Raw genomic sequence first — 124667 nt, 5'->3', positions numbered from 1 at the left:
TTTTGTTTAGCTGTGTCCGAATGGAAGAGGTAGTTGATTTTACGAGTAATGATACATGTATGAGGCAGATTTATTGGAATGGGGTTGAGTGAAATAACAGCTATTCCCACTCTACTTACTCTCCCCCCCCCCCCCAAATCGACCCACATTACCCACCCCCCACCCCCCAGCTCTATGTACCACAAAATCGGATCAAAACAAGCTCAACCGCATCTCCATGAATCGCTCTGTGCAACCCTCACACTCTTATAATAGCAAAATACCGGGTGAACACGGTAGTGGGATTTGGCGAAAGTGAAATGCTTGTTTATTTCAAACGCCAAGTGCTGACTACATTCGCGTTCCAAGATCGTGTAGAGAAAGCATGGGCGGGGCGCTTGGACTTCAGGGATATGGGGAAAGTATTGGGTCTAGAAGTGTTATACGCGATATAAGCCGTGATAGAGTTTTGAGGTTGCGTTGGATATGTGTGGTGTTTAGAGGGACTGTGTAGTGTGCTTGGAGATTTTCTGAGGGTGTAGGGGAGCTTTGATGAGTCGAGTCGAGTCGTTCCTTAGGTTATGTGGCCTGTGAATAACAAGCTGTAGAAGAATGGTCAAGTTCATGGAACAACGGTGATAAAATGTCCGTTGAGCTCGAACAGAGCTCCAATGTAGCTTTTATCTACTACTCGTTCGGAAATACTATACACGGAATATTCTGTTGGGCGAAGCTTCAATTTTAAGGCTTTGACAGTTCAGGCTTGGTCTTCCGTCAAGCTCCGTAGCCGTTATCATCCGGCTTGGGCCGATCGATCTTCAGATCGGGTAGTACTTGGCCGTGACACTATTCGTAAAGAGCTTGGTATCTTAGGCAGTGATTATGATTCTGAACGGTGCAATCATCATCTCAACTGCTAACGGTCGTTTGGCTCCACACTCAGCTGGTTATGGGCTCTACACTTGAGACTAAAAGTTCTTAATAACGCGATGTCTAAAGTTGATCTTCAAAGTTCGCGTTGATGTTTTAGCACGAAGTGATTCTTATAAACGCTTTGTTACCTAGTTGGACGTTTCTTCACTCGTGTTGAACAAGTAGCTCTACTCTTGCCCATTAAAAAATGTCGTAGAAGTCCCACTAAGATAGAACCTAAGTGATACAGTTGCCTAACAACTGAACTATTGGCTTGGAGAATGGCTTAGAAAATTCCCAAGTAGTGTGAAAGATATGCCCCCTCCGGATGCGGATAGGCTACAGGATGGTAGGGCCGTTCGGATAGCGTACGGAGTATTTCTTGCGCAATCAATAGCAAGTCTACTCACTAAAGCAATTCACTGGGCTATATAAACCAAGTCTTCAACGATAACAAAATACTAATATACCTTTCAGTTCATCATGCCAACCGTATAACACACTAAGAACATTCCCTCTCGGTCCGTCAACCCTGATGGAACCCCACAAAAAAACCACGCACAATCTACTTCGGGCCCCGAGCCACCGCGGACTAAATTACACACATCCCGGAAATCAAGTAATATGTACGGCTCTAACTAAATAGCGATCTACTTCCCTAGTCTAGCAAAGGGCCGACCCATATAAACTCGGAACTACTATCGCCAGTTGTAAGGGAAATCGCAACATCGACCAATCCTACCTGCGTATGCGCTGACAATCTTCACATGTCATGAGTTTACTGTATACTTACAAAGACACAAGCGCAGAACCCCGAGCAACAGTGATAACACACAAAAACTAGTAGTATGCCAAGAGTTGGATGAACCCCAGTGATGCCGTCTATAGGTCAAATGACTGTAACTGAGACGGTTTCGCTTATTTTGGTTCATGAGCGTATAGGCGTATATGCTACATGGCAATGACGTGACTGAGAAAGTTCTTATTTTGGGTAATAAGCAACTATGCTTATAGGCTTGATTACTATTATATCTCCAAGTGCAATGTGGCGAACCACGCACGATCAAACGCACGTCGCAATTGGCAAAGCCTTTTTTTCTTACCATCCATGATCTAGCGCATCGGAAGTTTTTTTCCCTTCTGCAGATCATGACATCTAATTGCTAGTTGTGCGAAAAGAGAAAGTCGAGCCTGGTAATATATTATTAGCTCCGTGTGCTTGGACTTGTACTGAAGCCAAGCGTACGAAGTTGAAACGGACCAAATGCGATAGTCTTGGCAATGTTTGATCGGAGATATTATAAATCTTTATATGATAACTAGCAGAGTATTCGTAGCTGGGGTATCCTAACCACCGCATTGTGTCAGGTTTTGGCAAGACAAGGCATTGTTGCGGGTTGCGTTGTCCGGCAAAAGTCACCTAGTGTTTCTAGCTGTTTCAAACACTTCCAAAGATGTTCAAAGGAAAAAAGCCTTGAATTATTGAGGTCGATGCGCGAGGTTTTGCTACATTTCCTGCGGTTTCGTTTTCCACCAGTAATTTTAGTATTCATTTATTCTAGAAAGTCTTACCATAGAACTTCCGACTTTATGTAGTACTACGCGTTCCTAGTACCTGCAAATGAGCTGCTTGCGTCACTGACTCGATGCCCGAACAACATACATGGGAGGCCCTTCAGAGTCTCATGAGCCACAGTTCTTGGCGGTGCTTTCCCATCCGGCTTTCCTGCATGCAGATGCAAAATGTAATAGACCGTTCTTTAGATGGTCAGAGCGTTTGTAATCTTGGGCTCCGGCGTTATTCATCTATCACTCACTACGCTTGGGAGATAGCTAAGCTTGCAACGACAAGATCTTGAATGTATATATAAAGATCCGTCCATGTTGCAGTTGAACCAGTGTCCATCAGAGTGTGTTGTCCAGCTCTCACTGTCGATCGCTACTTCCTTTGACTACTCCGACACAAATGGCGGCGCTAAACTTCAGAACGCTGTATGCGTTCTTTGTCTCGGTTTCACTTCTTAGTGTGTTGGCGTCCGCAGATCCTCTCCATGCGTTAATGGCCCGTGGCCGACCGGCCATGAACGCTGCGATTAGGAATTCCACAACATGTACCAAGGACAAGTTGCGCATCCGTCGAGAATGGTACGTCGTCTACTTCGCAGTTCTCCCTCTTTCGCAATACTGACTCGATAACAAGGGGTGACTTGTCCGTTGGAGCTAAACTCCGCTACATTTCTGCTGTGAAATGCCTCATGAAGAAGCCATCCAAGTTGGATCCTGTCGATTACCCTGGCGCTAAATCCCGCTATGACGACTTCATCGTTGTCCACATGAAGCAGACGCCATACATCCACGGCACTGGAAACTTCCTCACCTGGCACCGCTACTATATGGCTACATTTGAAGAAACGCTGAGAAACGAGTGCCACTACAATGGCACACAGCCATACTGGAACTGGCCGAAATGGTCCCAAAGCCTGGAGACAAGCCCACTTTTTGATGGTAGCCCGACAAGTCTTGGTGGCCAGGGATACAAGACGAAAGTAAATGGCACGGCTCAGAGACCTGCTGGTGAAGGCGGTGGTTGTATCGCTAGTGGACCGTTCAAGGGCTTGCAAATGAACCTTGGGTAAGTTGCTACACTTCTTGCCATTTCTAAATACACTCCTCAATATAGTAAATCCAACTCACACATCTTGCCCAGACCTCGCGGGCTCGCAACGAACCTGCCTGACCGACCGAACCCTCGTGCGGATGGCTTCGGATATAACCCTCGCTGCGTCAGACGTGATATTTCCAGCTATCTTACACGACGCGATGGCACAATGGAAAAAGTCGTTGGTCTCATCTTGAACAACACGGACATTGGATCCTTCCAGACACATATGCAGGGAAACCCAAGTGTCCACAGTATGGGCCATTACAGCGTCGGTGTAGATCCGGGAAGTGATATTTACGCTTCACCTGGTGGTACGTTCAGTCCTTTTTCCCACTGCCGCTCGATCGTTTACTAACAAACCGTGTGTTGTAGATGTTTATTTCTGGTTCCATCATGGCATGATTGATCTGGTATATGCGGTCTGGCAAGCGCTTGACTTTCCGAATAGGCAGCAGGTTATTTCGGGTGGTACGCTATTTTGGAACGGAACAGACAGCAGACGGGCGACTTTAAATGACACCATCGATATGGACATACTCAGGACCGACAAGCCATTGCAGATCAAGGACCTAGTCAGTACAGTCAACGGGCCGTTTTGCTACCTGTACGAGTAAAGTAGGCGTGTATATATATATATATATATATATAGTTATATATCAATTTCTAGACTTTTCATGCATTAAAGAAGATGTTTTGTGAAGCCTGGTGATCAATCACGTCAGCCCAACATGGTAAAGACTCGAAGAAAATATATGCCATATATTTTGGTCCTCAGATTAGCTCTCCTGCTGTCCTCAGAAGGAACCTCAGCTGTCCCCCATTTTTCAGTCTCTCGACCTCTTAACAGGCAACAAACGGGCTCCTCAACTCGACTTTGGCTTTGATGCCCCACAGGGACATCATCACTGGACCCTTTTTCGTCCGTCTGCACAACGGGCACTTGGCAAGAAGAAAGAACAACCCACCTACAGGAGCACCGCCGCGCAAACCAGCGAGCCCCAACGACAAAGACCACGCTTCCCCACCTATGCGATGCCTCGACGGCAAAGGCGCTCGGATTGAAAACTACAATTAAATTGTCACAAGCGAACAACGTCCTCCAAGCTTGAGGCAAGGCAGCACGGCGCTTCAACTCTTTTACTTTGTCCTCAGTGCGCGGTGGGAAAGGCTGAGGCTGCGGCTTGTCGTGAAGGTGAACCCAATAGCTTTGCGAAACCACCTGTGGCCCATCGCTGTGCAATGATGTGGCCGGTGGTATGGCTTCATCTAGTATGATGGCGCACCCCCTCCGCTTTCCGTTCTTGTCTGTCATGCAGTGAGACGCCAGGGGGGATTAGTCCCCAGCATCGCCTTGTGAGGAAGGTTTGTCGTTCACTGGGGTCTAACTTGAGTTAGCCAGAGCGTAATCTTGCTTCTTCCTTTGACACTTTTTCGATAGCACCAAAAAAACAAGCAAGACGGGAAGGAAAACTGATGTGGTATCACTTACTCGCAGCTCGGGTTGTGGGTGGTGAGAGAAGCCGACTATGGAACGCGCCAAAAGTTGAGCAGGCGCGTAATCACGGGACCGCGCTAATAGGACGCTAGTGACGTAAGCTGCATGTCAATAAGCCTGTTATCAACATCAGATCTAAACCTACCCAAATGGGAAGCCATAGCTTGGCGAAGAGTGGCCCCATAAAAGCAGTATTGCCGACCTCTCTAGACGAATACCTTCCCCTCCAAACCGTGGGCTTCTTTCTCTTCTTGCCATCCGTCGCAAGGACCTTATTTTCAGATTCCGCCAACCAGTGCTGAAGCTTGCACTAGGTATCGTACATCAAGCACATATGATCAGACTGAGAAGATCGAATGAACCTCGATGCCACTTATTCAGAACTCGTGCATCCAACATCATGGCCGCTTCCTATTCTCCATGTCGCCAGGCCACCTAAAATGGATGCCAGAACAATCCTCAACCCACTCCACTTGCTTTCATCGACAGCTCCTGCGTGCTCCAGTGCAGAGATCTGTTATTATGAGCGGAGACAATATATTTACTTTGAATGAATTTTGTATGTGCGATTGTGACTCGGTATAGACCAAATGTAGAGCAATACGGAAATATGCTAGGGAACTGCAAACAAGGTTCACGGCCTTTTCCAGGCCGTTTTCATACCACCAACTCCATTATCTAACACTGTACAATGCTGTCCAATCGTACTTATCCCCAATCTCGACGCACCCATCGATCTGTAATCTCCGACGTTTCCAGATGCTTCGCCCTTTCTGTCCACTGAATTTCAGATATGAATTCTTCCCCTAGAATCGGTCTCTTTGCCTGGCCCTGTAGACGGTGAAACCGACGTATGCACCAGTCAGTGCCATACCAAACAGCACGAATTTTACAAAAGTCCATGTCCAGCTTCCCTCGCTGGGTCTTTCGCGGGTCATGGATGAAGCGGTCTTGCCACCAGTGCCTCCTGTCGATGGCATTGCACCAGGGCTCTTCTTGTAGAGGTTTGTTGACCTGACCCAAGCAATGTCGTGGTTGTCGGAGAGCTCACCAGTCTCGGCAGAGAAGCCCAGGTATGCAACAGGCGGGACCTTGAAGTTGGGGATTTCAAAGCACATGGTCCATTCGTCTTCAGCCTTGTATTGGATCTCGAGGCGGAGGAACTGCTCTTGAAAGTACGTGAGGCGGGCTTTGGTTGTGACTTGCGCGTTGCGAATGCCGCGGGCCTGATTCACTTGTTAGACTGCATATATTCCAAACTTTAGGGCGTTCGCACCGAGCATCCAGCAAGCTCGTTAGCCTTGCCGTCGTTGTCCTTGTCATACGCCGTGTTTCCATCGCCGTTCATAGCCATGATGTATGGGAATACGGTGCCTGGGCGGTTATTCTTGTAGGTATCGAAGAAAACGCCGAGGCCTTCGAACTTGTCGGTATGGCCAAAGACATTTCCTGGTTGTGCGCGTTGCTTGGTGAGCCACATGGCAAAGCCGTCGCCATAAAGGTTTCCTTGTCCGTGAATCTTGAACTCAAACATGACCTGCTCGTGTGAGTGTCTGGTTTAGTAGTGCCGTAGTTTTGGAACGAACCTCCCAATTTGTAGCCGTAAGAGGGACTCTCGAGAAGATCCAGCCATCGCGCGAGGGCTTGTCGGAAGCAAGTCGAATGTACTTATCCGTCCGAATAATGGTGTCTCCGCCAAAGTCCCACCAACGGCTTTGCATGTCCGAGTCGAGGTATGGCTATAGCAAGTGTCAGAGCAAATCCCAGTCTTCTGCCTCCAGCAGTAAATACGGTGCGAAAAGGCGACTTACAGGCTCGAGGGTGTGTGTCCGCAACTATGTTCCGATTAGCGACAACGGCCCCTCAACTCATTGTGTAGCAACAACGCACCGAGATGGCCTTGATATCAGGATCTTCGGTCAATCCTCCAGACCGCGCCCATGCGCCCGTCAAGCTCCCCGCCATCAAACACAAGCTTGCCCATGGTTTTGCAAGCAACATGGTTGCACAACGTTCTCTCTTACTGCCTGAGACGGGCGATCCCCAAGGTACCAAGCGACAAATTGGCGCGCAGAAAGAATGGAAGGAGACTTCTGTCTTGGAATTGAAAAGGAACAAAGCCTCGAGAGATTGAAGCTGCGAAAAAAAGATGGCAGCACGGGTTGGCGACTCGGACGTGCTGGAGTTCTCAAAGCTGAGACTTGGGGTTTGGAAAGGCCACTCTATCACTCCCGCGTGCAATGCAGGGGTCTTGGGTTGCGGAACCACGCTAGCGAGCAGCGCCGCTCTTGACGTCGACAACTTTTCCACGCGGGAGCCACTGCCCAACGACTCACAAACCTTACTTGCAATCCTTAATTTTTTGATACCCCCAATTCCACCAAAAAAACACACAACATTCACAATGAGTTCATTAGGCCCCAGCGACCCAAAGACGGCCGTCATGCGCCAGGTGCAGCAAGAGGCCGCTATGCAGAATGCACGCATGCTTGTCGAGGTACGCCTATACATTTTGCGTTTGTTTTGAAATTCCCTATACTAATGAATTCACAGAAACTCAACGAGCACTGCTTTGAACGCTGCGTCCCCAAGCCCGGCACATCCCTCTCCAAAGGCGAAGAAAACTGCTTCACTGCATGCATGGAAAAGTACATGAGCGCATGGAACACTGTCAGCAAGCAATACGTCGGGAGGATACAGCGTGAAAGCGCCCAGGGCGGCGCGGTGCAGAACTTTTAAATTCTGCAGGTAGGATACAAGGAAAAAGCTTGTGAGAGGAACGATGCCATGGCAAAATATACAGAATAGACGAGACTGACGGTCTCGCTTTTCCGGGCGCATGGGTAACATGAGAAATGCCATCTGTACGAGTAGGGTGACGTATCGATATGAAAATGTACTATACAATGTACGACTAGCAACACGAGCTGTGTATGAAGATAAGACATGTGGTTGAATACCAAACTCTAACTTTCAGTTATTGCTTGTCGACTGACTTCTGTCTCTGTGCATATTGCTTAACAATGAGACCACAGTTGACTTCTTGGCACAGCTTCTTCCGCCTGTCGGGGCTCAGCTTTGTTGCAAACTCCAAGCCACTTGCCCTCTCCACCGCCTCAATGGGCACTTCAAAGTCCGACAAGGGCTTGCTGTTGGAGATGACTGCGTTGGGCAGCACAAACGCTCCCAGTGCGACCTTGCCGCCTAGCTTGCCGTCTTCGGCAAAAATGACTTTGTAGAAATGCGTGGGGACGGCAACGTTGGGCGGCGAGCCGATGACTTCGTATGAGACACGCCATTTGCCGTCCTCGTCGCGCTTGGGGAGATACAAGGGGCCGGTTACAATGCGCACAGAAGGATAGTTCTGCGTGAGTCTACGGCAGAAGTCTTCGAAGTGGGCCCAGTAATCGCGGTTGAAGCCATTGCCTACCTGCGGGCACATGTTGCTCAACGCAAAGGTGTCGTCCATGGCTTCTTGGCTCCATTTTGCGTCTGCTGCGGGGACTTGGTGGCCTCGGTCATAGCCGCTGCGGAGGTAGTCCTTGAGCTTTGCGCGGAACATCTCAGGGATTGAGACATCCTCGACGAAGACACTGTGCTTTCGATCCGCGTTGTTGTTTGCTAGCGACTCTGGGGTTATGTGCTCCGCTACCCAGGCTGGGTTTCGCGTCCGTCGGTCGTACGACGATGTGAGAGAGGCAGCAGGGCGGAGGTCATTGACCGGGCCAGGAAAGCCATATTGGAAGAGACCATTGGGGTCTACAACCGCTCTGCGAGCAGCGGCAGCAACTGCAGGCGCGTGAACTGCGAGGCCCGTTGGGGCTGAGGGAATTGGGGCTACTCGTGTGGATCCAGTCACGGTTGTCGTGGTGGTTGTCGTGACAGCTGGCGTGTGCGGGAAGTTGTCTCTTCTGGTCGAGTACAGCGCTGCTGTTACTGCGGCTCCAGCAGCAGCACCGCCTGCGCCGATCAAGGCGAATGTCAGTTTCGACATGGTTGCAGTTTAGTCCTCGGAGATGGAGGGCCGCAAGGGGTAGAAGTGGACGTGGAGGCCTCTTGTAGGCGACAAGGCACCCGCACAGTCCAGCGTCCTGTCTGGCGCGCGAGGAGGGTCTCAACGCGTATATTTGTCCCCGTATGGTTCGCTGCTCGCTGCTTTTTGCATGCTGGTGGTCATCTGCGTTTTCTCAAAGCAGGCTTCGGCGCTTACCGCATCCGCACTAGCGTCAACAACTGGGAGCCTGCCAGCACTCTCAATATGACTAAAAATCATCACAGCCATTCTCAGTTCGCAGAATTCTCAATCCTTTTTCTTTTTCATTGATTGCTTTCTTCCTGTATGGTCATAGCATTATAGACTGAGTGCACGTTCTCACGCTGTGCGACTCAACCCCACCAGGATGCCTTCGTGGATATCGCGGGCCTCCGAGTCCCACCATGCACAGCTCGTGGCAACCGCTGCCGTCTCAGGCCTTGTAGTTGGAAGTGCTATTCTTGGTTATCAAAAGGCCCGACGCATGACGAGAGTAGCAGACTTGAAAGCGTCTATTCCAGATCTTAGTGAAGACCACCGTCCGTCAAGAGCAAGTACAATAATTGCGCCGGCTGACTTTTGCCATAACGGCCTCGTTCTTGGAAATCCACAATTTTTCTGACGCTTTACAGCTGACTGAATATGGTGCGGCTTCACATGTGTTTGCTCCAAGTAAAGAAGATGAGCGCAGCATGGCACTCGCCGCGCGAGCGAGAAAAGGCGATTATGACGACGGTAAGACGTCACTGTCTTTGGAAAAACAACTACATTGAGTTCTCACGAGATCATTAGATCTTATCCTCGAGCAATTGGCGAGAAATCGGGTCTTTCTTACAGATGAAGGACTTGCGAAGCTACGGGGCGCTTTCGTAGTCGTAGTCGGCTGTGGTGGAGTTGGATCGCATGCAACAGCAGCTCTTGCAAGATCAGGATGCGCCAAGCTCCGTCTCATAGATTTTGACCAAGTTACTTTGTCTTCGCTCAACCGACATGCAGTAGCAACTCTGGCAGACGTCGGAACACCCAAAGTGCACTGTCTCCGCAAGCGGCTCGAACAAATCACACCATGGACCCACTTCGAATGCCGAAACGAGCTGTTCAGTGAGCAGACTGCAGCTGCTCAATTGGCGCCTCTAAATGGCCAGCAACCAGATTTTGTAATAGACGCCATTGATAACATAGACAGCAAAGTTGCTCTCCTGGCCTACTGCTACATGAACAACATCAAGGTCATCTCCTCTATGGGTGCAGGTTGCAAGTCCGATCCTACCAGAATCTTCATTGGCGACATTTCAGCAAGCACAGACGACCCTCTTTCAAAGTCCACTAGACGAAAGCTGCGGTTGAAAGGCGTAAAAGATGGGATACCTGTCGTTTACTCGACCGAGAGGCCAGGCCCTGGAAAGGCTGAACTTCAACCGCTTTCAGAAGAAGAATTCGCAAAAGGCAACGTTGGAGAACTGGGAGTTCTCGCAGATTTTCGGGTACGGATTTTGCCAGTTTTAGGCACCATGCCAGCAATCTTTGGCCTGGCCGTTGCCAACCATGTCATCCTCTCCATTTCGGGTTACCCACATGAATATCTTCCATCGAAATCTCGAGACAAGATGTACGATGGTATTCTAGGCGCTCTCCAAGGCGCTGAAGAACGCTTGGCTCGCGCACTGTTCAGCGAAGATCCTCTCGGTCTCAAGATTCCCATCACACAAGACGATGTTGGTTATTTGGTAGAAGAAGTGTACAATGGAAAAAGCATAATCAGCGGCCTATCGACACGCTTAATATTGTCAAGATGGAGGAAGCCAACGGAAAGCTTTGTTGACCAAAGTACTCCAGGACAGAAGAACAGCCATCTCAAGATGAGAGATCTGGTTCTCATGACTAAGGAAGAGGCAGGCAAGCACGAGAAGGAGATATTGAAGGGAGAAAAAAGCCCTGAAGATTTATACAGCGCTGAAACAATTGAGCGTGTGAATAAGAGGTTGGCTGAGGAAGAGCGATTCGAGCGCTTCCGGTAAATTTAGAGCCACTATTACGAGAAACTCTCTACTACACATGTATGTACAGTATCTTGACGAACAAAATATCAACTCAACATTCTATTCTTATCCCAACAAAAATATCAATGCGAGACAGGTATGCTTATATGTCGGACCACTACCGGGAGTTTGCGGACGCGGGGCATAACTCCGTGCGCTTCAATCTACACTGTTCAGCACAAGATACTTAACGGCTTTCTCTATCGCCTTCCTGTAACTCCAGTATTACTTGAACAAAGCTTCAAACCAGCTGTCTACATCAATCGGTCTTCTCGATGGATCCGGCCTTGGGCCGATGTATGTCAGTCTGTTAGCGCGAAGCACACATCCAATGAGAACAAAGTGCAATTCTGCTCCGCGTGCTAGTGGCATAGCGGGTAACGACTTTTCTTCATGACGTGCAGCTCGGTGGCTACCACTGTAATAGTAAGGTAGCCGCCGTTGACTAGCAGAGTAGGAGGCCGCTTGACGTCGAGTCGATGACGGTCCCCCTGCTACCTCGACTGATCAAACGGCCCGACAAGCTCCAAGAGACAGGTAAATTTGCGGGCCACCTCCGGAGTCAATGGGTTAACTCCGCTTGGAGGCTGCTCCAGACGGACAAAAATCTATGGACACGTCATAGTGGGCCGTCGGCAGAGATCATGACCAGGGCTTTACATATGTACAGATATATGTGAGGGATTTCCCGCCCTTCTAGCCACACTCGTTTTTCAAGCCTACAACGATACATAAACATACACTAAACATTACATTTGCATCAAAGACACAATGACTACAGACACCAAATTCGAGGGATGGCTTGGCAAGGACAAGGAGAGTGTCAAGGGAAAGATGGAATGGGGCCAGTTTGAGCCCAAGAAGTGGACTGAGGATGATGTTGACATTGAAGTCTCCCACTGCGGTATCTGCGGTTCAGACCTGCACATGCTAAGCTCTGGCTGGGCACCTACCCCATACCGTACGTATATCCAATTGCTATCGATTATCCGGCATGCTAACATACCGCAGCTTGCGTTGTCGGTCACGAGATCATTGGCAAAGCCGTCAAGGTTGGCAAGAATGTCAAGCACATCAAGGAGGGTGACCGCGTGGGTGTTGGAGCACAAGCACGCTCTTGCTTGCAGCCAGATTGCCCTGAATGCTCAAATGGCATTGAAAACCACTGCAAGCGCGGTAGCGTCAGTACCTACGGTTCAATTTACCCCGGTGACGAGGGCAAGTCTTACGGAGGATACGCAAAGCACAACCGGACCAATGGACACTTTGTGCTCAAAATTCCCGAAGGTTTGGAAAGTGCTGATGCTGCACCCATGCTGTGTGGAGGAATCGTAAGTTGTAGCTTCGATTCACTATGGAAATGAAGCACCTGCTAAATATTCCACAAACAGACCGTCTACTCCCCACTGAGAAGATTTGGCTGCGGCCCCGGCAAAACCGTAGGAATCGTCGGAGTCGGAGGTCTCGGTCACTTCGGCGTTCTTTTCGCAAAAGCCCTGGGTGCCGACAAAGTCGTAGGAATCAGCCGCAAAGCTGAGAAGCGCGACGACGTGCTCAAGCTGGGTGCCGACAAGTACATCGCAACTGATGAAGACGAAGACTGGGCCAAGCACAATGCCGGCACATTGGACCTCATCATTTCCACCGTCTCGAGTGCAAAGATGCCGCTAGATGGATACCTCGGACTGCTCAAGACCCACGGAACCCTCGTTCAAGTCGGTGCCCCGGATAAGGGCGAGCTACCTCCTATCAACGCTTTCACGCTTCTCGGGAGGGGAATTGGCGTCGCCGGTAGTGGTATCGGTGCGCCGTGGGAGATCAAGGAGATGTTGGAGTTGGCGGCTGAGAAGAAGATTAAGCCGTGGGTGCAGAAGAGGCCTATGAGCGATGCTAATAATGCGGTTGTGGATATGCAGGCTGGAAAGGCGAGGTACAGGTATGTTCTTGAGAATTAGAGGGCTGATTAGATGGCGTCTCGGGGTTTCTCATGGACTTGAAATCCGATCTAGAACCAATGATTAGGCAAGAGTAATGAATATCCATGAAATAGAACATGTATCCTGCGTCGCATTTTAACTCACTCAACGTCAATCAACATAACTTGCAAGTAAATTCAGTTTAGAGATGTCATGGAATTTATCGCTTCTAGTGTCGCACCATAGTACAGGAGTAACTGTGCTCATGTTATGAGCATCTCATCCACCGCAAATAAGAGAGACCGCAGATACTATAGCAGTAATCCTAGGTTCGCTGAAGCGGAAGCTGAGAATTCCAGGACTGTCAGCATAATGTATTTGGAAAACGAACAAAACCAAAGCAACACAGATGAATATACGTAACATTCGATTGTATAAGGCTACGCAATGATTACACTACATACACGTGCTTAGGCCAAGACCCTGCAACCTTAATTGTCTACTATTTGGGCCTTATCGCCACCAATTCCTCAGCTATCGAATAGTTCCCAATGAAATTTGCCTTCCCATTCTTAAAATGCCATTGCATTTTTCACGCTAACACGCACAGAGGATTGGTCTTTCGTCAATCTGTGCTCCGAGTTCGATTACGGGACGATCTTTCTAGTAATTATTACGTGTATAGGGGATTACTGCATGAGTATCATAGCCAGTTAATGTCATCAATATATGATACTGACTGCCAATCGATAGTTGTAGTTTTGAGGTCGTCTTCTTTGAAACCCTTATGTTAGTTCCTAGTGGCTTCGTGTACTGTTTTTTTTTCTTGGATAAATTGGCCTACTTACGAGACACCTTGGTTAAGAGTTGGGTTTTTCTTTCTTTGAAATGCGTTCAAGTGCTGCGGATAGAGCTAGATAGGATTTGCTGAACTCGTCTGGGCGCAGTGATGCTTTTATCGTTAGCATTTATAGCAAAGAGCCTTCACGGATGATTTCAGTGAATGTAAAGCTTACAATCATCGAGGATCAGAACTGTTTCTAGAACTCCATCGATTTCCAGGGTTTTCGATGCGTAGAGGATTAAGGCTTGTATGGAAAGAGCGAAGTCTGTCTAGTTGTAGCTGACAGAGGGTGTGAGGTGGTCTTTGGGTTTTCCAGAAACATTCTATTCAGTCGATCGACAGCGAGTATCAAGTGTTTAGATTGAGATGTAGATAGCTGCTACGCCTCTATTTATGTATGTTCATGTATCAATCGACCGCCACGTTGAGAGATCTGGATTATAATTCTGTTGACTACAAGAACTAGGCAATGCATTGAGTAATCTTGCCTTCGAAGTATGATCTACTATTCTTCATTGAAGACACTTGAGAACGGTATAATGAAACTTTGGAACAAACCATATCACAAGGGTCCGTCTCAACTGTCTAAAACTCATCACACAATGACTTTGTCGGTTGTATGAGAGGGCGGGCAACACCTGCTGACAGCTCTTGCTCCCAAGAGATACAATGTATCACAATTACAGCCTGTAAAATTCAATGAACATGGATGCAGCTTGGGCTGAAATTGCTCGTCTCTGTTGCTACAAGAATTGCTACTAACACTAGAAGATCGCGCCTGATACGGCTTGATGGTGATTTTTTTACACCGCATCAGTCCTATCATTTTACTGGTTCCATTCTAAAAAGTGAGCTTCCCGAAAAAGAAGAAGCAGCTTTTCGCTGATCATAACGAAATTTATGAGTACTTAGAAGAGAGAATCATGTCTCCTCTGTATGTATTTCGTGTCAAATACATGACCCAAAGATCAAGTCTTGGTTATTCTTTGAACCTGTTGAGTTGACTTTAGCGATATCGATCCCACTATTGGAGTTGAGTGTCTCAATACTGTAAATTGCATAGCTACGGCTTCGACTTTTGGCCCTACCTACCGATGACTAGCTCTTAACAACACTGCCAATGCTATACATGTAGCCACAAAGCGTAAATCTAGCCACGAATGCTCTAATTAATTAGTAGATACGTGGTTAGACATGTGAACCACAAATGGAATATCCATCACCGGCGTGCTATACTTGCAGCTCTTTAGATGCTTAAAAAAATCATATACTCTAAGCATACACTTGATACCCGATTTGCCCCTGTTCTACTGAATCACTAATGATCTTTGACCCAATAATCTCGAGGGAGATATAAATATCCTACCGAATACTCATATTTCCGGGGAAGCCTGCCTTTTATTCTCTAACTAAGACTTGAGCCCCTTCATTAGAGATGCGTTAACAGTAGCACAAGCCCTAGTACCGGAGAATGCCAGATAAAAGTACAGTGTAAGGTTAGCTCCCTATATCCAAATCTAGAAATATCTTTCTGCTGATGCTTCTATTTTATCCCACGTAGTAAACTATCACGTCGCATGTGCCGACCCCTCATCCATCAATCTAAAGCCCAAACAAGTCGCGCACGGTCCACACAGCATCAAGCCATATAGTAAGTAATCCTCATTTCGCCGGCTTGGTAGCTATGCAATACAGTTAGAAAAAAAGTTTTGAGATTAAACCCTTGACAAAATGAACCATCAGAACGCCCGAAACCACCCGGCGAAGCTTCATCTCAGCATCCTGAAACGCGTGCCGCATTTTTAAACTTTGGACAGTAGGGGTCAGCCCGTGATTTCAACCATCTTACCCTGCTAACCAAGACTTACAGAAGAAGCCCTTCTAGACCATATCAAAAAAAGCCCCGCAACCCAAATAATTCAGTCAGCAGAACCTAGGCATTTATAGCTGTCGTAATGTCAAAGCACAGCCCCTCCACCCAGAAAACAGTATCACATGAGGCCCCCCAAAACATGACATACGTAACCGAGTAACCATTCCAGTATCAACTGACTCTTTTTAAACACCAAGCCCCACCACCCCTCCTCAGCGCCCACTCTCAAAAACTCTCTCTCTTTCTATCACTCTCAATCAAACAAAACAATGTCAACAACCACGCAAACAATCACCGTCGCCCACCTGGGCGGCATAACCGCCTCGTACCGCCTCTCCCCCTCCTTCACCGCCAGCAAACCCACTCTCGTCCTCGTAAACTCCTTCCTCACCTCCGCCGCCCTCTTCGACTCCTTCTTCGCCAACGATGCGCTTACCAGCCGGATGAACCTGCTGGCAATTGAGCTGCTGGGACACGGGCAGACGAGGGCGCATGAGGCGGAGCACTGGACGTATTGGGATACTGCCGTGATGAATTTGCAGGTTATGGAGGCGTTGGGGGTGCAGAGGGCGTTTGTCATGGGGACGAGTCAGGGGGGTTGGGTTACGGTTCGAATGGCGCTTTTGGGGGGGAAGAAGGTATGTTTTCTCTCTCTTTTTTTTTTCCATGTACGGATCTTTCAACACTCTCTTGAGATGTTCTTTTGAGGGAGTGGGGAAGATATGGGGGAGGGGATGGAAGAAGAGAAAAATGTGATGTTGAGGAGAAATAAAAAAAAATAGTTGTATACGAGAAGAGAGAAAGTTTAGCTGACCGCCTGGTGTCAACTTTTTTTTGCTGCACCTACAGATTCAAGGTATAATTCCTCTTGGAACATCACTCGACTACGAATCCGAACGTAGTCGCCAACTTGGTTGCTGGCAGGCCTTGGATGCCCTCGCAAACCTCATCACGGGCGACTTCGGCGCAAAGAATAACCAGCCCACTCCCGATTTTGTGCCTACTAAGGAATTCGCCGAGTTCCTTATTAGCCAAGGGTTTGGTCAGGATTGCTCCGCGGAGGTCAAACAATTCTGGACGGAGCAGCTTCAGAAGAATTATACGGGTGATGAGGGGAGGAAGAGGATGAGGATGGCGGCGATTAATCTGAGAGATAGAGATGGATTGCACTTGAGAGCTGAGGATGTCGTTTGTCCAGTTTTATGGTTGCATGTGAGTTTTCTTATGGTGTTTCTTTGGTTCCGTCTTTTACAAGTCGTTGAATATATGAGAATTCTCTCTCTAAGTGTCAAGCTGGCAACTTCCCAAGTATGATATGTTTGCTGACATTACACAACTCCTAGGGAACAAAAGACGTGGTATACACCGTTGCGAACGCCCAAGAGGAAATCAAGCTTTTCAAAAACTCGCCCGATGCACGGCTCGAACTAATCGAAGGCGGCGAGCACTTTCTGAATTCCTCGAATCCAAATGAGGTCATGGAGCATACCATTGCTTTTGTTGAAAAGTATGCCAAGTAGTGCATCTCGCTTGACCCTTTTTGTTTGTTACAAAAAAAACAGACCTAGAATACGTAAACTTCAGTTCGTGTGCCATGATACACTAGAATTCCCTATTTTCTTTTCCTTTTCTTTTTAAGAAAAAAGAAAGAAAGAGAGCATTCCACGTCAGGCCATATAGTGAACATACCCCACCCACTCTCCCACATGCACACATACGCATACGCAACTCCATCACGACAACTACATACGTCTTCGGATACGTCACGATAATCAGCCACTCAACGCCAACGCCCTTCCCGTGGCAAAAACAAAAAAAAGAGCTCGCATCTTCCCCCGGTCACCAGCACAGCCCCAGCTGCCGGACCCTTTCCCCCTCCCCCCCCCCCCCTCCCCCCAAATCTCCACCGACAACCACACCACCCCTTCAAATGTGGAGCTTAGCCAAAACCTTCAATTCTCTTGGGTGTGCGGGGAAAATCATACGAGCCAAGATCCACACTGGGACAATACGCCGTTGTCCTTCCGCTCTGCTTCACCATCCCGGGCCACACCCACCTCCAAGCCCCCCCCCCCCCCCCCACTCCCCAAGCCCTACTAAACAAGGGAAGCCTTTCGATAAGGCCGGGGGAAGTCGCAGATCAAACCTGCTCGGGGAGCGCGGCAGGTGTGAAAAATAAAAAGCAGAGCATAATGGCAAAAGTGGAAAAAAAAGCAAGGATGAGGTTTGTTGTTGAGTAGTAGTAGAGTACTTTACAAAGCAAAGTGGCTGTGAAGGGGGGGGGACGCTTGGATACGGATAGTCTACTTGTGTGGGGTTTTAGCGGCCCGCCATGGCGGACGGGAAGCAGTCGTGGACCAATGCAAATGTTACTCCGCGCTCGTACGAAGGTTTTGAAGTTTTTCCTTGGGGGGGGGGGGGGGGGGGGGGGGGTTGGATTACGTCTGTCTTGTTAGAAAAAACCAAAATAAAGAAGGGCCGAGGTAGGAAAAGAAAATAGGTAGAGCACCAAAATTAGTTAGGATGGTATTATTAATACATTTGGGCGATTTTTTCTTGCCCGTTTTCAATTGTACGTGCAGGAAGACTTTTGGGGAACAACTTTTGTGGCTTTTCAGGTGCACTTGTAAAACGCCATTGCGTTGCTTTTGCAGCATGTACTTCTGTTCTGGGGTGTTCATTGTGCTTTCTTTTGCTTGCGTGACTTGTCGGTGAGGCCGTGGATACCGGGTATTGGGTATCGTTCATCGTTTCCTAATTCATGTTCAACAAAGAAAAAAAAAGCGATAGCGATGCATATATATTGACATCAAACATGCTATTAGATGTGTCCCGGGGACCGGGGTTTAAAACTGACCAGACAATAGCATGATGGTTACCTTATGAGTTTGTCTATACACCTACTTAATCATTACCCCTCCTCACATTCCGACTCGCAGACTAAAGGGAAAAAAATCAAGGTAATAATCCAATAATCGCTTCGTCCATGCGTAAATGCATGCGAACCCCTGGCCCCTGTGGAGGGCACTTAACGTGCATATGTTTGCCTTTTCTCAAGCAAAAGCAGGGCGATTGGATGACAGAGCTTGCAGGAACGTATGGATCTAGCTTTTTGGCGCACCTGATTGCTGCACAGTCGGGATAGAACTTGTTTCGCGGCTAGCGTGTAGGACTATCTCGATCGGAAGCAACGATGCGGTCAACGAACCCTACGGTAGGCGCCGTAGGCGAGGAAAGAGGAAGAGAACGCAAATAATATACCGGAATGAGAATAGCAACTGACGATGATGATTAGTATTGCGAAGCACTCAAGACGCAAATAGGAAATAAAAGGAAATAACGTAACCACCACATCTCCACAACAATGCATCCCGATATGTGTCGTGTTCATCGCGGAAAGAGAAGAATAATGATGATGCACAAAGCTGTTGTTGCATTTTGACACCATAGCACACCACCTTTGTGCCCTGCATCATCGGAACCTGCAGCGGACAGCGGGCAATTGTCGAGACAATGTTTTCTGGGCTCGCCTAAGTGCATATTGTAATGACCATTCTGTGACGACAAAGGCGAGGGATAGTCGGCTAGTATAACTACACCGGAATAGGCGTTTGGAAAGACCGTTTGTTATCGTGCACATGCTCATAAACCCCCCACCCCTGTCGAAACTTGGCCGTGGTTGAAGATCATAGCCGAAATCCCGTCCGCCTCGTCTCGGAATGGAAGGGAGACGCCATGCCCAGGGTCTCAATGCACGTGCACTTGTCGATACCGAAGGGCTTGTTTGCAGAAGGTCTGCACAAACGAAAAGATGCTAGCAAGAGCAAGGGGGAGAAAGATTAGCGAGACTATAGGAATCAAGAGCGGAAGACAATTGACGACGATCAAACGTGTAATGGAGAAGCTAAGTTGGAAAGTGTTTGACGTTTTGATCTGGAAGGTCTTTCGTATATACATGAGGGTTGATTGGCTGATCTGGCCAATATGTGTGAGCCGTTCATTTGGTGCCAATTTACTTTTTTTGGTGCATCTGGATTTTTCAGCATGTGCCGCGAGAATCTGATTTGCATTACCACCCTAAAGGGCGGGACAAATAGCTTGAAAAAAAGGAAGCAGGGATGCAGAAGTCGGGCCTCCTCTTGAAGCGCATCTGCGTCTTCTTCTGTAACGGGTTGGAGAGAATTGGCCCGGGATATGGCCGCTCCCTAGATAAGTACATACATCCCCGCTCCCGGACAATGGTGATGTCTTTGACTGCTATTTGTGGCGACGTCTTTCCGTAATTGCAGAAAAGATGGTGTATAGAGGTTTCGCATGGGTAGTACAGTATGTAAGACTTGGAGTATTGGGTTTGGAGAATTAGATTTGGTCAGCCAACGCGGTACCGTTGTCGCGGGTCACGGGTGACTTGAGTGGGCTGAGGAACTCGCTTGTGTGGAGTTCAACGGGGCGAGGGGGGGGGCTTGTCAAAAGGCCGGGATGAAACAGTTTCACAGCCTGGCATTCTTCTTGTCTTGACGGCTTTGATGTTCCCTCGGACAAGCTGCATGCGCCGCGTGGGCAGCCAGGATGGAGCCAGTAAAGTGAGAGGAAGGAAAGTGGGACAAGCACCCACATGAGTGAGTGGGCTTGCTGGAGTGGATATTGGCAAACGAGGTCAGTGTATTTGACGTCAGTGGTCACAATGGCCGTGCAAACGGGCTTACAACGGCCAGCCGCGATGTGGGAAGCCAGTAAGTAGATGCCAGGCACAGCCCGTGCAGCCGGAACTTGGGCTGAATACCATGTCTCAGGAACGGATTTGTGAGCGTAACACAGGTATTATGAGTCAGATATTCGATGTGGACTCGCTGCGTTTGCTGTGTGCTCTGGCCGCACGACCCGTCCAACAACAGACGAGATGGGACTAATCCCGAAAACGGCAGGTCTTGATCTATTGCCATTACTTGTCATGTCCTATCGCGCACCTCCTGTCTGCAGACCCTAAGTGGGCGTCCACTTTGGCTTGGTTATTGCTGATCTGAATATATGCTATGCACAAAGGCCCCGCTCTCCATGGAATTCCGGCGTAAGCAATGGTGGCTGAGAGGGATGGACAAGACCAAGATCAACAAATAAACAAACCAATGCTTTTTGGTTGCCTGCATAGAGCCGCGTGCATAAAGTCTAATGGTAGAGTTGTGTAGTGTAAGATCGCCCGTCAGCGGGGAGGAGGGACACGGTACGGGCTGGTGTGGACACGGTACGGATGCGAAGCCTATATCCGAATGAAGTTATAGGGTGGTGTAAGTATAATGGGGCCGACATAATGGTGAGGGGTAAAAGCCGCCGAGTGCGCCGAACAGGTCAATTTTACCGGAATTTGGTGCGTGCCAGCTTGCCTGACAGCGGAAGTCACCGTGGATGGAGAGAGCAGGTCTGCGCGTGTTGACTAATAAGAGCAGGTGCTTCTGTCGCCGTATGGCGCCTTCCCAAGAGGTCGCCGCTTCCAAGATCTAGATTCGCGGCGAATGCTACCTATGCATTTAGCATGTACGCATACTGCCGCCAAACATTTCATCGTGGCGGCACATGCCGCCCAGACATTGCGTTTAATTGAAGGTGAAAAGGTGAAATGTGCGATTCGTTCTATACAATCAGGAGTGTGTGATATTCGTGTGCATCTAGATAGTGGTGTGTGTGTGTGTGTGTGTGTGTGTGTGTGTGTTTGTGTTTAGCCAATCAATCGCTAAGCACAGGTGGTATCCTCTAAAACATAATGTGTTGATGGTGACGCCCAAGTCCTACTTTTTGTCAAGCCCAGCAAACCCGCGCAATACAAGGAGATCCAGACCGTGTTGGTATCATGAAGCCGAAAAGGTATGCAAACGAAACAAAAGCCTCCCAAAAGGTAGCGCCAGAAGTCAGCTTAGATGCTACAATGGCCAACAAAAGAAAATAGTGTGGCCATGAAGAGTAGACAAGGAAAAGTAAAATAAACCAAACGTCAATAACAGAGCGAAAAGGACAGCGAATGGTACAGGGTATATGCAGGCAAATACATAGTGCTCCATAAGAGAGGACTGCGCACATGATTAGTTCTCCTCCATCAATGCTTCTTGGTCTCCGGTTTCGCGCCAGTCGCGCGAGAGCTCGGACAGACGCTTGATGCCAGCAATGCGCTCTGCCCAGAGAGACTCGGCTGGAGACCTGAATGTATAGGCTCGTTGTGATGAAATGACGCCGATGGCCTGAAGTACCGCCTTGCGCGAATCCCGCCCAAACACAGCAGGGTGATTGATCCACTCAAGGCTGGATTCGAGTTCTGCGTCAAGGGCATGCATGGTTCGTACATCAATTCCGGCGGCGGGCGTAAAGGGACTGTCGGCATGCGGTGAGGGTGTTCGTGCTCGAGGGTCTCCACTGGCGCTGTGTGTCGTGGGCGATGCTGATTCTGTACTGCCGTTTGCACTGGATGGGTCGTTGCGCCTATGGCCAGGGGGTGGAAGTGGGGGCAGACCACCCTTGCCCAGTCCTTTGAGGATACTGCGTGTCTCCGTGAGCAAGTGATGAGCTCGTTCATGCTGGCCTCGTGAGACAAGCGTCAATGCGCGTGTCAACATGTCTGACGTGAGCAACTCCATACGTCTCTGCACAACATGTGGGTGAGGCGGAATCGGGGGTGTCGGGGGAACCGTGGTAGAGTTCTTCCTTGTGCTGGAAGGTAGTAAAGTAATGGCTAGTAGTGATGGCCGCGGCAGGTGCGCAAGGGAGCCTTCTCGAAGAATGTCACCATATGTGAGATCAGCCTGGATCAATGGTACTTCTTCAACACTGAGTGTGCGTGAGTCGTCCTGGTCAAGTGGACCTCCAAGGGCTTCAAGGCCGGATACAATTGTTTCCCAAGGATCCTGGGGAACCTGCTCGGGGGAACCTGTGTCTGGCGCAATGGCCAGTTGCACCAAAATGTCCCTCTTGTCGCCGAAGCGCAAGTCGCCCAACGAAGCTTCGGCGTCTCGTCCGGTGGCTCGTTTAGTAATGTGCAGCGCGCCGCTGATCTTGACAAACTTGGCAGGAGAACCTTCTGGTAGTCGTAGTTTCAGCTTCACGTTTTGATGCGAAGTCGTCTGGAGAGAGCCCAAGCACCCGGCTGCGCACTCGCGAAGCATCATCCAGTCCTTGACGTAGGTGTAAGATGCCTTGGTCCGTGTCGAAAGTTCAATCATTGTGTCAGGCTTGTGCGTTAGTCCTAGGCCAAAAGAGTGAATAGAGACCCTGGGGAAAGCACGTCAGTACTGCAAGGTTGTATTTAGTGTGGTATGATGGGGAGGGGGGGACTTACTTAGCAGCCTCGGCGCGGGACACAACAAAGTCGACGCTTTCGGTATCCGAGACGGACGAGTCACTGATGAGGAGGATAGACGAAAGAGGGTTGCTCGACTTGCGTTGCATGAGCAAGTCCATGGCCACGTTAGCTCCATCCACCACATCTGCACGCAGGCTCTTTTGTCCGACCGGGCGTATGGAGTCAAGCACCTTTGACCAGTCTCTCCACACTTTGCTGGTCATGCCGACAATGGGGACGCCGCCGCCGCTTGAACCAAATGTGACTAGACCCATGCGATCACGCTCGCCGAGGTTGTTTACCAAGAAGCGCAAGGTGTCACGCAACAAGTTGATTTTCAATCCTTGCATGGATGAAGACACAGGGATGACGACAACAATGTCGACAGGGACATGTACCGAGGTACCGAGACGGGGTTCCGGCATGCCCGCGCGCGAAGTGCTATACTCTGTAGGCGCCGTCATGGTCGACCTGGCTGCGCCGTAAGAGGAATTGATGGAAGAAACTCGCTTTGGCCGGCGGTATTCGTCCTCTTCTGTTCCCGAGTTGTCCTGATCGTACTCGGGCATGCGGGTGGCGACGGGAAAGTCGAGACGAATGTCCATGAGGGCGCGACGCCACAGCTCTAATTGGCTGGGGTCTCGGAACTGCAGATGAAAGGCCGGGAGCTCTGCGACGGAGAGGCTGAGGGTGAGAATCAAGTTGTCGGGCGAGTGTTCGACCTGGTTGAGGTGCTTCTTGATCAGGATGGAGCCTTTGAGGGTGCATTTTGTCTTTTTTGTGGGCGATGCACCATCCCACTGGGGCTGGGTAACCTTCTTCTCCTTGACGCAGATGAGCATCTCGGAGAAGAGATAGCATTCGAGTTCCTGCCATGACTGACGGTCCTTGCCTACGCGGATGTGGCCGTGGAGTCGCAACTTGCCGAAGCGCGAAAAGTCCAAGCCGTGCCAGTTGTCAACACGGGCATGGAGGTCCTCTGTAATCTCGTCCAGGACCTCTGCCGGTTCGTATTGGGGCTCGGATGGTCTGTTGTTTACAGGCGACTTGCTGCGGGTGTAACTGCTCTCCGCAACGCTGGCGACGGAAGGAAGGGCTGGAGCACTGCGCATGTCATCCGGATCCGGACGCCATTTTCCCTCGACGACTTCGACTGTGACGAGGCAAGTGAGGCTCTGCTGTTGTCGTGATCTACTCAGTGTAGGGAATTCGCTGCGCACAGTAACTGTTGGGGCGGGTATTGGGCTCTTGAGCATGGCGCGCGGGCTGCTGAGGCTGGTTTCCATGGACTGCACATCGTAGTCATGCCGCCGGCCCTCGTGTGTGGGGGCATAGTCATTGGATGAGGCAAGGCCCGTGGCGCCAGAGTCGCTGCGGCCATGGGCACGGGAGATGGAGCCGGCTCGATCTGAGCCACGGTCGCGGCTATGACTGCTATCGCGCTGGTGGTTGTGGTGGTGGAGAGAGGAATACGAGGCCGAGGCATTGCTGCCATTACGGGGACGGCCATGGGACGCGTCGTCATGCCGCCTGTCGGAGGAGACGGTCTGGCTGTCCCACGGGGTGGGCGTGTTTGAAGCGCTCCGGTGGCCGTCAGAGTGCTGGGATGGGGCCGGGTCGCTCTGGACGGAACGCACAATGGTTGAGAGTTTCTCTGTCCCCACATCAGCATGGCTGCTCGGCACAGCTTCTGGCGACGGCCTACCCAGATCTAGCACGTTTCCACCTCTGCTAGTGTCGAGCGCGAGGGCGGCGTCGCATGTCGGGCAATGCTGCGACTCGAACTCGCGAATGTACTCGTAGAAGCATGCTTCGTGCGCCACATGGCCACAGGACAGCTGCAGGATGCGCTCGCCGCGCAGCGTGTACTCGAGGTTCTCCTCGCAGACGCAGCATTCGCTGCCAATGAAGGTCCTCTCGCGGCGCGTCCGACTCTTTTCAATGTCCATGGCACCCGTGGCAGCTCGGCCAGAGCGGGGAGGGGGCGGCTGCGAAGCAAGATTGACGTCGGAGCGGTGGCCGTGCGAGTTGAACGACTTTTGCGTGTGGCCGCTGCGCGAGCTGGGACGGAAGCCCAGAAACGACATGGGCGCGCCTGAGCCCCCAGACAGGCCGTGGTGGAAGCCGGGGAGGCGGTGGTGTGGCCGGGCCCAGCAGGCGACGTCGAGTGGAGGGCGGGTGGTGGAATGCGGGCGGCAATGGCAGTGTTGGTGGTGGTGGTGGTTGTTGTGGGAGGTGGGTTGGGGCAGTCGAGAGGGAGATGGCCGAGGGTTGGGGGGTGGAGGAGGGGTGCGGGCAGGCAAAGAAAGGGTAGGTAAACGGGCAGGACATGGACGGGCAGGGCTGGCAGCTGGATCGCCTCACGCACGTTTCAGCATGGAGAAGGGCAGGCGGAGGATGGTCGAAGAGGCGGCGGGCTGGGTGGACCTTTAGGCTAGAGGGTCCAGGTACCGGCAAGCTGCGTGAACCGGGGTATTGCCATTGCGCCCGACACGCGATTCGAGCCGTGGCACACGGACGCCCATGGAGTACTTAAGTCGACGGCCAATGCAGCCATGGAGCGCACAAGAGGGTGCCCCGAAGCGGATGCATGCTGCTGTCTGCAGGCGCCCGACTGGGGCTAGCGCTGCAGCGGGCCTGTGGGTGCCTGGGGCGTGGTTCCATGCGGGCATCCACTTGCTGTATGTGCGTGTGGTGTGCGTGTGGGTGCGTATGTGTGCGCACGTAGTATGTGTGTGTGTGTGCGTGTGTGCGTGTGTGCGTGTGTGTGTTTGCAACCACCGCCCGACGCATATCCATCTACCCACCCAATCCCTGCACGGGGCTCGGCGGCGGCGCCCGGGCCCTGGCGAGCGACGACGTGCCGGCTGGCGGGCAAGGCCCAGCAAGGGCAAGGGTCGGCAATAGGGAGGATTGGGCCAGCGCGTTTGTTATGTTCCATTCCCACTGATTCAGCCGCTAGCCTGCCCTCATCCACGGCCAAAGCCATCGAGCCATGGGCGTGCCCATGCCCATGCTGCCGGGCCACCGACCGTTCGCAGGGCGAATCCCCCCTCGGCCTGCTGCTCCCAGCGGCAGAGCCAGAGCCAGAGCCAGCCCGACAGGAGAAAGAGCCCAGCCAGGAGGCCGTCCCGCCCACACAGTCAGACACGCCATCGGCCATCGACACACAGACACACGACGGCACACGACAGCCAGACAGACAGGCGACATGCCCATGGCCGTCGCACCTTCTCCTGTCTCTGTGGCTTGCCGCTGCAGATGGCGCTAGAAGCCTTCGTGGGCTTATTGGAATCGCCCTCCTCTCCCGCCGGCTCACCATCGAGTCAGGCTCGCCTGGCAAACTTTTGCCTTGGGCGTGCATACGACGGACAAGCTCCGCTTCTAGAAAACCACGCCCGTCTTCACCCACTCCTGTCCCCGAGAGAACAGACTCGCTCCCTGGGAGACAATAAAACCATCCCGCACCCACGACACACGGCTCCCAAGCGAAGCGACAAGGTCAGGTGACGCGACCTTCATGGGCCACATCCGTCCCATCCAAGTACACCAAGTCCATACTCCACACACATCACTGCCATCCATCGTGCCATCTCTGTCTGCACCTGCACCTTGCTCCAAACTGCTCCTCGCGTGGCTTGCGCCCATGCAACCACAGCGCCTCTCTGCGCTTGCTTCATTGCCCCTCAATGACGATGTCGTGTGCTGTCGTGGTCCCTGGATCTTCCAGCCCCGTGCGGGTCCTCGCGCAGTCGCCAGCCTCTGGCGCCCTCGTCGATTCGTGCACATGATGACGGAATCACCATAGCCGCCATCGCCAACCTGCTCTCACCCACCACTTCACTATCGCAACAACCTGATCTCCGGATCTACGGCAGGGCACACCACCCACTAACACCCTTAGGCGTCCACTCTCAAGCTGCAAGCTCGCATCCAGCAAGCTATCCTCTGTTCAAAGTCATGCACACGACACAATCCGCACCCCGATCGCCCATTTGCCTCGTATTCTCCCCGCCGCCAGTCTCGTTTTGTTCGTATCTCCAAACTGTACCCTCTTCAGGCAATGCACGCACTCTTCTCCTTCTTCTTCTCCTTCTTCTTCTCCTTCTTCTTCTCCTTCTTCTTCTCCTTCTTCTTCTCCTTCTTCTTCTTTTCCTCCGCCCTATCCCAATCACAGAACCTTCTTCGCCCTGTTTTTTTTCTCGCTGGGACTGGTGCCGATTCGCTCTCTGCATTAGTTGCCTAAGCGGCATCCACTTGGCGCCAGCAAGTGGGCTATAGACTTAGAACCATGCAGAACCAACCTCCGCTCATTGTTCGCAAAAAAGACTCATTGGCCATGCAGAAGCGAGCCAAGGTCCATGTTACATTATACTACCGTATGCCTACGTGTCTGTGTACACTCTAGCGACAGTTTCCTCAATCACAAGCCGACTCACCGTCCAGCACGACATCTAAATCGCAGCTGCGGCACGCCTCGCTTGCTGCCGATCATTCTGCCGAACTGATGTGTACAGTAGTGTCGGGATGCTTTCCTCGACTCTTTGAAGAACATGTGCCCTGTGTTGGGCAGAAGTGCTTCAAGGCCATCCAGGACATGGGCCACTTTTAGGACTCGACTACTTACACCCACCCAGCTTGTGCCGGTACCGCCCATGGAAGTATCGTCATCTCCAAGCATACTCGCCGCTACTTTCTCCTCTCTCACACAACCCTTCTTCCCGTTCAACGCAGGACTAGTAGGAAACCGGCTTGTCAAGCCTAGCCTGCAAGAGCTTCTACACACTAGGGCGGACATATATCCTTAGATTCGTGCTACTGTGTCTGCTTCTTCCTTGATGCCGCGTCCCTTTTTTCGATTAACCGACTTATTCCAATACTGCACTCATCATTGGGCAGCCTGGCATTCTCGCTACACATTTTTACTATCCCGTCAAAAGGGGATCACTATTGAAAGAACAGGATCAGGAGCGCTTCGTGGTCCGAGCGTTTCCACGTGGCTGCTTGGCCGTTTGGCCTAATTCGGACATATCTGATGTCATTCTGCAATGGCGCCTTATCGCTTGAGATATTAGCCTTCTGAGACGACACACTACCGACTGAAAAGGGGCCTTGCGCGGGTGTCGCAACATCGGTACACCAGTACAGCAATCACGGGTGTGTGCCGTTATACAATACCGGTGTCACTTCGGTGCTCGCATACATTCCATGTGACTCGTATTCCAAAACCAACGCTACTACTTACTACGCCAGTTGGAACTTCCCCAAACAACCGCCCCATTGGGCCCTCAGCAGCTTCAAGTTCTCCATCTGAGTGGGGTAAACTAACCTAGGTGCCCCTTGCTCTCAAGACGCAGAGCTTCGAGGGAGTAGCACAATACGATGCACTTGCAGCAATGCCTTTGGGCTATTTACTAGGCTGACCCTGCATGCCTAGGCAGCCACCGGACATTTCTAAAAGAGGGGTATGGTCTGGTTCCGGGACGGAACGTTTAGTTCAACAGATGCAGTCGGAGTTGACTCCGCTTACCATTTTCAACCACGGTTCGACTGCCTAGTCGTCTTCTTGGGTACCACTCCTAGGGGTCGTGTCAACATTTTACACAAGCCCAGCGGAATCGAGACTCAGGAGTATCCTAAACGGAGATCATCTGGTGTAGATTTCTTGGACATTGATGTACGATTGAAGAATAACCCAAAGTCACTAGGAATAAGCGGCTGTGGTAGTGGCGATGTTGATTGCATACATCCATGTCTCAGCTACTACTCATGACTACACAGCACGTATGCAGCGGTAGTGCTTTGTCACGTCCAAGGCTGCTGGATTTGTCAAAGCTGAGGTATTGTCACTGGCGTTAGGCAGCTTGCCGTCCGATGTCCATCACACGGCTCAAGTAATACAGAGAAACTGATGCAACATGACAGTGTAAAGTTTGGCACTTGGAACCCGACATGATGGGACACGTCGGAGCAATCACCAGGGGAGCGGCTCTACTCTCTTGCCATCCTCATTCTTGAGTCTCGAGCCTGCACACGCAAGTGTGAAGGCGGTGGTAGTAGTAGTAGTCCTACTACACCCATCTTGCTATTCAATCGCAAGGCTGGTGCCAGATCTAGACTTTGCCTGGAAGCTTTGGGGGGACAGCTGTATCGTGCTAAATTCCCTTGCCACTCATCCCAAGCTTCCCACGGAAATTCTCCGATCCACCCGTTGATTACTTAGGGCTGGCATCGATGGTGGAAGTCTATTATTCCTGCCACGTGTGTGGAGGGTAGGCAAACTTTGTTCGTTCGACATTCTTGCTGACCAAACTTAATGCGCACGCACTCTATGCAACGTTCGTTGCTTACCGACTACGTACGGTTGACCATCGTCCAGATCCTAGCTAACGTCGATCTACTGTATGACGATGCGACAGTGCAAGCCGTCACACTCATTTAGATCTACCACTTCTCGCTAACCGAGTCAGCTGAAGATATGTCCCGATCCTCAAAGACGGCCTTTGCACTTGAATCGGATTGTAGATCTGACCTGTCAATCTGTGGCATCCCATCGCTTTCAGACTACACTAAAGAGAACCTTGATAGCCCAGAGAGGCCCCTGTTTGCCTGCAATGCGAAACACCCGTGTCATGGTCCCCTCAGCCACGGCGTTCTTTTCGTCTCGTCCATGCATTATTATTATTATTATAATTCGTCGTCTTGGATCTGGCCAGTGGTCCTTACAGTCACCTTAGCTCTGTCTGGATAGCCGTTGCCAACGTGTATTAATGGAATAAGGTTGACTTCACCTGTGGCACTATTACAGAGCTGTACCTAGTGAGACAGCCTCTCGGCTGCTATTACCACGCTACCTCTACTTCGTCGCATACTGGCGGGAAAAAACTTTCTAGGGAGTAAGGAAGACAATAATAACGACAACAATATGTAAATGCAATGAAAACTCCCCGATGACGTAAGTTTTGACTCTGTCGAACATTTCTCCCATTTTAGCCGGGTATCACCCTCCTCCATGCGTATCGGGTTGCTGTTACCCTGTACTCTTGGTGCATATCAAACTATGCCATTCTAATTCTATTCTTCACATTTCTTTTCACCGCAGCTGTCAAAAACATCTCTTACAAATCTAAGTTTGTCTGCTCTGACCCTGTTGCATTAATCACAAGTGCTCAGCCCAGCAAGGGTTTCCTCTTCCCCCGCACACACAAGAAAAGAGAAATCACAACAGACTTGCTACGCGTGGACAGTGACGCTGACATATAGTCCAGGAAACTGAATATACATCCCGTTTGTTGGGTTTTGGCTTGTCTCAGGCGCATCCTTGCAACAGCTGTCATTTGTCATGTACCTTGTACATGTATATGGCCTTGGCGTACTTAACGTATCCCTCCCATCTCCCTCTCGCCGATACCAGTTTCACGGTCTCAGTATGAACCAGCTTTTCAGGAATAGCCGGGGGGTCCTAGGAACCACGTTGGTCACGATCGGGATCTTGACAGCGGAAGCACCAAGTCATGTTACATGTTAATATGAGCAGTAATTTTATACAACACACATTATCGGGTACAATATTCGACGCAAAAATACAGCCTATGTATGAACATCAAGTTTACAAATCCTCTCGGTACAGATCTCCCGCATCCTTCCCAACATCAAACACCACGATTCAATAACTCTGATCGCCACTAAACAAGTCTCTCCGCAAGATAAGAAAGCATAATTCCCCGATATCACACTGCATACAAGAAACACAGCCATCGGGAATCGTCAATCCTCCGAATATGTAAAGTAACACGAAGCTGCACTAACCCTCCTTCCCCTGCTCTTCCCCGTCTGACATCCGACATGCGCGCAAGAGGAAAAACCCGCGATAGTGGAAAGAAAAGAAAAGAGAGAAGGGGTAGGAGAGAGTAATACCGTAAATGCCCCATCTACCCGTCTTCCCCGGTATCAGCTAATTCGCATCTTCACATTTAATACCAATCAAGTGCAAGATGCGCATGTCTTTACACTTGCTTGAATGCACACCCCCAGGGGAGAGTGCACACGCGGATATCATGACCCGTAATATGCCAGAGTAATCCAAGCAAAAATAACAAGGAAACCCCGTGGTGCTCGACCGCCGCGTCACCTCAAACCGGCTTCATCCGCACCATTCACGACGACGATGCAACCAGTGGGGGTGCAGTCGGAGTCGGAGTTGGGGGGGGGGGGGGGGGGGGGGCTACGTGTGGGGGGGTTTTACGGAGGCACTCCAACAACACCATGCCTATATACGATGACCCTTGCTCTATAACTACTACATACCATGACGAGTCATTGTACGATCGTATCCTAAAAAGGGTATCCGGGCGGTGATGATGATGCCCGTTAGCACGGATATTGTCTTTTTTTTTCTTCTCTTGTCCTCGTCTTTCTGATTGCTCGGCTACGTTTGTATGCTTACGCAGGGAAAGATGTAGCGAGACTAGGTAGTTAGGGGGGTAGGGGAGGCACGTACGTACTTGTCGTGTACGTATTTGTGACACAAAGAGGGAACTAAGTAGTAGTGCCGTGATTCAAGTAAGAAAGAAAGGGTAATGATGCGTTGCTAATTCGTGCGGGTTTTCTCTCCGTTGTTTCCGCTTCGTTACATATGTGGGGTGGTTTTGTCTTTTCGGCACCCGACGTACTTTGGGATATAGTGATTGCAAAAATGGGAATAAAAAAAGTCGTCCCGAAAGTGGAGAATATTAAATCTAGATTTCTTCTTAAAAAATTGTTTGGCTATATCGTTGATTGGGATACTTTCAAGGGATGCCGGATAACCTCGAACATGCGTTCCCACAACGCTATGGCACAGACGACGTCTTGAAACCTCCGGGTTTTTGCCGTGATAAGAGCGAGGTAAATTATCGAGAATCCTTCCCCAAAAGTGTGAGAGGGAGAGAGAGAGAGAGAGACACGGACAGATACCCTAGATGATTATCAAAAACTCACCTATACGCCTCATCGCTTGGTTTCTCGGTCGAAAAAAAAGGAGAGAATTGGACGAACATGGACGCAAAAGTCGTAATTGCAACCTCACCCTCGTGTTGAGCAAATCCCATCTGCAAACGGAATGGAGCGTAACAGCCCACATACTCTACACTTCCACATTCAGAAAGGAAAGAAAGAAAGACAGAACTGCCGACCGCAAATCCTTCACCTAAACCACTAAAAAAAAAGCTTGCCAAGTATGTAAGCAAAGAAAGTAAGCCGGGTAAACTTGTCGCAAAAGAAAAACCCTCCCAATCTATTGAGTTTGATCTACTATACTTTTTATACATGCCATGCAACATACACACAGCCAAGTACATACTTGTGTACGTGGTAACAGCACATGCGGGAACGTGCCGTCTTTTGGGGGAAGGGAAAGGTCAAGGGGAAAGATTTCCATCCATCCTTACTCCATTCAGACATCATCAACATTTTAGTATGTAGTATGTCATGCCAACCGCCCCCTCCTTCCCCCCCTAATGTGCAAAGAAAGGAACCCCCCACCCAAAATCAACTTATTGAATGATTTAACTTCACATCGTGATGTGCAAAAAGGGTTTTTTTTCTGGCGAGTCGCAATCACAACTCTTCGAGACAGAGAAGATCGCAATAACCGTTTAAGCCCCATAGTAAGCCCAGTTGCCAATACGAAGAAGGGACCATAAAAAAAAGCACAGGGCTTGTCTTGGTCTTTGGGGGAAAGGGGGGGGGGAGTTCAGGTCAGAGTTCCCCGTTCAGGACCCCGTGCAGTCCCGTGCAGTCCCGTTCAGTCTTGTCTTGTCTTGTCTTGTCCTGAGCTGACCTGACCGACCCACCATGGCCAAGAAGAGTCTAAGCTCACCTGCTGCACCGCCTCAAGGGCCCTGCAGCAAACTGTGGCTAAGTCACCTTTTTTACACAGAGCCTTGCCCTGTGCGAGGCTACCCACTTTTTCCAGACAGAATCAACACAAAAAATGGCACGTGAGAATGAATTGAGTAAGTAGGTTAGGTATTGGAGCCGTCTCTCAGAGATGCTGGCAACACAACCAAACCAGCTCGCCTTGCTAACAACTGGATCCACCGTACAAAGACACGAAAAAAGCCCAATTTGACCCTTGGCTCATCGCTGTCAACCCTCGGCCGTGTCACTGTCATGATGCATGTATTCGTTCAAACCCCGCTATTTCGAATGCTTATTTCTGCATCATCAGCTGGACGAACTCGTTGTCTGTCTCGTGTCAGTCTGGTGCGTAACCAAGATTAAATTCCCAAACACCTACAGTCGATACGGCCGTCACCGTCCTGATCAGCCTCCCGGATCATCTCGTCAACCTCGTCATCAGTCAACTTCTCGCCAATGGAGGTCATGACGTGGCGCAGCTCAGCAGCTGAGATGAAGCCGTTGTTGTCGCGGTCAAAGACCTTGAAGGCCTCCCGGATCTCCTCCTCGGAGTCGGTGTCCTTCATCTTGCGGGCCATCATGGTGAGGAATTCTGGCATGACATCAGCGAGGCCGTAATGGGCTCAGAGTCGGCAGGCTGACGTACCTGGGAAGTCAATGGTGCCATTGTTGTCGGCATCAACCTCGTTGATCATGTCCTGAAGCTCAGACTCGCTGGGGTTCTGGCCAAGCGAGCGCATGACGGTGCCGAGCTCCTTGGTGGTGATTTGACCTGTGGCGCAATATGGTCAGCCTTGTATCCTGTTTGTATCGGGGGGGTAGTGGCTTCGGCGCGGAGTATGGGGGCGTGAGTTGGGCACAGAGGGTACTGACCATCGCCATCCTTGTCCTACACAAGAAAACACATGTCAGCAACATGTCCACAGAGCCATGGACGGGGTGCTAGGCAGCCGCGCGTCAACAGCGAGGGGAGGGGTAGAGACTTACGAAGAGGGAGAATGCCTCCTTGAACTCGGAGACTTGCTCCTCAGTAAGAGAATCGGCCTAGAGGGTCGTGTCAGCGATGCGCGATGGGGGCGTGGGCGGGGGGCCGCAGTTGTGTATGGGAGGGCGGGGTATGTTTTGGCAGAAAGCGAGGAAGCGCGGGGCTACAGACCATGGCTGGTAGGGGGGTAGGGTGGTGGAGGAGGGAAGATGTGGTGGTGGTGGTGGTCAGGAACTCAATTAGGGTGGTGCCTGGATGGGTGCCAACTGGCGATATATAGCAGAGGGCGCAGGTGCGGTGTGAAGGAGGTCTCTAGGCGTGTTTGCGGCTGGAGAAGATGGGCTGAAGTGGAGCTGGACTGTCAGCCAGCCGGCCTAGTGCCGCCTCGCTGTTGGGAAGGGGCCACTCGCTGCCGCTTCGGGCAAGGCGCCCCGTTGCACAACCACTGCCCAGACACACGGCCACGATTGCATGCGCCTCAGATCAGACGCCCGTCCATACGTTCACACTGAACAAGTACTTACACACCCGCTATACATAGCCCGCCTAGAGCTCTACCATGACACAGCCCCGTTGACCCTCGCCAGCCCATCATGTGGCGGGACCGGACCAACCTGTATGTCGCCAAACCCACGCTGCCTCGCTTTGCTGCTGACGTAGCCACCTAGCTTTATCTCGTACCGCCAGTCGTACTCGCACCACCCCCAGAAGAAGAAGACGCGCTATGGCCTCCCCGGCTCCAATGGTTTTGGCGACAGCAGGCGCATGTCCGAGGAGCGCCAGGGTCTCATCCCAGCCTTCGAGGACGACGGCGATGCCGTTATAGAGATGGATCTACTGCCGCCGCGCTGGCTGGACATGCAGGACGAGGTCACCCAGCACCTGGCAGAAATAGCAAAGCAGACGCGCAAGCTCGATCAGCTGCACCAGAAGCATGTGCTTCCCGGTTTTGACGATGAGGATGTCAAGAAGCGCGAGGAGCGCGAGATTGAGCAAATCACCCAGGCCATCACCCGCCTTTTCCAAAAATGCCAGCAGGCCATCAAGCGCATAGATACCATGGTCCGCGAGGCCAAGCAGCAGGGCAGCATCAACCAGGGTGAAGAGGTCATGGCCCGGAACCTCAAGATCTCGCTTGCCTCGCGTGTCGGCGAAGTGAGCGCCATGTTTCGCAAGAAGCAGGCCGCCTATCTGAAGAGTGAGACTGTTCCTTTGTCCTATGCTACATGCCGTGCTGATGTCTCTCCCTAGAACTCCGCGACCTCGGAGGCTTCACTTCGCCCTTCCGCTCTGCCACGCCGGTACAGAATCCCTACAATGACCCTGCGCTACAAGAATCAGATGCCGACCGTTCCTTCTCTCAATCCACACTACTCCAAACGAAACAACAGCGCATGCGACACGACCCGAACGAAGCTTTGATAGCTCAGCGGGAGCGCGAGATTGAGGACATTGCCCAAGGCATTATCGAGCTGGCAAACATCTTCCAAGAACTCCAGACCATGGTCATTGACCAAGGCAGTATGCTGGACCGAATAGACTACAATGTTGAAAATATGTTCAGAGATGTCAAAGAAGCAGACAAGGAGCTCAAAGTAGCTTCTGGGTACCAGAGACGAAGTGTAAAGCGCAAGATCATGTTGTTGCTTGCCATTCTCATTGCGGGTGTATTCATACTACTATCGCTCAAGTTGAGCAGGAAAGGCGGTGATGGAGTGTCTGCTGTTCCCAAAGTTCCAGATGTCCCGCCAGCGGCGGCAGTAAAATCCAGACGGCAGTCAATAACGATGCAAACGAATCGATTCTGGCATAGAAGAAAACGGCGGTTGTGGCAGGACCCTATACAAGACCCTTTGATCTTCTAAGGGCCACTTCCTACATAATTATAGTAAACAATACCTAAATACTTCATGCTTTGTCTTTTTACTTTTCTGCATGTGATACTAATCAAACTCAAGATGTTGATTGGCAACTCAGGCTTGTTTATACGAGCACGAGCAATTGAACGCTTATGCGAACCCGGTTTTTAATTACTACTGGCAATGTAAATTTTCTATGCGCAGTCTCTATCGTATCGCAGACTACGCTAAATGTACGACAGTTTCACTCTTCTCTATGACTGTGCAAAGGAAAGCTGTATCAGAAGTAGATTTAGTATCTCTAGCACTTGTTTCTTTTCTTCCTCAAGCAAAACCAGTTTATAGGCTTGTATAATCTTTGTATCCGCTCTCTATCGCAGGAATAGGCTTCTTGTCGAAATGTCTTACAACTCATAAGCTTTTGTGAAAGTATGAGAATGAATAAGTAAACGAAAGGAAAATGCGGAGGCAGCAAAGAAAAAACCTTTCTTAATACAGGAAAGGGGCTCAGATAACTGGTAGTCAGAGGACCGTATGCCCATGTGGCTGTGCCGCATCAGGATTCAGAGCTAGCCGCCCATCCTCCCAATCTTCAACTTTTATCCGTTACTTCTTTCATTACTCTCTATTTTTCCTCTCACCTGCAAGCTTTTGAGCCATAATGGGCGTCGTTTTTGTTACTGACAATAAATCCTATTCATTGGCATATCGTTTCCTTAGGGACATACAACCATGTCACCAAGCAACATACTGTTTAAACTAGCCCGCGCACATCCTTACCAAACGATATTACACGCCTTAAATGGCGCCATCTTTCTCGAACCAAGGGTATTTACTGTACCCACCTTCCGGGCATTAGGCTTCGAGCAAAGAGGGCCTCGCAAAGGTCCAACACCCTTGTATCGACCTCCCACATTCTTACTAAAAGAGCTCAGACTCAACAGCCTCAACATGGATGCGAATCAAAGATACCTCATCCACGCAGAACATATACTCCACGCTTCAAAGTGGAGCCATGGGTGGCAAGGGTGTAAATAGTGTTGATACTGCAGTGCGAGCTGGAGCCATCATCTTATCAGTAGCAGTGTGGCGTAGAGGCCGTCGCTGAGCACAAGGACATGTATGCTAGAGAAACGGGGTATGCATATGCTAGAATCGTCTTTGCGTTGGCAAGGCTGAACAGATGTGGCGTCATGTTTGCAGCCAACCAAATGCAGCGCCACTCATTCACCCCTCACCAGGGCTAAAAGGTTAGCCTCAGCCTTGTGGTGAATACTATCTTGATAGATAAGAACTCTCATTCTACAAGTTCTTGGTTGGAGCTATCAACGCAACTCTTACCCTCCACCACTTGAAACAATTTCCGATATCCAGGTCCGTCATGGTGAACGTGACAGTCGCGTCTGTTGCGGCTACAGCGCAGCCTCTCATCGATTGGGTAGCAGCACACCCAGGCCAAGCAGCTCTCTATACTGTCAACGGCGTTGTTTTTCTTGCGCCTGCTGCTGCCACTGCACCCATCTTTGCTGCGTTTGGTTTGACTGCTCTAGGACCTGCCGGTGGTATGTCGGCCCGAACTCGTACAAATGCTCTATTCTAATAGACAACAGGTTCGCTTGCCGCATCTACAATGAGCTACTTCGGTTACGTCCCGGCAGGCGGCGTGTACGCTCTGGCACAGAGTGCTGCCATGGGAGGGTATGGCGCTGGTCTCGCTGCTGGGGCTGCACAGGCAGGTGCGGTAGTCAGCTCTGGGCTCACTTGGTTCATGGGTAGAAATCACACTGCTGCCTAAAAAGCAGTCGCTGTGAGCGGTTGTTGGAGTTGAGCAACAAACAATCAGGAGGTCGATTTGGGGCACGTGAGAGGACTCATACAGTATGAAATGCGAGCAGCAAGGTAGATGGGCCAATGGTGTTGCTACTAGTATAGTACGTACCGTAACCTCGGCCTGGGATCCTTCACGCCAAGATAGCGAGACACCGAGACAAAGGCCTCCAGGCATCCTTCTTAAACCTGCTAGGAACACATTACAAATATACGAGATACGCAAAAGAACATCGAATCCTCAATAGACTAGTCCAAACTTTACACGTGACTTTTCATATCGTCCATCCAACACTACCAATACAACCAAGACTAGATATCCACAGCCATGGCAACTCCAACACCCCCAACCCCCTCAGAGCCACGCAAACCTCTCTCCGAATTTGAAAAGATCGGTCACAACATCTACATCTGGACCTCGCCATCCTACCTCTCCAAGTCACCCTCAGAAACCCCGCTCATACTTCTCTTCGCCTGGAACGCCGCAGCCGCAAAGCACATTGCCAAATACACAATAACATACCAAAAACTCTTCCCCACATCCCGCATCCTCTTAGTCCGATGCTACACGCTCGATATTTTCCGCCGTTCCACGGCCTATGGACCTCTGCTCAAGCCCGCCCTGGACGTTGTAGCTGCACACACCGACAACGGCGGTCAAGTCCTCGTGCACAGCTTCTCCAACGGCGGCGGGAACCAAGTCAATGAATTTGCCAAAGCGTGGAACAAGCGATTCGGCACAAAGATGCCTATGCGCGCGCAGATTCTTGACTCGAGTCCGACCAAAGGCCCATGGATGAAGAGCCACGCTGCCATTGCCGCATCGCTGCCCAAGACGCTGTTCTGGCGGTGGTTTGGCGGCGCGCTGGTACATGTTTTGATCCTGTTGACGTGGCTGGTTGTTTTTGTTCGGCGCAAGGAGAACAAGATGATTGTCATCTGTCGCGAGTTGAATGATGAGGCTGTGTTTGATAATCGTGTGCCGAGAGTGTATCTGTACAGTCGTGCGGATACGATGGTGGGGTTTGAAGAGGCAGATGAGCATGCGGACATTGCAAAGTCCAAGGGGTGGGATGTGACGAAAGTACAGTTTGAGAAGAGTGCGCACTGTGGGCATGTACGGGAGGATGAGGATAAGTATTGGGCTGCGGTGCTGGAGGCTTGGAAGAAGGGGCCTAGATGTAATCTGTAGCCATCAACGGATGAGCGCATGAGATCAATGGCGTAGCATGTTGCAGAGCAGCAGACGTATTCGGATTGAAGAATATCTAGAGCCGCGCCGCTACCAGTGATAGGTAGATGTTCCACAGTAGACCACAGAAACTCAGGAAGACGATGCGGCGCTCAACGGGGATAAATGTGGTGCTGAAGAAATTGGCAATTGGCCAGACTTTGTACGAATCGAAGATGAGGCCGAATAACTCCTGATGAGCAGTTAGTAATCTACAGCAGTGGGCTCGTATGTTGATAAAACTTGCATTTCTAAAGTCCTGAGCAATCAATGCTACTGTTTTACGCTTCATGATTCCAATCAAGACAAGGAACATTGACTGGTTCAGCAACGCGCCCATGGTGATACACTGCATCTCGTTAGCACTGAGCCATTCGTATAGCGATGACGCTACGACGAGTCATTGGTGACCACCTACATCGGTAAACCATTTTCTAAAGATATTCCACCAATTCCTCACTCTAACCTCCTCTTCGATGATACCGCGACCATCGCCATCCTCCTTGAGCATGATGCCCTTTTCCTCCTCGCCATCTCCCACTGTCCTTGTCTGTTTTACCGTCTTCCACCCGGGGAACGCACGTTCAAGCCAGTTCTGCCAATGATAGTTTACCGGCGCAGTAAGGACGACCATGATGGCGAATTGTGTGAAGAGGACACGGTCGAAGACGAAGGGCTTGGATTCGTTCCATGCTTTGAGGCGTTGCGCAATGATGTTGCTGCAAGAGTCTATTACGAGCGCGGAGAGACAGGCCGTGGCAATCGGAGGGAGCTTCATGATGGCGAAGGGCAGGTCGGTTCGAACGCCGGGAGAGGTAGCAGAACGTGGGTAAGATAGCAAAACGAAAGTCACGGGCTGACAAGCACGAGCTGTTGCGATCAACAGCGCTGGGCAGACACCGAAGTAGGCAGATTTTTAGACAAAGGTTTCAGGACTATTCGAGCCAAAGAAAGTTGTTTGGAATGGAAGAGATTGTTGGGATTCGGGTGACGGATTACCGTCTGAGTTGGATGCGCCGTCGCGCTCGACTCCACATTTCTTGGTGTTGCTTATTGCGCGTCACTTCGGTTCATCTGCGGCCGAATCAGACGAAGCTTTGAGACGGATCGCAACTGACTCGGCCTCACCAGCTGCAGTGTACCAACTTCGTTACTTCACCAACATACCTGCAGACATAGATCAATACTCCTACAAAGGTACTCAAGTTTCCCTTTTCATGTTTTTGTAGAATTCAAGGTTCATAAAACGGTTCTGTTCTCGCAGCACCAACTGGACCTTCTCCATCCCGGATATCAACACTGGACGTAGCTGTGAGCATGTTGTAATTTGAGCAGTTTTCTTGTCGCACTTGATAGGAAACTGTCTGCTGTTGAACAGATTACGGTCACAGAGAGATGTACTGGCTGTGGTCTTATAGTATGAGGCCTGCATAAATCCCTCTCGTGAACCTTCCCGACGAGCCGTTGCACACCGGACGCGAATGTCACTTTCTCAGTCGCCAACGCGCTCGTACATCTGCTATCCTCTAGTGTGAAACTCTAGTTTGCGCGCACTGAGAGCTCAGGTCGCTTATGCAAGCCTGGCGCCAGACTAGAGAGTGCAGAAGTTCATGTACTCAATGAGTATCTAATAGTCGCTGTTTGACCGGAACCAATTGAAAATTAGTAGCCAATTATGATTAAAAGCATAAACATACTAGTAAGGCATGGACGCCAATCTAATGTGTAACAACAACTTGGCATGTCCATAAGAACATGGTGAGTGCTCGCCTTAGCGACTATCGGACTATAAAAAGACAGATCATTATGCTCTACTAGGATTAGCCTTGAAGACCGAATGCAGTCCTCAACGCAACATCACGATGAGACTATGCCCATAGCTTAGCCTAGGATAGTAGAAGTATTGTATCCTTGTCATCGGACCGGAATCTCTTCCACCGAAGCGTGATATAGGAAGTACCAAGCTTTTTGGTTTTTTTTTTCCCATGAATCCTACGACTTCATTTCAGCAAATGCAACAATCTGATCTGTACCTGTTTGGAAAACTTCTCGATGCTATTGCCAAGTGCAATGGGAGGCGAACAAGAGCTTTAGCTTCCACATGATTCACTTATGTTGTAGACCTTAACAAGCCTTGTCCAATTCTTGTATAGCAAAGACAATGATATGAACAAATTATTAAGCCTCAAAACGAGATGTTTAGTAGCCATCGGTTTGATTGCTTCCATCCGATCGCCAAGAGGGAATAAGTGGGTCCGGCAAAACATGGTGCCGGGCCCACTTTAAAGTTTTTAGCTTCGTCCAGCTCGATACAAGATCAGCTCTTCTTCATCTTCTCCTAACAGACTGCATGTCGCCTTTCGCGTCTCAACACTGGTTAGCCAGTACCGGCACCTTCACGCTTTGTAGCTGCTTTCGTAAGTTTCACTACTTTTTCTTCCGACTCCCCGCCCCTACACCATGATGAAAACCATTCCACATTCGCAGTTTCCACGCTAGCCATCAATTGAACCTACTTTAGATGGTCAATGAGCGCGAATACCTTCCTTGGATGTCTGATCCGCTTCGCATATATATACGCGTTGTCTTGACAGAGTTTCTGTACTGTTGCTAACAGAACCTTTAGTTTGTAGATTATCCGCCGCCTTCTCATTCTAGAGGAATGACTGTCGAGTTCGGACACTCAAATGTCAACGGTCGAATTGTCACGGCACAAGATTTGGAAAGCATGTTTAGATGGAGTATACATTTGTTCATTCAAAACTCAGATAATTACTACCAAGAAATAATCCCATTCTCGTTCTTCATCTCTTCACTCCTAGCCACCAGTGGCTTTTGATTGTCATGATGCGTATTACCGGCCACACCCAAGACGCATGCTGTTCTATGATATGCTGATGAGGGTATCAAATATGCTTTGCACTCTTGTATCGGTCGCTTAGAGCATGAAGAATGTAAAGGCACCAGCCAGACCAGCGAACAGGGCACTGCCAGCAACGTGAGAGGCAGCACCGGTTGATTGTGGTGGGGATGCGGACGAGGACGAGGACGAGGCCGAGGAGGAAGAAGACGAGCCAGATGTTTCAGTTGATGTGCTGTTGTCGCTCTCGGTCAGCTTGCCGCCAGTGCCAGCGGTAGATGAGGGCGAGACGTTGTCGGTGGCAGCCTTTGCAGCGGTCTTGAAAGCCTCGATTGTCTTGTCACCAGATTGACTAAACAATGTTAGTAAGGGGAAACTTGTGAAACAAATGACAGTTGTGACTTACGGAGGGTTGATGACACCGACCATGCCGTTTTGGCAGTGCATGCCCTGGCTGCAGTAGAACCAGATGGGGGCCGAAGCGTTGGTAACCTCGTATGTGAAAGTGGTCGCAGCAACCTTCTCGGTATCGGAAGTAGGCATGAATCCGGACCAGAAGCCGTTGCTCATAGGCTGGCAGGGGTTGGCAAAGGTGGCCTGGGCGACAGAGTGGTTCTTGGGCCAGAACTTGAAGGTGACAGTGTCGCCCTCAGCAGCCATGATGCTGTCGGGCTTGAAGACGAGGTCGCCAGCCTTGTCACTAACGGCAACGGTGTGCTCGGCGGCGAGAGCGGCGCCAGCCATGGCGGAAGCAGTGAAGATGGCGGAGAAATGCATTATGATTGGTTGAGATGAAAAGAGACTAGCTCGTTTTGGTGATTAAGATAATGCGTGAGAAGGGTGGGATATGAGATGGAATGTAATCGGTACTGAGAAGTGAAGAACGTGGACCTGCCTACCAAGAGAAGTCAAGAGAGGAGCACATTTGCGAAGGTTATATAGCATGGAGGTGGAAACAGCGGCTACCCACGAAGCGGAAAGGCCGGCCTGCGCAGTCAAGGGCATGAAGGCTTCGAAACCCCAGGCGTCACAAAGGCATCCTTTTCTTAGCGCCTTAGCCACCTAAACACAATTCCGGGGAAACATAGGGGTGGGCACAGGGCGTGGCTCCTGGCCCCCTCGGCGCTTCAATTCAGCCACTTGCCGCTCTGAATGCCCTTTGGGCGCGTGGCCGTGTGGCTGTGGCAGTTTGAGGGCCGTAAGTACCGCAAGTAGAGAGGCGTAAGCGCTGCTTTTCGCGGCAGTCATGTTTCTGACCAAGGGATGAAACCTGGCCGTGAACCATGATGGAACAGAAGATGTTTTGGATACCTGCGCACGGACACACAAACGGCTGCCACCTGGATGACATGCAATTCGACGGGCATGACAACAGCTCATGTTAAGCGTTGCCGTGTCCAGGGCGCATATGCCACTACATGCGTAGCTACTTAACTGCCAGGCCGTCCCAAGCGATAACTGACAGTCGTTGCGCCATGCGTACGAAGTCCGCGGGATTTGCGGAACATGCGACAGAACGCAGGACTTCTCGTCCGGGCTGCTACTACACACAACAACACCTGACATCGGCCGAACATGTCGAATGCTAAGACTACACGTGTTGTCGGACCACAGGCCTGCGTTGTTTGTTGGTAGCAGAACAAGGTCACAAGTCGGGGTTCTTGCTGGACTGCACCCATACGGAAACCGAGGGCACTGAGAGGGCAATACGAGAAAGCCGTACTATATGTACAAGGATCCACCATCACGAAGAGGAGAATCTTCCACCGACTTCTGACAACGAGACTGCACACAGGGCGTGCGCCCATCCGTGCGATTCAGAGGGTTACTTAATTAGCTAGTTCGCTTTCGGCGGTGAGGATGGAGACCGTCTTCCAAGGGTGCCGTTGCCAGCAGCTATAGTAGGCTTGGCAAGTCAGTTCACCCAACAACAGTCTTCAACGACGTTTCTCACCACACGGCAGTACAACGTTACCATCGCTAGTAAGCATTAGTCGTAGAGCCATGACATACAGTAGTATTTGTCCCCGTATTCTGGCTTACAGTTGTCCCCCGCCGCTTGTGAAGAGCCGAAGAGACCCCCTTTTGAGAGATGGCACTGGATCGCATCTGGGAGGCAGTCGTGAATGCGCCACGAGCGCAGGTGGGGTGCAGGATCATTTTATTGATCGCTGGCAATGGATGCCTGTTGCGGCAAGACACAGCACATGCATCCGATAACTTTGGCTGTCTAGCTCGCTTGTCCTGCTTATCTCAGCTAGCGCAAGCCCTTCCCGCTACCGGTTATCCAAAAATACCATCTTTCTCCGCAGCACCTCTCGTGTCCATTGTACGCTATGATCTCATTCATCTATTTTCTCTAGAAATCCCGCCACCTCTTGGTCAGATGGTCGTACTGTTGCGGTTAGTATAGTGGAAAGGGTAGGCTAGACCTGGCAGCTTGCTCGCATTCCGCCCTGCGCCGCCCGTGCCCAACCATCAATGTAACGAGAATCCACTAGTCATATAACGGGGAGGAGCGGAAAGCTACAGTAGTAGAGTGGAGGCATCGTCATGTCAATTGCTATAAAGCACATACAAGTCACTCGTCCAAATCATCATCACCAGCACTCAGCTTCCATCACAACATCCTCTAATAACCACTCTTCAACTCTACGCCTCAACTCTCCACCTTAATCTAATCACCAAACCCACCCAAAACCTTCACCATGAAGTTCTTCACTGCCGTCTCCGCTGCCGTTCTCGGCTTCTCCAGCATGGCTTCTGGTATCACTGGTCAGTACTCTTACAAAGCCCAACCAAAGATTGAATACTAACTCCTCACAGTCAGCTACGACCCCGGTTATGATGACGCCAGCCGCTCCATGGACGTTGTCTCCTGCTCTGACGGATCCAACGGTCTGGCTTCTCGCTTCCCCACCCAGGGCAGCCTTCCTCGCTTCCCTCTCATCGGTGGTTACCAAGGCATTGCTGGCTGGAACAGCCCTCAGTGCGGTACCTGCTACGGTCTCACCTACAACGGCAAGACCATCTACGTCCTTGCTATCGACCACACTGGCGCTGGTTTCAACATTGCCCAGGCTGCCATGAACCAGCTCACTAACGGCCAGGCTGCTGCCCTCGGCCGCATCGATGCTCAGTACCAGCAAGTCGCTGTCAGCAACTGCGGTCTTTAAATCATGACCGTTGTGCATCATTACACGGAAAAAAAATAGAAGAGACAGAGTTGACGACGATGAATACGCGATAATGTTTATATTTGGCTTCAAATACTTGGCATAGCGCTTGCTTCATACAGCATACAATGGCGTTTTCTGTATATACACACTCCTTAGTAACGTAATCGAAATAGTAATATACTTACTCACAAAATGACTGGTTCGAGTTGCAATGTGATATGATCTGACTAAAATGAGAGCTACAATCAATTCGGTCTTGGAGTTGAGGATGAGGTGTAACAGGATAATCTTTCACATTTCGCATCTGAGCCGGTAGAGTGACTAGGAAGATAGAAATTCCTAAGAACAGCCTACAACACATCTAGAATGTGATTATGCCAATGAAAAAAAAAAGAAATACACAGAGCTTTTAGAAACAGAACGGGCGCTGAATCTCTCTGTTCTCTGAAGGTAATTGCAGGTGTAATCAACTCAACTACCAAACCATTACAGGAGAAAAGAATGAAAAGAAAAAAGAACCAGAGACACGTGTAACTACCAAAGACGCTAAATCAAGGCGAATCCCAATTTTTTTTCTAGTGCACAGCCAACAAACCACTGCAGCAAAAAAAGAAAACAGATAAGAACAAAAAAAGCAATCACACCGTTGACGTAGCAAAAAAGCAACCAACCCACCCAAGAAACAACGCATACCCAAGAAACCAGACCACTCAATCTCGATTGGTACAGAGAGCATCACTCCACTGCGAAGCTTTCACCAAGCCCGAGCCTAGAAATGCTTAACTTGTCAAACAAGCAAACCGATCCATTTCCCACAACAAGTTACCTGCATGACAGATCACACCCCCGCTCCCCCATGCTTCTACCCTGATCCCTGGGTCGTTTGTCCGGAGCGATACGTAGCATATGCATATGCATATACGCCATCCAACGTGTAATGATGCGCGTCCGTACACTCCTTTTACGATAATGCACCGCATCCACACATGCGAATATATATTAGCTTGTCAAGCTTCTCTCTCTCTGGCAGTTATTTCATTTTGATATATGTTAGCTTATCAAGCGTCTCTCTCTCTCTGGTAGTTATTTCATTTTGATATACTGAGACTAGCCTAGCCCAGGTGCAAAGTTTGTTGTATTCACCAGACATTGTCCAACTCTTATCGGGATCAACGCTGTGTGACATGGGAATTACCATGAACCCATGTACGTCCTGGACTATGTATTCAATGAGATTTGATTTCTATATGAATAGCGTAAACCACACATCACTAGCGCGTTCCATTTCCCCTTTGCACCCGTTATCATCGCCCTCCCCCCGAGGTATTTTGCGCGTCGTTGCAAACGAAAAATCTCAATATTCCTGCATAACCGCACTATGAACGACAAGGTCAATCACGTAAAGCATAATATCCCAGAGAAAGATAAGGAACAAGATAACCCCCAAGGGTTCGTTCGGGGGATTGAGGCTGAAGTATTAGTGCTACAGCTAACAACTTAGTTGCATCGTACTAATGAGCTGCAATCAAAAGGGAGAGGCAGGGCAAGGACAAAAAAAACAAGATGGAAATCTGGTACGCAATGCGCCATTTAGATGCATGCTTCGGGAAGATTGTTAACATTAGAGTAATCGTAACGTCGGATCGATGTAAAGAGAATCCATGATATCAGTGAAGCAAAGATGGGCATAGATCTGGATCTAGAAGGTGGAAGAAAAGAAGGGACGGACAAGGAAGATGCCTCTTTTGTTTCTTACTCCTACCATGTCTTCGGGTCATGTAGGTGGCGGAAGGGCGCGTCATCCAACGTCATTACATGTGGCGAAGGCAAGCAAAGAAAAAAAAGGGGAGCAGAAAGAGAGATGGAGAGAGATTGCGAAAGAACACCAAATGTTTGGGATGACGTATATAGTGTATGTATTTGGGTCACAAACTATCTAAGTTACTCGACCGGTCCCCTTCCTTTCCCTACTAGTTCATCACATCACTTAACCCTCCTCCCCCTTTCTATGTAGCAAACAAAAATAGGTATCTATGGCAAAAATGAAAAAAAAACCGAAGGATGGAAAAACATTTCTTGGTATATTGCTGATAAAACTTTTGATGAGTGAGAGAGAATCATGAGTTTGTTGTGCTTCATAAATCTCAAACAGCTACGCCTGCATAGCAGATAAAAACCTTACGGTCATGGTATCTATTATAAAAAAAAAGAAAAAAAAAGCCCATGTAAAAAAAGGGAAACATGGGAAAGAGTTGAACATTGTTTGTCTAGAGGTGGCGAGGTGATGAGGCGAGTAGTCGACCAAGACTACCGCTGGCAACCGAGGGTTCGGGAACGGGCGACTTTGCGTAGACAATCTCGCCTTCAATGGTGCTGACCGAAGTCCTGGATACGGCGGGTGACTTGTGCGAGTAGGACTTGGGACTTGAAGGAGCTGTCACGGGTGTGACAAGATCGATTGACTTTCCTCCTCCATAGGATCCGTTGCGGGATGGCTTGGTCCTGGGGGGAAGAGGTCGCGTAGTAGCAGGCGTATATGGCAGCGAGTAGCTTACTGAAGAAGCCGGAGTATGTGACAACGAAGGGGCAGCGCTAGTGCTGTACTGTGATGTTGATGCGCGGTTGTAGCGAGGTCGGTAGGCCCGCATGTTATCAGGTGCATAAGTGGGTGCCGATTGAAACTTGCGCAAGTATTTGGATGCGTCGGACTGATAGCGGTCATCGGCATTGTCATCCGAGGATACATCGGAGAAGGCACATGACGAGCGTTTTGAGTCGGGCTGAGTGGGCGAGCGCTGGGGAACAATGTCACGGAAGGCAAGGTCGTCAAAGGTAAAGGTTGCGAAAGGAGTGGTTGGCGGCGAGTAATGATCGTAGTAGTAGTTGAGGCTTTTCTCCGCGTCTTTTTTCTTGCAGCTGTGTATACACGTTAGCAAAGTGGTCTGTGCGCGATGGGGCTGTCAGGACGAGGGTGTCATCATCATACCTTTCTGAGCAGTAGAGCACGGTGTTGCTTGGAACAACAATTTGCTTCTCGCAAACAGTGCTGCATGAGCGAGTTAGTATGTTGTGGGTGGGTGGGTAGCAGCAAGGGACTAGAGGCGAGTCGAGTACATACCAGTAGTTCAAGAAGCTCACTGCCATTGAGTCTTCGTCGTCGTCGTCGACGGCGAGGTCGACGTCTTTGGAGGGAACGACTTTGGAAGCAGCCTTGGCCCCGTGGGATTGCACGCGCTTTGACAGAGGCCGAGAGGGCCGTGCGTGCGGTGGCTGCGACTTCTTGGATTGATGGGACAGGTGACGAACGTGATGCGTGGCCATGGTGGAGGCGGAAGATGTTTAAAAGGGCTAAATGGCAGCGAGGTGACAACCGCGCACGGTGCGCGGTATTTTTACAGGCTGAAGACGACCAAGCGAAAGAAGCGGTGACACCGGCCGCCCAGTTCCCAGCTGGCTGATATGACGGAAGGTTCGTGCGTGGCTTTGTTTAGAACCCCTTATCGCCTTGTGCACTGCGCCATCGACTTAGCCAGGAACAACGATATTAGGACTTGCTATCTAATACGAATTGGCGCGCAGAGCCGCCGTCATCGGGCAGCAGGGCAGCAGTGTGTGTGGTGTAGGCGAGGTGACGAGGGCAAGAATGGGCAGATGCGTCATGCCCCAAGAAAAAAAAGAAGCAATGACTTGTGTACGTGGATAGTATATGTATGTACTTACACTGAAGGCGTCGTCGCCGGTCCGGATGCGATCTGCGGACAGGGCTGCCGACGGGAGGGTGGAACACTGGCTGGGCTGGGGCTGTGTGGGCTGGCGGGCTGGCGGGCTTTGGGTTGGGGCGACGATGAGAGCGACAGAGCCGAGTGTTTCCTCGAGGCCAGCGGCTTTCAGCGGCAGTGGAACAAGCAACGGGCCCGGGGGCTGATAACAGAAATGATAACGACGGCCACCAGAGCAGGAGGGGGACGACGCGGTCAATAAGTAATTACGAGGCCGGCCTGTGCAAACCCACGCCCAGTTCTAGAACGCTGCGATTGACGACGACAACGGCCCTAGTTGCACCGTCGGGATACGGCTGCTTGGGTGTGTGGGGAACGATTCGTGATAGCCATCACGACCGACCCGTTGCCGTGATAGCATTCCAGCACGCAATGCCGCCGCCGTCTGGGCGCTGACTCCCCGCCCGCCTGCAACTGCAACTGCAGCCCCCCACCCGCATCCACCACGCTGCCTCAGACTCAGGCTCCGTCGCGTCCGGTGTGCGTAGAGTCGTCGCAGCGGCCAATCCTGCGCCCGTAGCCATACACACGCTGCTCTGCCCTGCACTGCGCTGCACGCCCGTCCAGCAAATGGCGCTCCGAGCCACACCCACACGCAAACCACCGCCCACCAGCGTCCACGCTGCGCCGCCATGGCCTGCCGCTGGTAGCCCCGCCTCCCCTTACTTGGGTACTCGTACACACCCTCCCACTGTCGGCGAGCGCCTGCCTGTCGGTGCTGCTACAACACGCCCAATTCCACCCTGCTGTCCATATTACGTGCCTGCTCAACACAATGAAGCCATATTGCGAATGTTGGACATGTCGGCCCAATGGGGTAATCCGGTGCTTTGCGGCACCCCCTCCACCCATGCACCTCGACACCTATCGGTGGATGACTAGGCAGCCACACGCCCTCCTCTTACCTTGCCCACAACTCGCTGCCAGCCCGTTGCGTTTGACCGGCCCTCTGGCTGTGCATAGCAAAGATGCGGGTCCCATTTTGTTTTCTACTCGCGTATAGTAGCAGCTATCTCCCTTAGCGGCCGCGCAGCAAAGGCCCGACAACGACAGACTACTCGCCTACCCGCCGTCCCAGACAAAGTGAATCATCAAATTTTTGTTCTCTCCCGATCCTGAAACCTTGCCGCTGCCGATAATCCACAGTATCAGCACCGTACGTGCACTTCAATTCGTACGCACCTCGCATGTGACAGGCAAGACTTTTTTTCCCACTCAATCCATGTCATACACCAAACAGGTTATTTGTGTTCTGGCCTCTTGCAATTCTCCAGATCTGGATCGGCGTTGATGTTGGATAAAACGGGCCTTCCTGGACATGCTCAGGCACCAGCTGCCACTCAACCCGTTCGAAACTGAACCTGTTCCGCTCTACCCCACAAAAGTCAGCAAACACCGCATCTAATGTCGTAACCCCGACCGCACAATGTCACGCAGGGAGACCCACCACACGCGTTCAAGAAAGTCTCGAACGTCTGCTCGTTGCGGATGGTCGCAGAAATAAAAACTAGAAGCGCCGGGTTCAGGTCGAAGAATTCTCTCAAAGTCGAAACCAAGCGTGGGATGACCGACTTGTCATAGGTCTGCAGCGCTGTCAAACCCACTTCTTCGCGACACCGCCGTCTTGGTAGCTTACCACGTCTGCTCCTATTACAACGTCTGGAACCTCCATTCCGTAATCTTCTGAAAATGTTGTTGCGTCGACTGGATAGCCCCACTTGAGTGCTGCTGTACGCACTTGACAGCCAGAATCGTCATCGACATCGAGTCCGTTCAGAAAGAGATTGGTCTTGATCGCATCCACCACAGCCTCATCGCCATCCGTGGCCACGATACCAGCCACACCCAGGTGCTTCGCACACAGTATGGATAGCATACCCGTCCCCGCACCAAGTTCAAACGCTCGTTTCTGCTTGATGAACACGTGGCCAGACTCGGATGCAAGGTAAGATCCAAGTAGTAAAGCGGCTTCCCATGTTCGCAGACCCGTCGTTCCAGACGAGGAAATGACGGAACGGGCCTCCAATAGCGTCACGGCATGCTCACCGGAATCGCTGTCGTCAGTCGACTGTTGGGGGAACGAGTACGTCACAAAAGCTTTCTGCTGAGCGGCATCCGTTTCAGAAGGTAAGCTGGCCACCAGTAAAGTTGTCATTGCTTCCATGATATCATCTGAGATTTCCTATAACAAGGGACCAAGGCAAAGTCAGCGGATGCTGCAACAGGTTGATTCCTGCACACGAAATGTCTTTTACTATGGTACATGGCTGTACACAGCAAAGGCAGGAACCGCAATGAAGAGATAGGAGACCATACATCCTCCTCAGGGTCAGTCATGGACCGCTCGAGTTTCCCGACAAGTTCCTTCAGAACCCTAAGCTGGTAGCGAGCCGGTGGTGGCGAGGAAATCTTGGACGGGTCGAACAAGTTGCCGAACAGCCATGCCTGCACCAGGGGCCTCTTCAAGGTTGCATCGTCCGGCCATCTCAGCTGTTGTGGCTCGACCAGTTGGAAGTACTGGCGTTGCAGGACGCGCAACTGCGCCAGCTGTTCAGGGTTTTCCATAGCGGGGGTAGCGTTGGTGATAGTCTGAATAGCCTTTTCGAAAGTTCAACTAGTTTCAGCGCCAAGTGTAAAAGACCTGCAGGCTCATGGGTGACAATCAGCAGTCGTGTTCCTGCCCTTGGACCGCTTACCTAATTTTGCAGCGGGGCGTCTTGGCAGTCTAAGCGAGGCAGGCGCACCGCCGACCGCCGACACGACGCACCGCAAATTCGACATCTCCATCCCGCCGCCAGCTACTAACCACAGCGAATCGACAAACAGCAGGATCGATCTCTGTCCAGTACGTGCAACTTGCAAGCCTGCTCGTCCTAACGTCATTTGTGAACCGACGTCTAACAGCCGTCGCTGCAGGTCGAAATTATCCATCATGGCCGACTCTCAAGTTACCCTGCGCACGCGCAAGTTCATCCGCAACCCTCTTCTCGGACGCCGTCAGATGGTCGTGTAAGTGCAAACGACACCGAAAAAAAAACAATCAATACACCGAAACAAGGTGCTTGTGGAAAAGGGAATTGATAAGTCTGACGGGAATTGTGTACAGCGACGTCCTCCACCCCAACCGCGCAAACGTTTCCAAGGACGAGCTCCGTGGCAAGCTTGGTGAGCTGTACAAGGCCAAGAAGGAAGATGTCTCCGTCTTCGGTTTCAAGACACACTTTGGTGGTGGCAAGAGCACCGGCTTCGCTCTCATCTACGACAGTGCCGAGGCCATGAAGAAGTTCGAGCCCCGCTACAGGCTAGTACGATACGGCATGGCCACCAAGGTCGAGAAGGCCAGCAGGCAGCAGCGTACGTTTCCCTTGCCGATACCCTCCATGGTCTTGTGGATCAAGCAATGGTTCTATGAAACAAAAAGGCCCATGGGGTAGATGATAGAAGAAGAAAAAGGAGAGATGAAAAGGACACGAATACTGACTAGGGTAAATAGGCAAGCAACGCAAGAACAGGATGAAGACTTTCCGAGGCACAGCCAAGGCCAAGGGTGGCGCGAAGAAGGAGAAGAAATAAGCAGCTGGAGTAGGCTGCTGACGACGACGATGATGATGATGACTAGTACAAAGGTCATTGTTGGGGGGTCGAGTGGCGGTTTCTCTGGAACTACTACTGTTCCGCCTGCTGCGGTTTCTTCATCATGGTGGGAACGGAGTTGCGTCTGCGGGCATGGACACATGTTTATCTACCATTGCCTGGAAAACTCTTGCGGATGGACACGACAAGACGGATGGCGTTTGAGATGAATTGTCTGCTAACCATCAATGCATATCATGGACTTTACGATCCTCCAATTGATTCGTCACCTGGTCCTAACTCCCCCCTCCCCTTTCCTTCCCCTTCCTTTGTGTCACTTGCTCTTGTGCATCTTGTATGTGTCATTTTTTTTGGCAGGGTTGGTACAAAAGGTGATGATTATATAATTGTGATGTTGTTGCTACTGTGAGCATACTCTATATAGTACAGACTAGGGATTTTTCTACTTTTTTTCCTTTTCCCTTTTCTACTCGTTCTTTTTTTTTTACGACGGAGCGCCACTGGCTTCGGTCTTTATCGGGGCTGGACTCTGTTGTTGTGGTTGGGTACCCATCAATGGTATTGTGCTTGCACCCTGCTGAGCCTCACCCGTCGGCTGTCCCTGTGTGCGTCCTTGGTCCGGGCTCTGCACCTGCGCCTGCCCTTGTTCTCTCGCAGCTCCAGTCCCGGTCGCATCTGTAGCCGGTGTTTTCCCTAGCGTTGGCGTTGGCGGAGGAGGCGGCATATTCTTCTTTCCCGACCTGGGGCTCGACATTTCCCAGAACCGTCGAGGCACATTTTTAGCCGGTGGCATGCCCAGGAACCCTTTGCCTCCCATACTCTCCAGTGGTTTCGCTCGCCCTCCTACATAGCAGCCCAGATCGCCGCTCCATACAAAGCCGCCGCCGACGACGCCGCGGAGCACGCCAAAAGCACGCGCGTCCCGGTATGCGATGCCTGTTTCTGGGTCGCGATATCGGGCAATTGTGTTGGTAATGGGACACAGCTTTTGGCCTGGCTTGAGTGCCAATTCCGCATCGGCCTTGTGCGCGGCGTTCTTTCTGGGCTGCTTTGGAGGCGCAATGAGCGTTTGTTGGATGTAGTTCGCAGCTTCTGCGGGAGTCCAATCGAAGAGTGCTGTGTATAACTGTACCAGTGCTGATTTGTCCCTTTCCTTGAGAAGTGAAGCACTAGTTCTTGCTCGTGAAGATGTCGGAGCTGGCGCTTCGAGGTTGGGGAAATTGGAGAGGATGAGCAGGTTTCTGAGGGCTCGGCGGATGGTTTTGCGGCGCGGTGGCGCAGGCGGCAAGACGGGCTTGTGGAATTGAGCAAGCACAGCTTCGGGACCGATTGATGGGTTGCCGTTGCTTTGTGATGTTGAAGGATCATTGAGCGTGGGCTGTGGTGTTTGTGAGAACGAGGGCCGTGGGACTGGTAGTTGCTGTTGAAATGGAGATGCTTGAGTAAAAGGGTTTGGCGGGAGATCGCCAGGAAGTGTCTGGGGTTGTTGACTTTGAGCAAATTGGTCAACGCCAAAGAGAAATGACGAATCTTGACTAGTGGGTGCGAATCTGACATTGTTTGCCATTGACATGCCGTGGGAACCCATAAAAACATCTCCGCTTTGAGATGCTGCTGCTGTCCACGGCAACTGTAGCGTATCTTGCTGCGCTGGTAATGTCGTGGGTATAGGGGGCGTATGGGATGTCCTCATTGGAGACTGGATTTGGGCCAAAGGGCCAAACACCGGTTCACTGTCCTCTACATTGTTTTCAGATAGTTCCGTGGGGTGTTGTGTTGGAGGGTTTGTCTGTTCTGCTTCGGACTCTGGTCGAGCGATTACCGCTTCTGCAGCCTCGATCTCCTTGTTGAATTTTTCTTCAAGTTGCTCTGGGGTTGGCGCGTCTTTGCCCGTGTACTTGAGCTTATCATCCACCCAGATGCCCGGCCCGCTGTAGTAGCGATAAAAGGGCCCGTCGATCTGGCGATTCTTTAGGGCATCTATTTTGGCCTGCCTCTCAGCTGCCCTTGCTTCTTCGGCCTCCTCCCACCTGTGTAGTGTCTTCTTGTTTATGCGCTCGTTGCGGGCGGCCTCGGCGAGCCTCTCAGCTTGCGTCAAAGGCTTCTCCTTGGCCTTTAGTTTTCGCGCCTCAGCAGCCTTCATCATGGCCAGGGTGTCGTCCCGCCGCCGGTCCTTCTCCTTGAGCTTTGCCAGCGTGGCGTCCTTGTTGGCAACTGTCTGTTTCCGGTTGGACATTCGGACGGGACCATCCTCTTCGGTGGGCAGCCATGACGCGCGTTCTGACTTCTTCTTGGGCCGTGGCAGGGCATGCGTAGGAGACTGGGTGCGGGGGACGTCAAGCTTGACTCTCTTGTGCGCAGCGGCGGCGCTTCTTGCAGCAAAGGGATTTGTTGCGGCTTTGCGCTTCTTGTTCCTTTCTTGCCGCTCAGCCCTGCGCAGCTCCTTCTCGCCCGCGTCGTCATCGTCATCGGCGCCGCCATCTTCGTCTTCCGAGGACGATGAGTCTAGGTTGTAGTCGTCGTGCTCATCTATCTGATCGCCTTGGAACTCCTCCTCGTCGGGAGCCTCGTCCCATTCCTCACCCCATTGCTCGTCCTCGGCGGATTGCGCGAGCAGGGTGGACATGCGGTTGCCGGCATTGGATCGGCGGGCGCGGGTCGTGACCATGAGCTCGGCGGGGGCTTCATCGTCGCTGTCATTGTCGGAATGTGGAGACGGGTCGCGTCCAGGAGAGGGTGGTGGGGCGTGTTGCATGGCGATGTTGGACGCGGGCTCAGACATTATCGGTGGTGAGTTGGAAGGCAGGCACGAGGGTTGGCAGGGAAGGTGCAAGCGAGCAGTGATCATTCACGGCTAGGGTCTGAGGCACAATGGGCTGGATTTGGAAGGGCGACGTGGCTTCCAGAATAGTTCCATGAGACAGTATGAATCATTGGCTGGGCTAATGCGATTATGCGTGCTGGGGCATTTTGTTTCAAGGACCGTTGTTGGAGAGGGTTGGCGCAACGGTTGGTGGTGGTGGTGATGATGATGGGTGGGCGGCACGCAAGTGGACGCGACGGGTGATGAGCGATGTGCAAGGCGCAATGGGCAATGGGCGATTCGGGCTGGCCGCCAACACCGATGCAGCGGGTAGCGACGAGGACGACGACGAGGACGACAGCAGCGAGCGTGTGTGTGTGTGTGTGTGTGTGTGTGTGTGTGCGTACGTACGGCGTATGCGATGGATGGGCAACAGCAGTTCCCAGGGCCCGCAGCGTGTCACTGGCCATGAGTCTCGTGGGAGTGCATCTCTCTGCCGGCTTGTCTATGTGCAGCACATGTGGGCTAGTCGTAATCAATGCTCTAAGTATGTATTATGCCCCGTCGTGTGGCAGTCTGACACGCGCTTCAACCAGGGCGCTCAAGCGTACTTGGCTCGCCCGTTCGTCCAGCAGGGCCGGCAGCGGCAGCGGCAGCAGCAGCTGGTCCAAGGAGCCATCGAGGGCAGGCCAGAGGGCGCTGAGCAGTGTGCGAGTGCGCGGCGTGGTTGACAAAGTTTCATGGCCCGCAACTGCACAAGATTATCGTCTGGCCGGGCGGGGCCAATCAGCGGGTGCCGCCCCAAGAGGCACACCAGAGTCCACGTCAGATACTCGACTGACGGCCTTTCTCGCCGCGCCTCTGTGTTTCAGACGCTGCGGGCATACGCTGCACTCTCCCGCGGCCATCCAGGCCCGCCTTGTCCACGCCAGAGGGTGACAGCCCCTGAAATCTGTCCAAAAGCAACAAGCTGCAGGCGTGCAGTGATAGTCGCAGCCGCAGCAGCAGCAGCACGAGTACGGAGCAGAGGTAGTCTTGGTAGGCCTGTGTGGTCGGTAGTATGCAGGCGTACGGTGCGCTGTAGAGTACGAGGACGAGTCCGCCTAGGCGTACTACTACAACAAGTAGCACTCGAGAGAGCAGCATCAGAAGCAACACAACCACCCCCATCCATCCATCTAATCAATCTCTCCCACGCTCGTCCATGTAAACACGCCCAGCAGCACCAGTACAGCACCAGCACCGCAGCCGGCCGGCCGCCCGCATCGTGGCCGCAACCTGTAACGTGCCTGCTCTGGCAGCCCACGCCCAATCAAGCTAGACCGCTCGTCTTCCTCTTCCTAGCCTGGCTCCCCATTTCTATCAAGCGAAACCTCACCCAAACCCTCCCACCGCGCATCATCATCCCATTGCTCATCCCTCTCTCTCCTTCCCCCCTCCTCCTCGACGCCCTTTAGCGCTCTCTAGCTACATTGGCCATTCTCCATGAGCTCGAATGCTTAGTCGGCCTTCTGCTTAATCCCTATTACTTCTGTTCTCCAGGCACTCCGGTGATCTGTCTATTCCGCCCGCCTGCTGTACAGTTCCACTCCCCATAATCCCACCCCTCTCCCCACACACAGAGGCCCGCGACCGTCCCTCGACTGCGCACTGCCGCTCTCGCCCGTCACTCCTTCTCGACGCCCCGCCGTCTCTTTTAGTCGACGGCTCCACTGCCTCTGTACATAAACGCCCCAGCTGCTCTTCGGCACGCCCTGCGCTCCCGCCTAGTTCAGCTCGCTCCTCCGCACTCGTCTTGTCAGCGTTGGCCCCCCACTGCAACGTCGCCCGAATCCGGCCTATACTCGGCGCCGAATTGAAGCATCGCGAGTTTACTCTAGCCATTGCCGGCAATCGCCCACTATCCGGACTGGATCCATTCGCCGTCGTTGCCTCAGCCCCTCGGCACCGCCCTACCCACACTGCACACGCTTGCCCTGAGCCGAGCCGAGCCTCTGCTGCATCCTAATCTCTCTGCCTCACATTCCTTTGGCCGGCACCAACCTGCGTTTTTCTTTTTGAAAACAATTACCCTGGCTTTTGGTAACCGAGTCATCACGACCGCCTTTTCCCGCATTAGATTATTGCCGTTACAACCGGGTCTGTAATCCATAATGGCGCCTCCCACCAACCGCCCCGACCACCACATCAACCTCAACTACATTCCCCAGTTGCCCCAGCCCCCGCTCTCGGGCTCTTCCTCGACCGGTAACACGTCCCCCGTAGAGCCTCCCAACAGCGGCTCCCTCCGCTTCTCTGGAAACCCCTCGAACCCATTGGGCGCTGCAGCCGCCAGCACCAGGCTGGGCGCAGGCTCCCCATCGCACGAATATGGCGGTAGACTATTTTCCAAACGGTTTGTCGCATCTTGAAACAAGGCACGACTCGAGCTAACGCAGTCACAGTGCACGTGAGATCCAAGCGCAAGAAGGCTTGAATCCCCAGATGTGGGGCCCTCCTACCAGTGGTAATTCGACTCCATTGCGCGAGACTATCCCAGAGTCTCCCAACAGCGAGAACTTGAGCTTCCCCGACTTCAACAATTCTGCGCCAGAGACGGTTTCGGCTGCGCCCACGGGTCGCCGTGCCCGTGCTGGCACGCTTCCTTCGCGCTTCTCGCCTTCTGCTGCGCCGCCGGGCCTCATGTCCGCCTCGTCACTCCTCCCAAAGAGCTCGCGACCGACTCCCTCCACCAGCCCCTTCAAGCCTGGCCCGGGTACACCCACCGATACTTCGAGCTTCAACGCTCTTGGATCTACAAATGCTGCAGCCAAGTCCGCATTGCTCTCACGCCTTCGTGCGGGCTCAATGCCTCAGCGACCGGGCTACCTCCAGCCCTCTGTGTCTCCTTTCGGTAATCCCATCTTTTCCAATGGATGGTCAAACAGCCGCGACCGCAGCAGCACGCTCCAAAGCATTGCTTCGGTGCCTTCCAATGGACCGGGCTCCCCAGTGTCCTCCTTCTCTCGTGACTCACTTGCAGACACGGATGTCAAGACTCTGGACTATCTTGGCTTGGTCGATACCCCTCAGCCTGCACGAGCTACTCTGGCTCCCTCAGACATTGAGCTTTTGCTGGAAAGCCAGCGGAATGCAAACAGCCACAATACCAACAGCGCAAACCGCTTCCGCTCTTACTCTGTCAATGCAAAGGAAAAGTACGCCGAGGACGAGGAGGATCAGTATGGCGGCTACAGTGGCGCCATGACTCCTGCTGAAGCAAACGCACTGCTCATCCATGAAGCTGTCCGCCAGCACAACCTCGAGGTTCAGGCATTTGCCAACATTGCTTCCAATGCACGCCCAAGAGCTCGCACCGCCGGTGTGCTTGACGCCCCCTCGCGAGGCGCAATGCGTCCTTACTTGCCTGCCATGGGCCGTTTTGACAACGGTATGGGCTCTGGTGACATGACAGAGGATGCCGAGTACAACCTCACAGAGGCTGTCAAGAAGCTACATTTGCCAGGTTCCAACTTGGGAGACGACGGAACTTTGGAAGGACCCACTCGATCCCTGTGGCTCGGCAACATTCCTTCTTCAACCACCGTCTCATCGCTACAGGTCATCTTTGCTCAGTATGGTAATATCGAATCTACACGCGTTCTCACCCACAAGAACTGCGGTTTCGTCAACTACGAAAACCTCGAGAGCGCCGTCCAGGCCAAGTCCACTTTGAACGGAAAGGAAATCTTCCCCGGTGCTGGTCCCGTGCGCATTGGCTATGCTAAGATTCCAAGTGCGGCAGCAACCCCCGGTCACAACGGTCTCTTCCCCTCTCCAAGCCCAGATCCTCTCTCCAAGGCCCAGACTGAAGGTGCGGCTGGCTCTGCATCTGCAGCCAAGTTGAGTACCGTTCCTGCAAACGTACCATTGACTACTCCGGAGCTCAGCGATATCCGTAACGACATTATTCAAATTGTGAAAGATTTGGGCGCTACCGACGACGAGCAAACGAGCATCTCTGCCAAGGTTGAGAAGGCTGTTCAGTTCAACAACTATGTCGACGAGATCCCATCGGTTGAGGAGCCAAGCCACACCCGCATCCATGATGCCCCCAGATTGCGCGAGATTCGCAAGCGCATTGACAATGGTTCCTGCTCCAAGGAAGATATTGAGAACATTGCCATGGCAATGCTTCCTGAGATTGCTGAGCTGTCTTCTGACTACCTTGGAAACACTGTCGTGCAAAAGCTGTTTGAGTTCTGTGAAGAACCCACCAAGGAAGCTATGCTTCGTGAGATTGCTCCTCATCTAGCCAAGATTGGTGTGCACAAGAACGGAACTTGGGCTGCACAGAAGATCATCGATGTCTCCAAGTCTGAAACGATGCAGAAGATGGTTGTCGATGCTGTTCGACCCTACGCCATGGCACTCTTCCTTGATCAGTTTGGCAACTATGTTATGCAGGGATGCCTTAAGTACCAGCAATTTAACGACTTCATCTTTGAGGTCATGCTCGGTAGACTTTGGAACTTGGCGCAGGGCCGATTCGGTGCTCGCGCCATGAGGGCTTGCTTGGAGAGCCATTACGCTACAAAGGACCAACAGCGAATGGTGGCTGCTGCGATTGCTCTCCACAGTGTCCAATTGGCAACCAACGCCAACGGAGCTCTCCTCTTGACCTGGTTCCTCGACACTTGCACTTTCCCAAGGAGACGTACAGTTTTGGCTCCTCGTCTGGTGCCACACATTGTCCACCTCTGCACCCACAAAGTCGCATACCTCACTGTTCTGAAGATTATCAACCAGCGCAATGAGCCAGAGGCTCGCGATACCATTCTCCAAGCACTCTTCTTCTCGCCAAACGACCAGGTGCTGGAAAACATCTTGGCTGATCAGAACTGCGGCGCTACCTTGATCTTCAAGGTACTTACCACGCCCTTCTTTGATGAGCAAATCCGCGCCGATGTTGTGCAAAACGTACGCAATGTGCTCCTGCGTATCAAGGCACAGCCACAACAAGGCTATAAGCGCCTCATGGACGAGGTCGGCCTTTCTACCCGCGGCGGACCTGGTCCACGTGACCATTCCGCAACTCGACCCGCGTCCAAGGACAGTGTCGCTTCTGGAGCACCCAACGCCGGCAACTTCTACCAGGCTCCTCCCCCTGGCTATGATCCCGTCGCACTCCAGCGCACAACAAGCATGGATTCAAACGGCTTTGAGCAGTTCCCAATGGGCGGGTACATGCCAAACATGCCGGGCATGAACAACCAACAGCAAATGCAATACCAGCAGCTCTTGGCCCGGCAGGGTCAGTTCTATCCTCAGATGAACGGCTTCCAACCGCCAGCTCCTGGTATGGATGCTTACCGCAACGCCTCACCTGTTGCAGGCCCGGGCAGCTTCAACGGATCACCGATGATGCAACCGGCTAACCTCGCCGGCCAAGGTATGCCGGGCATGTATCCGCCATACGGCATGTACGCGCCACCTCAGCACCAGCAGGCTCCTGGTGGTAACCAGCGACGTGGGAGAGTAAGCAGAAATGCATCCCCTGCGACGAGCATCCGCCGTTAAAATCTTGTTGAAGAGACGAAATGTCTTGGTTTTTTGGAAAGGGGGTTTTGGAGGGGTGTGGTGTAGGATACCAAAGCCCCCATGCCCTATTTCTTTTCTTTAGATTCTGTGGTGTTGCAAATTGGGGGGAATGCAGTACCATCTTCCTGTATATGATTCGGATCTGTGCACTTATGTATCTGCTGGCAAGCATATTGAAAGAAAAAACAGACGACGCGACCGACATAACACGATACTTGTCCATGTTTCTTGGTCTGAACTCACCCTTTTATGTCTACTTTGGTCATATGGCTTTTGCTTGGTGTTGGTTGGGGAAGGGTCTCTTTTTTTTTTGTATTATGCAACGAATTCTGTTATGTCCACTACCTATGTTCACAAAAATTTCTGGCTTCTTTTACGTGATTGTGACATTCATACTGATGCATCGTTGGTCCCTCTGTCGTTACTAGTTTCCTTGTCTTTGTGTTTATCCTTCGCGCGACATGCGTGTGCAATGATGTCGAGCTATGCATGTACGACCATGGTAGGTGGAGTTAAAAATACAATCACTTCAGAAAAGCGTTTAAGATACACATGTATGTACAAAGAGACAGATTCAAACAAGTCAGACATCTCAGCAGCAAGCAAATTGAACGCGTTTCTTTATCACTTCCACATACACACGATACAAAGACTCTACCTCCATCCGCCGGACACAGAGACGAGAGGCAAAGGTAATATCGCAGTAGATAGTCACTAAGATATATCTCGCGCGATGGACAGCCTTAGTTAAATTTATTATATTACTATAGTACAGGCAGTAGCTATTTGTGAGAACTGGAATTACTTGAAGAAAGTAAGTTAATGAACAGAATTGATTTGAATTTTCTATATTTTTAGTATTTAAACTCTTCTCAATTTGAATGTATTATATTATAAAAGAAAGCTAAACTTAAGAGTGTTTATTTATAGTAAAGTGTACTGGTCTTTTGCTAAACGATGTCGTATCTTCTTATTCTCTAAACTATGTTACATAACAACTGATTAACTTTGAAGAACATCCACTCTCTTCATTTTTTAATGGCCTTGCGTTGAAGGTAATTTCGCATCCGCTATCACCCGGTGCACAACATGAGTATTGTCCATTGTTTCCACTAATGTCAACTCCTTGATAATCACAGGTCCAATCAGCCATAGCTCCTAGGGCTATAGCAAGTACAGCAAAGATTGGGTTTAGCTGCATTTGGACAGTCTAGTTCTGTTAGATCCTCTTAAATTGCTTAAGAAATAATATAGTTAGCTTACTTAAAAGCGATTTTGGTAAAGTGCAAGTTGGATTTAGTAGAAGTTGAATAAACTTGAATAGAATCGATTGACTAAGATGATTTAAAGCGTTTATTTTCATCTACAAGGCGATAGATCAGATATATATACTCTAATATCTAGTCACGGACTCGCTGTTCACACGGACTGGCCGGATACCTAAAATCTCACCCAAACCTTAAAGTTACCAGAATTTATCCGTTAATATCTAATAAATCCCTCAGTTGGCCGAGTACCCCTTTGTCTGTTTCTATGTATAATTCCTGTGGCTGCACGAACGTCTTACAGCACACGTGACGCCTAGAGAATTTCCACAAATAAGAGAGCAGACACATAATCCACTAAATAAAATTAATATAATATAAGGTCCGTCCCTACATCCCAAAAAACCCTATGTGCCGAAAACAACCAATTAGAGTGCAACGTTTAGAGGGAAGTCCATAATCCTTACGATCCAATTAGTCGTTTTCGGCACATATAGTTTTTCTACACGGAGAGACAGACCTTAGCTTTTTAGAATTATTTTAGAAAATATAGTAACTACTTTTTTTTTTAGCTTAGCGTATAGCTACGCTAATAAATTTTAGGAATAGATAAAGGGATACTGTAACGGCGCAGGCAAGATGAATCGGATCTGTTTCGGACGTAGGGTCACTTCAGAGGCATATGGGAGTGCGTGGGACACAAGTAATCCAAGATTTGATTCAACACCTATAGGCCTTATACGAAAGGATATCGAAAAACTACCAGATAAGCTATCATAGGCGGTGGGTTTTATATCCTAGTTCTTACTAAGCTTAATAGAAACTAGTTCGGACCTAGTTTAGATATTGGTCGTAACGGTAGCTCAGTCGTTACTGAATCACTGGACAACAAGTAAAAATACCTCCAGATGTGATACAACAATATCCTAGACTCCCACAAGCTTGAATTGTTGTTCCGTGATATCCATTGCATTCGATCTGTAAAAGCATTAGAGACTACAGTTATAGTTATACACTAACTACTAGATAATAAGTTAAAGTACAAACAACGTTGTACAGGTCAGAGCTACATGTCTATATGTTTATATTAGACATATTATATATATAATAGTATATTTAGATTTCTTACTATATAGTTGTCTTGGATTGGGGAGAGACATTGTCCAAGAGTAGAGACTGTGAACAAAGTGGCAGCTAATATAAACGCGTGAAAATATTGCATCGTCGTTAATAGTTTAATAGATAAGGTCTAGGTAGGTTTTGTCTAGTAGAAAATTGGTAGTAGAAGGAATTAGAGAATTGTAGTAGAAGTCAAGCATAGATATAAGAGAGCCAGCAGTTAACTGTCTTTATATCGTGCGCTTCGTCTTAGATTGGTCTTAACGAAAGACCGACACTAACGTGTCCGATCAGTAAGCTGGGCAGATCAGTAAGCTGAGAACCCCACCAAAATGAGCGCTTTTCGCGAGCTGTCGTATTGCAATACTTGTTGGGCTCTCTAACTACCGGTGTAGTCGCTGTTGAAGATAGCGCACCTGCTCCTGAAGCTGGGCTACTTTTGCAAGAGTATAAATAGATTATTTTAGATTATTATAATAAGACGCGATAGCAAGACTTATTCTACCTTTACGAGCAGTCTATATAGAACGTTGTTGTCGCGGCGTTACGCGTACTAAGTAGACAGTAAAAGTGTTCAAAGTAGAGCCGATTGGCCACTAGTTACAAACCTAAACAGCCTTAAACGGGCAGAAGTTATCGAGCCGGGCAATAGCAAGCTAAGTAGCCCCTATTAATATAGTCCTCTATCTAGAGGCTAGATATCTAAACTATATAGGGTTAGTACTTGTCAGACTGTGAGGGGTTTTTAATCAAGGATAGGTTTAGATAGGAGTAATAGATTTGTGTCAGATAAGTGGCAGATGTGAAGTGTTTAGGTAGTAACAGGCACAGGTAGAGAGTCACTAGAGTGGCATTGGGGTAAACAGTCTTACGCTGGTAAATGGGTACCCCCCTACACCTATGTTGTGTAGGGTAGGGTAGGGTAGGGTCGCACGGGCCTTGGGTCGGTGTCGGTGTAGGGTTGGGTTGCTGCTTATATAAGACCCTACACCGACACCTACCCAGGCCTTGGCAACCCTACCCTACCCTACACCTACCCATTTACCACCGTATATCCTCCACATCGTGGTTGAGCCCCGTTGGCTGTCGTGTTTAGATCGTCTGCCATGAGGAGTGGGTAGTGGATAGCTAAATACGTAGTAGTAGTTTGCAAGTATGCAGAGGATAACGGTTAAGATGAGTTAGTTCTGTAGAGTGGCTGTATGTATATAGTCGTGCAGTTGATTGGGTATGTTCGACCTACTAGGTTTTCATGTACACGGAAGCTATCCTGCACAAAATTTTATAAACACAGTTGGCGTTGGGGTGTCAACCTGGCATGATGCAAGGCCAGTGGATTGTCATGACTTCGCATTCGTGTTGTATTAGTCCGAAATTGGTTGTTCTGGTTACAAGTGCTGGGCTAGCGAGACTGTGACTGCTGTCAAGTCTTTGACATGACGCTGTGTACCTTAACCCCCCGAGTATAATGGAAATTGGTAAGTTGGTCACATGGGGCATCGTCTGTACGAGCATCACAGTGATTCGGCAGGAAGGTATTAGGTTGTACGTAGCTCGGACTTGTCAACATTTCAGAGAGTGCATTCCCGAATAGGCGCATGTAAACGATACCGCATCCCTTTCAATATCTCGACGAAACCTGCGAATAAGCCCTATCTCACCCGGTGATATATCCGGAAAAGAGATGAGGTGCATGGTTGACAGTCTGTGCCTTAGTACCATACCTTTCTCAGATGTCCCAGCAGTTGAACTCAGGCTTGAGTCGCAGAACACGCCAGCAGAATATACACGTCATGATGTTAGAGACTGTGAGGTTTCCCGAAGTGGATATGATGCGCCGAAAAGACAAATCTTTGGGACTCGGGATGTTGACAGTCTGCATGTATTCCATACGTTCATGGTCGTATAGGTCCTCAAATATGCCATGTGACTTTGCTGGTGATGAGGAGCATTGTTAGAAGAGGAGATCCTGGATGAGCCGTTAGTGTCACGACCGATTTTCTGTAAGTTTCCGTTCAATAATCTCTGGGTAGATAACGCCGTTAAAGCTGTTTTTTGTCAATATCTGTACAGAATGTTGTCATTCTACAACCTTGTCTTCGTGCTCAGGTCACTGCATACACCTAGTTGAGAAACGATGTCATGGCTAAATCTGTCATTTCCTGAAATGGCACTGCAAACCTGGCTCAAAGCTGCGTCAATGACGGCAACAGGTGACGGTCAGACCTGTTGCGAAGTTGTGCCGCCTCTGGCATATCTTGAACACCAATGATACTAGGGAGGATCCTCGGTGCGACAGATGCAAATAGTACCGGAACAGGAAATGACTGCGCAGAAGATGAGCAGCCTACTGGTAATGGTGTATTTGCTCTGTGAATCTTCAAATGGCGATCTTTTTCCAAATAGGGCCAAATCACGGAAAGAGTTTACATGTACTCTGTAAAGTCAACACGTTTATCCAAGTCAGCTGCTCCAGGACAGCCAAATAAAAGCGTTGTTTGGTAGATTCGAGACGGGCTGAACGTGGAGCTTGTTGAAACCGAGACATGCAGTGACACTGACGCTCTCAAAATGAAGCCGAAGGATAGGAAAGACTACAAAGCAGCCACAAAGTCCAGATTAGGCGCAACTTTGACAGGGACGCGGTTATTTCCAAACAGTGTAAGAGTGTGCAACCACACAAACCGGGTGCGACGATAGGGCTCGCTGTGCGACGCATGCCACTTCGACTCAAGCGAGGTTGCATGAACGTCTGCAGCCACGAACAGAGTACATGTGCCTGCTTATGCGAGCGCTGCTGGAGGTGTAACTGGACGGAATGTTCAGTGGAGAAAGCTTGCAGCGAGATAAGGAAGCGGACATGGACGCTTGGCAGGGCCGAAGCAGAGTTGCGTCACCATCATGCAAAAGAAAAGCGTGACAGGGCATGGTACGTGACGGTGCTGGATCGTGTCTTGTGACGAGTGGGGGTGGAAGAAGGGAAGCAGGTGAGTGGGAGGGGTGACGGGCTGGTGTCAGGGCCCACAACAGGCACCATCGGCCATTAACCCCGCCACCCCTCCAAGGCACGCTGGAGGTACTACATACACACACCGCGCCAGACAACTGCATCTCAACCACCAGAGTTTTGTACCACCCGCACCGCCTCGCCTCGCCTCGACATCGCCATGGCCTACAACTTTGTCAGGTCGTACATCGACACTTTCCGCGAGCGCACCGCCGCCATCAGCCACACATCGACTTTCCGTGAGACGGGTCAGATCACGCCCGAGGAGTTTGTGCTTGCTGGCGACTTTCTCGTCTTCAAGTTCCCTTCGTGGCAGTGGGCGGATGCGTCATCGCCTTCGAAACGCGTCTCATACCTGCCTGAGGGCAAGCAGTTCTTGGTAACGCGCGGCGTACCCTGCCACCGCCGTCTCGACGACAACTTTGCTGGAGAAGCTGGCCAAGATGAAACCATAGTCAGGGACGGCTTCACAGCCGAAGAAGGCGCAACCGATGACGACGGCTGGCTGCGCACTGGCGGCATGGCAGCTAGCCAAGAGGCCAAGGTCCGCGATGTGCGGACAGTTGACGAGAGCGGCAACCTGGGCGCGGCAGAGGACGACGATGAGATCCCAGACATGGAGGACATTGAGGATGACGACGAGGCCATCATAAGGGACCCACAAGCCGAGTCAAACACGCAAGCGTAAGCCCACACGCCCTGCGCTTGAAGATATCGAGACACACTGACACTCTCTACAGTCCTCTGCGCACATACACGCTCTACATCACATACTCAGCACACTACCGGACACCGCGGTTATATCTCTCGGGCTATGGCTCCACCTCTGTTCCACTAAAACCCCAAGAGATGATGGAGGATATTGTCGGAGACTACAAGGACAAGACCGTCACAATCGAGGACTTTCCTTTCTTCGAGAACCCTCTCAAGACGGCCTCGGTGCATCCCTGCAAACACGCATCTGTCATGAAGGTGCTTCTCGACCGCGCTGATGCTGCCTTGAAGCTGCGACTCGCCAAGCTCAAGGCTGGCAAAGACGTTAGCAAGCTCGATAGTGGCATGGAAGCCTTGGTTGATGACACACGGTTACTGAAGTTAACCGAGCAAGCCAAGGGCAAGGATGGTGAGGAAGCCAAGGACGATTGGGAGGTGCTGAGCGAGGGCGATGACGAAGAAGTGGCTATCCGCGTGGATCAGTATCTAGTTGTCTTCCTCAAGTTCATGGCTAGGTAAGTTGATCTGTCCCATTATCAAAGGGCCATGCTAACATACAACAGTGTCACACCAGGCATAGAGCATGACTTCACTATGGGCGTTTGATTGTTGACCGTCTTTCTTTGGGACATGACTCGGCGTTAAATGGTATCATCTTGATAATTATAGGGTGGGTAAACTGATGAGCGGGCGTAGCAATAGACACGGATCTGATCGGGATACCAGAATATCAATCGCCATTTACTTTTCTCTTTTGGAAAAATAAGCATTTCAAGTATTGTCATCACTGCATGTCTGATCACCTGATGAAGTAGAAATGATCAAGTAATTGATTCTAATGGTGACGGCGGAAACTTCCAAAAGACTGCTTCCAGTTTTGGACTCCTTCCGGTCGACGCAGCTCCAATTCCTTGCCCTCATACCCAAAACTGCTTTCTGCGCGGTGGAACATCGCACATAGCCTGTCATACATACTGGCTTCCTTCAGGGCCTTGGGAAGAGCTGAGGGCGCTTCCAGAGTACCAGGTGCAATATCGCCAGAGAAGTCTTCCGCCTCCTCCTCGAAGGTAATCTTTCCCTCTTCATCTGTTGGTGGAGCGTCCAGAAGTGCGTGCAACTTCTTGTTGAGGCGGGCCCGCCAAGGATCAACGCCAAATGACGACGCCGAAGATGAAAGGCGCTCAGCAATTTGAAACTGTTCAAGTTAGTTTATGAGTTCGGTCAGATGGGATAATCCCAAAGACATGCCTCTGCCAGCCCCTGTAGTCGGTATTGCTCAGCCCGTTTTTGAAGTCGAGGTGCTGATGGTGTGATTGGTACTGCACAAGCAAGTGCGAAGAGGGCCGCGAGGGCAATGAAGATGTAAGAGCGCATGGTGAAGGAAAGAAGGGGTTGCTGGCGTTGATAGTACGAATTCAATCAACTTTTGGTGGCTGTCAAAGCGAAGTGGGTGTGGTATGGATACACACGAAGACACCAGCGCTCTTTTCAAAAGTAGCGAAAAGAATGTAGAAGAAGGATAGAACAAATATGTAGTTCAACCACAAAAAGAAAGGCAAGGGTTGAAGAATGAACAGATGGAGCCCGAGGCGATACCCACTTGTATATATCGGTCCACGGACAGGCCGGGGTAGCTAGTGAAGAGCGGTACGCTTAGGGTGTATCAGAATGCCCAAACCTTAATCCTTACGGGCTTGCATGCTATATACGCACCAAAGGGCGCAGCTACAAGGCCTTCCAGAATTGACGTGGTGCCGTTATTATTCCGAAACAGAGGTCCGCGCGCTAGACGGCAAAGATTGGTGGCGTGGAAGAAACAAACGAGGCGATTCGCGCCCGCGTTCGGTGCCCTTGCAGCGTTTGCCCTGGGGCCGTCCACTGGAGGTGGCGCGATTCAACCGGGCCAGCCGTGGCATGATGCTAAACGCCGCCGTCATCATGCGAAGATGCCTTCTCCCATTTAGCAGCAAGAACCCTAATGGCTGAAGTTGAGGCGGCTTGGACTGATAGATTGCAGGCATCTACACGGTACCATACTCATGACGATGCTGACCACTCGAGCAATATATCGACTGGAAGAATTGAACAAACACCATCACGGCGGCTCAGCCATCTGTGGACAATGAGGCTGCTGTATACGTATTAGACCGAGGGATAGGCTTGGAGGATTGTGGGTTCAGTCTCGAAAGACGCAGGGGTGAAACAAGACGTCGTAGCTGATTGCGCGTCAACGCGGGAAGGCTAGCGGCAAACAGATTCGGGGCGCACAGACACCAGTGCCTGAGCATTGTATGTCGAAACAATGCAAACCTGCCAAGGGCCTCCTGTCAGCCCCCAACCTCCCCGCCTCACACAAACGTCATCCAGGCCCGTGTGACGTTGCGAACGCCATTCACTGGAGTTTTGTGATAGATACAATTGAGCTTTTGATTTCATCGTATGGAGACCGGCGCCTCAGAACAATGACTACTCGCGCATTCAGGCATTCTACTTGGAGAAGATACAGGATGCGCTTTCTAGATACACCTTGACTACCCTGACTGGAACTTATCTCACCAACACGATATTATCCGGTATGGACCGCCATGCTCAGACGGCACGCGCAGACTCGTTATCTCAGACATCAGAAACACCTATGGCAGGCCTTGATTTTGGTAAACTTCCGCCGATAGCTATACTGAAAACACGCTTGAACCAGGATGAAGAAAAATCGCTCAAAGAAACTTTGCGTCTGTACAATGCGTCGCTTACTACGGACATGTCGAGGGCAAAAATACTCCTAGGTAAGGTGGGCACTAAGGGAAGAGCTGCGTTTGAGTTGCGCTCGAGGCACCTAATCGCTGAAGAATTTGTAACGCCGAAACGACGTGCTAGTCCTGTAAAAATAGGAACACCGAACAAAAAACAAAGAGTCCTGGAGTCACCGTTTGTAACTATCTCGGCTAGTCAAGAGGATTATGCTGCAAAGAAAGGATCAGAAGAGACGTCCGACACTGCAGACGAAGCGCCGATCCAGGATTCAAGTTTTCCACGGTCTCCGACATTGCATGCTGAGGATGAAATGCCCTTTCCAACGATCGTCGACAACGGTTCAGACATTGACATTGTTTGGGTTGTCAACTTGAACTGGATAGAGGCTTGTACAACCGCAGGACACCTCGTTCCTCTAGGCGGCAACTTGATGTATCAGGGAAAGGTGCAGCAACGGCCAAAACCAAGCAGCACCAAATCCATCAAGGATATCTTTTCAGTAGCGCCAAAAGAGCCACCTTCATCTCAGACACTCAAACCCACAGGGCCACGTCAGTCACAAAACATACTAGATCGAGCAAAGTTGGATGCACCTACAATGACAAGCAAGACTACACACAAGTCTCCCCAGTTTGGTAATCAAGTGTCCTGGCGCTTTGGTAACAAGAATTTAGCGCCTTCACAGCCTTCGCCCCACTCCTTTGCATCACAGACGGCGCTTCTGCTTCAGCAAACGACGAGCGAGTATGAAGGCGAAGATAGTGATATACCGCCACCACCCGAATGGGTGAAGAAAGGCGTCAAGTATGCATGCCAGCGCTTCACACCCGCTAACGGGCCGAATGAGGATTTCCTCGACCAACTCAAGAAGATTAGGACTAATCGGATTCTTATCGAAGATGAGATAGGCGTACGTGCGTACTCCACCATTATTGCAGCCATTGCTGCCTATCCATACAAGCTCAGCCACCCACGTGAGATTGCGCAATTACCAGGGTGTGACGAGAAAACTGCGGTTCTTTTCGTTGAATGGAAGAATACCGGTAAAATCAAGGAAGTTGAGGACTGCGAGAACGATGAGGCAATGAAGGTTCTGCGTTCGTTCTATGATATATGGGGTGTTGGGGCAAAGACGGCGCGACATTTCTACTACGACAACCACTGGACGGAGTTGGACGACATCATTGAACATGGCTGGAATGACCTTGACCGAGTCCAGCAGATTGGCATCAAGTACTACGAAGAGTTTCAAGAACCGATTCCGCGTGCTGAAGTCGAACACATAGCCGCTGTTGTTCGAGATCATGCGGTAAAACTCCGGGACGAACACATTAGTATCACCATAGTCGGTGGCTATAGACGCGGCAAATCAGTTTCTGGTGATGTGGATATAATCGTATCGCACCCTGAACTGGAAAGTACAGCGGGATTGGTTCAGGAAATTGTCGAGTCATTGGAAGATGCTCAGTGGATCACTCATACCTTGACGATGAGCTTGGCAAACACGAAGCGCGGGCAGCACACTTTGCCCTTTCGTTCTGCAAAAGGAGCTGGAGTAGGATTCGACACTCTTGATAAAGCACTCGTAGTGTGGCAGGATCCTGCTTGGCCAACTCGCGAAGGAGACCTCGAGCGAAATCCACGAGCGAAGAACCCAGCTATTCATCGTCGAGTGGACATCATTGTTGCACCTTGGCGAACTGTAGGCTGTGCAGTCATGGGCTGGAGCGGTGGCACGACATTTCAGCGGGATTTGCGGCGGTATGCAAAACATGTGAAGGGCTGGAAATTCGACAGCAGCGGCATTCGCAGTCGAGCTAATGGTGAAGCTATCATGATTGAAGGGCCAGACGGTGTTGAAGGGACTCCTGAAGATGCAGAAAAGGCAGTGTTCAAAGGACTGGGCTTAGAGTATATACCACCTGAGTATAGAGTCACATATTGAAAAAATTGTTAACAACACATGTTGGTGTAATGACTACTTTGTCACTCTATTCACTATTAACACCTTCAATAAGCGTCTTCACACAAAACCCCTCGTATTACCACTCGAGGATTAGAAGATGATCGTTCAAGTATCACTCCAGCGCCATACGTCGGAGCCCCAACTCTCCAACTCTCCAAGTCATTTCTACCATGACCCCTCACACATTCATCTCCATCCCCTTAAAATTACTCCACCTCCTCACCGGCCTCCTCCTCTACATGTCCACCCTCCCTATCCTCCTAACCTGGCGTTTATCCCTCGCCCTCCTCCACCCCTTCCCCCTCTACACCCGCGCACTTTCGCACTACCAACACCACCGCGCCGCTCTACACACCCTCCCCATCCTGCAACCAATCATAAAACACCGTATCGGCATTACATGCACCGCCCTCCTCCTGACCCAAGCCACTCTCGCCGTAGCACTCGTCGAGAAATCCCTGATGCATTTTTCACCCTGGTTCAGTGCGCACGCTCGGAAAACAGAGTACAAGCTTGAGCATGATAGGGAGTGGCGGAGTGAAATTTTTTTATATGTATCGGGCTTTTTGCTTATTTGTTCACCGTTTTGTGGTACGCTGGGGGTGGGAGTGGGGGTGCTGTGGTATATGAGGGAGATATGGATGTATTGGGGGTTTGATGGGGAAGAGGTGGATGGGCAGTTTGAGGAGAAAGAGGAGGTTAGGCTGGGGGTGAAGAGTGGGGAGGGAGATGGGTTCGGTGTTATGGAGGATCCAGTTTTACCACTGGAGATTTCACGATGTGGTGAGCTTGTTGTGTCGAAGGACCTAGGGGATGTGCAGGATTGGAAAGAGGTGGATATTTCGGTTCCTTTGCCAGTCATGGTTCCGGCATCACAAGAGAGGTTCAAGAGAAATCCATACACGCTGGCTGGTGTGATGGCTATTTGGGGTTGGGGGAGCGATAGAGCAAGTAGGGGGTATGATGGGCGAAATGTGCGGAGAAGGAATTTTGAAGAGGATATCGAGATGGACGAAGGATCAGAGAGAACATGAAGAGAACAACACATAGCATGGTTTGCATTATCCTTTGCTGTCAACTACATGTGAACGAGACAAACGTTTTTAAGATTGAGAAACAGAAGAAAAACCCTGCCGTCTCTTAACAACTGGGGTATCACCTAAACCCTCCCGCCTACCGCCTCAAAACTCGCTTTCACGCCTTCAAACGCCTTTTCTCCCTGCAGCATCACACTGTTTAAGAAGTCTTGCCCTGCCCCTTCGCAGCATCCAAATGCCACCTCATAACCTTCTCGAAGATACCTTTGCCTTCTCCCTCAATGACATCTCCATGGCACGGAATAATCCTTTCGAACTCCCACTTGTCAATCTTCTCCATACTCTTCGAGAAGCCATTGCGGTCTTTTGCACTAGTTCCATACCAAATGGTGCGCTGCTGCCACTTCGCATCACCCTTTGTGCTCTGCAACGTATTGAAGATCTTGCTTAGAATTCCTGTGTTTGGTTCGACACCCGACTTGCTGAATTGCTCCGTCGCTGGCAGATTGAACATGAGGTCTGCGAGGATGAGACTGCGTGTGGGGCGGTGGTGAAATACTAGTTCTTTGTTGACGTGCGAGGGGACATACTCCCAGTCGAACTCTGCGTCGAATTCAGGTGATATGGAAGTCACGGGCTTCGAGGCGCTGAAGAGGACACTGAAAGGCACATTTTCATTGTTTTGTTTTGCGCGCTTTTCTGGTAGCATCTCTGGGCCCATAACTTGCGCATTGGGATATTCCGTGTGCCAGGGACCGAGGAAAATGTGGTGCTGTAGATGTTTAGTAAGGTTTTTCTGAAGCAAAACTCTTAGGGCAATGGAGAAGAGACGTACCTCGTTGTCTAGCGCTGCGATATATTTGACCTCGCCCATCTCAGACACTTTGCGCTTGACATCTTCGGTCAACGCGACCGGTGAGAAGACGGCAAGAGCACCGGATTCAAGGCGCACTGCAACTATTGTTAGTTACTGACCCATGATACCTCGGAAAAACAAAATATACCAATGGTTCCTCTTCCGCCGATCTTGACGCGACCAAATCTCCAAAACGGTACTGAGAGCGTAGTCACTATGCGCGGGACCACATCTCGAATCACCATAACACTGGCGGGATCGGAAGGTACTAGTTTTGAAGTCATGCTGGGTCAGGAGAATTTGTGAATGCGTAAATGAAGGAAAGTGGGTTCAGAAGACAGTCGAAAGGTCTGTTAAAGACGCGCAGGATGTTCGGGGAGACGTAATGCAGGGTCCTTGGGTTATGACGCAATACTCAAGATTATGGTTCGAGAACTTGCGGAACACGAACTGGCAAGTGCCAGACCGAGAATTATATGCATACTCAAGTGACACCTCGGCCGATGCATTGTGAAGCATGTTACATCTAACATTGATTTGGAATTTGTGGTGGGGAGACAACATGCGAGTAATCGTTTCTCGCATGGACCGAGGCGTTGTGGCTCGCCCGATACTAAAGCGACGGGCTTTGTCAGCGCCATCACCACACCACAAGTTCTAGAAGTCGTGTTCACATCGGTTCTGTGCCGAGGATGACATCTATTTTCTTTTCACATGTCTATGCGTATTCATCAACTAGTCCTCTCTTCGGAGCTCCGAGTCGCTCCATGCACCTGAAACCTATGACCAACGTTTGCGATTCGCCATCTGGTTGTCGGTTATCCCGTAGTTTTGTGTAGGGATGCGGCGGACCGTCGATCCACAACATCGATGGACCCACAACCCGTCCTCTCGTGGGAATGTTCCTGATCGAGCACATGGCTCGGCGGACGAAGTTTCGCGGTCGCGCGATCTCAGTATTTGAAAGCATCGCAGGCTAGACGATTGGGCCAGACTCTCTGGCCGTTGTATTATGCAACTGTTTTGTAGATCTTCACCTGGCGTTTTCAGCGCTCAGCTCAGCCATCAGCCCTCCTGCATCCCTTTCCTTCGCGTCTTCTTCAAGCCTTTTCTGGATGAACGCGCCTATGTCTTTGACCTTTTGTTGCGCGATGTTTGTGCAATTGAGTATGGCCAGCGGGTGGATAGTGGCCCCTCCATATTTGGCGATCTGACAAACCTCTCCGTGCTTGTTCATGGTAATAATCACTTCTCCTTGTCGAACTTGCTCTTCAGCCAGGTTTGCATCCACCAAAAATAACTCCCCTTCGAAATACGAGAATGTTACACAGAGTGGCTGGTGAAGAATAGACAGAGGTATCGGTTCGTGTTCGCGTACACTGAGAATGGTCGCTTTCTCGCCTTCGACTACGACATCGGGTCTCCTAAAGTGCTGTAGTGCTGCCATGACGGCAATACAGGATGCATCGATGAGGCCACCGTCATGATCAACTATGTGTACGTCTGCGCGGAGAGCAAAGCATTTCAAGCCGGCAATAATGCAAAGCGATTCAGTATCGAGAGCGTTGGAGCGACGAATGGCCTTTTCGAGTATGCGCGAGAGGATGACCTCAGCATCTGTGGGGCTAGAACAGGGTTAGAATGGCTGCAGAACAGGCCGCTGTGAAATGAGACATACCGGCCAACTTCGAATGCTGGTGATGCCATTGGAGAGAACTCTGTGACTATTTGGAAGATGCCGTCGAACTTGCGCTCTGGGGGTGGTGTTGTTACGTCTACTGATATGCGAGCAATGACCCTGAGCTTTATTAGCTTGCGCATACAAAATTAGATTGTAATCATGTACCTGGTCTTGCCCAGTTGCACATCGGCGACGCCATATTCATCGCCAAAAGTAAGCTCAAGAGGGCGAAAGGCGTCAAAAGCGCGCCGGTCGATGCGAATCTGCTCTTGCAGCGCTTGTTTGATAAATTCGCGCTCATTGAGCGATATCTCAGCTTCTCGAGGCATAATGCCTCTCTTCAATGTATAAGGCGTTGATTGGAGTTGAAGTGGTTGTTGGACAACCATAGAAAATGCGGCGCGGGGAAAAGTGAACGCCGATGCTTCCTTACTAGCGCGACTTGATCATCGCGAGTCTGTATGCGCCATCTTTTGCACATCCACTATAATCACCACCCACCATTTGCAAGACTTCCGAAACCTACAAACCAATAAACAAAAACCGTCAAATCACACGATTCTACAATGACGACCGCCCATAGACCCACGTTCGATCCCGCACGCGGTAAAGAGGCCCAGCGTGGACCTGCCTATCATCAGCGACTCCTCCCTGCGCATACAACACTCAAGCATAGACAACCAGGTCAGGGTGGAGATGCCGACAAGCATAAGCGCGACTTGCGCGCCGAACTTTTGGAGGCAGAGGCGCGCTATGCGGCGAAGAAGAACGGCACATACGTAGAGCCGGACGCCACGGCCGAGCCTGGAAGTGCGCCTAAGCGCCAGATTGACAATGTGTCAGTTGACGAAGACGGCGAAGAAGACGAAGCAGCGCAGAAACGGCGGCGAATAGAATTACTTGAAAAGTTCAGGGATGTAGATGCGGACGATAGCAGTAGTGAGGAGGAGAGTAGCGACGATGAGTAGGTTCATATTGCACCTGAATATCGAGTGCTCAACTAACATTGTAACAGCGATGAAGACGGCGAAGGAGCCCTTCAGAGGGAGCTCGAGAAGATCAGAAAGGAGCGTGCTGCAGCTAAAGCCAAGGAGGAGGCCGAACGAGCTGCCGAAGAGGAACAGCAACGTGAAATTGATGTTGCTCGGGGTAACCCGCTGCTCAACGCCAAAGACTTTACCATGAAACGCCGATGGGACGACGATGTCGTATTTAAGAACCAAGCACGCGGTACAGAGGACAGGAACAAAAAGAAGGAGTTCATCAACGACATGCTACGGTCCGACTTTCACAAGAAGTTCATGGTAAGCAACTATAACTCACGATATACCCAACACTGCTGACAGAATGCGACAGTCCAAATACGTGCGATGAGGTCATTGCGCTTTTCGAGTTTGTTTTCGATCGTACTTCGCGTGCATTGCTGGCGTTCATGGGTCTTGGCGTACTGGGTCTAGAATCATTCAGGCAGACTGCGTGAAGAGCGTGGGATACCCCAGATCTTGGCGGGAATTAGGGAGCCAGTGATGAGCGGAATCTTGTAGAGCCCTTATCGTTATCTCGATCAGCAGTTGCGACTACCACTCACGGATGTTGGCTTTATCTATCGCTTCTGCCCATCGTTCCTGGGCACCGATCCAATCATGCGTATATCTGGTCATAGAAACTTTCTTCGTGCTGTTCAGGGCAGACTATGCTGCTACAAGAAGGGATTCTGTATCGATACGGATTTCTTCCGGAAATGTTATTGTCGACGAATAAATATAAGTACTTCAACACGACAGATATTATGAAGCCGATAAGACTTATTCGATTCATTTTGTCAGCCACCTTCGTCCGATCTACATAATCAGGAGGCTAGCGTCCTACAAGACTACTAAGCATGCCTTAGCTCACACTCATCGGCCTCTTACAATGCTTCTGTATCCTCTGATCTACATATCTCCCAGCAGAATGACCTCATAAGGCTTGAACACATCTCTTGAACATATGCATAACGAGATCAGCATACCTCTGGACGGAAGACCTATCCAGTATCTATATGTATATATCCTACTTAACACCTCCCAAACAATTTAGACACAATATCTAACTTCCCACTCAAATCCCATAATCGTATCCCCCAAAAGTGTCCCTCCTTACATTCCTACTCTTCAATCATAATCATCTCCCAAATGGCAGGCTACGGCAACCGCACCGCGCCATCCTACAGCGCCTCAGACCTCGAGCCAGAGCACAACACCACGCGCCTCGGCCTCATAGACTCAAACACTCCCTATCACAATCCGCACGAAAAACACGGGTCGGGTACGACCAGCGGTGCGGGATTCGGTACACACTCGTTCCCTTCATCTACCTCCTCCTTGACATACACAAACTCTCTTGCTCTTTTCTCTTCCCTTCTATAACGAGCTATCACTGACCCGAAACCCGCAATGAAAAAGGCAACAAACGATCCTCCACATCGTCTACGTTCAGCACCTCAGACACGCATCTCGGCTCCAACCTATCTCCCACTCCATACTCGAATCCCGCGCCACTGGGCAGCGGATCAACGGGCGGGGCAGGGTACGGTAACAAGACAGGAGAAATGGGGGGACCAGAGCGGGATTCTATGCTGGGTAAGGTGGTGGAGAAAGTAGGAGGGGCGGTGGGAAGTCACAAGGTGGCGCGGGTGGGGAGGGGGATGAGGGAGAAGGAAGGGTTTGGGCAGGAAAGGGAGGAGGAGGTGATGGAAGCTAATTAGTCTTTTCGATGTGATTTTTTTTCAGTTTAGGTTTCACGACTATGTTGGTAGGCTTGGTACTCCGAGTACCGTTATTGTTATTGTAGACGTCATCTCATTGAAAGATTACCAAATATACACATCGGCTCTTCGTCTGGGAAGAAAAAAAAATATATTCTTGAGCATATGACAAAGCCTCCGTTCTCTGCTTCTTCTATCCAAAAGAGGAAAAGCTTAGCATAACCCCCTCTCTCTCCATGGTGTGCGAACCAGGTCTAGAAAGGATTAAGGAGATGATGGAAGAAGAACGAGAAACCGCAATGCTTATGCTCGAATGCCCTCGCAAATATCTCCAAATAGTGCACAAGCTCGCTCAAGTAAATGATGCGGGTGTATAACTCAGTATATGCCTTGCGTGCGGTACTGAAACGTATCATAACTGCAATTCATGTTAGCAGCGGTCCTTGTGCAAACAATAGTACTTATCATAAACTTACAGCCGGGTATAGTAACTTCCTACACTCTTTGCAACGAGCTCCTCAACAAAGCTCTCTGCCTCTTCTTTACTCAGATGCAGCATAAGCCTTGCCCGCAAACTGTTTGTTACACTAGCCGCGCCAGCAGCAAAACATGGCATACTGCTCTGCTTGCTCATCAGGTCAACCAGCATGATTAGCCTTTCAGCGTCTTTCCTAAGCGCCTGAAACGCCTTCTTGCATAGTGTCTTGAACTCTTCAAATGCGGGCGATCCGATCCCACCCAGGACGTCGACATAGTCTTGTGTCAATTTGAAAGGCGCCGCTTCGAAGCCCATAGATCCGGGTGAGTTGGAGAGCATAAAGCCAAAGTCAATATGAATGATGTGGCCCATGTTGTCAATGAGAAGGTTGCCGTTGTGGCGATCCTTGAGCTGTAGTACGTAACATATGATGCTGTATGCCGCTAAGGAGCGACCAAAGGCTGCTACGCCTGCAATATAGGCTTCCGAGTCGGGTTCCCCAAATGTCTTAAGCCAATGGTCCTTGAGAGTTGCGATGCGCTTTCGGGGATTGGTGCCTGCTGCTATACTAGCAAGTGTCAAGCTTCGCTTGAGGGAGTGTAGCGAAACACCGTTCGTAATCGTTTCTATGAGACCGCAGGACTCGCCGGTGACGAGGATGCGCATACGCTTCGTCCAGACCGGCACCTCTGCTTCTTCCCAAATCTTGGCGCAAACTTCAATGAGTTGGCAAGCAAATGCCTCCTGTCGTAGATCCGCGCCGGTCTTGACGATGACGCTGATCAAGTCCCAGTTCTTCATATGACCATATGGCGAGGATCGCCGTATACGCTCTCGCTTTGCACTCCATTCTTCTCCAAAAGTTGCAGCACTGGGATCGTCTCTGTCGCCTTTTCGTCGCATCCCACCAGTCTTAAGATCGTTTTCCATACGAGCAGCGCCTGCACCCGAGTTGGGCGTGACCACCAAGGCTTCATCAATTTCTTCCGGTTCTCCCGCAATTGCGACTGGATCTGCTTCTGCCATGATAGAGTCAAAAGTAGGGCTCTGGTCTTCGTTGAGGAAATTTTGTTCTTCCAGGGTTTGCATGCTTGCAATAATCTTGGCTTTGATTGCTGCTACTTCGCCCTTTGGCCTCTTTGCACCACTTGCTTCCAGTTGTGCTAGCATCTGAGCAGCAGTGCGCATGTGGGTTGCAAGAGCAGAAAAGTCGGGCTGGTCAACGGCCTGGCTTGTTCGGTTCATGTTTGCAGGGGTTGTCATTCTTCTGCTAGGGACAGGACTGACTGACCTACTGATCTGCGAATCGGACGTCCGTGGTGTAGACATGGTAGCCACAGATGATAGGGTATTGGCTCCACTCGAGGATCTGGGTGCTGTCGCTTTGCTATTGGCTGCCGCAACAGGCATGGTCACTCGTGCTAGTCCTGAGGCGATATCTGTCTCATCCGTGTCCTTGATCAATGAGGTGCTACTGAGGTCACCCGTAACAGGCTCGAATACACTGTCTGACCCGTTTGGTGGAGTGCGGTCGTATGATGCAAGATAGTCAGCGTTGGTGATATCAAAGAGCCGCCGTCTTGAAGTGCCTTTTTCCAGCATAAGCTTTTCGAGGAGTTTCTGGTTTTGTTCCGTGTCTGGATCAAAATCAAAGTCTTCTTCCAGCACCTCCACCATGAGCAGATATGGGACTCGCTCCGCGCTGTTGAGACTGGTAGCTTCGGCAGGGTTTATTCGTACTATTCGATGGTGCTGACTCTGCGAAGGGATTCCATCTTTCAGGGTTGGGGGTGATAATAGCGGTATATCAACTTCAGCGGGTAAGTCTTGGGCTATCAGCGCCAACTCTGCTCTGAGAGCACTCAATCGTGCAGGCTTCGGCACGACGACTAAACGATTTGAAATATCCTCAAGAGCGCTCAGGAATTGGGTTTCATTCCGGAAATAATTGGATCGCAGTAGCCGAACTTTCTGTGCGCGGGTCAGTGCTGTGGGCGATAGAGGTCTTGGTGGGTGTGCCGAATGTTTGCGAGGACCAAGATGGAGCGGACTCGGTCCTAGGCCAGCGGTTGCCGGTGGCGTAGGGAGAGGAGAGGAGGAGCCTGTATCTCGAAATTCTGGTAGCGAGGACGAGCTAAGGCGGGCTTCAGGTGTTACAGACAATAGCGACGGTCGTTGTGAGGCTGATGGGGCGCGCTGGGCAGGGGGTGCTCGAATTGCCTGTTTCCTCAAGTCCTTGGGGTCGCGGGGGCGCTGCGACTGTGACCGACCTGTCCGTCCGTCCTCGGGATCCGAAAGCTGCTGTTGCTGAGTTGCCCTCTTTTGCTTGGTCCTCGGCGATCCTCCTGTGACCGTCTTGCTCCTCCCCACCTTGGCCGTCTGCACGTTATCGGAGATGATGTCCTCGACTGGTCTCGGCTTCCGCGCCTGCGCAATAGCCAGTGGCCCAGCATGAGCTGGTAGGAACGGCGCCGCTATGCTTGCAAGAACCAGGCTCGATAGGACGCTGACGGGCATTACATTCTCCTTGATCTTCTCTCTCCGCGAGGGCTCGGCGGAGCCAAAGACGATGCGCTGCACGCGATTGTAAATTCTCCTGCAGGTTTTGAAAGCGATTGAATTTGGAGCGCTTGCGAGATCGTGGAGATATGTCTGGAAGAGCCAAAAGGTCTGCAGAGCATGAATTAGCACAAGAAGCACCAGACTAACAAGACACGGTATCCGGAAGCCCCACCAGAAGCGCGCCGTTGACCGACTCCTCGCATAAATCGATTATGAACTCCTCGAGGGCCATGGACTCATTGTCGATACTGATGAGGAGGTGACATAGCCTGTGGTGCCCCGCGTATGTAAGCTAGCTGTTCATGCCGTCGGCGGGTAGTGGTGTGGCGCAGGCGACGTACTGCGGCAGGAAGAACTCGAGCTCCTCGTAGGCGAACTGGCGCAGCTTGGAACAGAGCACATAATGGATTCCGACGTGGTCTGCATACCGGCTGTGTGCATTCGCATGCATGCGTCAGTAAACAGCAAGTGAGAGGGGAGGCAATCGGCGGCAGACGGCCGCTCGGAGGAGAGGTGGCCACTCACGCAAGGTATGCTACTGCGAGGCTCGGATCTTGGTTGAAGTGCTCAGATTCTATAAAGCGCTCTAGCAGATTCCAACTCATCTGGGACGGCTCATTGGGGCACTGTATGGATGGAGGGCGACGGCATGCGGTGAAATGCTCAAAAGGGTCTCATGTGGAAAGATGGGGCGCCGGACAGGGTTCAGCGGGCGGAGACGTCCTGCTCCGCCGCCCTAGTCGATTAGATTAAACTACTGTAGCAAAATCAGCGCCGCCTAAGCAAGTAAGCATGCATTGCTGTGCCACTTGCTAATGCTACCCACGTTTCTCCTCCATGGCAGCGCGTTTCTACAAGAGAGCACTCGCCAGTCTCGTCTCGCATTGGAAAACGTGTTCCGTACAGCGAGTAGCGACGACGTTAACCTCGTCCTCGTCAAACCAGCTACTCTCAGCCAAATCACCACTAAAACCATGACGAAACATTATTCCATTGGCCCAAACAGCTGCTATCATAACAAAAAAGAGAAAGAAAGGAAGAAGAAAATAAAGCCCCCCCAAACCACCCTATTGACATCTGCTTAAACAGCTAGCTAAAACATATATTCGACGCCAACCACTTACAGCGCCGTACCATAGACCCGTTCAACTGTGCCCCGGACGCCCGTTATGCAGAGCCGCAAGCCGACTATCATATACTGTGGGAAAAAGAAAAGTAATGCCAATAACTTAGTCCGCAGCATGCAGGTCAACAAAAATGTTGATGGCGGCAACGAGAACTTCGGCGAAAATCAGAATAATTACAATCCACTCGAGTAGTTCACCCTGTGTTCCTCGTTAGCCAAGCTGGTCTCCAAGACATGGGCTTTTGCCGCCCAACTTACATGAGTTACAGTCAGCTGATCCTTCAGTACAGCAAGCAGATCACCAATGACGTTCAGCCTTTCGGTCAAGAGACTGACGCGCTGATCCATTTCCAAATAGCTTCTCACCGCCTGGTAGACCGGGTCCAGTTGTGGCTCTGCCCACATGAGCTCCGGCGCATCGAGAACAGAGCCTTGCAAATGTATACTAATGCGGAGGATGAACAGCTCTCCTATCTGCATATTGATCTGTTTCTTGTTGAGGTTGATCTTTCCCGAGCTCGCAATCTCGGCTGGGATGTCCTTGGTTTCGTCAATCGTGTTGTCCACCAAGTCTTCGAATAGCGACGTTTTGACACTCTGAGACAGCCCGTGGCTGATGGCGAGCTTGATCATGTAGTTCTTCTTGTCGCGCAGACTGATGAAATCGTTGTATATCCGGGCCTGGTATTCGCGTGTGTAGTAGAAATTGAATTCCTCTGTCTCAATCTCATCCTTGCCGAGCTTGTCCACCTCGAACTTTGCAATCTCCTTGAGGAATTTCTTCTCTTCCTGGAGCGTCATGCCCCATAAGACAACAGTTCCGTATTCGAAAAGAAAGACTTCTGGTGTATGTACGCGCGTATCGAAGTCCGGTGTGTCCATTGGGGGGTCGGAATCGGCATGGGTGATGGATGGACGTCTTTGGCTCACGGCTTGCTCGTTGGTAATATCAGGTGCATCACAACCGTCGTGTAGGTCGATAATGTCCTGTCTTCTCCGCTCATTTTCGTGTTCCACTTCAATCGCGCTGTCTGAGAACCTCCTCGGTCTTTCCTCTGGATAGTCGCCCAATACCGCAGTACTGCTAATCTCCTCTGGACCTTTCGTTGAACCGTAGCTGTACGGCGAGTATATGCACTCGTCAAAACGCTTGGGCAAAGCGCCTCTTGTCTTCTGCTTTCCCTTCAAAAATCGCATCATCTCGTCAAGTTTGTAGGAAGCAGCAGTGCAATATGCCGTCACTCTGGGTAGCCGTTCTCTATCTGCTTTTCCAAGCCTGGCAGCATCTCTTCTTGCAGTGGGATCTTTGATGCGCGTGTATTGCACATATACGTCGCGTCCACTCTCCTCGTCTTCGGCTTCATCGGCAGCTGGATCGGGGAGGAGCTTCAGTTTCTGTGCAGTCCTCGTCGTTCTTTGTGGACCAATCTTGGGCACCGGCGCAGGAGGTATCCGAGCAGGAGCGCCTGAACTGTTTCTCCTCCGCAGCTTGCTGTTCAAGGTCGACAGCATTGGCTGCCCGCCTTGGGTCGTGGCAGCATGACCCGAAGAGGACGCGCCGTGGGATAGCGAGCGAGGCGAGGAGGGTTTGGGGCTTGTGGATAGGACGGTCGGATTGAAAGTGACGGTGCGCTGAGGTTTATGGGGCGTTGCTCGACTTGAGCTCGACATTGACGACACCAAGGGAGTTGTTTCTGTAGCTTGTGATGCCATGACGGGCTATGTTTTTGTGTTTCACGTCAAATTGATGGTCAGTAGTGGAAGAGTGAATTGCGACGGAAGACGACAACGGTGCAATGGCGGATTCCGGGTGTCGATAGCACCAAAATGACGGTGGTAGACGCGGAAGCTATTGCTTCACTGAGACTTTGAAGCCATGACGTTGTAAGGATCTTAGCTTTCGCCTAACGGCACGGACGGGGTCCACGTGCAAGTGAACGACCGCTACATGCAGGACCGTTGATAAAAACCAACGGGATCCCGGACGCCATCTTGAACGCTCTGTGGCTTGCTTGTGTCCAATGTTTCATGCGGCTGCCATGAATCCAAAGCAAGCAGGTCGTCATCATCACCATCCCCGCATCTGCACGAGCGCTGCGCAATGACACGCGTCGGCTCAAAGTGGTCAAGGATGATTGCACATGGCCCGCAGTTTACCGTAACAGGCTTTTGCTTTGCGAAAAGAGCCCCATCGAGTTCGCGCAACATACGCGCATGTTACAAGATTAGGTGTGTGCGATGCGTAAAACTATTTTCTTTGAGTACTACAATACATGAACGTAAATTACAACTCCGTGATCTCAGACTCAGTCTCAAGGCCACCGACATTACCATCTTTTGATACAACAACCCAGTCTTCTTCGGACTTGGCCATCTTAGCCTCATTGCCTTGCTGAGCAATTCCAACCTCACCGAGCAAATAGCGCCCAAAATACAAAAGCGCATCCAGCATCTCCTCTCCTGTTGGGATAATGTTCTCCTTTGGTAGCAAGAACCCATAACTGCCTGTGTCTCTTAGCTTGACCTGGTAAGAATACTTTACCTTCATCTCATGGTAGAAGAAATCAAGTGCGCTACCGCCAGCCGACTCGATGCGCGGAAAGATTTTCTTCTTTTCGTTGAAGAATGCCACATTGCCTTCACATGCAGACGTCACTTTGTATGTCTGACCTTTGCGGGAGACGCGGATAGCCTTTGCCAGGCCCATGGCGAGTTCTTCAAGGTCTTCAATGGCAGGTGGCTCTTCATGACACGAGTAGCTATACGGATACAGAATCTGTTGTGAGTATGAGTGCAGGTCCAGAAAGCCCACAAACTCGACATTGTTGTTTTCAGTCTCATTTCTCGCCCATGCAGCGAAGCGTGCGGATTCCACGCCGTCGAACGGTGCATCACCAGGGAAAGATTCACTGCAGGGACTTGACTGTGCCGATTCACCGTCCCACATGTACGGATAGCTGCGATCGAGGTCTACGCCGTTGCAGAAACGCAGCCTGGTAGGCTGGCGATTCTTGCGCCACAGACGGTCCGTCTCCCACGTGAAGACGTAGCCGTCTGGGTTCAAGGTTGGGACGAATACAAAGTCGAATTCTTCCAACAGTCGCGTCATCTCGCGGTCCTTTCCGTAGGCATTGATGAAGCTCCAGGCGAGGTAGTTGACTGTGCTAGTCGATATCCACTCGCGGGCATGTATACCGCCTGTGATGAGAATGGTTTTTCTCGGCTGCGACGGCTCATCGTCGTTGGTAGGGTGCACACCGACGCGTAGGGCGGGCATTTCGCGGCCTTGATAGCTGACGCCGACATTGATGCGGCGGACGTGGGTAGTAAACATGGAGGCCATGAGGCTCATCCACGGATTGATGACAGACAGGGGCTGGTAGTCCTGGAAGAAGACATGACCTTTGCCGGCCCGCGGCGATGGACGAAGATTCGGGGAAAAACGGTCATCATGGTGGGATGGAGCAGAGGCGGAAGAGGGGTATGAGTTGAAGATTGCCTGTGCGAGGCCCAGGTGCTGCAGCAGTGGCTCGTGAGCATGGTGGAGTGATGGCGGAAGCAGGTCGAGGAGGGAAGGCAGGACGTCCTTTGCGATGCGCACATCGGCCCAGTCGTGATTAAATTCCCAAACGTCAAGAAACAGGATGTCAGCGGCCTTTGCCAATGCAGTAGCCTCGTCGGCAGTGCGGATCTTGAATCTCAACACAATGTCGTCGCCATACTGGGCGGCCAGGCCAGAGCCCAATGGATTGGCTACGGCAGGAGTTTGGTTGTCGCCATGTAGGCGCTTCTGGTCGGCGGGTAGGGCCCATATTCTACGGATGATGGCGTCGGACAGGCGGCGCCATGGTCGCGGGGACGCGTGGTGGGCCGAGGCGTAGGTGCCTTGGGTGTCGTACTGGAGCGGCGATGTGGTGTCGCGCGGGGCGGCGAGGGTCAGGGAGGGCGAGAGGCACAGCAGGCTCAGCACAGCAAGCGTGGGCCGGCGCATGGCGAGAGAGCAGTGTCGCTGGCCAGGCTACGAGGTGCTCGGGGTGACGTCGCGTTGGGCGGAGAAAAGAAGGGTGTCTAGCGGCCTAGTGTCGATGTAGTGTCTGGCCCATCCGTCGGCCTGTCGGGCTGCCGGTTGGGATGCCGGGGCAGAACGTGGCAGATGTGGCTGAGGGCAGATCGGGTGTGGCTTGCGCGTGTGCATTTGTGCGTGTGTGTGGCTGGTGCGGGCGGCCTCTCCACCGCGCGCTGCACAAAGAGTACCAGTGCGCCCGCCAGTGCCTGGAGACAGCGGATGCCCTCCGGCCTGGCGCCTCTTCGTCCACACCCCCCTATACAGTTTACTTACCTACAGTCCCAGAAAAAAACCCGCTCCAGTGACGTCGGCTGCCCCTCTGCCCCAGCCCGGCTACGCGTGCATCCATCGTGCCCAGTCTCTGACCTGCCCATCCCAGCACCGCTCCCTCTCACTCAGCCTTACCGCACTGCTGCTCACCCCCCTACACAAGCCAACACGTCCCCCGTAAACACTCGTCCACGTCCACGGCCACGGCCACGCCCCCTGCCTGCCTCCCTCTCTGCTGTGCCATGTGCCGCATCGTGACGCAATTCCTGCCTTCATGAGCTGCTAGTTGGCGCGAGCAGCCATGCCTCTGCGCTCTCTCCGCCCCAACCGCAGCGAACGAGACCTCAAGCGGCGGAGCACCCTCGACCCGGCGGGCCTCTTCAGGCGCGCCGACAAGGACTCGCACTTTGCAAAGTCCACCGACAACCTCGACTCGACTCGCATCGCAGCCTCGGAAGATGGCTACCGCCCAACTTCGTCCGACATGGCGCGGCCCTCGACCGGCCACCACGCTGACTCCCCACCTTCTCCGCCTGTACAGGAGCACACGCCCAACACCAGGCGCTTCAGTCTAATGCGCTTCCGCCATGCCTCGGACTCGCAGCTCTCCACCAGGGCAAAGGAGCAGGCCGCCGGCCATGACCATGACCAGGACAACGCTCCACCTGTCCCGGCTGTCCCTGCTGTCCCTGCAACCCCCGCGAGTATGTACCAGTACTCGCCAGTCTTCGCATACCCAGTACTGACGTAGAACTCGTAATAGCGCCCGCCATCATCACCACCGCACCCACCGTGACGGACCACGAAGACTATGCCAAGCCCACGCCCAAGAGGAGCCGCATGCAGCAACTTGCGCTGCGACGACGCTCCTTCGACCCTAGCCTAGCCGACAAGCCCACCACGTTGCGCAAGTCCATGGAGAGGAAGCGGCGACCCCTCGGCTTTGGAAAGGGCAATGGCAATGTTCACGACGACCAAAACGAGCACCCGCTACCATGCAAGCAGCGCCTTCCAGATGCGCTTGCCGACCCACGTGAATCAGTCGAAAGCACAAACTCCTTGGCCCCGCCTGCTACCAGAGCATCCGAATCCTCCAGGTCAGACGGAAGCTCCGGCGGCCACGTCTCCTTTGAAAATCCCCAACGACCCAGCCACCCGGCACGGACGGCTACCGGCCGCTTCACCTTTGGCCGCCGGAAGCAACGGGCATCATTGTTCCCCCTTCCCATGAAGGTCGAGCCTCCACAGTTTCCCGACACCGCACCTGCCACCCCACGTGCCTCGACCGGGGCAAGGAGTTCGGCGTCGAATCAACAATCACCACCAGGAAGTCCGCCGCTGACTGCGCGCCGTGTCGACCATGGGGATTCAGGGGCACAAACACCGCCAATCCCTCTTGCATCGCAAGTTGCTCTAGCTGCTGGTGCTTTGAATTTGGCCTCACCCGGTTCAGGCACTCTCCTCCGCAACGATTCGTACAGATCGTCTCGCTCGGCCCACTCTTCGGGAAACAACAACGGTGCTGCTCGCTTAGGGCTCCGAGGACGCTCATCGACAATGGGCTCATTAGACGCGCGATCTGAGGACGCCGGATCTCCCACACCACCCGGGGGTCCCAGTGGCAGGACTTCAATATCGACTGCTGGAAGAAGTAGTTTCAGCAATCTTTTTGGTCTCGGATCGAGATTTCGTCAGAACTCTGAGCCACATTCGCCCCGACATGGCGCATCTGCTCACGGCTTCTTAGGAAACTCTGCCCTGTCCTCTCATCAGAACTCAATGAACATTAGCCGAGAAACATTGATCCTGCCGGAGCGCGAAGAGGGCGAGACCCCAGGAAGATATCTGGAACGAATCGAGGCAAACAATTTTGACAAAAGCGTTGTCGCCAGCTACCTCAGCAAGACTGATGACCCCTTTTTGCTTGCGGTGTTGCGAAGCTACATGCGCAAGTTTGCTTTCTTCGGTGATCCCATTGACATGGCCATTCGCAAGTTGCTCATGCAGGTCGAGCTGCCCAGGGAGGCGCAGCAGATTGACCGTGTTCTTCAGGGCTTCGCTGACCGCTATCACGAGTGCAACCCCGGCATTTACATCAACACAGGTAAACTACTCTGCCCATGAGACATGTTCACGCTTCTAACGCACCATAGACAAAGCATACTTTATATCCTTCTCTATCATCATTCTCCACACTGACGTCTTCAACAAGAACAACAAAAGAAAAATGCAGAGGCCAGACTACATCAAGAACTCGTCCTGTGAAGGCGTATCAGCCGATGTCTTGGGCTGCTTCTACGACAACATTGTCTACACCCCTTTTATCCATATTGACGATGAGGTTGACCTGAAAAACATCACTTCGAAGAAAAGCAAAAGGACAGCTGTACTCAAGGGATCAATGAACGATCCTGCGAGAAAGGCGGCGAAAGAGCCCATCGATCCGTACACCTTGATTTTCGAGGGTAAGCTCGATGCGCTTCGTCCCACTATTCGAGACGTGATGCAATTGGACGACCCCTATAACTACACCGGAACCGCGGCAACATTAGATACTAAGAACATCTACAAGCTGTTTTCAAGGTACGGTGTAATCCAGATCGTGTCTTCCAGATCAAGACCGGAGGCTTTCATGTCAGAAGCAGCCCAGGAAAATCCGCTCGGTACTTCAGTTGGAATTGTAGAAATGCCCGTGACCAAAGTTGGGATCCTGTGGCGAAAGGACACGAAAAAGAAGAAGGCACGCTCGCCATGGCAAGAATGGGGTGCTGTGCTCACACGGTCGGGTTTGTCCTTGTTTCGCAATTCTACATGGACGAGAAGCTTAATGAGCCAACATGAGCAACACCTGAAACGCGGTGAAGCCGGCCCCGTAGTATTCCAGCCGGCCCTGCCAGACTTCAAACAAGATCACATCATACCGATGGATGGTGCTGTTGCACTGGTCGACAACACTTATAAGAAACATAAGCATGCTTTCGTCATGTTTTCAAAGGCCGGGGAGGAAACATTTTTAGCTGATAACGAGAAGGATTTGAATGAGTGGCTAGGTGTGCTAAACTATACTGCCGCATTCGAGACTCTTGGTGTTCGCTCCAGAGGCATGATTGGTGGCTTGTACGAAGGGCAGAGAAACAGGGGCATGAGGCGTTTAGAGTCTTCGCATTCAACCAGGACAATACCGACAACCACTGGCGAGGTGACGGTCCAAAGTGGAAAGATTGACAGCCAGTTTGCACAGCAAATGATGAATGCCCGGAAAGACCTCATGCAGGTGCGCATATCCGAATCCGAGGACAAGCTGACCTCGGCTATCAAAGAGTTGGAAGCACGCTTGAGAGATGCGAGACATCTTCAGATTCTTGCGCCTATTCAGCCAAAGACGAGGGAACTTATTATACATGCTGCGGGGCGCTTGTCAGCTAAGTTGAAGTGGACCCGTATTGAGATTTGGCGCATGAAATGCCACCGTGACATCTTGGCCCAGGAACTCGAAGATGAAAGACAAGGGGGCATCGACAGACAAGCGCAAACCGATCGACCTTCAGAAGTCCAGCAGCCACAGATTTCCCCTCAGCAATCTCACCGAGGCTCCAAAGTCAATAGTCTGGCAAGGTTGACCTCGAAAACTAGCTCACTTACCAGCGGAAACAAGCCGCCCCCATTGTCTCCTGGCTTGTCGGGTCGGCCAGGGACCAAGTCTTCCAGGGAAACAGATTTTGGTGGGGATGAAGCGTTCAAGACGCCACCAGAGACATCTCGGCAATCCAGTCCTAATGATCCGTCTGCCCACTTCCACATAGCTCCAATATCAATGAGCCCCACGACATCGGACCGCCGAAGTTCATTCGCAAGTTCTTCTGCACGATCGCCGTCTTATGTCGCTGGTCACCGGCCTTCTATATCGACCACAGGTGATGGCACAGCGGATTCGGATTCGGAGTCTGACTCTGAGAACGGGTCGCAATATGCCACTCCACCCCCCGGCGAAGTGGAAGAGTTGGACTCCAAGCTACCCGAGGTATCACCAACTGGCACAACTCGACCAGAGGTTGGCATTGAACCCGACAACGAACAAGCACTTGCCGCTTTGGCAGGCTCGCCTAGATCACATACTAGACAAAAAAGAAGCTTACACCGCACTCTTCGAGAATCTCGTGGTAGCTCGTCACACCGCCGTGGTCACAAGAGCAGAGACTCTGCATCTACGATTGCCAGTGACACGACCGAAAGTGAGGGACTGGCACGTGGCAAGGGCAGCTTCACTGTCCATGGCAAAAAAGCATCTGTTATCCAGTTTGGTTCTGACTGGCAGAATATGACAGCAGAAGAGCGACTGAAGACCAAGAAGCAGCTCCAAGAAGCAGCTGAGGCAGCATCCGCCGATGAAAGGGATGGTAGTGTTGCTAGTGGTACTTCAGCAATTCCATGGTCTCCAGGAAGCGACAACATCGACCCCTTCGCCGTTCGGAAGCTGTCGGCAGACACGACAAAGCAGCGACACGTCTCATCTCAAACGATAACCCCTGCGAACTTCCGTGAGGCATTCAAGATTGACGAATCCGACTCGGACAGCGCAGCTTCAGACATGAGTGATATCGCGGAAGAGTCGACGCCGAGTCAACGAGCGCCTGATGATCAGCATGCCGCAAAAGCCAAGAGCCCCCTTGCTGAGCATGTCGAGCGGCCCCCACAGAGTTCCATGACCACCGCAGCTTAGCTTGAATAACTTTATACCTTGTTGCATTCGTTTGGATTTCAAAAGTGGATTTATAGCATGCTAGCGCCGCTTAAGCGGATACACTTTTTTTTTCTCTTTCTTTTGTCAACTTTATATACTTTTCCAAGGGCTCATATGCACCTTCACATCTAGCATGGCGTACTTAGGCACCGGACTGAAAACGCAGCAAGGGCGGGTTACTTGTATAGACGGACTCTTGGAGAACGGTGTTTTCTCGAGCACATGGCCCATTGACGCCAACCGAGAGTTAGGATAGTGCGCATGACTGATACCAGGGTGAACGCTGCAGTGTTTTGGCGGAGATTCCGTGTAGTAGTGGAGCAGAATTGACTAGTCGCCTCATATGCCGTGCATGCAATGGATGATCAGGGTCGGTTGCGAGTGTGTGGATTGATGCTTAAAAGGTGCACAGTGGTAGGGATATGCTAGTGGACTGGCGGGATAGTTCTTGATCCACGTGCTCGCCCCGCTTTGGACGACATTGTAGTACACATGCACACTGAATATGAAGCCACACCTCCTTCCTGCCCCCACCCCCCTAAGCCACCATCTGCTTTGCCACAGAAGCAGGAGCATACATGCAATCCTCCTTCTTTATGATTTCTTGCCAGACCTCACACAGCAGTAACACAGGCTAAATCAGATGAGGATTTGCGGCATTGAGCAACTACTGCAAACTCCTTACTACCTGCCCCTTTCTCCTCTGAAGTATCCAGCCACCAAGGCACACAAGTTTCGCATGCCAGAAATGCGTGCCTGTTTTCCGAGAAATCCAAGCACAGCAAGCCATGTGATTGGACCGTGTTCCGAACGTATTCGGGGCAGGGTACACAATCGGGTTATAGTGGGGGCTGATAAGCGAACCGACGACGTGGGTAACCGGCCTGCTCAAACCCCAAATGTCGCGAGCCAAACGTCGAGGTGGTGTCACCGCCTGGATGATACAGGGACACTGTGGGGTATGTTGCCTTGTTATCCGTTTTGCGCCTGGGCAAAGACATGTTCGTGATAGGACTGTAAGCCGTTTATATATAAGGACATTGTAATGCTATTGCTGATCACTTACTTTCTACAGTGTTTTACAGTCACTTCGTTTCTCTCTCTCTCGCTCTCTTCATTCAGTCGCTACACTACCCCCTCTGGCTAGGGCCTTAGCTTCCATTCTTTACACCATAGTCTCTTTTATTTTTCGTTCTTACGAAAAAACCCATATACTTTATTTAACATCTTTTACGACATTTCTTTTGCCAAAGACCAAAAGATGTACACCAAGGCCCTTACTGCTCTTGCGCTCTTCGGCAGCCTTGCCAGCGCCCTGCCTGCAGCTAATTTGAGCGCGCGCCAAAACAAGCCCTGCTTCGTCATCGGCAACCAGCAGCTCCCTGCCGAGACGAGCGCAATAGTCGACCAAATCCAAGGCAGCGTCACGTGCAACAACAACGCCAAAACAATCGACAACGTCCCCGACGTAACCTCTGGCGGCCAAACCTTTTCCCAAATCAACTTTGCCTCCTCAGGCCAGGGCCCCCTCGCCTTCTCTCTCGGCCTCTTCGACACCGCAATCCCCCTCGCCGAATCCAACCTCGAGGCCTTCCAAGACGCCCTCAATGTGTACCATGCCACCGAAGCCGGTCTGCGCAGCGAAGGCAGCGCCCAGGTCAACCTCATCAAGGTTCCCAAGTTCTTCCTCCAAATGCAGATTTCGAGGATCGAAACTGCGCTCGGTAGGGCGCCTACTGCTCCCGGTCTCCAGGTTGACCATCTGAGGGATAAGGTTAACGAGGCTGCGGGAAGCGAGAGCCAGGATCTCAAGGACCAGGTTACCCAGTTGGCGACGCAGTTGCAGTAGAGTTTTTTTTGGTGGAGTATGAGTGTGGATATGGATAGGGGAGCGAGAGAGATTGATTGTATCACTACTACTACATATATTATACCTGGATAGGAAGGAGAGAGAGAGAGAGAGAAATTATTAACATGGCTTTATACCCACCCTTGCTCCTTTTTGTTTTCGGGTGCATGATGAGTGATGCCTTGTTTACCAGTGATACGTTGGGCAACCTTTTTCGTGTGTTTGAATCGGAGTCGGGCCGATACACGACTTGTTCTAGATGTGTTTCAGGGTCGTGGTACTGGGAGGTGCCTGGGGCGGTTTTGCAGTTGGGTTTGGCGCGCGCTTATTGGTGTTGGGGTTGGATAGAAGAGTGAAGTGGGTGCGATTAGATGTTCAATGCGAGAGTTATCATTTTAATCATTTGCATCTGGTTGGCGCATTGCGTATCAGATTATTTTTCTGGTCAATGAATGGCAGACCATACCCACACCTGCCGACATCAGGTACCACAATAAGATTCTGCTACCTACCGCATGTAGGCGCATACGACGGAACATGTAGGAGGCCCTTGCGAAGTAAAAAATGCTGGATTTGTTAGTTTTCTGTACTAAAAATGCCCTTCATACATTATACTCTTCAATAACTATTCTTACCCTCTCCTACTAGAATTTCTTGCAAGGTCTTGTGATTTTCCACTGTAGAGTTATATGCCATTAAAGATATTCTTCAGGGGATTAAAACTATTTTGTCTCATTTATTCGCATGATATTAAGGATACAAGCGAAAGGGGAAAGAAGTGCTATTCGTCTTTTAGTAGTAAAATACGAATAAAATAAGACTAGTATATTCTGGGCCGATCGCAAAATTTCTGTTCTACGCCTCGTCGTGAATACAGGTCGTTCCATCATATGTCGCAACATGCCAAATTCCATTTGTGCCAATAGAACCTATCAATTTCCCGCGCGCCTTTTTTTTACATTCAACAGAGCTTCAGGAATGACGAGTTTCAATCGGACGAGCCGTTTGATTTTTTGTTCCAACAATATTCCATCCGCTGAACCACACTGGTCGCACTGGTTGAGAACTGGGGACGGTGATTGGTGATTAGAGCAATCATTGCAATGCCAACTCTTATGGCGTAGGATTACTATACCGTCGATTTCCCACACGAAACCATTGTCATATCTGTCTTTGAATGAAGATGGTTGATATGATTCAAAAGACAAAAACCATCTGATAGAATGTTGTCCAGGACCCATGTTTCCTAGCTCATCTGCAACATATTCGTAGGCATAGTCATGCATGCATGACGGATAGAAACCCAGACTCTTGCGGAAATAATTCCAAGGCATCGATTGTTTTTGCTTTCCATATCGTTCTTGTACAATTAAATGCTTCCAAATTGTGTCGGATGAACCTATTGTGAATAGAGGAAGACGCATTTGTGGATTATGTCGGTCTATGAGCCAAAGTCCGCATACATACAGGACGGCTGTATGGATATCAAGATCTTTTAAGCAGCTTGTAGGGTTGTGATCGGATATGGCATTATCCGCATACGGGACGGCAGCACTTGACGGGGATTGCAGCTTGAAGCCTGGGGGCACCTTGGGAAGTTCTACAATCTTGGTTAAATTCTGTATTAGCGGTTGCCTCATACACTGACCTTGTAAGTTATTCAGATGCCCATTGTATCTCGAAAGGCGCCGATTGATTTCCCTCGCAACCCGGTCCTCGTCAAGAACCGTACCGTTAAACATGACTTGAGTTTTTCTGCCTTGCTGTGCCCTCGCATGAACATGCAAAACAATCGAAACCCACTCTCTTTCTGTAATCTTCTTCCGAATATTCCAAGACCGGAAACGGGCTTCATATTGTGGCTTGCTAGAGGGTTATCAGTCTCAGCCTTGCATAGCATAGCGACATGATAGCTTACGTGGCACTGAAGCCATGGACTTTGGACATCACCTGCATCACGCCTTCAGGCCCTTCCAGTTTGCGATTCTGAAGGATGAAGAGGCGGTGGATGGTCTCGCGGTGTTGATCCCAAGTCGCGTTGTCGATTTTATCGGCGAGGACTCTTGGTGTTTGTTTCATCATCGCGGGTGGTCAGTGGACTTGTTCAAAATAAGACAAAATGTGCGAGTATGCAATCACAGAGGGAGAAGGTGCAGAATTGAGATTGATAAAGAGGGTGTTTGGCTGCAGCGTAAAACACTGTCAGGACGAGGTAGATATAGTATAGGCCTTCGCCAAAGCCGCCAAGTTGACCAATCATGCAAAACCTGAGTTTGAGGGTCCAAGTAACACAAGTCCGCTGTGCTGCGCCTCCTGCATGGGGGTGCTTAAGTCTCTGGCCAATCAAGCAAAACCTGATTTGCTTCCTGAGCCCAACCCGCTCTTTCGCTTGGAGTTTAGGTACTGGATGTGGTTAGTGCATGTGACAATAGGGATATCGGCCAATGAAACGAAACCTGAGTTCTGTCGGCTATAGCCAAGCTCAGTGGTAACTGATATGAAGTTGCCTCCTACAACTGTCTGAATCATCATCTCTGCCGACCAGTCTGACTTCTCAATTTGCACTCAACATGGCCTCTTTATGGACTGTCGAAGCCATCATCGCATTCATCACTCTTCTGGTAACTTGCATTCCCCTTGGTTTTATGATACGTCGAACGATACGAGGAAAACGTACAAGGGCTGAAAACGCGTTCGGTAAGACATCTACACAAAGACGTTATGGGGTCAAACTTACAAGACCTCGTAGACTTGGAAGGACGCGGCGAAATTGCTCCCGAGAGGCGCAACACGCTATAGCCATCTCCCGCTGGATTTGGAGTTTCCCACGAAGACTTACGAAGACTCCTTGGGTTTGGGGTTCCCTTTTGATGGACGGCAATATCAGATACTTGAGGAGAGGGTAGACGACGAAGGGAAGGAAAACCTAGAAGGGTATTGAGCCAATGTAATTTACGTGTCGAGAGTCTCGCATGTAACGGCGGTCGTGATGCTCCCATGACGAGGATATTGACAAGGTACCAGGGATAGAAATTGTACAAGACGTTTGCCATATTTGTATCAAGCCTATGCTACATACACAATACACTGTGTTATATTTGTGTATTCGTGCAAGGCGCGCTTTCTACTCGCTGTGTACGGAAGCGCATGTCAAAGGTCTGACATACGCCAATCTTGACGCTTTAGTGCTCCTCCTCTTGGTACAAAGTTCCTGCTTTGAAATTTATCGGAAGTTAGTAACCATTTTTGGTAATCCATTCTCTTGGCAACAGCTTCTGGTATTGATACATGCCGAACGTCGGACGTTGAAGAGTGTCGGACATTGGACGTCTGCCGAAGTAAGACCGGATATAGGCTCATAAGTAGCCCTAGACCACATCTTCTTCATATGGCGATTTCTGTCCTCCGTGATTTCCTATTAGGATACCTGTGTTATGGTTTAATAAATGTGGTACCCCAGCTAAAATCCCCACCTGACAATGTCTTCGACCCGGATCGGCCAGTGAAGGGCCTTTACGCCAGAATTCGGGCGGTAGAATCCAACTCTGGTACACAAATATCATGTCTTTTTAAAAACGTGCAGTCAGAAACCCAAATCATCTCCAGATAACTAGCACACACCCGCACTGTGATTATGGCGTGAAAGTCATTTCTTGTTGGAAAGTCTCGAGTGTATTAAAAGAGGCAGAATACCAGACGAATAAGCCAACGAGGAAGCCTGAGATGGCATCGAAGATGAAGAACGAGTGACTGAGGACAAGAGCTGAATGTCAGAAGACCAGCATTGCGCTGTTTCTGAAGACATACCCTCTGCACCCTATACGCTATTCCCATGCAAGGCAGGATAGAGGCCGTATTTTCGCGATAGCCCTCGCATTCTCATTCGAGCCCAACAAGTCGGTTGCATGACTCGGATGCACTTGGGGTTCACCTGCATGCATTCGGGCTCTCCGCATTCACTTGCCCCAGGTATGTAGGTACGTTGTTGAAAGCCGAGAATTCCCCAGATGGAGAGGTTGCGCCCACTCGGTCGGCTACTTGCGGCGAGATATGCCCTGATCAAATAGCGCCCAAGCCCTAGTTCGATTGAGCTTAGTGGTAGCCAGCTAAGCTGGCGCCGCCCTCAAGATCCAGGCGTGCCGCCCAGAACCTTGGAAGTGGACAGCGTTGATTGGTGTCACCGATGAACGACATTATCTGATTGGCGTCGGGCCTCCCAGGCGCTACCCCACTTTCTATCAGCCGGGAGTACTTAATCTAATCAGGTGTAGTGAGCTGGTTCGCATTCGAGCACGAGGGCAGTGTGACGATCCTCCGAGCGCCCAGGCCTTGGATGCTCCGACAAACCTCCCGCTGACATGGGTTGCATCGGCGTGTGCGGTTTAGTGCAACAACGTCATTGATGGCTGATATGGCCGAGGGCGGGAGGCTACGCAAACGGTATGCACAGAAGAATATTGGAAGACCGCTAGAAGAGGGCATCGAACTGCTGTCAGCCCTCACCTTCGGGTCTCTAGCATGCAGATCTCGTGAGCCTCGTGGCGAAGACAACCGCTTTAACCGTCTCCAATCCTAGCTGCCGTGTGGTGCAGTGAGCAGGAAGGATGAATCCTCAAGCGACGTGCCAGAACACCGGGAGAAAATCAGCCTATGCTTCCAGCATTGTTCGCCGGCTTTCGGAGTGACGACAAGCGCAACCGTGCATGAAGCCTTGCGTGATGCTCCTCCTTTGGTGCATGGCGAATGGTATATCCCCATGCCTTGAATCAACAACAATGCAAGCCACAACTCGTCTGATTCGATAAGATATTCGCCTAAGGCTGTGGATGCTCCCCAGAATCGTGTGAGGTGGAGTAGATCTGGTGTAAATTCGCGCATGTTGGGACAAAGTTCCATACGCGCTTCAGTTCAACCCAGCGATGTTGCTGAGCCGTCGAAATACGCGGCTACGCGGCAATGGCTCACTGAATTTAAGCTCCAGGCCCTGGGAGAACATCCTGGACAGCTGCAAGACCCTCAACATTGCCCAATGTGTAAGGGCCGAATGCGCCAAGGGCCCAGAGGCTACCGGCTGCACGCCAACGCTAGACAAGCCATGTCGTGGAGTCTCCAACTGGGTCATGGCGCAGCACAGAACCTCTAGGAGTTTTTCTCGTTTGCTAATTGGCTTCTCAAGCTTCCATTGCTATTGCTTGCAGCAATCTTTTATGTCTTCTACAGGCAAACCCCGCACGTCACGCAGAGAGTAGAGATCAGCAGCAGGGTGTAGACAAGACACCTGCTTAATGTTAGCAAAGAGCGTGGCTAGAGCTTCAGATAGAGGGGCTGACTCCACAGTTGCGCGTCCCAATTTTTAAACGCTAGGCCTCTCTCCATGGGGTTGGCAACGTGGAGAGAGCTATTGAGCCCCATACGGAGAAGAAATGTCTGATCAATGATGCGGCTCAAGAATAAGTGGAGCACACCCACACACGCCCTTCTAGCGCCGCCTCTGAACGCACACGATTGGCTGGCTCTCTACATCATCCGACATCAATCGGCAGCACTTTCGGAGGGATGGCGCGGGCCCTAACAGCCACCCAGCCTACCACAACCTCCATCTGATGAAAATTTGCGGAGACTGGGGGCGTTAGCATACGGGGCAATGCATTAGCAGCAGGGCATAGAACAGAACTAGGGCCTGCTTTACCCCAACACCCAGGTTGCTATCCCCCAAGGGCTGCGTCGAACTACCGATGGACTAGTGGGGAACTAACAAGTCTGGATGGCACCAGCTCCATGTCGCGACCTCAACCACTTGGTGGCATCGAGCACAATACGCAGTGTATATATATTCGAATGCCCCTTGAATAGGAAATCATCATCACCAGATCTTGAGTCTTCAACTCTCTCGACCCATCTATCTCGGGATCCTCCTTTGCCTTTGTGTGGGAACCACCACCCCCGGATTGTCAATCTTTGACTTTATCTTTATCTTTCCTCCCACCCCGCAATCATGGGTCTCTTTGGTAAAAAGGACTCTCAAGAGCCTGCTGCCACTGAGGTTGCTGAGGTGCGCCGCGGATCAGTGGACAACCGTGCTCTCACTGGAGCATCGGCCCTCACTGCTCGTCAATCCATCCTTCCCGTCGCCTTGGTCACTTCGCTCTTCTTCTGCTGGGGGTAAGCAATACATCCAATACCATTTGCATGCCAGACATGAATTAACACATTTTTGACCAGTTTCGCATACGGACTCCTCGATGTCTTGAACTCGCGCTTCCAGGTCGCCCTCAACATCTCCCAGGGAGAGTCTTCGGGACTCCAGGCCGCGTACTTTGGAGCCTACTTCATCGGTCCTCTGACGTACTCTGGATGGTTCCTGCGCAAGTTCGGCTACCGATGGACCTTCATCCTCGGTCTCAGCATCTACTGCGTCGGTGCGCTCATGTTCTGGCCTGCGGCCGTGAAGCGATCATTCGGTGGTTTCTGCGGAGCCATGTTCATTGCCGGATCTGGTCTGTCGACTCTTGAAGTCAGCGCCAACCCATACATTGCCGTCTGCGGTCCCCCCAAGTGGTCCGAGTTCCGTCTTGAGCTGTCTCAGTCCGTCCAGGCTGTTGGCTCCGTCGTTGCGCCCGTCCTCGCTGCCCAGGTCATCTTCAAGAACGTCGGAGAGGATGGCAAGTCCCTCGAGGCCGTCCAATACGTGTACCTTGCCATTGCCGCTTTCGTTGCCACCCTCGCTCTCATCTTCTTCTTTGCTGGAAAGTACATCCCCGAAGTCACGGACAGCGACATGGCCGAGCAGGAAGAGACCACCGTCAGCAACGGCTACGTCGACAAGCCGCTCAGAAAGCAGTACACTCTCTTCTGGGGAACCTTTGCCCAGTTCTCATACGTTGCCGGTCAAGTCGGATGCGCAGCCTACTACATCAACTACTTCGCCGAGGCATCGCCCCAACTCAGCACCACCGAGAGCCACCACAAGGGCGCCAACTTCTACGCCATTGCCCAATCTCTCTTCGCTATCGGTCGCTTCGCCGCTGCCGGTATCATGTACTTTGGCGGTAAGCCGCGCTACGTGCTGCTCGCCTTCCAGACCTTCATCATGATCTTCATCTCCGCCGCCATCGGCACCGACACCGGCAGCGCCACCACGACCAACTGGGGCGGTATCAGCATGCTCAACCTCGTCCTCTTCTTCGAGTCCTGCATCTTCCCCATCATCTTCGCCCTCACCCTCCGCGGTCTCGGTCGCCACACCAAGCGCGGTGCCTCCTTCCTCGTCTCCTCCGTCTGCGGTGGCGCCGTCGGCCCCGTCGTCCTCGGAAACGTCGCTGATCTCATCGGAACCCGAAAGGCCATGTGTGTCCCCCTTGGCTTCTTCGCCATCGCCTGGTCTTACCCTCTGTACCTCAACATTGCCAAGGGCAAGGAGCTCGATGCTTACACTGAGTCTCACGTCGGTACCGAGCAGGCTATTCCCGATTCAGACTCCATTTCGGTCGAGAAGGACCTCGAGGCTCGCACTTTTGAGACTAAGGCCTAAAGTTGCGGATTAATAGAATAGAGGCTCTGGAAAGCTTTTTGCTGTTTTGAGATTTTGTTTTTTTTTTCTTGTTTGTTCGGAAACTTAGACGATACCTATGAGAATTGATGATTATGATGAGCGCGGCGTTTCTGCTGGTATAACTCGAATTTCCACATGACTGTGTTTTTGCTCTATAGATGTCCATATGTACATGTATGAATTCACTGAATAATCCTAGACTATCCATGTTCCAATCTTCACAATCATGTGAATTTTCAATCAAGTGGTGTCAGGGAAAGACTCAATTACAGGTTTTCTTGCTTGATCAAAGGATCCTAGCTCGTGAAAAAAAAAACATTCCTAATAGTAAATTATATATGCCTTTTCAGAGATGCTAGAAAATTGCGATTCCTTGTAAGTATGCGTTGACCACTACCGTAAGTCGGGAAGCAACGAAGGATCCAAGTCGTCCCTCCCAACAATGACGTCAAACCCGGCTTCATCGACCACCGTCCAAAACTCGGCACTGACTCGCCTTGCCAGAAGCGCTTCCAGCATTTCGTCGGAGAACGTCGGCCCCATCAATAGCTTCAAGGTTCTGAACTCCGGCCATTGGTCGTGGCTCTTGTGCTCACTGAACAATCGCTGCAGCCATTTGCACCTCAAGAATGTCTCATCGAGATCGAAAATCGTGAGATGCCGTAGTGACACTGGTAGCACCTCTGAAGCAAAAAGTTCAAAGTCGCCCTGGGAGACGGTATCAACCCGCATGTTATCCAGCTTAATGGAGATGAGGGCTGCTTGAGGCACAATCAACTTTCGAAGCTGTGTGAACTGATCGAAACGCGGGATCGGCTTGCGAGCCGCGCCAGGTAGCGTCCAAAAGCCGCCTGGAAGTTGCAAGTGTTTCAGAGACGGGCGTAGGTGCACGAGGTTATCCACAAGGCATTGGTAGTCAGTGACAGTTGTGCGTGCCTCGTATATCGTTTGGTCTTTTGTGATGGTTAGCAGTGTTGATTAAATTCAGGAGAGAAAGTGGCATTACCCCAGTAACCTTCGATCAATTCAGGAGACAGTGAAACCTCTGGATATATTTGGATGTTGGCTTGATAAGCGGGGAAACTGCGAAGACTACGATAGGGATTCTTCGCTACCGACGATTCGGCATAGTATGTGAGACTCTCCAGATTTTGGAAGCCTTTGACCACATTCGACATACAGGTTCGCCTCGCACTGCTCCACACTCCGATTGTTCTGACTTCGAAGTTAAGACGCAGACGCTTGATGTTGTTCACTGCGGTGTTTGCAAGAAATTTTTCTGAGGCTGATACGATGTCAAACGGTGATTGGCCGCAAAGTGCGATGCTCAAATCAACTGTATTTAGCTTTCGAAAGACCTCCACTGCTTGAATGGCGGGGGGTAGTACGCTTTCCATCCTAAGGTACCTCAGCGAGCGGATGATCGGGGGAGTGAAGGGCGCGACTGAGAGCTGTTCTGCCCATTCGAGTTTTGGTTCATTGTGTGGTTCGGAGACGCACAACACATCCAACTCTAGTACTGACAATAGGACATTAAATGGTCCTCGACCAAAGCTAGTTGTGATATCCTTGAAAAGTTTGACCTTCCAAGCATTGGGTACACGTAATGAAGCTAGCATTGAGCCCATTCCCTCATTGTCGCACTGATACCTGTCGGGCTCATCGGTATATGGAAGATGAATACGAAGTTGTTTGATGTGTCGAATGAGATCCGGTTTCTCCTTGAATTGAAGAAGGAGAGCAAATGGTGCTGACCAACAAAGTCGAGGACGCTCGGGCTGCACATATCGTGTATATACATCCAGTACGATCGTACGCAATGCTACCTCTGGAATTAAAGCTGCAAATCGTTTGCATGTCAAAGCAACGTTTAGCAGCCAGGAGTTGTAGAGGCGAAAATCTTTAAGCACTTGATAATCTGGGCAAGAAGGCAACGGCTCATCGGGTATGTAGCCTAGGATACGTATCTCGCGATGCAGATCTACACAAGAAAAGATTTGTAACAATATTTCATTTGGCAGATCACAAAGCGACTTCATTCTGCTGCCTGTGATGCCACGTTAGCCGATGAATGCCGTAGGACTGTTCCTGAAAGTACTCACTCTTGGACGCTTGTTCCGGAACGTGTTTTCCAACAACTTGATTTGGGGATTGTTGGGTCGTGGGAATCATGGGTGATGGTAGTTGATGGAACCATATGCCGAGGTGCGTATGCGAAGCGGAGATAACAGCTAGGGCTAGCACCCAAAAGGGTTAGTTTTGATCCTAAGTAATGCTGATGGGAAGATGCTGGTTGGTGCAAATGATCCTGTAGTAGAGACGGATCTTTTTTTTTCAATCTCAGTTGTGTAAAAGTAGCCTTCTGTGACCTCAGGAATCATAAGTTTGACATGTCAGATGGATTTCAAGATGTTGTGCAATCAGCTGAATCGCATCACATATTGTGGCGAAGAGCAGCAAACTATCCCCGTGTAAGTAGTCGAGGGAGCAATGAAGAAAAAAAACAACCATTGAAGGTGCTAGACACAATATGAACTACAGCATACAATATAGAAATCAATCACCAGATATGAGCAACGTCCAGGCTAATTAGGTGTCAGCAGTGTTCGTGCGCTAATGGCGCCATAAACTATATTTCAAAACCACGTCAACATCCCAGACTATAGTTCTCACACGAATATAAATAATATTTACAACAAAAATCCTCAAACTTCACTTGCACTCGTCCTTCCATCCCTCTTCCGCCCCCCTCAAAAAAAGTATTTACAGACGAACAATAACAACCCAAGACTTAAATATTCTGCATCTGAAAACTCTTCACCGTCACACTGCCGCCCAGCGCCGACGTCGCAAAGTTAAACACACCATACCTGTAACCGGTGAAAAACTGCCAGGTATTGGCGAGGCCAAACGAGGGTCCGAGCTGCTTGTACGACGTGCCGTCGGTACTATACCAAAACGTGGCCTGGCGCTGGGTGTTTGTTCCAAAGGCGGGTGTGATATCGGCCTGGATCCTGAGGTACAAGTCGGTGGAACCAGCAGGAATGGCTGGGCCCGTGGCGACGACGCTGCCGGTGGATTGGGTGGAGCCGTCGGAGTTAAGTGCGAGGCCGTTGACCATGACGAGGGAGGCTGTGGAGCCGCTCTTGTGGATGCCGATGTAGGCGGCTGTGTCGCGGAAGAGGACAGCACCCGCGCGGTCGCCGCTGGCCATCTTGCTGATGTCGAGGCGGAAGGTGCCGGAGGACTTGGGGCCGATGATGCGGTGGGTGAGGGTGTTGCGGGCGCCGTAGAGGTCGTTTGTGACGGTTGCGGTGGAGAGCTTGAGACCGCCCGCGCCGCCGAGCAGGCTGAACTTGGTGGTGTCGGGGTTGTGGTTCCATTCCCAGTCTGCGCTTAGAGAGGAACCGGTGAAACTGTCGGTGCCGGTGAGTGGGGGGACCGTCTTGCTGGTGGTCACAGGGCTCGGGTACGAGGCGCCCCAGGCGTTGTTAACCTTGACCACTGAAGGCCAGCCGTTGCTGTCGAAGGTAAGGGGAGCGACGACGGGGATGCGGCCCGCGGGGTACGAGTCGAGGAAGGCGACGTAGTACCATTTTCCGTCTTTGGTGTCGACGACACCGCCTTGGTGGGCGTGGCCGGCGTTGGAAAGGGGGCCGGAGATGCTGTCGACGAGGAGGCGGGCTTCGTAGGGACCCCAGGGGCTCTTGGATTTCAGGACCCATTCTTCGTCGGCGGGCTTGGTGGAGAAAATGTAGTACGTGCCGTTGATCTTGTACATGCGAGAGCCCTCGAGAGTAAGGCCATTGGGATCGCGGTACACCTCTTGGTTCTTTACTTCGGCGGTGCCGTCTTTGTTGAGTTGGGCAACTCGAACGGCAGGGTTGCCGTACGCGACGTACATGGTGTCGTCGTCATCGATGAAGATGCCGTTGTCGTAGTAGCACTTGGGAATGGTACCTGCGGCGGTCCAGTTCCAGCTCGATACCTCGCCGTTGTTGGCAGCGGCGTTCTGACCGGGGGCAGTCCAGATATATGTCTGGCCTGTCGATTGAACGCAGCCCATCCAAATGAACTTGTCGCTCGACTTGCGGTACCGCAGCGAACTCGCCCAGATACCCTTGACGTAGGACCGAGTAGTTGGGTTTGGCAGGTCATATGGAGAGCCAAAGTTCAATTTTGGTACGCTGTGAGTGACGGGCGTCCAGTTCACCAGGTCGTACGACTTGAGCACCTGCATAAAAGTTAACGACATGATTCAAAACTTTCTACAACTCAATGCCTACGGGAGCTCCTGGACTGAACGCAAAGGTCGATGATGAGTAATAGAACACATCCCCGACTCTGAAAACATCAAGATCAGGATAATCTTGGTATATAACAGGGTTGTTAAACGTCGTCGCGCGGCTCGACAGCCCACGCTTGTCCGACACCGGGCCCGCAACCGACAAGCCCGCCAAGAGCAACGACAACGAAGAAACAGTAGAAACGCGCATGGTGTCTATGGGGGGAATCGAGAGGGGAAAAAAAGGCAATCCACTTCGCCTGATGTCGAAGAAGCAAATGACATCAAACGGGACCTGGCGCCAGCTTTATCAAGTACAAAGTCCAGGACCCCCGTTTCCCTTGCTCCAAATTTCTCCACATGAGCAGCATATTTAGTGCTGAAGTAGCACTATGTAATCGGTGCCGGACGCACGCACTACCACCCGATCCCAAACTCCCGAAATCAAAGAATTAAAAGAAAGCACGGGGCGCCAGGGCTTGTCTCCACGTATGGGGTTCAATGCTCGAGTCTGCGCAGGCTCGGTATTGGTGCGGTGCGGCCCTGAATTCTTCCGTAGCGCGACGGGAAAAGCACCAATTTGCTTTTCATTACCGCCGGCTATGGTAAGAGGGACCCGCATCATCGTCAGATCATCAATTCCGTTGGAAGGAGGGGAAGGGGGAGGGGCGCTATGCAGATCAGATAGATTTGGTTACTAGAAAAGATCCGTGGGCCGTCGCTTGTGCTTGTTCGCTCGCCGCCGCCGCCGCCTTGTCATGCGGGGTTGAAACAAGGAGTCGAGAGCAATGGAAATAAGCTTGGCCGCTCGGACGTCTGTCGCCAATTACGGGCCTTGGCCTTGGTCGACTGCGCAATTTCAATGTTTCATGACATCTCTCTAGCTCCGGATACACTTTTTTTTGGTGCGCGCTCACGCTGTGCGCAAAGAGAAAGAAAAAGAAAATAGATGATTGTGGCTTATCGCAAGAATTTGCTTGCGCCTTTTATTTTCTCTCTTCCTCGTTGGGGGATTACTCTGTTTCAGTTTCATTTGGGGTTTATGCATAGTAGCTGGGCCCATCTTCGTGAACGTGCGCAAGGTGTTTTGCGAATGGTTTGCATGGTCCGTCATGCAAATGAAGCAGTTGATGCCAAGTAATAAAGAAAGCTTAATCAAGTGGTACAGGCGCAACATGCCCACATGGCGGGGTCCTAGCAGGATGCATGCATGTGTAAAAGAGGCAGCAGATGGACTTGTCAGTGTTGGGGCTGACATGTTGTCTGATGTCGAACCCTAGTATTAGTAACGTGCTTGAGCAGATGCTTATTCTCACGCTAGTAAGCACTGTCAGCTGTTTCAGAACACGTTAATCATTGGGACCGTTTTCTGTTCTAACTATATTTCTCTAGTTAGCGTTAAGACATTTGGGCTTGTTAGGGCGGTTGGTACGAGGATTTATCCGGACTCGAAATCCAAAGAGAAGGACAAAGCATGAAGCGATGGATGCAGGATCTAGTATTCAGTCATGTCCGATTCCAGCATGTTGCAACTCTCTACTGGACCCTGGAAACGGCTCGGACGGCAAATGCAGTGGAGGCTTAAAGTCGCGGCGTAATCTCGCTATAACACTATCAACTAGACTCGTCTAGAAGCCCGGCAAATCACCTTAACGTGGCTGAAACGAAACACGGCTTGGAATCCCAGGACAGCATCGGCCCAATGTTCAGTTGCGCTTGTACCCGAGTGACAGACACGCGTAACATTCATGGTTCCACGGCATCCTCAAACCTTTGGAAGAACCTTCTTCAAAACCTCGACCAGTCCTTTGATCTCTTCCTCCGTATTGTAATGTACCATACTGACTCTCGTAACATAGCCATCAGGGTCTATCTCGAGGATTTCATCGCACAATCTCTTCGAATAAAAGTGTCCCCATCGAAAGCCGTAGTTGCTGATTTTTTCGGCTTCAGCCACAACTTGCTTACTGTTCATGCCTTTGACTACAAACGAAATAGTCGGAACCCTGACTTTACTGTCCGTCGACGTTGAGCCCAGAACCGTGATATCAGGGCGCGAATTGAGAAAGTCGAGGAGGATGGTTTGCAGTTTTCCCTCGTGTTCTGTAATGGCAGGGAAGGCACCAGAAAGGTACGACGTGATTTGTGGAATGGACTGAACACATTCGTAGTTTGAACCAGCAAACCCAATCTTGTCCTCAAGCGTCTTTGTGGGATTGAAGTAGTGTGCCATGGGTTTCATGGCCTTTTGTCCCGATTCGCTAGCGTAAAGTACGGCGATGTGAGGGCCATAGACCTGAGGCTCTCATCAGCACATGCCGGTGAGGCAAAAAAGTTGAAGAAGGAATGATGACCCTGACATACCTTGTACCAGCTGAATGCATAAAAGTCTACCCCAAAAGCCTTCACGTCAACCGCACGGTGGGGCGCATAACTTACGCCATCCACGCAGAACAAAGCACCGACTTCATGTACTGCATCTGCAATCGACTTGACGTCATGTATCGTACCCAAAATGTTGCTGACATGTGTGCAAGCAACAAACTTGACTTTGTCGCTCAGGAGTGGCTTCAGGTTCTCTGCTGTGAGCTTGAGTCCATCTTCTTTGCTAGACGCCCACCACTTCACAGTAAGCCCAAGACGTTCGGCCATGAGAAGCCACGCCTTTACGTTAGTCTCATGCTCCATCTTTGATAGAATGATTTCCGATCCCGCGGGGAACTGTAGCGTAGAGCCAAGATTGACAAACAATTGAGTGGTAGATGAGCCGAGGACTTTTGACAGTTAGACAAAGAATGCGCACAAGACCCCAAAGGTGTTACCTATTTCATCGCGGCCTGCATTGACGTACTTTGCAGCAGCCTGGTAGCCTTCCTCGTACTTTGTGTTGGACTGTGTGCCGGTGTGGTATGAAGCACCAAGCTGCACATTCGTCTTGCTGAGATACTGTGATATGCTTTCATAGAACTTAGTTAAACGTGCTGTTTCTAGATATGCGGTATACTCACGAGTCAATCACTTGGTCCAGCGTCTGACTGCCCCCCGCGTTATCAAGAAAAACTTGGTCTTGCTGAAGAGCCGGGAAGCGCGACCGCGCTTTGGAAATGTCAAAAGTCATTGTGAAAAGATTGGTAGCACAGAAGGAAAAAAAAAAGAGTCTGGAGACAACGGGAAGGAAGTTTATCAGGAAGTTTGATGTTTGAAGTGGAACTAGAGTATACCTATACTAGCCGTGCGCCCTACGTAGATAATGCGGGGTTTTTCCTCGATGAAGCAGGTGCTACGTTACGCAGTGCCACTCCTGCCCCACGTAGCTTGAAAACATCCACGAGATGTATCTTCCCCAACCACATGATATGCAATGAAATTTCACAATCTGAGATCAGAAGATGTTGCCTAGGGAATACGTCCATGAGCTTCTCTCAACTAGCCGAGGTGGAGGAGTAAAAGCCAATCGATATTCCCCCCCGCTACTCCTGTATCCTACAGCGATACCGATGGATTTTCAAAGCAAGACGATCCTTCTAAATTTCTGAGCATTCTTGTGCCACAGCATGTTACGAAACGAAAATCATCGGGGTCATGATCCATCTGTGTTGTATATGAAGGAGTATTTGGCAAGCTAGAGAGGTTATCAATTCCCAATGGTGAATGCCCGAGCTCGACATCAGCGAAACAAATTACAAAAGAGAAAGTAGAAGAGGTGTTCTGTTATCCCTGGTTCAGTTGCTGGAAACCAGGGGATAGTTCGACACCATTGGTTGCCTGAGGGTTTATAAAGCATTGGAATGCATTGAATGCTGACGGGGATTTATATGTTGTGAACTAACCCATACCTCGACGTGAACACGCGAGCTTTGCTCACATCCCCCCCAAGTTGTGGAGAAGATGGAGAGTATTTGGGTTGGTGGAAAGCGGGGGTTTACATTGTGGATATTCCTGTCTTCTGAAAAGGTTGGGGGGGAAGATGACAAGGACTTTGTTTGAAGAAGAAGATGGGGGTTTCTTTTAGGTGTGGCAACCTGTGTATACTCATGTATTGTTATATCCGGTGATAACATAGTTTGAAAGGTTTGACATGGTTCAAAACAAAACAAAAAACTAACTACTTTACGGCGCTACAATGGCATACTCCTTGCCCCCATACCTCGACATAACCACCGACGTGATGATGCTGCCCGTGGCCGAAAGCATCAAAGCATCCACAAATTCGCGCTCTGCCTCTGTAACACTCGCATCGGTATTCAGGCGGGCCAGCTCACGCACCATTTCCTGCTCCACTTCCATCTGGAGGGCCAACGTGACAAACTTTGCTGCCTCGTCGCTGTCCAGGGCATACGTCTTGCGCACTTCGTTGACGGTATTGACCATGTAGCACACCTTACCATGTACGTAGGCGTACTTCTCCTTGTCAAACGAGCCCAGGTCGTTGACAATCGATGCGTGATCGCATAGCAGCCGGATGAACTTTGCGATACGCGGGCTGTCAAGGTCGACGGTGGAGCAGAGAGAGAACTTTGCACATGCGACAATGTATCTAAGGGGGCAGCGCTTAGCCTTTTCCATGTGCAATTCGTGGAGGATTAGTGAATACTCACAAGGCAGCAGCGTCGATGACTCTATAATCGAGGAATTCGCGGAGACTGGCAAAGGTAGCCGGTGGAGGAGGGTGGTTTATGAAATTTATAAGATGGATCGCTACGTCTACGCCGCCGTTGCCGGCAATGCTATCTTCGTCGTACAGGCCTTGGATAGTGGCGTTCATGGCCTTTTGCAGATCCGATGCTGATTCGTCGTCTGGGAAGTGAGCGCGTGCTTCGAGGTTCGATACGAACTCTTTTTGAATTGTAGGGATCTGTCATTCAGTTGTCAGATATTGGAGAGGAAGGTTGGGAGACCTATGGTCTTGGTATCACGTGCCTTGTCTTCGCCATTCATCTCCCATACGTCTGCAGGAAAAGCGATTAGAGTAGTGAAACTTCTGTCATGGGTTTAGCTTACCATCGAAAATGAAGATATAGACAAGGGTCTCCGCAATGATTTTGAGCCGGTCCCCGCTTGCAGCTGGCCACAGGTAAGCACTGAAGCGAGCCCAGTTGTCCTCTATCATTGGCAGCTCCTTAGCGGCAACAGCTGCGAAGGATCTTCCACCCTCCTTCATTGTTGTTGTGGCGGTTGGGTCGGAAGCAAAGTGTTGTAGCAAGGCTTTTATTGCGTCTACAGCCGTTTGCCAATGCATGCTCTGTCTTAGATGGCGGATTGAAGAATGCCAAGGAAGTCTTGCATTGACAGGAAATATCGGAATGCTATTGGCGTTGAGCTTGTCATTGTTTGGGATCGAATATTCAGTCTGAGTAGTAAGCATGTCGATGACGGACTTGACATTGATGCTTTCGGCTTCGAGATCAGGAAAAGACGAAACGTCAATCAGAGACGGCAAGGGTGGTTGGTCTTTTGGCATATGATCGTAACTGTAGTTGATTGGCCAGAGGAAATCATTGTGATCCTTGGAATTGAAGGATGCTAGTCAGAGATTAGCGTCATCAGGACTGGAGACGACATGGAGCTAACCAAGGTCAATGCTTTGCTGCGCTTCCATGGCGAATGTGTGTTTGGGAGTATGAAATAGATGGACTATGGGAGATGTCTTTGTTGCGTACATTGAGGCATCGGGCATCCCTTTAAATAAATTCTCAATGTACGCTGTCATCGGTGAGCGAAAGGCTCTATCTCCATCAAATGCAGAGACCAAGTCGAATCCAGATGCATTTGCGGACCTCATCCTGAACTTGCATTGAAAAACGAAAGAAAAATGCACCATATTATCACTGTAAATCGAATCAAAGGACTGGAAATGCAGATGAAGACGGGCCAAGGCGATGCGAGTTGGCGGTGAAGACGGCCCGCGCCGTAGTTTGCAAAAACGTCCCATGCTTTGCGCCAGCCACAGTTCTGTAAAGTCTATACCAGTGTGGGATATACATCGTTAGCGTCATCCAATGGTAGAGGGTCAAAGCCCACCAATTTGATTGAGATGCTTGCTGAACGGTGAGGAATGCATTAAGACTAGAGTAACTTGCATTCAGCAGTCACTGACGTACTCTTGGCCTTGGACCCCGTCGTTCGGCTGTTGCCCATAAAAATCCTTTTTATTAAAGAGTGCAAATCTCTTCCCCCTTGTAAAATTGTTGAAAATCCGAGTGTTTCTGTACGTAGCCTCATCTTCAGCGAAAATGCCTAGAGCATTGATATTCTGCGTTTACTTTTTCCCGTTTTTGTTTTTTGTTTTTGCGGCTGGGATCCTTGAAGGGTTAGTTGTAAAGAAGCTTGTTTGAATGTGCCATGGACAAGTGCTGGAGGTTTCAAGTATCTTCTGCATCTGCCTTCTAGACATGGTATAGCCCAACACAAAATCGGTACAAGTACACACTATGCAGCCAAGCTGCAGCCTCTGTAGCTGAATCTCGTGAGTTTTCGAGTAAAAGCTAGATCAGCTTGCGTGGATCTATGCTCGTCTCGGTATTGTCGTTGTCTGCATTGCTTGTATGTTCAATCCCCTGGCTTCTGTAGATCGCCCTTCAATATGTACGTCTGTCACACAGTTGTTCGCGAGAAGTGACATTTCCTGTTCTATTGGCAGTCGTTTTTATTTGTTTCTATCATCGTAATATTGTGATTCTATCGTTTTGGGCATGTTCGTGGTGAATTGCGTAGTCCGGGTACGACTTGAGGACTCTCTGTGCTCTTTTGTGTCGTGCCAAGCAAAGGATTGTTCTTGTTTTTTTTGTGTGGCATTATTCCGTTATTTATATTATCAGTAGATGTGGGAATGATGATGACAGTTCGGCTTGCCCTTGGTAACAATCTGGATAGGAAAGAGACTACATCAAGGCCGATTAGTCATGCCTGTATGCTTAGTAAGGACGAGAAAGGAAATAGTAAAAAGAGCAAAAGACACGACTGAGAAGTGATATATTAGACTGCCAAGATGTGCAGCTTGCCCATTTTGGAAGATGCAAAGAATCACTCTCTGCTCTTCTCAACACGTGCAAGCCCTTTGTGCTAGTGCGAATCTTCCCGCTCCAGGGCTTAAAAAGAAAAGGCTTAGCGAGAGAGACAGTACTAGTGTATCTCGGGTGGGTGACAGGGCCGAGCGGCCAACTGGATGACAGGTGTAAGTAGTGTACATGTGTATACCATGACTCCAAGGCAAGGTTGCGGCTGCCGCGTGGCGGCTCTGGCAAACAACGCCACTAGTGTAGTCCCCATGGAGTGGTAATAGTGATACTACCATGTACAGAGCCCGATTCGGGTTCAAGAGTATGTAGCCAAGTCGCACTGGGTGGATTGAGCAACAATGAGTCAATGACAGCGTGCAGGTCATGCGACCTTTGACCACACTTGACCATGGACTAGGGAGCCCCAAGAAGTTGTTGCGACATGGGCCGAGACACGGAGCTCTGTATCGTCACTTGCAGATAACCATGGTGGAGGAGATAAGGCCGAGCGAGAGGGTCGGTCATTTTTCTTCTGCCGCTGTGTCGCGTGGCAGGTGGAAGTAGGTGAGGTAAGGCAGAAAAAAAATGAATAAAAACGGTAAGTGTAGAGATGTCGGGCTCAATAGGCGCCCAGGTGGGGCTTGCTTGGGCATCCCGAGCCGCAAGTGTATAGCGGACAAGGCCACAAGGTGGGTCGGTAGGGCAGCCATGAGCCGCAAGTTTGTGGAGCCGCGGCCCAATGGGGATGGTTTTGGGCAGCGAGGGATGCCGATACTGAGACAACAGAGGGCAGCTGGTGGATGGAAATGTGAGTCACATCTTGGCGGGCCGCACAGGGATAGAGAGGAATGGCAGCCAGGCGTGCTGAACCTGCATAGTGCGGTGAAACGAAAGCGGGTGAAATTTTTTTCGGGAGCGACTGTTTTTTTTTCTTTGGGCTACGAGGCGATGGAGGGATCCGTGGTGTAGCGGGAGTGACTAAGTCCTCGACTACTAGCGAGCGTCCCACGTGTTCCTCCACCCATCCCGCGCTAGTCCAACGGCCGGGAACCTGGCTGGCAAGCACGCACTCGAACGGGTTGCAACGAAAATGGATTGCGACAAAAGTGTCGCGCAGCAACATGAACCGTTTCGCGCCGTAGTGGCTGTTTGGGAGAACCTGGCACCCGGGTTGCTGGGATTGGAGCGAGTCGGGTGTGCAGACGACTGCGAACGCGGTTTGAGAAGCCGTCTGTTCGTCATGCAGAGGCACATGACGTTGGCTGTCAAGGTAGTACAGTAGAGTGGCAGGACGGCGGCCGACGTGCATCTGACACTGACACTGACACTAGCAACAAGACAGAGGGGGTGCAGTGTGTATACACATGACGATTTTTTTTTGGTTAATCTATGGAGCATACGTCAATGGCATTGTTTTGCTCGTGGCACAAGGCGTCGCATCATCGGACGTGAATGGTGAGGCGGCCTGCCAGCGTCCAGCTCAGTGGTGCACACTCTGACACGACCGAGGCCAATACGACCAAAGTGGGCTGTGTGCGACGGTTGGTTGAAAATCTGTTGGGTAGCAGGGTCATGGTACACTAAATGCAGCTAGTCGTGTAGATTGAACAAACGGGTGGACATGGCACTTGGACCCGGCCTGCAAAGTCAGTAGGCGGTGGTGTGGGAGCGAGTGCGCTACTTCAGACTGCCAAGTGTCACACAGGTGCGTCAACGGCGACGCGAGGGGGAAGTATTCTGGAAGCTGTAGCGGAGTTCTTGGGTGGGAACCAAGTTGCTTGGGGGGGCAGAGTAGGACAGCAGTAGGCAGGGCAGGAGCAGAGTAGAGGGAGTCGATGCGGTGGTGCGTCTGTTCACCGGAAGCGTGGTGGGGTAGTGCAATGGTGTCGGCTAGGCGGAGTAAGCGACGCTTGAGCAGCCGCGTGATGAATAGACGGGCGCGGGCAGGCTTGCGGGCGGACACGAGGCAGGAGCATCCGAGTTGGCAGCCAGGCAGACTCGACACCGGACACGGAGAGGTCGAGACGGCCAGAGCAGAGGACACATGTTTCGGGTCGGGTCGTTGAGGGGATTAATGAAGGCCACGGCGCACCATGAGTGCTTTGTTGTTCCTGCATGGCAGAGACGATTGACGTGGCCGAGCCAGGAGAAAAGAGGCTAGCCGGCAATCAGCAGAGAGGCTCAATGACGTGAAATGGCGGGTGCAAGGATGACGAAAAGGAAGGAAAAAAAGGAAGAAAAAAAGAGAGCGGCATGCAGCTAGGCGTGTGTGCCCTGCGCCCGTTCACCGCAGCAGACTCGACGACGATAGACGGTGGACGGTAGATGCAGCTGGAGGGATGAGGAGCGGCTAGGAAACGGCGGCCAGGCCGAGGACGGGACGAGAGGAGATCAGCAGGCGGCGGCGAGGTGGTTGATGGACGCGGGCAGCGTGTGGTTGAGCGTGGCGGGCGTGGTTGAGCGCGGCGAGGGGTGCAAAGCGGTGAAAGATGGGCGCATGCACCAGCCAGTCTCAGCAGCGAACGGCTCGCAGGGCCAGCCCAGGCCAACCAAGCCAGCCAGGGCCGGGCAATGCCGGTTTCAGCTGGCCGTCGACGCCCGCTCGAGCTGCTGCATGTTGCGCATCTGAGGCGGCCGACGACGACGACGGTGCCAGTGATCACCGCCAGGGAGCACCGCCATGGCCGCCCCGTCCACAACCATCGAGTCGTCGTGCTTGCCGTCGAGGCCAGCATGTCTACGAGATGCAGTCCCGCACAGCGCAGCGCATTGAGCGGGCGGGCGTCGATGGCGTCGAGTGGACAAGCACCGCTATGCATGCAACGCATCAATCAGGACGACTGGTGTGCAGCAGCGTCGCCACCGCGGCCGCCATGGACCCAAGATGTGGGAGAGCCCAACCGATGCAGCGCATGGCATAGGGCAGAATATAGTACGCGCCGTTTTGAAATTTTACGGCGGGCGGGCGGGGAAAGGTTTCCTTGCCTGCTGCTTGCTGCGGGTGTGTGTGTGTGGGTGTGGGTGTGTGTCGAAGCCCGAATGCGATGCGCGCCTGCATGCCTGCCTGTCACTCACTCAGTCACTCGCGCCCTCTGCCTCTGCCACTGCGCCCGTCGCCGCCCGTCGCCCTGCACACCAGCACCGAGCCCGTCATACTCTGGCTGCAGCTTGCTTGTCTCGCATATCCTCAGCCCCCCCGCCCACCTCCACTCCCCTGCCCCGTCTTTGTTTTCCCTTTTTTCTCTCGCCTTGCCTGCCAACTCCTCCCTACCCTCTGCATCTCTGCCGCTGTCCATCCACCTCTCTCCTCTCCCTCACATCCACCCTTCCACCCTCACTCCCCTCTCCACATGTCGCCCGCTGGCCCCGACACGGCCTCGCTCAATCACACACCCCTGCTGACAATGCGCTCTCCACGTCTCGTTTGATTGCCCACCACCGCCCCGCCGCTAGATATTTTTGCCGACTGCTCCCTGCCCTCGACAGCCTGTCCGCCCTGCTCCCAATTCTCACCACCAACTTTTGCAATCTGCTCCCCCTGCCGCCGCCGCTGCCGACATGGCAAGCGCACAGGATCTGCAGGCTACCTGCGAAGACTATGATTCCGACCAGAGCGAACAAGGCTACGAGTTCCAGGGCCGCTCCTCGGCCAATGCTGCAAACGTCTCCACCAAGCGCTCCCACCCCGACGACTTGAATAAAGAAAAGCCGCCCCCTCAGGAGCGCGTGCCTACCAACCTCGATCTTCGCTCCGACTCAGGGTACAGCAGCTACACCGCCGCCACCGTGAGCAGCACTAATTCTGCTCAAAGTGCCCCGTCCCAGCGCAGCCCTCCTGCTGCCGCCCCCCCTACCGCCCGTCCAGAGGCACCACAACCACCACCACCCCAACCTCAGCAACAACCACCCCCGCCGCCCTCGACAAAGACCAGACGGCCTACCCAGTCCCACTCGGAACAGTCGAGACCCAAGCTGCCCTCGCGCACCGCATCCCAGTCGTCCAAGCCCCTCGTCAAGCAACGCCGGCCCACAATCACCCAGGACCCGCGCCCCGAACGCACCGAACGTGAACGCCTCGCCCGTCGCGACAGCAGAGTCGAATCTGAATGCACTGATCCCAAGTGCACCACCTGCGGACCAAACGCCCTTCCTCAGCACCTCGTCAGGCCCGGCATCAAGCCCACCCAGTCCGCCCGCGACATCGACCGTCTCTCTGCTGACACCCGCTCCATGCGTTCCGATCCAGCCTCGTATTACCAGTCACCCCCTTCACCTACTCAGCTCCGCCGGCCCCCCACCTATAGGCAAGAGGCTGCCATTGTCCAGCCTGCCGTGAACCCCCGTCGCCGCCCTTCAACTTCACGTCCGCGCCCAATGAGCTACAACGGTGAGCACAACTACCAATACCACACCCCGGGCATGCCCGCACCCTACCCGAGCCCGCCCCAGGAGCACGGCCCGCCCCCCTCGACCTCTGCGCAATGGCGCCAAATGCCACAGTACCAGATGGGTGGCATGGCCCCTCCTGTAGTCCCCTATGGTGCGCCTCAGGCCTACCCAGCGCCCTATTCTTACAACCACACGCCTCCGCCATACGATGGTCCACAAAGGCCAGGCATGCCGCCTCGGGCCTCATTCAACTCTGCACGCAATGGACCTGCCCCTCTTATCACCCAGGCCCCATCGCGTGAACAACAGTACTCGGCAAGGTACGGCCAGCCCCAGAGTGCCACCCAAGCCAGGTTTCCACCCCAATTGCAGCTCCAAGAGGGCGCCTATGAAAGCGACAGTGGATCCGAGACCGGCTCATCCGAGGAAGACGACGACGAGTACTATGAGCAACCCGATCCCAATGACCCTCGCAACCGACGTGCTCTCATGGCACCGCAACCACCAAAGATTGAGCAAGCAAAGCCAAAAGCAAAAAGCAAAAAGCAACAGCGACCCCCCATGCGTCACGCCAACACGACCCAAGTGGTGGACGAACGTCCTAGTCGCCGCATGTCTGTGTCTCAGCCTCCAGCTCAGCCGCAGTCTCTAGTCATTGATGAGCGTCGCAGGAAGCGTACTTCAAGGACCATTGAAGAGCCTTCCCGCCGTGCCTCCGTCAGTCGACCAGCTCCTCCCTCCCGCCAGATACAGTCCGAATACCCCGGCCACCGTGGCCAGATTGTCGTCGCCAACTCGAGCAAATCTGAACGGCGTCGTTCGGCCCAGGTCTATGAACAGGTATACGACCATTATCCCGAGGACAGACGGGCAGCCAAAGCCGCCAAGGAAGCCAGAGCCCGCGCCCGCGAAGAAGAAGAGGCCCGAAGAGAGCAAGAGCAGTACGAAGCCGAGCTTGCTCAGCAGAAGCGTCTCAACCGCACCTCCAAACAATACTACCAACCCCCAGCAGCGTTTGACAGCGATGAAGAGTCTGAATCAGAAGAGTCTGAAGACGATCAACTTCCGCCCGAGGCACCGGCACCACCTCCTCCTCAGGCCCGCCGCCGCCGTCCAACTGACGCGGGCAAAGGCAAGGAGCGTGTCCTCGAGCACAAGACCAAGCGCATCGAGAGTGCGGCCGAAGAGTACATTAGTGCTCGCCGCGGTGCTCCCGGGCCCCTGAATGATCCTATTCACAATGCTGCACGCCACTCGAGAACCATTTCCATGCCCTCTCACTCTGGCTCTTCGGGAAGTGAGAGAAGCCGAAGCAACCGCACGGCCGTCACCAACGAAAACAACGAGATTCGTCTGCGAGTCGATGCAAACGCTCCACTCAGCTTGCAGTTCAATGGTGACATGGAGGGTCGCACTCTGCGCATGATCCCGGCCGAGAACGGCATGGCTGATCTGGTCATCAGCGGAGGGCGCGACCGTGAAAGTGTCTACCACAACAGCGACAGAGGTAGCAATGCAGACGACCGAAAGGCATTGGTGCCAAAGCAGCCGCGGAGACAGGCTGAAGAAATGACCGAAAATAGTTTACGCAGCTCCCGCAGGAGGCGTGACAGCCAAGTAATACGAGAGCAACGCATAGAACGGAGCAGTGGCCAGCGACCTTTGCGTCAACGCGCCCACACCAGCTCCTACTACGGCGAATAGGCTTCTCCGAACCTTGAGCAGTCTGCCTTGCTGCTACGATGCACACGACCACTTTTGGCAATTCTTCAGCATCTGTACCCACGACGAATTGGCTACGTGCCCTTTTTGTTTTGCTTTTCCCTCCATCATATTCAAAAGTCTCTGTTTCGTTATCCTTTCTTTTAGCGGGTCGGAAACAGGTTGAAACAAAAGCTTTGCATGGACTTGGCTGGCTGTCCACAAGGCCAAACTTGTTCATCAGCAAAAAAGTTCTAATCGGTTGGCTTTGGTCGCGTTCTCAAGACTGGTTTTGATTCCCCAACTCGCGTTTCATGTTTGAAGTGTTTTTGGCTTGCGTTCCCCCCACCCAACGACTCAGTATTTGTTCACAAACAGTAATATTGGTTGTAGATTGGAACGCTCACGCAACAAACACCCATGACATGGCCCGCGAGAAAAGCGTCGCACCATTACAGGAATGCGACCTCTTATTCAGCCGTGTGCTTGTTTCCTCATGCTTTTTCTACCTTGCTATTTTGGTAGCGTTCGTAACTTTTGTTTTTATTTTCCCTTCCCCTTTCTTCCTCTATCTCTATCTGTTTTTGTTCTGGAATGTTTAACGGCACGCGCAAAAATCCCCTTTGATAATTTTCTCCTCTTCCAGCTTCGCACTATACCTGCTCCCCGCGGAGGTTATTCAAGCTTCTATATTTTTTTTCACTTCTTTTTTCTTCCTTGTTTTTTCTTTGTTGTTTTGCTGGTGGATGTAATACCCTTTTCCTCTCATGTCTGTTGTTGTGTGGCTGGATCTACGTGGCACATGTGTCGGAAAGGTTGTTCTTTTTTCCTTTGGCTGCTTGAAAAAGACGAAGAAGAAGTTTGAAGAAAAAGTAAAAAAGCTGAACCTATGCGTTGGCAGTGAAGGAATGGCGAGGGGGGGAGAAGGAAGCTATGACGCTTTCATGACGGTTGATGATGGATGGCCCAATGGAAAAATGGATGAGCTACGTAGCGTTTTTGAATGCTTTGTTTTTTTTCACGTCGTTGTTTTTTCCTGTTTCCCTTATTCTTTCCATAGCCGAGTTGACACGTCGATGGTGGACCTGGAATGGTTTTGTGGTACCTGTAAAGCTAAGCAACAGCCGACAGGTACAGCAACAATCTGCTAGTTTATCATTGACGAGAATACAAGTTGTTCTTGCTCTTGTTCTCCTCAAAACCTATTGGTCTCTCTCTCTCTCTCTCTCTCTCTCTCTCTCTCGCTTTGCTATGCGTGATCATGTTGTGCATGCCACATGTTTAGATAATCAAGTCAGTCGTATCGAGGCTTTACATGCCCCCCCTCACTCTTTTTAGCTACCCAAGTAGCTCCTCCGCGGAAAGAGAGATAGGCAGAGCCATACATTACATACCCGATGACTATTCATGTATCGTTTGGTTCAACTCTCCATCTTTACCGCCCCACAAAAAATGTACCGCGTCCGTTACATCCACACTTCTTCTTTCGCGAGCCGGACAAAAAAAAAGAAAGAAACAAGTAACCATCCGCAACTTCGCTTCCTTCCTCTCTCTTTCTCTCTCCCGTGAGCCGGAACAAAATAAAGCCACTCTACCTTTTCATCCCCTTCTTCCATTTCTTTTTCCCCCCATCACACACCATATTCTAGCACTAATATATCTTCTTTCCCCGCACTCTTTTGCCCATTACTATGCTTACCCGGTCACGAGAAAAGGGCGGGTAAAAAGAATACCCTTTCTTTTGCTTTGTTGTATCCTACGACAGTGTGCCAACGGGGGGTTGTGGCAGATGGATAGGGGGATATGCGTAGATTTTGTTCTTTGTGTCCCAATTTTCTTCTTTCTTTCTTACCGCTTGAATATGGTAGACAATCTGGGGGGGCGTTCACGTGATGCAAAGGTTTGTTTCGTAAGGCATGTTTGGAATCTCAAAAAGGAAACCTCCTTAGTCTTGAGGGGAAAAAAAATCTGCCATGACATGTTACGCCAAACTTTTTTAAGCATAAATGTAACAAAAGGGCCCCCCAACCGTACTCATCGCATCCCCAATCGTAATGTTCGGATACCCCACATACTCACCCACCGACAAGGCATCACCCAGCGTAGCATTCCTCGCCGTCGTATCCCCAATACCACCCGCACTTCCAGCAAGCGCTCTTTCGCGGTTCTTGAGATCGAGATTCTGCCAGGTCCACCACACGCGATCAATCATGGCGTGGTGAGGATAAAACGCCGGATCAGCAGGACTATTGTAGAAATCCGAGCCTGCATCTCCGCCAATTGTGTAATCTAAACTTTTCCGTTAGTAGGGAAAAAAGGGGGAGGGAAGCTTTGAAAGTGGAGAGAGAGAGAGAGAGAGAAGTGTTCTAGAAAGAAACTTACGACCACCAGTATGCACGCCCATGCGGCCCTCGGCAAATGCGCCCTGGTACTCTCTCTGAAACGTCGCAATGTCCGTGTAGTTCTTGAGTAGCCGTACGACCTCAGCGTCTGTCGTCGCATTCGCAGCTTGCAGCGAAATGTCGCGGCTGAGACACCGCGGGTTGTAGCCTAGCCCATTGGGCTGTGGGTTCTTTGGCAGACCGCCGCCTGGGAGCTGGAGCATCGTTTGTAGAGGGCCCATGTTGATTTTGAAACTATGTTTCGAAGTTTATGTTAGCTCGGGCATTACTACTGAAAATCGGTGGGATAAAAAAGGTTGGGCACTGCTTTACTCTTTAAATGGACCCGATGTCACACATCCACCGCCTGAGCCTGGGGCTAGGTGCATGTAGCAGGGCCCGGCTATGCCATCCCACGGGAAACAAGAATAGTTGCGCCCGGGGACGTAGCTGCCGTCGCCAGACATGCTCGAGGCGCTGCCGTCGAAGAAGGGGCCGCTTTTGGGGTCAGAAGCGTAGTGTGCCCAGTTGTAGTAAGGGAAAGTGCCCCTGTAGTCACATTCTTTTCTGATCATTTGCTCAAAGACCCAGGTGAAGTAGCGGTGCCACGTTAGGAAGTTGCCTGTGCCGTGGATCGTGAGCGACTGCTGGATGTGGGTGACGACTAGGTCATCGTAGCGGCTCTTTGCACCGGGAGCGACAGATGCTGGTGTCCTTGCAGGGAGCTTGTGAAGACAGTTGACAGCATCGGTGAAGGCAATTCGCTCTTTGCGGGATAGTGTTGCCCTTCGTTGATGTTAGTGAGGTTACGCCTTGACCTATAGTGCCGACTCACCACTCTCTGCGAACCGACGCTTTGTCTAGTGTGCAAGTCCCAGGGCTTGGAATACCATTCTTAGCTAAATGAATCTCCAGCTTCGTCATGCCTTCAGCGGCAAGGCGATCGTTCTCCATGAACTTGGCGCTAGTAGTACTGCCGGCCAAGGCAACACTAAGGTAGGTGGAGATCTTCATTGTAGAGTCCGTCTCAATGGGCAGGCATGTCCGCTACTGTAAATCCTGAAACAGAGTGCTACAATGAGCTATGGCGAAGGGCATGCTGTTCGAATTACTTATCGTTGAGCTTTATATAGTACAAAAAGAACTGGTGGCAAGCAGCCTAAAATACCCGATCATGGCTAGCTTCATCGCTTGAAGGCAAATACTTAGGCCGGATGCAGCCCATTTTGGCGAACCAGAGTCAGTGGCATCAGGCTAGCTCTGTAAGTCTGGATCCGCATACACAGTGGCAGACCAGGGGCGATATTGTTTGCCGAGTGGGGGCGAGTAACGCCTAGAAAATCTTTGAGTAGCAATGTTGCAAGCTGCGATAAGAGAAAATTTACGTACTAAGCGTGTTGCGTGTGGTATGAAGTACATAATACACGAGACCATTGGACTTTTCCAAGTTCACCAGGTGACGACATTTCTCGCAATCTAAAGCCACGTTGTGATAAGAAGGGGTAACCGGAGGAAGTTTCCTCATCTTTACGACTGTGCCACGAGGGTACATGCAAGTGTTGAGCGATTAATCAATGGTCGAACCACACGATTGCCGAGACCCATGTGCATGGCTCGAGAAGGATGTAGTGGTCTAGTGCGATTACACACTTACCGGGGGGAGGGCTGTCAACGGGTGAGGGACGGCACGGAAGGGACGGCATAAATAAGGGTAACCGAGCATGCTAACTCTATCAAGTTCAGACCATGCCATCTTGCCGGATCCTTTGCTTAACACTTGCAACGTCTAGTCAAATTGCGTCTTGCGCATACGAACCTCAACGGCTCTTAGACAAAAGGTTGCGTGGCGTGAAGAATAAAACTCGTCCCATGAATCGTATGCATGAGATGTCGTTCAACTGGAGCCATCGACAGAGTGAATTGCAGCCGTGAACCCTTGAACATGATTACGGCGAAGTGGCCAAACCGACAATAACAACAGCTCCTAGTATGTGGCACAGTCAGGCCATCCATGAGAGTCCCGCAGAGATTTAGAACGAGAACCAGAGGAGCAGAAGTACTCGGATATTCTCTCCTTTCCCGACACCTAGTAATGCGGCGTAGTCTCCAAGCATGCCGCTTCGAAACTTGCCACTCGCTTCGGTTCCGATGCTACGGAATACAAGCGCGTCAAAACAAAAGTTAAGTTCTTTGCCTTCCTAGCCAAACGTACGTAACACTTCTTGACTGTGCCGCACATGATTTCGAGGTGGTGAAACGGCACAAATAAATAGTGCTGGTAGTATGAGCCACAGAACGTGACAATCCCATCCGTCCATCATCGCCTCACAGTAGAATGTCCTCGAGGCGTTTGCTTGCTTATTCGATACCGCAGTATGTGGTGGCATTGTCGGTTGCTTTGTTGCGCTGCTGGGTCCGCCTGAAAATCGTCAAATCCTTTGGTAGAGATGACTGGGTGATGATCAGCGCATTGGTACGTATTGCAGGTTGGGACCTGCCTCAAATCGGCGTGTTGATGAATTAATCACAGGTACCTACAACTGCGTGTTTCTTATCCTACATGACCGAGGTTTCGCTTGGGCTAGGAAGCCGAGTTGATATACTAAAAGCCAATATGTCAAACTACCACAAGTTGCTGCTGACTCGCCTTTTGCACCAGGTGTTTGTGGTAGTGGCGTTAGGCCTGGTAAAAGTATCAGTTTGCCTGTTCCTTCTTCGTCTGGTTATGAAGAAGCTGTACATCCGGGCCCTTTGGGGTATCATCATATTCATAGTCGTATTCACCATCGGCAGTGTACTATCAATAGTGAGTAAAATCTTCTATCGATTGTGCGATAGCATGGCATACTACCGTCCCTCTATATTTTTCTTAAACATGACTGGTATTTTAGATTCTCCAGTGTGTTCCCATCTCAGCAGGATGGAACTATTCTTTGCGTCCACCGCCACTCGGTGTTGGCAACGCAAAGTGTTACAGCCTCGGCACGTTTCGTAAGATTGGACTCTTCAACGGAGGTATGAAGATACCATGTGCATCATTTTCTGGCCTCATTACTGATGATGTAGTGATTCATATTCTCTCGGACATATTGCTTGCTCTTCTGCCGACTCCCCTTATTTGGAGACTGCAGATGGTCAGACGCGCCCGCTTCACGCTGGTAGCAGTCCTTTCTGTCGGCATCCTTGCGGCAATCGCAGGAATCATTAGACAAGTTAGTGTCGGTCCACTTGACGAGTATGGTGCGTATTCAATCTGGAACTTCACTGAATTGCATCTGGGTATCATCGCGGCTTCACTACCAGCACTTAAACCGATTTTCAAGAAGTTCATCGAAACCATTGGTACAAACATAGCAAGAACGCCGAGATATGGACCGTCTAACAGTATCATAATGTCACCCCTTGGAAATACGGCAGCTGCAAAAAGGGGTTGGGAAATTGAAGATAATAGCGACGTTTTCATGTTGTGTCCTCCAGACAACATTCGTGTGACGAGCGTAGTGCAGGTTCACCAAGGATGGTCGCGGCCATGAGAGTGTCAATCAGAAGAAACAAACAAATGCGTCTTGAGGATAGAGTAGGGTAAAACAAATCCATGTTTTCTGTATGTATAATGAGAAACAAAAAAGGCTGATGGCTCGCTTGAGCAGGCCAGGCAAACCCAACAGCGTTGTGAAAACGGGGTTTGTAGTTGCTCTATGTCGACACATTTGAGGAACATGATGCAAACATGACGACCAATTATGAGACGAGCAGTACGAAGGGATATGGAAACGGTTGTTCGATGTACTAAGGGTTGATGTGAGACAGCCGTGAGGGCAATTGCCATCTCTGTGCCTCATACCAAGGCACTAAGGGATTGCAGGAGAAAATGGCCGTGGGAGTGATGAGACACTGTGTCCTTTAATATCAGAATGTAACGTAATATCAGTATAGTAAGATGATTAAGAATATGTGATTCGGTAGGCGGATGAATGATCATTGTCTTTGATAGTCTTCCCTTCCATTGTTACATTGCAGACCTCACGTGACCAGGTAGCCTTCAACTCCAACATGCGCCTGAATATTCCAGAATTAGTCGAATATGCATCAGTGTATTTTCTGTTAGAACAGTCAATGTTGTGACGGTCAAGTTGCTAGGATACTAGAACGAGCTGCCATCGGCTCAAGCGCTTAGATGAAGCGGATGCTTTCCCCACCAGGTGGGGGGTACGGTTTTCAAGGATAGTCGTCTGGCTACTGATTGGCTTGGACGCCACTCTCGGTACATGATCAAGGGTCTTGGGCCCAAAGGTCTGGGTTTTTAGTATCGTGCAACGATATGACATGATGATACAAATGGATCTGCTCGACAGTGTTGTTGCACAACGACACTAGCCACCCCAGCCCTCATGGAAGATTGCAGTCAGCTTACCCGGTCTCGTTGGGCACAGACAATGAGCGCCATGTACAA

The 124667-nt window shown here is 51.2% G+C and overlaps 45 protein-coding genes across 45 annotated transcripts; 23 read left to right on the top strand and 22 right to left on the bottom strand.

Annotated features, from left to right (window-relative positions):
• Positions 1-2857: 2857 nt before the first annotated feature.
• PSV08DRAFT_391713 (uncharacterized protein) lies at positions 2858-4167 on the top strand (the record flags this gene model as incomplete). The annotated part of the gene is made up of 4 exons (XM_014223266.1): positions 2858-3036; positions 3092-3523; positions 3599-3864; positions 3926-4167. The coding sequence occupies 4 exons, from the start codon at positions 2858-2860 to the stop codon at positions 4165-4167; spliced, it is 1119 nt and encodes a 372-aa protein (XP_014078741.1).
• Positions 4168-5854: 1687 nt separating this feature from the next.
• On the bottom strand, positions 5855-7228 carry PSV08DRAFT_402453 (concanavalin A-like lectin/glucanase domain-containing protein; the record flags this gene model as incomplete). Its single annotated transcript, XM_014223265.2, has 5 exons — positions 6939-7228; positions 6860-6883; positions 6635-6787; positions 6325-6585; positions 5855-6274 (listed from the first exon to the last, which is right to left on the bottom strand). Exons 1-5 carry the CDS (start codon positions 7047-7049, stop codon positions 5855-5857), a joined length of 969 nt encoding a protein of 322 aa, XP_014078740.1. The 5' UTR covers positions 7050-7228.
• A 141-nt stretch (positions 7229-7369) lies between these two features.
• On the top strand, positions 7370-7906 carry PSV08DRAFT_45548 (Tim10/DDP family zinc finger-domain-containing protein). The gene is made up of 2 exons (XM_014223264.2): positions 7370-7545; positions 7602-7906. The coding sequence occupies exons 1-2, from the start codon at positions 7453-7455 to the stop codon at positions 7785-7787; spliced, it is 279 nt and encodes a 92-aa protein (XP_014078739.1). The 5' UTR covers positions 7370-7452; the 3' UTR covers positions 7788-7906.
• PSV08DRAFT_304371 (uncharacterized protein) lies at positions 7894-9201 on the bottom strand. Its single transcript, XM_014223263.2, has one exon. The coding sequence runs from the start codon at positions 9040-9042 to the stop codon at positions 8026-8028; it is 1017 nt and encodes a 338-aa protein (XP_014078738.1). The 5' UTR covers positions 9043-9201; the 3' UTR covers positions 7894-8025.
• Positions 9202-9322: 121 nt separating this feature from the next.
• Positions 9323-11195, top strand: PSV08DRAFT_410233 (uncharacterized protein). The gene is made up of 3 exons (XM_014223262.2): positions 9323-9631; positions 9714-9816; positions 9874-11195. Exons 1-3 carry the CDS (start codon positions 9449-9451, stop codon positions 11097-11099), a joined length of 1512 nt encoding a protein of 503 aa, XP_014078737.1. The 5' UTR covers positions 9323-9448; the 3' UTR covers positions 11100-11195.
• A 649-nt stretch (positions 11196-11844) lies between these two features.
• Positions 11845-13189, top strand: PSV08DRAFT_304345 (chaperonin 10-like protein). Its single transcript, XM_014223261.2, has 3 exons — positions 11845-12081; positions 12132-12451; positions 12512-13189. Exons 1-3 carry the CDS (start codon positions 11892-11894, stop codon positions 13073-13075), a joined length of 1074 nt encoding a protein of 357 aa, XP_014078736.1. The 5' UTR covers positions 11845-11891; the 3' UTR covers positions 13076-13189.
• Positions 13190-15968: 2779 nt separating this feature from the next.
• On the top strand, positions 15969-17392 carry PSV08DRAFT_304333 (Alpha/Beta hydrolase protein). Its single transcript, XM_014223260.1, has 3 exons — positions 15969-16391; positions 16603-16965; positions 17097-17392. Exons 1-3 carry the CDS (start codon positions 16023-16025, stop codon positions 17271-17273), a joined length of 909 nt encoding a protein of 302 aa, XP_014078735.1. The 5' UTR covers positions 15969-16022; the 3' UTR covers positions 17274-17392.
• Positions 17393-21383: 3991 nt separating this feature from the next.
• Positions 21384-22149, bottom strand: PSV08DRAFT_304330 (uncharacterized protein). Its single transcript, XM_066092637.1, has one exon. The coding sequence runs from the start codon at positions 21823-21825 to the stop codon at positions 21547-21549; it is 279 nt and encodes a 92-aa protein (XP_065949031.1). The 5' UTR covers positions 21826-22149; the 3' UTR covers positions 21384-21546.
• On the bottom strand, positions 21384-25164 carry PSV08DRAFT_362866 (Pleckstrin homology domain-containing protein; the record flags this gene model as incomplete). Its single annotated transcript, XM_066093038.1, has 3 exons — positions 21384-23007; positions 23075-24731; positions 24783-25164. The coding sequence occupies 3 exons, from the start codon at positions 25162-25164 to the stop codon at positions 21828-21830; spliced, it is 3219 nt and encodes a 1072-aa protein (XP_065949030.1). The 3' UTR covers positions 21384-21827.
• A 7888-nt stretch (positions 25165-33052) lies between these two features.
• Positions 33053-34193, bottom strand: PSV08DRAFT_304318 (calmodulin). The gene is made up of 6 exons (XM_014223257.2): positions 34134-34193; positions 33965-34021; positions 33851-33866; positions 33624-33749; positions 33357-33569; positions 33053-33304 (listed from the first exon to the last, which is right to left on the bottom strand). Exons 1-6 carry the CDS (start codon positions 34134-34136, stop codon positions 33270-33272), a joined length of 450 nt encoding a protein of 149 aa, XP_014078732.1. The 5' UTR covers positions 34137-34193; the 3' UTR covers positions 33053-33269.
• A 274-nt stretch (positions 34194-34467) lies between these two features.
• PSV08DRAFT_410230 (t-SNARE) lies at positions 34468-35880 on the top strand. The gene is made up of 3 exons (XM_014223256.2): positions 34468-34578; positions 34631-35160; positions 35214-35880. The coding sequence occupies exons 1-3, from the start codon at positions 34556-34558 to the stop codon at positions 35825-35827; spliced, it is 1167 nt and encodes a 388-aa protein (XP_014078731.1). The 5' UTR covers positions 34468-34555; the 3' UTR covers positions 35828-35880.
• Positions 35881-36457: 577 nt separating this feature from the next.
• PSV08DRAFT_45511 (uncharacterized protein) lies at positions 36458-36965 on the top strand. Its single transcript, XM_066093969.1, has 2 exons — positions 36458-36707; positions 36757-36965. Exons 1-2 carry the CDS (start codon positions 36554-36556, stop codon positions 36927-36929), a joined length of 327 nt encoding a protein of 108 aa, XP_065949029.1. The 5' UTR covers positions 36458-36553; the 3' UTR covers positions 36930-36965.
• Positions 36966-37102: 137 nt separating this feature from the next.
• Positions 37103-37796, top strand: PSV08DRAFT_45507 (uncharacterized protein). Its single transcript, XM_014223255.2, has 2 exons — positions 37103-37383; positions 37432-37796. Exons 1-2 carry the CDS (start codon positions 37203-37205, stop codon positions 37614-37616), a joined length of 366 nt encoding a protein of 121 aa, XP_014078730.1. The 5' UTR covers positions 37103-37202; the 3' UTR covers positions 37617-37796.
• Positions 37797-37860: 64 nt separating this feature from the next.
• Positions 37861-39072, top strand: PSV08DRAFT_410229 (uncharacterized protein). Its single transcript, XM_014223254.2, has one exon. It carries the CDS (start codon positions 37977-37979, stop codon positions 38838-38840), a length of 864 nt encoding a protein of 287 aa, XP_014078729.1. The 5' UTR covers positions 37861-37976; the 3' UTR covers positions 38841-39072.
• Positions 38769-39921, bottom strand: PSV08DRAFT_304287 (uncharacterized protein). The gene is made up of 3 exons (XM_014223253.1): positions 39298-39921; positions 39127-39228; positions 38769-39072 (listed from the first exon to the last, which is right to left on the bottom strand). Exons 1-3 carry the CDS (start codon positions 39655-39657, stop codon positions 38917-38919), a joined length of 618 nt encoding a protein of 205 aa, XP_014078728.1. The 5' UTR covers positions 39658-39921; the 3' UTR covers positions 38769-38916.
• Positions 39922-41617: 1696 nt separating this feature from the next.
• PSV08DRAFT_304284 (Cupredoxin) lies at positions 41618-42621 on the bottom strand. Its single transcript, XM_014223252.2, has 2 exons — positions 42146-42621; positions 41618-42091 (listed from the first exon to the last, which is right to left on the bottom strand). The coding sequence occupies exons 1-2, from the start codon at positions 42514-42516 to the stop codon at positions 41818-41820; spliced, it is 645 nt and encodes a 214-aa protein (XP_014078727.1). The 5' UTR covers positions 42517-42621; the 3' UTR covers positions 41618-41817.
• A 1815-nt stretch (positions 42622-44436) lies between these two features.
• Positions 44437-45107, top strand: PSV08DRAFT_304270 (Cerato-platanin). Its single transcript, XM_014223250.2, has 2 exons — positions 44437-44514; positions 44566-45107. The coding sequence occupies exons 1-2, from the start codon at positions 44448-44450 to the stop codon at positions 44913-44915; spliced, it is 417 nt and encodes a 138-aa protein (XP_014078725.1). The 5' UTR covers positions 44437-44447; the 3' UTR covers positions 44916-45107.
• Positions 45108-46811: 1704 nt separating this feature from the next.
• Positions 46812-48239, bottom strand: PSV08DRAFT_402442 (life-span regulatory factor-domain-containing protein; the record flags this gene model as incomplete). Its single annotated transcript, XM_014223249.2, has 3 exons — positions 46812-47834; positions 47905-47964; positions 48037-48239. The coding sequence occupies 3 exons, from the start codon at positions 48237-48239 to the stop codon at positions 47186-47188; spliced, it is 912 nt and encodes a 303-aa protein (XP_014078724.1). The 3' UTR covers positions 46812-47185.
• A 1397-nt stretch (positions 48240-49636) lies between these two features.
• Positions 49637-51262, bottom strand: PSV08DRAFT_224647 (putative methyltransferase-domain-containing protein; the record flags this gene model as incomplete). Its single annotated transcript, XM_066092192.1, has 4 exons — positions 49637-50068; positions 50145-50280; positions 50334-50879; positions 50939-51262. The coding sequence occupies 4 exons, from the start codon at positions 51260-51262 to the stop codon at positions 49923-49925; spliced, it is 1152 nt and encodes a 383-aa protein (XP_065949028.1). The 3' UTR covers positions 49637-49922.
• A 367-nt stretch (positions 51263-51629) lies between these two features.
• Positions 51630-52270, top strand: PSV08DRAFT_352267 (40S ribosomal protein eS24; the record flags this gene model as incomplete). Its single annotated transcript, XM_014223246.2, has 3 exons — positions 51630-51706; positions 51804-52051; positions 52191-52270. The coding sequence occupies 3 exons, from the start codon at positions 51630-51632 to the stop codon at positions 52268-52270; spliced, it is 405 nt and encodes a 134-aa protein (XP_014078721.2).
• A 192-nt stretch (positions 52271-52462) lies between these two features.
• On the top strand, positions 52463-52695 carry PSV08DRAFT_304228 (uncharacterized protein; the record flags this gene model as incomplete). Its single annotated transcript, XM_066092636.1, has 1 exon — positions 52463-52695. A coding segment is annotated over exon 1 (200 nt), but the record flags the coding sequence as incomplete, so codon positions are not given.
• On the bottom strand, positions 52653-54959 carry PSV08DRAFT_203915 (YL1 nuclear protein-domain-containing protein; the record flags this gene model as incomplete). The annotated part of the gene is made up of 1 exon (XM_014223245.2): positions 52653-54959. The coding sequence occupies one exon, from the start codon at positions 54957-54959 to the stop codon at positions 52776-52778; it is 2184 nt and encodes a 727-aa protein (XP_014078720.1). The 3' UTR covers positions 52653-52775.
• Positions 54960-57247: 2288 nt separating this feature from the next.
• PSV08DRAFT_203911 (uncharacterized protein) lies at positions 57248-61034 on the top strand (the record flags this gene model as incomplete). The annotated part of the gene is made up of 2 exons (XM_014223243.1): positions 57248-57489; positions 57539-61034. The coding sequence occupies 2 exons, from the start codon at positions 57248-57250 to the stop codon at positions 60651-60653; spliced, it is 3357 nt and encodes a 1118-aa protein (XP_014078718.1). The 3' UTR covers positions 60654-61034.
• Positions 61035-61613: 579 nt separating this feature from the next.
• Positions 61614-62020, bottom strand: PSV08DRAFT_45453 (uncharacterized protein). The gene is made up of 2 exons (XM_066093967.1): positions 61938-62020; positions 61614-61884 (listed from the first exon to the last, which is right to left on the bottom strand). The coding sequence occupies exon 2, from the start codon at positions 61873-61875 to the stop codon at positions 61657-61659; it is 219 nt and encodes a 72-aa protein (XP_065949026.1). The 5' UTR covers positions 61876-61884; positions 61938-62020; the 3' UTR covers positions 61614-61656.
• A 4116-nt stretch (positions 62021-66136) lies between these two features.
• Positions 66137-67565, top strand: PSV08DRAFT_203907 (autophagocytosis associated protein). The gene is made up of 3 exons (XM_014223242.2): positions 66137-66749; positions 66806-67294; positions 67343-67565. Exons 1-3 carry the CDS (start codon positions 66226-66228, stop codon positions 67383-67385), a joined length of 1056 nt encoding a protein of 351 aa, XP_014078717.1. The 5' UTR covers positions 66137-66225; the 3' UTR covers positions 67386-67565.
• Positions 67566-67589: 24 nt separating this feature from the next.
• On the bottom strand, positions 67590-68323 carry PSV08DRAFT_304183 (uncharacterized protein). Its single transcript, XM_014223241.2, has 2 exons — positions 68028-68323; positions 67590-67974 (listed from the first exon to the last, which is right to left on the bottom strand). The coding sequence occupies exons 1-2, from the start codon at positions 68151-68153 to the stop codon at positions 67615-67617; spliced, it is 486 nt and encodes a 161-aa protein (XP_014078716.1). The 5' UTR covers positions 68154-68323; the 3' UTR covers positions 67590-67614.
• Positions 68324-69354: 1031 nt separating this feature from the next.
• Positions 69355-71521, top strand: PSV08DRAFT_203904 (uncharacterized protein; the record flags this gene model as incomplete). Its single annotated transcript, XM_014223240.2, has 3 exons — positions 69355-70029; positions 70087-70173; positions 70261-71521. The coding sequence occupies 3 exons, from the start codon at positions 69355-69357 to the stop codon at positions 71473-71475; spliced, it is 1977 nt and encodes a 658-aa protein (XP_014078715.1). The 3' UTR covers positions 71476-71521.
• A 1007-nt stretch (positions 71522-72528) lies between these two features.
• On the bottom strand, positions 72529-73809 carry PSV08DRAFT_304170 (uncharacterized protein). Its single transcript, XM_014223238.2, has 3 exons — positions 73538-73809; positions 73369-73484; positions 72529-73305 (listed from the first exon to the last, which is right to left on the bottom strand). Exons 1-3 carry the CDS (start codon positions 73671-73673, stop codon positions 72733-72735), a joined length of 825 nt encoding a protein of 274 aa, XP_014078713.1. The 5' UTR covers positions 73674-73809; the 3' UTR covers positions 72529-72732.
• A 256-nt stretch (positions 73810-74065) lies between these two features.
• PSV08DRAFT_304150 (ribosomal protein S5 domain 2-type protein) lies at positions 74066-75453 on the bottom strand. The gene is made up of 3 exons (XM_014223237.2): positions 75236-75453; positions 75068-75187; positions 74066-75014 (listed from the first exon to the last, which is right to left on the bottom strand). Exons 1-3 carry the CDS (start codon positions 75397-75399, stop codon positions 74423-74425), a joined length of 876 nt encoding a protein of 291 aa, XP_014078712.1. The 5' UTR covers positions 75400-75453; the 3' UTR covers positions 74066-74422.
• A 92-nt stretch (positions 75454-75545) lies between these two features.
• PSV08DRAFT_224626 (Pre-mRNA-splicing factor Cwf15/Cwc15) lies at positions 75546-76872 on the top strand. The gene is made up of 3 exons (XM_014223236.2): positions 75546-76034; positions 76086-76374; positions 76427-76872. The coding sequence occupies exons 1-3, from the start codon at positions 75637-75639 to the stop codon at positions 76442-76444; spliced, it is 705 nt and encodes a 234-aa protein (XP_014078711.1). The 5' UTR covers positions 75546-75636; the 3' UTR covers positions 76445-76872.
• A 372-nt stretch (positions 76873-77244) lies between these two features.
• Positions 77245-77816, top strand: PSV08DRAFT_248069 (uncharacterized protein; the record flags this gene model as incomplete). The annotated part of the gene is made up of 2 exons (XM_014223234.1): positions 77245-77401; positions 77515-77816. 2 exons carry the CDS (start codon positions 77245-77247, stop codon positions 77814-77816), a joined length of 459 nt encoding a protein of 152 aa, XP_014078709.1.
• A 117-nt stretch (positions 77817-77933) lies between these two features.
• Positions 77934-83843, bottom strand: PSV08DRAFT_402431 (phosphatidylinositol 4-kinase). Its single transcript, XM_066093640.1, has 6 exons — positions 82241-83843; positions 81981-82054; positions 81198-81287; positions 81029-81125; positions 78293-80964; positions 77934-78234 (listed from the first exon to the last, which is right to left on the bottom strand). The coding sequence occupies exons 1-6, from the start codon at positions 83693-83695 to the stop codon at positions 78195-78197; spliced, it is 4428 nt and encodes a 1475-aa protein (XP_065949025.1). The 5' UTR covers positions 83696-83843; the 3' UTR covers positions 77934-78194.
• A 373-nt stretch (positions 83844-84216) lies between these two features.
• On the bottom strand, positions 84217-86074 carry PSV08DRAFT_224615 (uncharacterized protein). Its single transcript, XM_014223231.1, has one exon. It carries the CDS (start codon positions 85971-85973, stop codon positions 84267-84269), a length of 1707 nt encoding a protein of 568 aa, XP_014078706.1. The 5' UTR covers positions 85974-86074; the 3' UTR covers positions 84217-84266.
• A 545-nt stretch (positions 86075-86619) lies between these two features.
• On the top strand, positions 86620-91390 carry PSV08DRAFT_391668 (uncharacterized protein; the record flags this gene model as incomplete). The annotated part of the gene is made up of 3 exons (XM_066093522.1): positions 86620-87022; positions 87082-88422; positions 88472-91390. 3 exons carry the CDS (start codon positions 86620-86622, stop codon positions 91036-91038), a joined length of 4311 nt encoding a protein of 1436 aa, XP_065949024.1. The 3' UTR covers positions 91039-91390.
• Positions 91391-92167: 777 nt separating this feature from the next.
• On the top strand, positions 92168-93028 carry PSV08DRAFT_402428 (uncharacterized protein). Its single transcript, XM_014223229.2, has one exon. It carries the CDS (start codon positions 92321-92323, stop codon positions 92906-92908), a length of 588 nt encoding a protein of 195 aa, XP_014078704.1. The 5' UTR covers positions 92168-92320; the 3' UTR covers positions 92909-93028.
• Positions 93029-93840: 812 nt separating this feature from the next.
• On the bottom strand, positions 93841-94990 carry PSV08DRAFT_248064 (Clr5 domain-containing protein; the record flags this gene model as incomplete). The annotated part of the gene is made up of 3 exons (XM_066092364.1): positions 93841-94508; positions 94557-94774; positions 94827-94990. The coding sequence occupies 3 exons, from the start codon at positions 94988-94990 to the stop codon at positions 93841-93843; spliced, it is 1050 nt and encodes a 349-aa protein (XP_065949023.1).
• Positions 94991-98767: 3777 nt separating this feature from the next.
• Positions 98768-100737, top strand: PSV08DRAFT_402427 (major facilitator superfamily domain-containing protein). The gene is made up of 2 exons (XM_014223224.1): positions 98768-99070; positions 99131-100737. The coding sequence occupies exons 1-2, from the start codon at positions 98904-98906 to the stop codon at positions 100437-100439; spliced, it is 1476 nt and encodes a 491-aa protein (XP_014078699.1). The 5' UTR covers positions 98768-98903; the 3' UTR covers positions 100440-100737.
• Positions 100738-100853: 116 nt separating this feature from the next.
• Positions 100854-102632, bottom strand: PSV08DRAFT_391664 (uncharacterized protein; the record flags this gene model as incomplete). Its single annotated transcript, XM_066093521.1, has 3 exons — positions 100854-101413; positions 101467-102507; positions 102563-102632. 3 exons carry the CDS (start codon positions 102630-102632, stop codon positions 100854-100856), a joined length of 1671 nt encoding a protein of 556 aa, XP_065949022.1.
• Positions 102633-103251: 619 nt separating this feature from the next.
• Positions 103252-104956, bottom strand: PSV08DRAFT_362842 (glycoside hydrolase; the record flags this gene model as incomplete). The annotated part of the gene is made up of 2 exons (XM_014223222.1): positions 103252-104694; positions 104747-104956. The coding sequence occupies 2 exons, from the start codon at positions 104954-104956 to the stop codon at positions 103252-103254; spliced, it is 1653 nt and encodes a 550-aa protein (XP_014078697.1).
• A 1352-nt stretch (positions 104957-106308) lies between these two features.
• PSV08DRAFT_304029 (pyridoxal phosphate-dependent transferase) lies at positions 106309-107939 on the bottom strand. The gene is made up of 4 exons (XM_014223221.1): positions 107754-107939; positions 107568-107701; positions 107110-107519; positions 106309-107041 (listed from the first exon to the last, which is right to left on the bottom strand). Exons 1-4 carry the CDS (start codon positions 107861-107863, stop codon positions 106511-106513), a joined length of 1185 nt encoding a protein of 394 aa, XP_014078696.1. The 5' UTR covers positions 107864-107939; the 3' UTR covers positions 106309-106510.
• Positions 107940-108855: 916 nt separating this feature from the next.
• Positions 108856-110344, bottom strand: PSV08DRAFT_391658 (isoprenoid synthase domain-containing protein; the record flags this gene model as incomplete). The annotated part of the gene is made up of 5 exons (XM_066093520.1): positions 108856-109282; positions 109344-109600; positions 109666-109694; positions 109747-110268; positions 110317-110344. 5 exons carry the CDS (start codon positions 110342-110344, stop codon positions 108856-108858), a joined length of 1263 nt encoding a protein of 420 aa, XP_065949021.1.
• A 4758-nt stretch (positions 110345-115102) lies between these two features.
• PSV08DRAFT_391656 (uncharacterized protein) lies at positions 115103-118065 on the top strand. Its single transcript, XM_014223217.2, has 2 exons — positions 115103-115504; positions 115556-118065. Exons 1-2 carry the CDS (start codon positions 115302-115304, stop codon positions 117834-117836), a joined length of 2484 nt encoding a protein of 827 aa, XP_014078692.1. The 5' UTR covers positions 115103-115301; the 3' UTR covers positions 117837-118065.
• Positions 117836-119048, top strand: PSV08DRAFT_303990 (uncharacterized protein). Its single transcript, XM_066092635.1, has one exon. It carries the CDS (start codon positions 118294-118296, stop codon positions 118696-118698), a length of 405 nt encoding a protein of 134 aa, XP_065949020.1. The 5' UTR covers positions 117836-118293; the 3' UTR covers positions 118699-119048.
• A 709-nt stretch (positions 119049-119757) lies between these two features.
• Positions 119758-121228, bottom strand: PSV08DRAFT_362838 (uncharacterized protein; the record flags this gene model as incomplete). Its single annotated transcript, XM_014223214.1, has 4 exons — positions 119758-120122; positions 120216-120469; positions 120548-121000; positions 121050-121228. 4 exons carry the CDS (start codon positions 121226-121228, stop codon positions 119830-119832), a joined length of 1179 nt encoding a protein of 392 aa, XP_014078689.1. The 3' UTR covers positions 119758-119829.
• A 1321-nt stretch (positions 121229-122549) lies between these two features.
• Positions 122550-123747, top strand: PSV08DRAFT_248054 (uncharacterized protein; the record flags this gene model as incomplete). Its single annotated transcript, XM_066092363.1, has 4 exons — positions 122550-122687; positions 122745-123020; positions 123053-123229; positions 123346-123747. 4 exons carry the CDS (start codon positions 122550-122552, stop codon positions 123745-123747), a joined length of 993 nt encoding a protein of 330 aa, XP_065949019.1.
• Between the last annotated feature and the right edge of the window lie 920 nt (positions 123748-124667).

The sequence above is a fragment of the Bipolaris maydis genome (assembly GCF_028858645.1).
Source record: "Bipolaris maydis strain C4 unplaced genomic scaffold PSV08scaffold_8, whole genome shotgun sequence".
NCBI lineage: Eukaryota > Fungi > Ascomycota > Dothideomycetes > Pleosporales > Pleosporaceae > Bipolaris > Bipolaris maydis.
This window is presented reverse-complemented; position numbering and strand designations above follow the sequence as displayed.

Excerpts from the sequence above, each read along its gene's own strand:
- PSV08DRAFT_304029 (XM_014223221.1), bottom strand. The coding sequence starts at position 107,863 with ATGACTTTTGACATTTCCAAAGCGCGGTCGCGCTTCCCGGCTCTTCAG. Across the intron at positions 107,702-107,753 it reads CTGGACCAAGTGATTGACTC|CATATCACAGTATCTCAGCA; the intron begins GTGAGTATACCG and ends GTTCTATGAAAG. Across the intron at positions 107,042-107,109 it reads ATGCATTCAGCTGGTACAAG|GTCTATGGCCCTCACATCGC; the intron begins GTATGTCAGGGT and ends TGAGAGCCTCAG.
- PSV08DRAFT_402431 (XM_066093640.1), bottom strand. The coding sequence starts at position 83,695 with ATGGCATCACAAGCTACAGAAACAACTCCCTTGGTGTCGTCAATGTCG. Across the intron at positions 81,126-81,197 it reads CTCGAGTTCTTCCTGCCGCA|GCTATGTCACCTCCTCATCA; the intron begins GTACGTCGCCTG and ends GGGGCACCACAG. Across the intron at positions 80,965-81,028 it reads CGGTCAACGGCGCGCTTCTG|ACCTTTTGGCTCTTCCAGAC; the intron begins GTGGGGCTTCCG and ends CATGCTCTGCAG.
- PSV08DRAFT_304333 (XM_014223260.1), top strand. The coding sequence starts at position 16,023 with ATGTCAACAACCACGCAAACAATCACCGTCGCCCACCTGGGCGGCATA. Across the intron at positions 16,392-16,602 it reads CGCTTTTGGGGGGGAAGAAG|ATTCAAGGTATAATTCCTCT; the intron begins GTATGTTTTCTC and ends CTGCACCTACAG. Across the intron at positions 16,966-17,096 it reads GTCCAGTTTTATGGTTGCAT|GGAACAAAAGACGTGGTATA; the intron begins GTGAGTTTTCTT and ends CACAACTCCTAG.
- PSV08DRAFT_402427 (XM_014223224.1), top strand. The coding sequence starts at position 98,904 with ATGGGTCTCTTTGGTAAAAAGGACTCTCAAGAGCCTGCTGCCACTGAG. Across the intron at positions 99,071-99,130 it reads TCGCTCTTCTTCTGCTGGGG|TTTCGCATACGGACTCCTCG; the intron begins GTAAGCAATACA and ends ATTTTTGACCAG.
- PSV08DRAFT_391656 (XM_014223217.2), top strand. The coding sequence starts at position 115,302 with ATGGCAAGCGCACAGGATCTGCAGGCTACCTGCGAAGACTATGATTCC. Across the intron at positions 115,505-115,555 it reads GATCTTCGCTCCGACTCAGG|TGCCCCGTCCCAGCGCAGCC; the intron begins GTACAGCAGCTA and ends TTCTGCTCAAAG.
- PSV08DRAFT_304330 (XM_066092637.1), bottom strand. The coding sequence starts at position 21,825 with ATGTGCGCAGTCCTCTCTTATGGAGCACTATGTATTTGCCTGCATATA.
- PSV08DRAFT_410229 (XM_014223254.2), top strand. The coding sequence starts at position 37,977 with ATGGCAACTCCAACACCCCCAACCCCCTCAGAGCCACGCAAACCTCTC.
- PSV08DRAFT_304170 (XM_014223238.2), bottom strand. The coding sequence starts at position 73,673 with ATGACTTCAAAACTAGTACCTTCCGATCCCGCCAGTGTTATGGTGATT. Across the intron at positions 73,485-73,537 it reads CGGCGGAAGAGGAACCATTG|TGCGCCTTGAATCCGGTGCT; the intron begins GTATATTTTGTT and ends CAATAGTTGCAG. Across the intron at positions 73,306-73,368 it reads TCGCAGCGCTAGACAACGAG|CACCACATTTTCCTCGGTCC; the intron begins GTACGTCTCTTC and ends AAACATCTACAG.
- PSV08DRAFT_45507 (XM_014223255.2), top strand. The coding sequence starts at position 37,203 with ATGGTGAACGTGACAGTCGCGTCTGTTGCGGCTACAGCGCAGCCTCTC. Across the intron at positions 37,384-37,431 it reads TGCTCTAGGACCTGCCGGTG|GTTCGCTTGCCGCATCTACA; the intron begins GTATGTCGGCCC and ends AATAGACAACAG.
- PSV08DRAFT_203907 (XM_014223242.2), top strand. The coding sequence starts at position 66,226 with ATGGCCTACAACTTTGTCAGGTCGTACATCGACACTTTCCGCGAGCGC. Across the intron at positions 66,750-66,805 it reads GCCGAGTCAAACACGCAAGC|TCCTCTGCGCACATACACGC; the intron begins GTAAGCCCACAC and ends CACTCTCTACAG. Across the intron at positions 67,295-67,342 it reads TTCCTCAAGTTCATGGCTAG|TGTCACACCAGGCATAGAGC; the intron begins GTAAGTTGATCT and ends AACATACAACAG.
- PSV08DRAFT_45511 (XM_066093969.1), top strand. The coding sequence starts at position 36,554 with ATGTCACCAAGCAACATACTGTTTAAACTAGCCCGCGCACATCCTTAC. Across the intron at positions 36,708-36,756 it reads GCAAAGAGGGCCTCGCAAAG|ACTCAACAGCCTCAACATGG; the intron begins GTCCAACACCCT and ends AAAAGAGCTCAG.
- PSV08DRAFT_224615 (XM_014223231.1), bottom strand. The coding sequence starts at position 85,973 with ATGCGCCGGCCCACGCTTGCTGTGCTGAGCCTGCTGTGCCTCTCGCCC.
- PSV08DRAFT_224626 (XM_014223236.2), top strand. The coding sequence starts at position 75,637 with ATGACGACCGCCCATAGACCCACGTTCGATCCCGCACGCGGTAAAGAG. Across the intron at positions 76,035-76,085 it reads GAGGAGAGTAGCGACGATGA|CGATGAAGACGGCGAAGGAG; the intron begins GTAGGTTCATAT and ends ACATTGTAACAG.
- PSV08DRAFT_303990 (XM_066092635.1), top strand. The coding sequence starts at position 118,294 with ATGCGACCTCTTATTCAGCCGTGTGCTTGTTTCCTCATGCTTTTTCTA.
- PSV08DRAFT_45453 (XM_066093967.1), bottom strand. The coding sequence starts at position 61,875 with ATGCAGCTAAACCCAATCTTTGCTGTACTTGCTATAGCCCTAGGAGCT.
- PSV08DRAFT_45548 (XM_014223264.2), top strand. The coding sequence starts at position 7,453 with ATGAGTTCATTAGGCCCCAGCGACCCAAAGACGGCCGTCATGCGCCAG. Across the intron at positions 7,546-7,601 it reads ATGCACGCATGCTTGTCGAG|AAACTCAACGAGCACTGCTT; the intron begins GTACGCCTATAC and ends ATGAATTCACAG.
- PSV08DRAFT_304150 (XM_014223237.2), bottom strand. The coding sequence starts at position 75,399 with ATGCCTCGAGAAGCTGAGATATCGCTCAATGAGCGCGAATTTATCAAA. Across the intron at positions 75,188-75,235 it reads GTGCAACTGGGCAAGACCAG|GGTCATTGCTCGCATATCAG; the intron begins GTACATGATTAC and ends AATAAAGCTCAG. Across the intron at positions 75,015-75,067 it reads CCAGCATTCGAAGTTGGCCG|CCCCACAGATGCTGAGGTCA; the intron begins GTATGTCTCATT and ends ACCCTGTTCTAG.
- PSV08DRAFT_304287 (XM_014223253.1), bottom strand. The coding sequence starts at position 39,657 with ATGAAGCTCCCTCCGATTGCCACGGCCTGTCTCTCCGCGCTCGTAATA. Across the intron at positions 39,229-39,297 it reads TTAGAAAATGGTTTACCGAT|TGTATCACCATGGGCGCGTT; the intron begins GTAGGTGGTCAC and ends AACGAGATGCAG. Across the intron at positions 39,073-39,126 it reads TTGCTCAGGACTTTAGAAAT|GAGTTATTCGGCCTCATCTT; the intron begins GCAAGTTTTATC and ends ACTGCTCATCAG.
- PSV08DRAFT_304270 (XM_014223250.2), top strand. The coding sequence starts at position 44,448 with ATGAAGTTCTTCACTGCCGTCTCCGCTGCCGTTCTCGGCTTCTCCAGC. Across the intron at positions 44,515-44,565 it reads CATGGCTTCTGGTATCACTG|TCAGCTACGACCCCGGTTAT; the intron begins GTCAGTACTCTT and ends AACTCCTCACAG.
- PSV08DRAFT_304183 (XM_014223241.2), bottom strand. The coding sequence starts at position 68,153 with ATGCGCTCTTACATCTTCATTGCCCTCGCGGCCCTCTTCGCACTTGCT. Across the intron at positions 67,975-68,027 it reads GACTACAGGGGCTGGCAGAG|TTTCAAATTGCTGAGCGCCT; the intron begins GCATGTCTTTGG and ends TAACTTGAACAG.
- PSV08DRAFT_410233 (XM_014223262.2), top strand. The coding sequence starts at position 9,449 with ATGCCTTCGTGGATATCGCGGGCCTCCGAGTCCCACCATGCACAGCTC. Across the intron at positions 9,632-9,713 it reads AAGACCACCGTCCGTCAAGA|CTGACTGAATATGGTGCGGC; the intron begins GCAAGTACAATA and ends GACGCTTTACAG. Across the intron at positions 9,817-9,873 it reads AAAAGGCGATTATGACGACG|ATCTTATCCTCGAGCAATTG; the intron begins GTAAGACGTCAC and ends CGAGATCATTAG.
- PSV08DRAFT_410230 (XM_014223256.2), top strand. The coding sequence starts at position 34,556 with ATGTGGCGGGACCGGACCAACCT. Across the intron at positions 34,579-34,630 it reads TGGCGGGACCGGACCAACCT|CTTTATCTCGTACCGCCAGT; the intron begins GTATGTCGCCAA and ends GTAGCCACCTAG. Across the intron at positions 35,161-35,213 it reads GCAGGCCGCCTATCTGAAGA|AACTCCGCGACCTCGGAGGC; the intron begins GTGAGACTGTTC and ends GTCTCTCCCTAG.
- PSV08DRAFT_304318 (XM_014223257.2), bottom strand. Across the intron at positions 33,570-33,623 it reads TGGCACCATTGACTTCCCAG|AATTCCTCACCATGATGGCC; the intron begins GTACGTCAGCCT and ends ATGTCATGCCAG. Across the intron at positions 33,305-33,356 it reads CGGTGACGGCCGTATCGACT|ACAACGAGTTCGTCCAGCTG; the intron begins GTAGGTGTTTGG and ends GACACGAGACAG.
- PSV08DRAFT_304371 (XM_014223263.2), bottom strand. The coding sequence starts at position 9,042 with ATGTCGAAACTGACATTCGCCTTGATCGGCGCAGGCGGTGCTGCTGCT.
- PSV08DRAFT_304284 (XM_014223252.2), bottom strand. The coding sequence starts at position 42,516 with ATGCATTTCTCCGCCATCTTCACTGCTTCCGCCATGGCTGGCGCCGCT. Across the intron at positions 42,092-42,145 it reads GTCGGTGTCATCAACCCTCC|TCAATCTGGTGACAAGACAA; the intron begins GTAAGTCACAAC and ends AACATTGTTTAG.
- PSV08DRAFT_304345 (XM_014223261.2), top strand. The coding sequence starts at position 11,892 with ATGACTACAGACACCAAATTCGAGGGATGGCTTGGCAAGGACAAGGAG. Across the intron at positions 12,082-12,131 it reads CTGGGCACCTACCCCATACC|CTTGCGTTGTCGGTCACGAG; the intron begins GTACGTATATCC and ends AACATACCGCAG. Across the intron at positions 12,452-12,511 it reads CCATGCTGTGTGGAGGAATC|ACCGTCTACTCCCCACTGAG; the intron begins GTAAGTTGTAGC and ends TTCCACAAACAG.
- PSV08DRAFT_402428 (XM_014223229.2), top strand. The coding sequence starts at position 92,321 with ATGTACACCAAGGCCCTTACTGCTCTTGCGCTCTTCGGCAGCCTTGCC.